Below are 144,179 nucleotides of genomic sequence, written 5' to 3' on the forward strand. Positions count from 1 at the left end.
ACCCTCACCTCTTGACTGAAGACACAGCTAAGTCAAATTGCAAAGAAGTGTGCATTAAAAGAGAGGGGAAAAATTATGGCTGCTCTGTAGTTTTACAGAATTTGGTGTGTGTATTGAAAAAAATCTTATATCATTCTATCACTTGTATCTTTCCCTTTCTTAATTCTTCCTTTTGACTTCACTAATTTTAATTAAGCCCAGATTAGTTTTCTGGTTTTTTTTTTCTTTTAAGATTGGTGCTTTTAAGATTCAACACACAACAATCAAACAGCATTTCTAGATAACAACAGTGAACTATCTGAAAAAAACAGCAAGGAAATCAATTCCATTTAAAAAATTTACAAAAAAACTAGAAATACATTTAAGAAAATAGGTACAATAACTCTGCAATGAAAACTATACAATACTGATTACAGAAAATTGAAGAGGACATTAATAAGTGGACAGGTAGCTTGTGTTCATACATGGGAAGAACTAATATTGCTAAAATTCAACACTATCCAAAGCAATATAAAGATTAGATGCAATTCCTGTAAAAAAAGCAAAGATATTTTTCAGAGAAATGGAAACAAGCCTACAATTTGTATGGAGCCACAAAAAGCCCCAAGTAGTGGAATCAAACTTAAGCAAAAAGAACAAAGCTGGAGAAATCACATTACCTGACTTAAAATATACTACAAAACAATATTGAACAAAACAACATGGTACTGGCATGGAAACAGACACATAGATAAATTGAACACAATAGAGAACCCAGAAATAAATCTATACATGTACAGCCAACTAACTTTTGACAAGGGTTGCAATAATTCACATTGTGGAGAAAGACAGTCCCGTCGTTAAATGGTGATAGGAAAACTGAATATTCATATGCAGAAGAATGAAACAAGACACAATTCTTTCATCACTTACAAAAATCAACTTAAAGTGGAGTAAATACTTAAGTGTTCCACGTTGAAATTACTAGAAGAAAACGTACAAAATGCTTCATGACATTGATCTGGGCGTGGATTTTCTGAATAAGACCTGAAAACCACAGTCAACAAAAGCAAAAATAGACAAATGTCAAACTAAAATGCTTCTGCACAGCAAAAGAAATAACAAAGGGAAGAGACAACATTGCTACAGAATGGAAGAAAATATCCACAAACTATGCATCTGACTAGAAGCTAATATCCAAAATATATCAGGAACTCAAACAACTGAATAGCAAAAATAATAAATCAATTAAAATTAGTAAAATATTGTAATAGACATTTTCAAAAGAAGACATGCAAATAGCCAACAGGTATAGGCTTTGTTTTTATCTTTTGTTTCTTTTGCATGTTTTGCAAACTCTGATTTTATGTATTTAATCAGTTTCAGAGAGGTCTCAACAAGTATCTTTTCAAATGTTATTTATCCTCATAATCTTTTTGCTCTTTCTTATGCTTAAATTTGTATATAGTTTTTGTAGCATGACCTACATTTCTTTTATATCCTTTTCCATATTTCTTATCTTTTCTTTATGTATATTAATATAGATATGTTCTGATGCATACTCCCAATCAATAATCTTTTTTTCTGCTTAAATCTACTATTAACACACCTATTGAATTATTTCAATTATTATTATATTGGTCTAGAATATAGTTCTAGAATTTAAATAAAAATACAAAAATTTAAATTATCTGGTGAAATTATTTCTCATCTTGAACACTTTAATCATAGTTATTTTAATATTAGTTTCTGAATAAATTATGAATTTGTATCTATTGTTCTTTTATCTCTCGATTGTTAATCATCTGATCCTGCTTACTGGCATGCTTGGTGACATTTGAGAGAATGCTGGACATTAAGTAGGAAAAGATGATGCTTGGTGATGTTACTTATTCCAGGGTTGATTTATTTACCTTCTCTTAGGCTCTTTGAAAACAGGCAGACTACCTTCATTCAGTCCACGCTAGGTTTCAGGTTTTGTAGAACTCATCTGTTTCTAGTTTTCTCTTCCTACCATAGCCCTCACTAATAACCTAAGTATTTACCAGCTTTCCTCCATCTGTCATGTCCTGAAGTTCAACCCCTGTCTTGCTTAGGTCTGCAAAATGCTTAACATTTGCTTAATGATATAGCATCACAGCACCTAATTTTAATTTATTTTTCAAACTTTTTAATGCATATGCAGCTTAACATTCAGCAAGTGACTCAAGAAGAAAAACACATAGCAATTTTAGAAGAATGAACACTACCTTTTTCTATATCATATCTCCCTAATACTCAGATTCCTTGTGAGCCCCGAATTTCAACTTCCGTGACCTTGGAACAGTGTGACTACTGTACACCTAAAGCTGCTTCTTTCAATCTCTATCCCCCTACAGCAAACCAGCAAATTATTCATAGGACAAAAGTAGAGGCAAATGTGAGGCTTACCATATGCCAACCTCTCCTGAAAAGTATTCCGATACACTACTAGTGGAATTATAAATTACAACACATTCGAGAAATAAATTAGAAAATAAAAAATTGCTGGTAAAATATTTGAGTAAAATTTTTCTGATAAAAGACAAAGAAATAATATACCAGATGAAATCTATTTTTAGGATTATACTTTATGGGAAATTTTGCAAATATACACAAGACGATATGGGCTAGTAAAAGGGAAGACTTTGGCTAGGCACGGTGGCTCACACCTGTAATACCAGCACTTTGGGAGGCTGAGGCAGGCAGATCACCTGAGGTCAGGAGTTCAATACCAGCCTGGCCAACATGGTGAAACCCCATCTCTACTAAAAATACAAGAAATGAGCAAGGCGTCGTGGTGTGCACCTGTAATCCCAGCTACTCAGGAAGCTGAAGCAGGAGAATCGCTTGAACCCAGGAGGCAGAGGTTGCAGTGAGCTAAGATCTTGCCACTGCACTCTAGCCTGGGCAACAAAAGTGAAACTCCATCTCAAAGTAAGTAAGTAAATAAATGCAAATAAAAAAATGAAAATAAAAAAGGGAAGACTTCCCAAACTAATAAATAAGGAAATGAATAAATAATAGTAGTTATGTTAATACCATAGACTAATACAGGATGCACATTTCTAGAGGATCTCTGAGGGGAAGCATGATGATTTCTGAGGACATGCTCCAGGAAAACAAATATAACTGGTAAAAAATATTTTTTAAAATATATATTTGAAGGCATTTAAAAACACTAGAAACTTCCTAAGGGCAAACAGCAAATGGAACAAACATTTATTTAAGAAAACCTATAAATCATGATAAGAACAGTGAGAATCTGTGACATATGAAGAACAATGATTTTCTTTCCAGTCAGTTCATCAAGAAAGAAGTTATATTCCTAGGTGTTTTTTGTTTGTTTGTTTGTTTGTTTTTTGTTTTTGACAGAGTCTTGCTCTGTTGCCCAGGCTGGAATGCAGTGGCATGATCTTGGCTCACTGCAGCCTCTGCCTCCCAGTTTCCAGCGATTCTCCCGCCTCAGCCTCCTGGGTAGCTGGGATTACAGGCACATGCCATCGTGCCCTGATAATTTTTGTATTTTTAGTAGAGACAGGGTTTTGGCATGTTGGCCAGGCTGGTCTCGAACTATTGACCTCAGGAGATCCAGCCCACTCAGCCTCCCAAAGTGCTGCGATTACAGGCGTGAGCCACTTCTCCTGCCCATTCTTGGCATTTTTTTTATGTAAGTGTATGAGGTTCTTTCTTCCCTAGCTACCAGTCTAGGGCTATGGTATCTGCTAAGAAGGGCAGGCTGCCAGCATTTATCATCCTCCACAGATCTGTGCCACAGAAGCTCTGTTTTAATCAATAGCAGCTGTGAGGTCTGTGGCTTCCTTCCTCTGTCTTTCTTCCATTTATGAGGTAAAAACTCTACTCCAGATGCAGCAGGATGAAAATACTAGGCTCTAATTGTTCTTACCCTAATTTACTCATAGGATGGAGGTTTCTCATCAGGAGAGGCAAGCTGAAAAAAATAGAGGCTATACTCCCTGCCCTGTACCCTGCTTATAAATCATAGTGCCATCTGATAGAAGTGGGCCATTACTCTATCCCCAGCTACAAGACAGTGGTACAAATGTTTTACCCAGGGGGAAATGTAGATCTTAAGAAAGGAGAAATTTGTACCTCTCCCTGAGTGGATCGATTTTATTTGGAACAAAGCTCAGAGAGTAATGTCTAAGGGCACTGTTGAAAACATTGGGGATTTTCATGGTATGCACTTAAGAGGAGACAGGTATCTCCAAGAAAGGAAAAAGATAAAGTGCAGAACTAGAAGTTTAAAATAGACAATCAGAGAAATAGGCAGCTAACAAGAGCCCCCCTGGGGTCAGAAAAAAGCGCAAAGATGTGCCTCAAAGTCTACCTGCCATTAACTGTATGTTTGTGTAACCCCAAAATTTATATCCTGAAACCCTAATTCACAATGTGATGGAAATTGTACATATGGCGATTGGGAGTTTATTAGGTTCTGAAAGGGCAACTCTCCACCATGTGAGCATACAACACGAAGGTATCCATCCATCAACTAGAAGGTGAGTTTTCCACAGATCTGAGATCAACTGACACCTTGCTTTTGGGCTTCACAACTTCCATAACTGTGCGACATAAATGTTTGTTGTTTAAGACACCCAATGTATGGTGATTTGTTATAGCAGCCCAAACTAAGACCCTCCCATCAAAGAGATCTAGGTGTAGTTGGATCAAACTATGGAGCAATTTATGTTTCAAAAAACAATTGTCAAAAAACAATACGGCATATACACAGTAATATGTATGCTTACATAGGTAAACATCATATACACCTTTTATAGACATAACAACATTTTAAAAATTCAAAAATAAATTACAATATTTATTGAAATTGAAAGATATTATTTAAAAAATAAAACTTTAAAAAACTTAATTTGAATAAACAAACAAACAAAACCAGTAGATCTATTATCTGGCAATTGTTGGAGACTAAGAGCAGAGTGTAATACCTACAGACAGATCAGCTGAAAACAGGGAGATCAGGGAAAGAGACAGTCAGAGAGAACCCCATGAAAACCACTGCTATCCCATGTAGATAGTGACAATGTGTTAGACTAAAATGGCTAAATGGCTAAATCTGAGCTTGTTTGACCTAAAAAGGAAATATGTAAAAGGTTTGGGACAGCTTTTTTAAATTTTCAGTAATTTCATCAATTGTCTCTTTCATTGAATATAAGGGCAAAAGTACGTCAAAGAAGCATTTGTTTGGAAACACAAATTTTGGTTTAAAAATCTCACAATAAGCAAAGCTGTACATGATAGAATAAGCTATTATGAGGAGAATGTACAAGAAAAGACTGACTGGCAAGCTGCCACTGATACTGTAGAGACGATATTTATAAAATGAAAAATCTATTCTGTCTATATATTTTCAGTATAAACATCTAAGATTTTATTATTCAAGTACCTTTTTATAGTTAGATCTATTTTGACACACAAGAGGTTTGAATAATATAATACTAGAGTCTTATAAGAAGAATGCATTTATTTGCTCTTCCAAATCAATAGATAATTATTGAATGGAAAGCGCTGAGGAAAGTGATAAAATAGTTGGACACGTGCATACATTCATATACTTTGGAATATATAGTCAAATGTTAAGTCAATGTCACCAATATAAGCAAAAGTCTAAGACTAGAAGCATTTGGTTATCCTGTTTTATCTTGTGGTATTTTTTTCTAGATAATTTTATTTTTAATTATTTTTACAACTTAGCCTTCTCTGAATGATGTCTGGTTGTGAAAGTGTTATTTAGTTAAACCTCCATTCTGCCTGTCAAGGCCCAATGAATATATACTTACAGTAAAATGTTATTTATAAGAGAACCTATGTTCCAGTCTTTGCATTGTTTTGTTGCACTGACTTTTAGAGAAAATAAATAAAACACAGTTATGACATAAAAACGAAAGTATAACTAAAGACTACTTATCTTCCTATATCCTTAGGTAGATACATTCTACTGATCCTAATTGTGTCATAAAAAAATTCTTTGTGATGAGAGAAAAAGGTTTTTTTGAGAGCCTAGGCAATTTGAAATAAGTTGAAAATATATCTTGTCACGACAAGGCTTGTGCTTGATTGCAAATGCTTATTTGAATACACGTTCCAAAAGCCCCCCATCTCCTCTACCAGCATGGGAGTCAGCAAGAAGAATAAGGAAAATTATTTTAACCCAGTCCTCCCTAAGCCACTCACATAGAACAATACAATTAAACATTATTACTACTATCCATGCTATAGACATTATTACCATTACTAAACCATATTACTCGATTATCCAAGGTTCATAAATAAAAATGTGAACCACTTATTGGATGTGTTGGACAAAGGAGGTAATAGAGATGCCAATCACCCCACTCTTTAATCTCCAACCAATTGATCCAAGATAATGTAAGGCCATGGGCCTAATGGTCTCCTTCAGGAACAGTGCAGACAGTGAAAAGTGCTAGTGTGTAGGACTCTTTGAATACAGAGAAATTCAGAGAGACTTGTAGGGATTTGGTGGGTTTTGAGAGAAAGCAGGGTAATCTCTCAATAAGGTACATTAAAGGATTGCAAAACCTCAGGGGAAACACCTTACACTTGGCTAGGGTTATTTTACATTTTTAAATTGGGCAATAAGAAAAAAAATATTTTCTAGGAGATATAGATAGTAACGTGTTACTCTCACTTTTTTCTGTATGGATAAATAATATAACATGTTATTCTCACTTTTTTGTGTATGGATCAAATAATATAACATTATTACATCACCATGTTAATTATATTATATCGGTTTTGCCTGTGAGACAAATGTATCTGTTTATATGTATTATAGTTTAATTTTTTGTATGAAAGTCTTAATTTTGAGTTTGGCTTTCATGAAAATGAATGTGTTTTTAATATTTCTTATAAATTCTCATAAGGGGGATATTTCTTGATAGTTACTGTACCCAGTGTTAATGATACTATTTTATTTGAGACCGTTTTATTGTAAGAAGAAGATTCACTCTTTTCTTTTTTTGTTGTTACATTAATTATTTTTGGCAACTAAAAGAGGCAGTCATCTCACAAAGTCTAGGAAAGGGAGTATGTCTTCTAGATTGTGACCCCTCAAATGGACCCCTCAAGTGATTTTGGGTGTCCTTCCTGCTGCCCCACTTTGTGAGGGCATCTGGTTCCAGACCCAGTCCCTCCTAATCTGATTTCCATTTACCTGTTGAGCTTGGAACATCTGTTTTGGAATTGCCAGAATATCCTGAATTATTCACAAAAGTGTTCTTGAGGGGGAAGCATTAATAGAGCTCCCTGGAGAGCCATGACTTCTTTCTTCCAAAGGTCTCTCTTTAAAAAAAAAATAATTTAATTAATTTTAAGTACCGGGATACATGCTCAGGATGTGCAGATTTTGTTACATAGGTAAATGTGTGTCATGGTTGTTTGCTGCACCTATCACCCCATCACCTTGGTTTTAAGCCCAACATGCATTAGCTATTATCCTGATGCTCTCCCTCCCACTGCCCCTCTCACAGGCCCAGTGTGTGTTGTTCCTCTCCCTGCGTCCATGTGTTCTCATGGTTCAGCTCCCATGAATAGGTGAGAACATGTGGTGTTTGGTTTTCTATTCCTGTGTTAGTTTGCTGAGGATAATGGCTTCCAGCTCCATCCATGTCCCTGCAAAGGACATGATCTCATTCCTTTTTATGGCTGCATAGTATTTCATGGTGTGTATGTACAATATTGTCTTTATTCAGTCTATCATTAATGGGTATTTAGGTTGATTCCATGTCTTTGCTATTGTGAATAGTGCTGCAATGAATATACACCTGCATTTATCTTTATAATAGAATAATTTTTATTCCTTTGAGTATATACCCAGTAATTGGATTGCTGGGCCAATTGGTTTTTCTGATTTAGGTCTCTGAGAAATCTCCACACTATTTTCCACAATGGTCAAACTAATTTATATTCCAATCAACAGTGTAAAAGCATCCCTATTTCTCCACAGCCCTGCCAGCATCTATTGTTTCTTGACTTTTTTTTTTTAAGCTATCATCTTGACAGTTGCCCTTTAATTCATTTTTAGGCGTGACCTTGCACAACATGCAAGAAAACAGAACAAAGATGTAAATGGTGGTGTTCCCATGTATAAGATCTCTTTGGATACTTGTTTGCCCCTGTAAAGCCGCAGCCCGCAGCTAAAATATGTAAGATTCAGTTAAAGTAGTGTTCTCTTTACTTTCTCTTATTTTATAATTTTTTATGACAAAGCACCAAGAATAAAAATTTTGCAGGAAAACACACATTCCTTAAATAGAGAATATTTTTACAGAGTCTGATTTTTCTAGAATATAATTTACAACACTATGGTAAAATTCATTCCGTTCTCTGATATTGAAAAGGATAATTTCAATCAAAACAATTAATGTTCAAGATGACAAATGAAATAGTCTGTCATTCTCCAGCGCATTTTTTTCCCTACTTATTCCGTTCTTGGGAGACTTAGCATCAATCACTATATGATGATCTTCTCTTCTTGCCATCTGAACATTTTGCAGGAGTCAAATGCATGTTTTGCAACTTTGGTTTTAGACTTTGGGGTCCAGTTAGCCAGTCTAAATACTGTGTTTTCGTTTTCTGTTATGTTGGAATGCCACAATGGCCCATTACTTCTGGTATTCACATCTTCGTGTAGTACACTCTTCTTGAATATGAGGTGGGCCTGAAACTCGCTTTAATCGATAGAATGCAGTGGAAACATTGCTGCCGTATTTCAGACCTAAAACTTAAGAAGCCCTGGCAGCTTCTGCTTTTGCATTCCTGGGAGCCCCAGCTTCTATGTAAGAAGTGTGGCATCTCTGCTAGAGACACTGTGTGTTAAGGCCACGTGAAGAGAACCTATAGAGAAACAGAAACCCTTAGACTACTGGAAGACAGCCAATGAGCCCGACTAAAAGAGAAAATTTAAGTCCCAGACACGTGACCCAAGCTGAGCCATTTTGAGCTACATACATGTCTGAAGCATGTGAGTGAAAAAGCCATTTGGACATTGTAACATCAGCATATCACTCCCCTATGACATCATGAGAAATGATGAAAGAGTAGTTCTTTTAAGCCCTTACATTTTAGGATGATTTGTTACACAGCCACATGTAATCAGAATATTTCTATTCCCTTTACTGTCTTTGCATGTTAAAGAATAATATAGGATTTATTTTTCACAACTAATAATACATGGGGCCCTCTCCAATCCTGATATTCTGTTTTTCTCTAGCAGTTCTGGCCTCTACTCAGTCTTTCAAATTGAGACTTACTAAAAGACAGGTTAGTATAAATTCCAAGAAAATAACTCTTCCTCTGTTAGTGGCTTCAAGTCTTTTTTTCTTTAAAGAAGGGTTTTATATGATTATCTGGAAGCATTGGCTATTCTTTCTTGAAGCAAAGATACTTTTTCATATTTCTCTTATTTTTGACTTCCTGGTGAAGGAGAACAATATACAGATTCTAAAAGTTCCTAAGTGAGGCTGAGAGAAAGAGAAAAGAACTTGAACTTGGCAAAACATGCCCCAATCTAGAAAACAGAATTTCCTTGGCATCCTTTGATCTTCCTAGGTTTTAGGTAAGGACTCAGATGATACTTCATTTATTCATCTCATTTATTCATTCACTGAGGTTTCAACAAACTTGCAGAGAACTCTACGATGTGTCGAAATACTATTTAAATATCTGTTTCTTTTTTTAAAACCTTTTAGTAACTACTTAAATATAAAGTAATCAAGTTCAAGAACCATCTATTTCTCCAAGATCCCTTAAAGTGAACTGGATTTCTTTTAATCCATGAAAGTCATGACGTTACTTTTTATTATTATTATTGTTATACTTTAAGTTTTAGGGTACATGTGCACAATGTGCAGGTTAGTTACATATGTATATATGTGCCATGCTGGTGTGCTGCACCCACTAACTCGTCATCTAGCATTAGGTATATCTCCTCATGCTATCCCTCTCCCCTCCCCCCACCCCACAACAGGCCCCAGAGTGTGATGTTCCCCTTCCTGTGTCCATGTGTTCTCATTGTTCAATTCCCATCTATGAGTGAGAACATGCGGTGTTTGTTTCTTTGTCCTTGCGATAGTTTACTGAGAATGATGATTTCCAATTTCATCCATGTCCCTACAAAGGACATGAACTCATAATTTTTTATGGCTGCATAGTATTCCATGGCGTATATGTGCCACATTTTCTTAATCCAGGCTATCGTTGTTGGACATTTGGATTGGTTCCAAGTCTTTGCTATTGTGAATAGTGTCCCAATAAACATACGTGTGCATGTGTCTTTATAGCAGCATGATTTATAGTCCTTTGGGTATATACCCAGTAATGGGATGGCTGGGTCAAATTGTATTTCTAGTTCTAGATCCCTGAGGAATCGCCACACTGACTTCCACAATGGTTGAACTAGTTTACAGTCCCACCAACAGTGTAAAAGTGTTCCTATTTCTCCACATCCTCTCCAACACCTGTTGTTTCCTGACTTTTTAATGATTGCCATTCTAACTGGTGTGAGATGGTATCTCATTGTGGTTTTGATTTGCATTTCTCTGATGGCCAGTGAAGATGAGCATTTTTTCATGTGTTTTTTGGCTGCATAAATGTCTTCTTTTGAGAAGTTCCTGTTCATATCCTTTGCCCACTTTTTGATGGGGTTGTTTGTTTACTTCTTGTCAATTTGTTTGAGTTCATTTTAGATTCTGGATATTAGCCCTTTGTCAGATGAGTAGGTTGCGAAAATTTTCTCCCATTTTGTAGGTTGCTGTTCACTCTGATGGTAGTTCCTTTGGCTGTGCAGAAGATCTTTAGTTTAATTAGATCCCATTTGTCAATTTTGGCTTTTGTTGCCATTGCTTTTGTCATTTTAGACATGAAGTCCTTGCCCATGCCTATGTCCTGAATGGTAAAGCCTAGGTTTTCTTCTAGGGTTTTTATGGTTTGAGGTCTAATGTTTAAGTCTTTAATCCATCTTGAATTAATTTTTGTATAAGGTGTAAGGAAGGGATCCTGTTTCAGCTTTCTACATATGGCTAGCCAGTTTTCCCGGCACCATTTATTAAATAGGGAATCCTTTCCCTATTGCTTTTTTTTCTCAGGTTTGTCAAAGATCAGATAGTTTTACATATGCGGCATTATTTCTGAGGGCTCTGTTCTGTTCCATTGATTTATATCTCTGTTTTGGTACCAGTACCATGCTGTTTTGGTACCAGTACCATGCTGTTTTGGTTACTGTAGCCTTGTAGTATAGTTTGAAGTCAGGTAGCGTGATGCCTCCAGCTTTGTTCTTTTGGCTTAGGATTGACTTGGCGATGCAGGCTCTTTTTTGGTTCCATATGAACTTTAAAGTAGTTTTTTCCAATTCTGTGAAGAAAGTCATTGGTAGCTTGATGGGGATGGCATTGAATCTATAAATTACCTTGGGCAGTATGGCCATTTTCACGATATTGATTCTTCCTACCCATGAGCATGGAATGTTCTTCCATTTGTTTGTATCCTCTTTTATTTCATTGAGCAGTTGTTTGTAGTTCTCCTTGAAGAGGTCCTTCACATCCCTTGTAAGTTGGATTCCTAAGTATTTTATTCTCTTTGAAGCAATTGTGAATGGGAGTTCACTCATAATTTAGTTCTCTGTTTGTCTGTTATTGGTGTATAAGAATGCTTGTGATTTTTGTACATTGATTTTGTATCCTGAGACTTGGCTGAAGTTGTTTATCAGCTTAAGGAGATTTTGGGCTGAGACAATGGGGTTTTCTAGATATACAATCATGTCGTCTGCAAACAGGGACAATTTGACTTCCTCTTTTCCTAATTGAATACCCTTTATTTCCTTCTCCTGCCTAATTGCCCTGGCCAGAACTTCCAACACTATGTTGAATAGGAGTGGTGAGAGAGGGCATCCCTGTCTTGTGCCAGTTTTCAAAGGGAATGCTTCCAGTTTTTGCCCATTCAGTATGATATTGGCTGTGGGTTTGTCATAGATAGATCTTATTATTTTGAGCTACATCCCATCAATACCTAATTTATTGAGAGTTTTTAGCATGAAGCTTTGTCGAATTTTGTCCAAGGCCTTTTCTGCATCTATTGAGATAATCATGTGGTTTTTGTCTTTGGTTTCTTGACTTTTTAATAATCGTTATTCTGAGTAATATGAGATGATATCTTATTGTGGCTTTGATTTGCATTTCTCTAATGATCAGTGATGTTGAGCTTTATTGCATATGTTTGTTGGCTGCATAAATGTCTTCCTTTAAGCAGTGTCTGTTCATGTCCTTTGCCCACTTTTTAATGGGGTTGTTTGTCTTTTTCTTGTAAATTTGTTTAAGTTCCTTGTAGATTCTGGATATTAGACCCTTTTCAGATGATTGCAAAAATTATCTCCCATTCTGTAAGTTGTCCATTCACTCTGATAATAGTTTCTTTTGCTGTGCAGAAGCTCTTAGTTTAATTAGATCCCATCTGTCAATTTTTGCTTTTGTTGCAATTGCTTTTGACATTTTCATCATGAAATATTTGCTCGTGCTTATGTTCTCAATGGTGTTGCCTAGATAGTTTTAAGTTTTACATTTAAGTCTTTAATCCATCTTGAGTTAATTTTTGTATAAGGTGTAAGAAACGGGTTCAGTTTCAATTTTCTTCATATGGCTAGCCAGTTTTCGCAACACCCTTTATTAGATAGGGAATCCTTTCCCCATTTGTTTTTTGTCAGGTTTGTCAAAGATTAGATGTTGCAGATGTGCAGTCTTATTTCTGAGATCTCTATTCTGAGATCTCTATTCTGAGATCTCTCTCTGATTTCTGAGATCTCTATTCTGTTCCATTGGACTGTGTGTCTGTTTTTGTACCATGCTATTTTGGTTACTGTACCTTTGTAGTATAGTTTGAAATCAGGTAGTGTGATGCCTCCAGCTTTTTCTTTTGCCTTAGGATTGCCTGGGCTATAGGGGCTCTTTTTTTAGTTGCATATGAATTTTAAAGTAGTTTTTTTTCTAATTTTGTGAAGAATTTCAATGGTGGTTTAATGAAAATAGCATTTAATCTATAAAATACTTTGAGCAGTATGGTCACTTTCATCATATTGATTCTTCCTATACATGAACATGGAAGGTTTTTCCATTTGTTTGTGTCTTCTCTGATTTCCTTGAGCAGTGGTTTGTAGTTCTCCTTGAAGAGGTCCTTCACTTCCCTGGTTAGGTATTCCTAGGCATTTTATTCTCTTTTTAGCAATTGTGAATGGGCGTTCATTCATGAATTGGCTCTCTGCTTGTCTAATGTTGGTGTCTAGGAATGCTTGTGATTTTTACACATTGATTTTGTATCCTAAGGCTTTGCTGAAAATTTATCATCTTAAGAAGCTTTTGGGCTAAGTCAATGCAGTTTTCTAGATATAGACTACTGTCATCTGCAAATAGAGACAGTTTGACTTTTTGTTTTCCTATTTGAATATGCTTTATTTATTTCTTTTGCCTGATTGCCCTGGCCAGAACTTCCAATACTAGGTTGAATAGGAGTGGTGAGAGAGGGCATCCTTGTCTCATGCCAGTTTTCAAGGGGAATACTTTCTTTTTTTGCCCATTCAGTATGATATTGGCCGTGGGTTTGTCATAAATGGCTTTTATTATTTTGAGATATGTTCCATCAGTATCTCATTTATTGACAGTATTTAACATGAAGGAATGTTGAATTTTATTGAAGGCCTTTTCTGCATCTATTGAGATAATCATGTGGTTTTTGTCTTTAGATCTGTTTATGTGATTAATTATGTTTATTGATTTGTGTATGTTGAACCAGCCTTGCATCCTGGGAATGAGGCTTACTTGGTCATGGTGAATAAGCCTTTTAATGTGCTGTTGGATTTAGTTTCCAGTATTTTATTGAGGATTTTTGCATCCATGTTCATCAGGAATATTGGCCTGAAGTTTTCATTTTTGTTGTATCTCTGCCTGGTTTTGGAGTCAGGATAATGCTGGCCTCATAAAATGAGTTAGGAAAAAGCAACTCCTTCTCAATTGTTTGAGATAGTTTCAGAACAAATGGTGCAAGCTCCTCTTTGTACCTCTGGTATAATTCAGCTGTAAATCTGTCTAGTCCTGCGTTTTTTTTTTTTTTTTTTTTTTTTTGGTTGGTAGGCTATTTATTACTGTCTCAATTTCAGGACTTGTTATTGGTCTATTCAGGGATTCAACTTCTTCCTGGTTCAGTCTTGGGAGGGTGTATGTTTTCAGGAATACATCCATTTCTTCTAGATTTTCTAGTTTATTTGAATGAGGTGTTTATAGTATTTTCTTATGGTTGTTTGTATTTCTGTGGGATCAGTGGTTGTACCCCCTTTATCATTTTTTTATTGTGTCTATTTGATTCTTCTTTCTTTTTTCTTTATTAGTCTATTTAGGGGTCTATCTATTTTATTTTATTTTTCAAAAAAATGATTCCTGGATTCACTGGTTTTTTGAAGGGTTTGTCCTATCTTATCTTCTTCATTTCTGCTCTGATCTTGATTATTTCTTGTTTTCTGACAGCTTTGGGGTTTGTTTGCTCTTGATTCTCTAGTTCTTTTAGTTGTGAGGTCAGGGTGTCCATTTGAGATCTTCCTAACTTTTTACTGCGGGTATTTAGTGCCATAAATTTCCGTCTTAACACTGCTTTAGCTGCATCCCAGAAATTCTGGTACATTGTCTTTTTGTTATCGTTAGTTATAAAGAATGTCTTGATTTCTGCCTTAATTTCACTATTTACCCAGGAGTCATTCAGGAGCAGGTTGTTCAATTTTCATGTAGTTACGTGGTTTGAGTGAGTATTTGATTGTGCTGTGGTCTGAGAGAATTTTTGTTATGACTTCAGTTCTTTTGCATTTTCTAAGGAGTGATTTACTTCCAACTACGTGATCAATTTTAGTGTAAGTGCCATGTGGCACCAAGAAGAATGTATATTCTGTTGTTTGTGGGTGAAGAGTTATTTAGATATCTATCAGATCCACTTGATGGAGAGCTGAGTTCAAGTACTGAATGTCTTAGTTAATTTTCTGTCTCAATGATCTGTCTAATATTGAGGTGAGGTGTTAAAGTCTCCCACTATTATTGTGTGGGAGTCTAAGACTCTTTGTTCACCTCTACTAGTTTTATGAATGGGAGTGCTCCTGTATTGGGTGTATATATATTTAGGATAGTCAGCTCTTCTTATTGAATTGACCCTTTAACCATTATGAAATGACCTTCTTTTTCTTTTTTTGATCTTTGTTTGTTTAAAAATCTGTTTTCTCAGAAACTATGATTGCAACCCTGCTTCTTTCTGCTTTCCATTGGCTTGGCAAATTTTACTCCATCCCTTTATTTTGAGCCTATATGTGTCTTTGCACATGAGATGGGTCTCATGAATAGAGCACACCAATGGATTTTGACTCTTTTTTCAATTTGCCATTCTGTGTCATTTAATTGGAGCATTTAGCCATTTATATTTAAGGTTAATATTGTTATGTGTGAATCATGAGGCTATCTGGTTATTTTGCAGACTTACTGATGTAGTTGCTTCATAGTGTCACTGATCTTTGTACTTAAGCATGTTTTTGCAGTGGCTGGTAATGGTTTTTCCTTTCCATATTTAGTGCTTCCTTCAGAAGCTCTTGCAAGGCAGCCTGGTGGTGTTGAATTCGCTCAGAATTTCCTTGTCTAAAAAGGATCTTATTTCTCCTTCACTTATGAAGCTTAGTTTGGTCAGATATGAAATTCTGGGTTGGAATTTTTTTTTTTTTAAAGAATGTTGAATATTGGACTCCATGCTCTTCTGGTTTGTAGGTTTTCTGCTGAGAGGTCTGCTGTGGGCTTCCCTTTGCAGGTGAGCTGGTTTTTCTTTCTGGTTGCCCTTAACATTTCTTCCTTCATTCTGATTTTGGAGAATCTGATGATTACGTGTCTTGAGGTTTATCTTCTCATGGAGTATCTTACTGGAGTTCTCTGAATTTCCTGAATTTGAATGTTGAACTGTCTTTTTAGGTTGAGGAAGTTCTCCTGTATGATACTCTGAAGTATGTTTTCCAACTTACTTCCCTTCTCCCTATCTCTTTCAGATACCCTAATCAGTCATAGGTTCAGTCTTTTTACATAGTTCTCAGAGTTTGTGTTCATTCGTTTTTATTCTTTTGTCTCTAACCTTGTCTGCCTATCTTATTTCAGCAAGATAGTCTTCAAGTTCTGATATAATTTATTCTTCTTAGTCTATTTAGTTACTTATACTTGTGGTTGCACTGTGAAGTTCTTGTGCTGTGTTTTTCAGCTCCATCAGGTCATTTATTTTCCTCTCTAAACTGGTTATTCTGGTTAACAGCTCCTGTAATATTTTATCATGGTTCTTAGCTTCTTTGCATTGGATTAGAAAATGCTCCCTTAGCTGAGTAAAGTTCATTATTACCCACCTTCTGAAGCCTACTTCTGTCAATTCATCCATCTCAGCCTCTTCCCAGTTCTATGCCCTTGCTGGAGAGGTACTGCAATCATTTGGAGGAAAAGAGGCACACTGAATTTTTGAGTTTTCAGTGTTTCTTCAGTAATGCGTCCTCATTTTCATGAGTTTATCTTGCTTCAATCTTTGAGGCTGATGACCTTTAGATGGGGTTTTTGTTTGGACTTTTTTTGCTGATGCTGTTGTTGCTTTCTGTTTGTTTGTTTTTTCTTTTAACTGTCAGGCCCCTCTTTCATAGGGCTGCTGTGGCTTGCTGGGGATCTACTCCAGATTCTGTTCGCCTGGGTCCTTCCTGCACCTGGAGGTGTCACCAGTGGAGGCTTCAGAACAGCAAAGATGGCTGCTCCTTTCTCTGGGATCTCTGTTCCAGTAAATAACCGACCTGGTATCGGTGGAATGTTCCTTATGACATGTCTGGCAACCACTGTTGAGGGGTCTTATCCAGTCAGGAAGCATGAGGCCCGTAAACAGCACTCTGGCTGCCCCTTGGAGGAGGGGATGCGCTGTGTCGGGGGAAATCTACCTGTCCAGATCGTCCAGATTCCTCAGAGCCAGCAGGGCAAAAGATTAAGTCTGCTGATCAGTGGAGATTACAGCTGCCCCTCCCCGCAGGGGCTCAGTCCCAGGGAGATCAGAGTTATGTCCGTAAACCCCTGGCTGAAGTTGCTGAAATTCCTGCCGGGAGGCCCCACCTAGTGAAGACAGATGGGTCAGAATCTGGCCTAGAGAAGCAGTCTGGCCAGGATCTGCCACAGCCGCTGTGCTGTGCTGTGCTGTACTGTGCTGTGGGGAATTCCTCCTGGGTTCAAATTGTCCAGTCTCCCCTGGCAGCAGCAGGGGAAAAAAAGGCAGACTGGACCTGCAGTGATGGCTGCGCCCGCTCCATCCAGGAACTCAGTTGTCTTTTGGAGCAGGCAGCCGCCCCTCCTCAGGGGAGCTTAGTTGTCTTAGGCAGTCTCCAGCCGAGTGGCCACTAAGAATCTGCACAGCTCTGTGCATGGGACTCAAGGCCCTGGTGGCATGGGCTCATGAGGAGGATCTTCTGATCCATGGGTTGCACACATCGGTGGAAAAAGCGTGGTTTCCTGGGCAGGGTAGCACGATCACTCACCGCCTCCCTTGGCCGGGGGTGAAAGCTTCCCTTGCTCATTGTGGCTCCCAGGTGAGCTGTCGCACCACCCTGCTTCTCCTTGCTCTCTGTGGGTCATGCCAACTGCCTAGTCAGTCCCACTGAGAGAACCTGTATACCTCACTTGGCGGTGCAGAATTCACATACCATTTTCCTTCTCAGTGGGAGCCTCCAACCGCAGCTGTTTCTAGTTGGCCATCTTGGCCTGCAATAAGAAGATTCACTCTTTTCTTTATAATATTAAGTGGAAAATTGGGAAGATTTTGGAGAAACTTGACTAGCAGAAACTTTGCCAGTAGTCCAGGATCCATTTGTTGAAATAATATAAGGTGCATGAGATCTCATTAAGACTTACTTGATAATTATCATTACAAATTTCATTGTTAACTTAATGCTGATGAGGGAGAATAAATAATTAAATTTACAATTTAAGATCAGTATTATTGAGGAAAACATAGCTCAATTTCTAGAGTGTTCACATCACTGGTGGGACCATTTCTTTGACCAAATTGGAAGTAAGGGCTTAGTTTTCTTGGATTCACAACTGTTAATTCGCCAATGGGAATAAAAATTAGAAAGATTAAAAACTATTTTTGTGTTTATGTTAACAATGATAAATTCAGTTTTGCTACAGCTTTGTTTCCTAGACTTGAGTTTCAGAAATGAACTATATTTTCTTCCTATCTGAGGGGTTTAAGAAATATCCTCCAGTGTAGAGTTTTTTATGTTGTCGATGGATTATATTGGATAACTATTGGAGACCAAATTTTTAGAGAGCATTCAGTAAAAACAAAACAGAATAAAATAAATAAACCGCTAAAGGAGATTGCATTAGTTCATTGTAACTTTTAAATAAACAGCATGTATTTAAATGTAAAATCTTAAATAAATACTTAAACTAAAATAAAGATTTCCATAAAAATGAAATTCAGTTTCTGTGTGAGTTACAACGGCTATTTCTATTATGTCAGTCTTTTTTTTTTCATGGAGGACTTTCTATGTGTTAGTCACTTTACCATATGCCTATATACTGGAAGTAGAATGATGAATATAAATATGGTCAATGTTCTTAAGAAATGCAATCTTATTGGAAGACATAAATGATGCATCAATTAAAATATAGTGAGTTAAGTTAAAATAGGTTATTAGGGGCTCTGTTTATGAAGAGATAGGGAGAATTCTTTTAGCTGTGGGTTTCACCCCACTTTACAATGTGTTTTGAACAAAGCCTGCTGCCTTTCCACACTGGGAGAGCTCCAAGTTCGGTGAAACAGAGATGAACACCTTTCATCAGTTTTTCAAGTATCTCCTGATGGGTTAGAAAAGACCCAGACAATTCTTTGTGAATTAGGTATGCTCTGCTCCCTTTGGGATCAAGGATCATGGTCTCACACTTGGAATGCAGGCTATTGTCTTCAGGAGTCCCGCACAGTTGAGAGAGTTTGGAGAAAGAGAAAGTTAAGATGTCACAATGCTTTTTTACTATTTTTAAGTTGACTTTTTCTTGGTTCAAATTGTGCTTGGTTTCTGTAAATCTTTGACTCTTTCCAGAGTTAGGGCAAAGTTGGTTTTGACAGTTCCTGCTTCTTGTTCCATGTTTCTGTGGACTTATGGGTGATTGGAGCTACCTGTTCCACTCCTTTGCTGATGTTTCTGTCTCCAAATCTTTTCATTTACACTCTTGCTACTTGTATATGTGCATGTTTGTGTAGGGGTGTATGTGTAAACACACACATATACAAATATATATGCAAGTATACACACAGATATACATTTACATTTACTACCATCAGTTCATATTTAATTTTAGTAAAAATTTAATTTTTCTACTTTGTTAAATGTACTTACCAATATAACTTCTAACTTTGTTTTCTGCATCATAGCATATCACCTTGCTAAGCTAAATTGCAGACACACTATTTTAGAAATTAATAATGAAAAATATTGATAACTACTTTGTTCAAGAAATAACTGCCGTGGAATTTGCTCCTTTTATTTTGTGACACTTCAGTTATGAAGATCTCGAGATATCTAAAATATTTCAATTAAAATGAATAAGAAAATTTATTTTACCAATAAACTGTGGTATGATGCCAGATTATGCTTATAACTATATTTATTTTAAGAAACTTCTTTAGATTGTGCTAGAATGTGTGGAAAAGGAGTAACAGGATTATTATGAGCCATTACCTGAAGGTTCAGAAATACAAAAACTCAACCCATTTGTAGGTTTAAATTTCTGGGAGGAAAATTTTGGATCTGAAATATATTGAGAGAGTTTCATAATTATGCCGATGGGAAGTGTGAATATGTAAGAATTCTCATAAAAGGAAGAAAGAACTAAAAAGCATGAGTCCATTTCATGTGTAGATAGTGAACTTTAACACCCAAGTGTATCCTAATATGAGATAATAAAATTAATCTAATTTTTACTGCATATTTATTTTCATGAAACGTTCATAACATGTGGAATTAAAAATTCTCAAATAAAATGCTAACTTTTATTTAAGATTCTTTAGATTTTTCTGTCATCAATAGCAATGTTCATTGCCAGTTGTGGGCTTTTTAGTGTGATACACAATGCCATTGTGCAAAGAAGAAATTCATTTTATGACTTTTTAAAGAATTGATGATTTAAAATGCAATACATTACAGTTAAGAATTCCAAAGTGTAGTTCTTTTTAAAGATTCCCTTTTTAGTTTACAAGTCTGATTTTGCTCTGTAAAAATATATAGAAAATTTAATAGTCAGCTTTCTGTGGCCTTTATAATTTAACAAAATTTATTCAATAATTGATTTATTCTTATAAATATATTTGACCTCCTTTTCTTAAGAACTCAGATATTTACCTAACAATATCTTAAGTTCTCCTCCATATTCCAGTAATGCATGTGATCATACACAAGTTAAAATTTTGAATCAATTACTCAATAATGTATTTTTAATTTGATTATAAGGTAATTACTCTAATATGCCAACATTTTTAAATTTTAGTATAAACTAAACATGCACAGATTATTTTTATCTCAAAATATAAAAATTTTGGTTTGATTTACTTTAATGTTTGTACAATTAATTCAAAATATTTCTAACTTAAAAAATACCTGCCAGTAAAGCAGTTACCTTCTCATTGAGGGAGTATATGTTGTGTCAGGTGATAAAGAGTTGTAGATATCTAAATTTTTTAAGGTTTCAACAGTCAGAGACAGCCCACTTTTAGGACCACTTTGTCATAGACTAACAAACATAAAACTAACCATGTTTGTCTTTTTTTTTCTTTTTAAATTTTTATTACTAGTGGCAACGCTGTTGGGTCAGCTATGACTTTCATGGTCGGTTTTTCTTTACTAAATAAATGTTATCATGTATAGCTAAGGTGCACAACACACTGTCATGGAATACAGATAGTAAAAAGGTTGTAATAACAAAACAGATCAGCATATTCATCATCTCACATAGTTACCCATTTTTGTTTTTGTGGCAAGAGCAGCTAAAATCTACTCATTTAACATGAATTTCATATAGAGTACAATTTTATTGCCTATAGTCCTCGTATTACACATTAGGTTTCTGTACTCGTTCGTCCTTCAGAGATGTTGATCTTTATTTTAAAAATGTATTTTACACTTATCTAATAAAGTATCTAACTTGCTATTAGATTTTGTTTTGGTGTGTGAAGATGTTTTAAGGTTTCCAATGTATATTTAATAATATGATAAGGCCATTCCATGTAATCCTTTACAGACTTATGTATATTTTGTAACCTCTTCTAATTTGAACTTATTTGGCATTTTCTTATTATCTGTTAATCTACAACATTTTATCCAGATAACATTTGACTGAATTCGGCAAATCACATGGCTATATATAAATTTGCAGTCACAGCTTCCCAAGTCACCCAGTAATATCTATCTATGGTTAATACAATGAGTTTATAGAAAGCCCTCTGTTTCTGAAACATTAGCCTGAGTGTTTAGTACAATATCTGGCTTAGGACCAATCACACCTGTCAAAACTCTGCAGTTGAAGTAACTAAAATATTTTATTACCAAGTCTTTTTTGAATTGTTATATTGTTTCTTTTATACTTTTATTTTTGCTTTTTCTTGGAAGAATATTCCATACTATTTTTAAAGACATAATTCCCTACAAAGATGAAATCATAATTCTCATACAAATATAAAATGAACAAATGCCAAAAATTTTATTTAACTAATAACATTGCCAAAATTAATTATAGGAGAACTTCACAGATCAGACACTTACAGTTTAGGAATATTAAAGTGAACTTGCAATTGGACACAAATCGGACTTTTCCATGGTTGTGCTGTTCTTTCACTAGACAGAACCATTTACATATCCATATGCAATAATTATTCTCCATTTTGCATTCTTGTGAACAATGAATTGTTCTACCAATTTACAGAGCTTTGAAACAATTTAAAGACAATTAAAGGCAAGAATCAACTAACCAAAAAGAGTTTTCCTGGACATTTAGATAGATAGATAGATGGTAGATAGATACATAGATAATAAATGGTTATTTAAATAGTAAAAAATTATTAATAGTTTATGTACATTTTATAATATTAAAGTAAAAAGAATTTTTAAAATAAGACCAACAAAGGACTTTTATTGCCAGAGATGTTATATTACTGCTAGGCAGCAGTAGCTAAAGCAGTGTAGTAGTGCCACCAAAAACAACAAAAAATCAATGAAACCAAATAGAAGGCCTAGAAACAGAACTGAGCATTAAGTGTATATTCAGCATATAAAATAGGTAGCATTCCTCATTTTTTAAAACAAGATACACAAATGTCCAAAAAGCATTAAAAAAATGCTGAACATCACTAATCATAAGAGAAATGTAAATTAAAAGCACAATGAGATATCATCTTACACTAGTTAGAATGACTATGAAGAGGAAAAAAAAATAAAACAGGTATTGGTGAAAATGTAGAGAAAGGGGAATGCTGCTATACTGTTGTTGAGAATATAAACTAGTACAACCTTTATGGAAAACAGTGTGGAAAGTTTTCACATAGCTAAACGTAGGGCTACCATTTGATCCAGCAATCGCATTATTGGTATCTGCCCAAAGGAAAATAAATCATTTTACTAAAAAGATACTTGCACTTGTATGTTTATCACAGCCCTATTCACAGTAACAAAGTCATGGAATCAACGTCTCATGTAACCAATAAATATATATACACCTACTATGTACCCACAGACATTAACAACTTTTAAATAAATAAATAAGATACCTTAAAAGACAAAAAAAAATCACCAGATCAACCTAAGTATCTACCAATGGATCAATGGCTGATTGGATAAAGAAACACACACACACACACACACACACACACATTTATATGTGCTATGGAATGCTACTCACCCTAAAAAAAAGAAAATAAATCGTGTGTTTTGCAGCAATAAGGACGGACAAGACTCTATAATCGTAAGTGAAATGAATCAGATGTGGGAGCTAATTAAGCATACACTTGGACAAAGAGTGGAGTAATAGACATTGGCGACTCGGTAGGGTGAGAGAATGGGAAGGGTGCGTGTGTTGAGAAATTACTTAAAGGGTACAATGAATACTATTCTGCTGATGGCTATACTAAAAGCTCAGCCACCACCCCTATGCAATATATCCATGTAACAAAACTGCACTCGTACCCTCTAAATCTATAATAAAACATAAGTAAATTAAAATTAAAAAAATAAGTGTCATTTCATGTCAGTAGCAGTAGAAAAAATTGGTAAATGATAGTAAAATAATTTATTACCTATCTGAAAAACATTATAGTCATATCTCACAACAATATTAAAATGAAATCCAGAATAAATTCTTATAAATAAGCTAAAGCTAAAATATAGAGTACTATTGATATCATGTGAGATGTGGCAATTCTTTTAAGCCTAAAAAAGTGGCAAAATGCCTTTGGGAGGCCAAAGTGGGCGGATCATGAGGTCAGAAGATTGAGACCATCCTGGCTAACATGGTGAAACCCCATCTCTACTACAAATACGAAAAAATTTAGCCAGGCGTGGTGGCAGGTGCCTGTAGTCCCAGCTACTCGTGAGGCTGAGGCAGGAGAATGGCATAACCCTGGAGGCACAGCTTGTAGTGAGCCGAGATTGTGCCACTGCACTCCAGCCTGAGCGACAGAGCAAGGCTTTGTCTAAAATAAAAAAAAAAGTGGAAAAATGCATGTAATTGCCTTAAATATCTAGCTACCTTTTGCCTAAATAATATATACATGTTAAAAACAAATTTCATTTGAATTGCATTCCAAATATCCCTCTCAAGTAAATGATGCACATCTTTTAATAAAATTAACAACAAAAGCATATTATTTAATGTTAAAAGTAGACATTGCTGGGTATAAGAAAGTTTAAGAAGATACAGAAAAACAATACAAATTAAAGTAAAAATAATTTGCAAACATGAAAAAGAGATACATAATGTTGTAAATGATCTATAATTCTTCCTTTTGTAAACTTGGAAACATAAGGAAGAGAGTGCTAGACAAAGCCTCAGTTTGGAGAATTTCTCAGATAATATACTTATCTAGTTATTTCTTATGGAAAAGGTAAAATATGAGTAATATGGAATATATTTAAGATTACATATTGAGTATTGTAAGATATAGTGAATAAGAAATAAAACTGTGTAGAAACCATGGAAACTTGGCCATACAAATATATCTTTAAAAAAATATTTCTGCCATTTCTAAACTTTGTCTCTCTTAACAAGATAAATCAGTTAAACCCATAATCTTTGAAGTGCTACTTAAAGGGTGTTTTCAAAGCAAATAAGCCAATTAGATGTAAATCCCCACTAACTAGTACAAAACTTTGAGGAAGATGATGTGAAGATTTTTAAATTACCTTGGGATAGAGAAATAAATATTTTCATCTTTTTATGATATAATTGACAAAAAAGTATATATTTAATATATAAAATGTGATGCTTTCATGTACATATACATTATGAAATGACTGTACCAAACAAACTAATTAATATATGTATTTACAATACCCCACATAGTTACCTTTTTGTGATGAGAATGCCAAAGATTTCCTTTACGTTACTAGGCACTGGTTTTATTACGGTTTTTAAAAATTATTTAATAAACATTAAAAGAAATCTAAACTAAATAGAAAACTTTGAGGAGATAGATAGACTTGTGGAGAGTTGCATCCTGTTCTGGCAGTGGACGAGAACATGATATTATATCTTAGCTTTATTCAGTGGGGAGATCTGTGGGACACACACCTTACTCGGTAAGATGAGGTTTTGTGAAAAATTAAATCCTTTGTACCAATAAGAAATGAACCAAAAATGCCACTGAATGGTGAATCAACAGCAGATAATGTCTGAACCAAGAAAGAAGATTCAACAATAATAGTTATAAACAATTATGGTCCAAATATCTCATCAAAATATATGATATGTCATAGATTAAGTAGGAGAAAACAAAGCTTTGTGTCTCCAAGGTAATGATTCTTAATGAATTTGATATTAGACTCAAAATAAATTTTAACTAAACTTATCTGAGGTATCAGCTTTTAATTTATCATTTTCCTATTCAATGAGAAATTCTACTGCCATTTATTGCTCTAATTATATAATAAAAATGGATAGCTCTCTGATTTCAACCTGCATGTCTTACTGTATGCAAAACATTCAGTTCCTCAGTAGAAGAGAACTCGAGATAAAGGAAAGACCTAACCAGCAGGAGCTATACAATTTATTTAGAAAGATAAATTAGAAAGATGCAATAGCACTGCAGAGTACAAATTGTATGTTTCTATGAAATACATACAAGTGGGATAGAGATTTAAATTTCTAAAAATGTAAAACCTTTGACAAATTTGAATATTTTATCGTGCTAATCTGTCAGTAATGATCACAAATTATTGCAACTAACTCTTGGCAAAAATATTACAAGACTTGTTATATTGGCATTTAAAATTTCAGGAGAAGCCTGTATCAATTTACTACAATTATTTTGTACTGACAGTTCTAATGGTTAGCAGTTAATCTGAAACTTATGACATATTTGATTAAACTAAAATTGCCTATGAATAGCCATTTCAAATTGTGATAACTCATTAAATCCTGTGTCTATGCAGAAAAAGAATATATGTCTAATAGAGGGTATATAATGGATAAAAAGAACTTTCTTTTAAAAGAAGTAAGTGCATTTTAATTAGAATGAATATAAGTGTAATAGGTCAAATATATTCTATCATTTTTGTTGCATAGAAACTGTTGAGTCCTAAAAAAGGAAGATTCAGTTAATTAAGTAAATTAAGGCAAAGCCTTAACAGATACAGAAAATGTTAGCAAGGACGAAGAAAAATATAATTGGACTGACCTGTTTTATCAGTAAAATGAGACTTTTGTAATAGAATGTCTACAAGTAACCGATACTTTATTTTTTCTAAAGATTCAGCACTCAGATCAAGGGATTAAAAAAATCCCTGTATTTAATTTAATGAGGTGTGCCAGAGTTACAAGTAATTACTTTTCTTCCCATTATTCTTCATACAATGTAGGGTCTTCTGTCTATTGAAAAATGAGGACAACGTTAAATATAAAACTACAAATTCCCACTTGGTTTTAAAAATTATGGATAAATGTCATCTAATGTCCATCATTGTGTTCATTAATTTGTCAATAATTCAACAAATTAAAAGTCCAGTTTGATAACTATTCAAGTACTATATATCTTTTCTCTTAACCCATGTCCATTTTTAATTTTTTCTTAATTGTGTTTTGTCACAAAACATTAATATACATGTTCATTGTAAAATATTAACAAATGTAGATTAGTGAAAATAAAAATTGTAGTTTTAACATAAAATAAAGGTGTATAGTTCAAATATCCAAACATAAACACAATCTATATGTATGTATATATATATATTATGTATTTTGTCTATAATCTTCACTCTAATCTGTGTCTGCATATGACTGTAAATATAAAGTTAAATATGTTTTTAGATAAAATATCAATGAGTAGATGCATATTATAAAAATTCCTTCATAAACTATTATGTTTTGTAAAATCATTTAAGGTCCATTTTCATTCAATGATCATTGTCAATGAGATTTCAGGAATCATCTAGAAATGTGTTCATATCTTGGCTCAACCCCTTATCAGCTCTATTTCATGGGACAAGTCTATTTACTTGTGAAATGGGAATAAAAATAGTAATTACTCTTAGGGATGTCGTAAGAGTCAAATGAGATAATATATACAAGTATTTAAAACCACATCTATCATGTTCAGTAATATTTACCTTCCTCTGCCTCCTTGAACTCCTTTATTTCTTCTTCAAAAAGTGTAAACATTCCCAATTTAATCATAGATCTTTCATCAACTTAATTCTAACTTGATATTAGTTATTGCCTATGTGCCGCATATTAAAATATTTGGAAGACTTTTAGTGTAGATTGTGGAAATAAATTAATAGCACAGTAAGCTCTCATTTCTTAAGACTGGGGAAATCTAAATTTTCTAGAACATTATTCTAGCCTGATGTTATGTATTCAGGGTATTTTTTTCTCACTTTTATGATTGCTGATATATAGAGACTTTTAGCTTTTGAATTTAATTTGCTGATTTGTAGTTCATAGAAAACTTTCCATTTCAATGATATTTTCAATAGTTAGCATAGTATTATCATTGTCCTTTCTCATAAATTTAATTTTTATATATAAAACAAGAATATTTTTATTAGTCATATTGTTGCTTATTTGTAGAATAACACTGTAATTGGGTCGGACTCCATTTGTTGATGTTTGCCTGCTCATGGTTTTTAAGCCTTACCTCTAGCCCTTCCTTTACTGACCCAAATCTGAGCAGGTAATAAGAAAGATCTGGTGTTCCTTCCTTTGGTCGCCAGGGGACTCAAACCATGCCAGGCTCTTCCTGCTCATGAGAACCCTTACTCTGGCCTCACATCATCATCGCCATTAAAATTTCAAGCCATATATCACTTCTTGCTATTTCTCGAGCCATTATTAGATCATCTTGGGAGCCGTGCAGTGCTTTTCCCAGAATGCCTTATTATGAAAATAATATAACTTTTCAGGCCTCTTGGTGTGTGCGTTTTCATCAATCTTGATATACAAACCAAATATGAGTGTGTGTGGGTCCACCCTATTTCTTCTGGATGGTTACAACCAATACTAATAGGATGGTGTCCTTATGAATGACTTCTTAATTGCTCACAAATATCTTAGAAAAGAACTAATAGGCCGGGCGCCGTGACTCCTGCCTATAATCTCAACACTTTGAGAGGCCGAGGTGGGCAGATCACCAGATGTCAGGTGTTCCAGACCAGCCTAGCCAACATGGTGAAATCCTGTCTCTACTAAAAGTATAAAAATTAGCCGGGCGTGGTGGCACGCACCTGTAATCTCAGCTACTCAGGAGGCTGAGGCAGGAGAATTGCTTGAAACTGGGAGGTGCAGAGGTTGCAGTGAGCCAAGATCACACCACTGTACTCCAGCCTGGGCGACAAGAACAAGACTTGGTCAAAATAATAATAATAATAATAATAATAATAATAATAATAATAATAATAATAATTTTACTGAAAATTCTAGACATTAAGTCCACTTTACAAAATCTAGGCATCAATACTGATTCAACTTGGCATTTTGTGGGTTAAACAGGAGATTCACATATGTGCTATTACACAACTAATTCCCTATTACTTTTTTTCTCGTTCTAATTTTTTACTATGGCATCTGCTGAGTCTGCATAATTTCATTTATTATCTTTTTGGGGCACAAAAATTACCGGCTTTTCATATGTTGATTAATTTACAAAGGTCACTTCTTTCTAGGTCCTCATTTCTAGGTCATATAAAGGCAAAAGAGCACCTGAACAAAAAGATGGGTTAACTAAAATTTAAGTCTTTCCATAGATAGGATTGTGTGTCTAAAAGAAACAACATAATTGCATTCTATTTATGCTATTTATGTACATAATATCACTTTCAAGACTATTATTTTTCTTTCCTACAGGTGGCCAATAGAAAAAAAATGGACTTTACTTGGGACACCAAACTTTCTTCTCAAATACAGTTGAGTTCTCTCTTAAAATACTTCTTCATCATTCAGTCTGAATTTATTTTTACACTGGGAATAAGGAACATATGCTGCACAGGGCACTGTATCTCACCTAACTTTATGGAAAGCTGGGGTTTGATATGGTATGGCACAAACACAAAAACAGTATTTACAGGGCCTGGGAGAGCAAGTACTGTGAACCTGGATGCTGTATTAGTCTATTCTTACATTGATATAAAGAAATACCTGAGACTGGGTAATTTACAAAGAAAAGAAGTTTTATTGGCTCACAGTTCCACCAGAAGTATGGCAGCATCAGCTCAGCTTCTGGAGAGTCCTCAGGAATCCTAGTTATGGCGGAAAGTGAATGGGAAGCCAGAACCTCACATGGCCGGAGCACCTGCCATGATGACCGGCTAATTTTTGTGGTTTTTTTAGTAGAGATGGATTTTTGCCATGTTGGCCAAACTGGTCTCAAACTCCTGACCTCAGGTGATTTGCCTGCACTGGCCTCCCAAAGTACTGGGATTATAGGGGTGAGCCACTGTGCCCGGCCAGTGATGCATTTTTGAACTTCTTTTTATGACCATAATGCCTTATCGACTGCTTCTTTCTCTTTCTCTTACATGTACCAGACCTGGTGACATATTTGAGTTGCCCAGATCCACCATGTGGAAATCACTACCCAGTAATTTAACATACATAGGGGAATACAAAATCAAAAATCCAGATAGCAATAACCAAGTCCCATGGCATTATTGGAAACTCTTCATTCAGCTGTGCTTAAATCTGTCTACCACTGAAAATAACAACTAGAAATGCTGAAAAATTGCCTCAGCATGTGAGTACATTGTTTTTTCAACAGGATCAAACTTTCAAATTCACTTATTTTAAAGAGTGTTTCTTTCACATATACTAGAAATATTTCTTATCTCTAAATCAGAAATGCATAAAGAACATGTGTTGACTTAATTAATTGCATTTTGTGCCTTAAACAAGAATAATCTATGAGATTACAAAGTGATGATAAAAACATTTGAAAGCCTGTTAATTTGAACACAATGATGTACTAATCTTCATTTGTTTCCCATGCTACTTCACTAATAAATAAAGAATATGACCCCAATTACATTGTTGTCATTCGTTCATATGCATTACTTCTCAAATATGTTTAATAAACCATTCATAGTTTTGTCTCTATGGATTTAAGAGTCAAATAGATTCCCAGAGGGAAGAATTTGTCTACATTTTAATATGGTGTTGCTATTATTTTCTATCTTTTAATCATTCCTATGAGCTTAATTCATCACCTTATTGTTAATGAAATAGGAGTCACTGCTTCATTCATCAGTTAGAAAAAGAAAACAAATAACATAAAACAAACCACCTCAAATATTATAAAACATAAGTACAGGAAATTAAGTGCTTAAAAACATTTGGTCCCAACAAAGAAAAATCCAGAACAGGTGGTTTCACTAGTAAACTCTATGAAAAGTTTAAAGAATTAACAACAATCCTCATCAAACTGTTCCAAAAAAGTAGAAGAGGAGTAAACACTTTCTAACTCATTCTATGAATGCACTATTACCCTCAATGCAAAGCCAGATAAAGACATCACAACAAAATGACATCATGAACAATATGCCTTATGAAAATTGATACAGAAGTTATCAGTGAAAATACTAGAAAACCAAATTCTATAGCACATTAATGGAACTATACATCTTGAAAAAGTGTTATTTATGCCACTAATGCAATCACAATTCAATGTAAGAAAATAAGCAATGTACCCATGGAAATAAAACAAAAGAAACACGGTCACCTTGGTTGAACCATAAGCAACATTTGACAAACCCAAACATTCATGATAAAAACACTCAGAGATTTGGAAACGGAGAACTTTATCAGCATGATAAAGTCGTTTACAAATAACCTACAATTAACATCCTACTTAGCGGTGTAAGATTCAAAACATTTCTACTAAAATCAGGAATAAGACAAGGATGCCTACTTTTACTAGTGCTATTTTTAACATTGTACTGGTAGTTCTAGCCAGAATAAGTAGGCAAGAAAAATGTTAAAAAAGACATCCAGATTGAAAAGCGGGAAAAATGATTTATATTTAAAAAGGAAATGACACTGTGTGTGGATTTCCCCAAATAATCCACAAGAAAACTAAACTTCTAGACTTAATAAAAAAGGTCTACACTCAAAAACACGTGTGTTTCTATATACTAGAAATTAACATATAGAAAGGAAATTAATAAGATAATTCACTTTGCTGAAGCATCCAAAGGAATAAAACATTTAGAAATAAATTTAACCAAGGAGGTAAAAGACTTGTAAACTGAAAACTATGAAACAATGCTGAACATAATTAAATAAGATCTGACTAAATGGAAATACATCTCCTTTTCATATTTAGGAAAACTTAATAGTAAGATATCAAAATTACCCAAAGTACATTTAAAACAACTTTATCATATTCCAATAGCTTTTTTCATAAAAGCAATCCTAAAATTTATGTTGAATTGTAAGGGGCATCTATTAGCCAAAACAATCTTGAAAAAATAAAATTAAAAAGGGGATGGTCTTATATTCTCTGACTCCAAAACTTACTACAATGTTATAGTAATCAAAAGAATGTGGTATTGGCATAAGGATAGACATCATGTGGTTTCACAAGCATGAACCAAATATAGATCAAAAATATTTAAGGAAGAAACTGATAGTTACATATGTACTGAATATGTACAGACAGACAATTTTTCTTATAATCTTCCCTAGACAATACAGAATAACAACTCTTTAAATAGGATTTCCATTGTATTATATGTTATTATTAATACAGAAATAATTTTAAGTATATCATTGGATGTGCATAGGTTATAGGCAAATACTACCAGATTTTATGTAAAGGACTTGAGCATCAGTGGATTTTGGTATCTGCAGGGTGTCCTAGAACCAATTCTCCACGAATATGGAGGTATTACTGTACAGGCCATTGGAATACAATTGAGAGGCCAGAAATTAACACATACATCTATGGTCAATAGATTTTTTTGACAGGGGCTCCCAGTCCAATCAATGGGGAAAGAAAGGTCTTTTTAAAAAATGGTGTTTGGACAATTGAATTTCCACATGTACAGGAATGAAGTTGATTCTCTACCTAACACCATATACAAATAATACATCAGAACTGATCACTGCTAAGTAAATAAATCCATTAAAAAAATTGCAATATACCTTGATGATTTGGATTTAACAATGGATTCTTAAATATAACACCAAAAGCATGAGGGGCAAAAATTAGTAATAGATAAATTGGACTTCATCAAAATTAAACTTTTACACCTCAAAGGATGTTATCAAAAATGTAAAAAGATAAACTATACTGTGAAAAAAAATTGGAAATCATATGTCTAAAAGGGCTTACTATTCAGAATATAAAGAACAACTACAATCAACAATAAAAAGACAAACATTAAAAACTGGCAAAGGACTTGAAGAGACATTTATGCAAAAACAATCAACAAGTGACCAGTCATGCACACGTAAAGCTGCTTAACAAACATATTTTCTTATCAAGGAAATCCACATGTAAACCACAATGAATTATCATGTAATAGTTTCTAGGGTGACTATAATTAGTTTAAGGAAAAACAGAAAATAACAAACATATCAAGGATGTGGAGACATTGCAACCTGCATACAGAGATAATGGGAATGTAAAATGTTGCAGTTGCTGTGGGAAACAGTCTTCTAGTTTTTTGAAAAGCAAAATATAGAATTAACATAATTTGGCATTCAATTTCTTAGTATATATCCAAAATAACTGAAAACAGAAACTCAAACAGATACTTGTACATCAATAGTCACTGTATAATTATCACTGTAGTTAAAATGTGAAAACAACTCAAAGCCCATCAACAGATTAATGGATAAACAAAGTATGCTACATAAATAATAAGATATCATTTATCCATAAAAACAAAGTTCTGATACATGCTAAAAGAGGTATTAAACATGGAAACATTATGATAAATTAAATAAGCCAGACACAAAAGGACCAAATTTGTGATTCCACTTTTATGAAATATCTAGGATAGGCTAATTCCTAAATACAGAAATAGATTAGAGTTTAGCACAGGCAGGAGAAAGGAGAGAATGAGGAGTTATTACTTAATGCTTACAAAGTTTGTTTGTAGTGATTATTAAAATTTTGGAAATAGTGGCTACATATAAGCATTTTAAATGGTACATATAAACATGTAATGCATGTATACATATAGTAAATACATACACAAATATAACAAAAATAAAATTAATAATAAAAAGTAATTGACAGTTTGTAAGAAAATATTCATGGAAAATCACTTTCAGGACATTAGAAAATTGTAGAAAGGTTGAAAAAATGCTGGAGATGATCTCTGGTACTTGCAGCACTGATGTGGCTAACTCACCTGAGAAATGTTTCAATTCAATGCAATCCTCACATCTATATTGTACCTAAATATTGTCTTAGTACTACCACTGGGGAAATAAAAAAAGTTGTTTTCTTACTGTCATTTACATTCTAAATATCACATTAGAATCCTATGGTTGAGATATTCTAGAAATAAGTCCTCAGGTCTTGCTACTATTCTGTAGATGACAGTAAAGAAGGAAGTAGGAATGATTTCCAAGTGATAAAATGTCAATCTGAGAAAGTCCGTCATCTTGCCAATTCAAGAACCAAATACGCCTTTCTATCTAAATTTAATCTACAAATAAAAATAATAGCAACCACATCATGCTCCTTCCTAACATGATATAATTATACCTTGTTTAAGGATGTTGCTTATTACCTTTGCAAAAGGGAGAACCCAGGACTCATCTATCATTTGCTGCTGCTTCTAGATAAACACAACCTCTCTTCTGATATCTGTAACTTAAAGATATAATTATAAAGGTAATTATACCATCAGATCATTTATAAAATAATAGAAAGGGCAAGAAAATATATTCTTGATTAATATTTATTAAAATAGCTATATAAAAATCAAGGAATAATTTAACTATTACAGTTCTCATTCCCTAGCCAGTCATGAAGCAGTATTTGGTATTTATGACCTTCTTTCAATACGCATCCCAGGCTTGCTTTAATCTCAGTTAACATCTCAGCAAACACCTCAGTTAGTCTTAGAGATTTGTCTAATGGGGTAATCCCAACTGAAGATTTAGTTTTTATTCATCATGCCTAGATTGGGCCTTACTTATTTTTTATTGACTTTTACTACTGAACATGAAAATATTAAGAACAACTTTCCCTGAATCCATGGTTTCTTAATATATTCCTCCTGTCCCTCGTATTTAGCATCAACTATTTATAATAAGATTAGCCTGTATGGCTAGTCTGTTGTAGTTATGGAAGGAGAGCCCAACATAGCCAAATGGAAGTGGCTCATTTCAAGTTCAATAAAAGCATGAATCTGTGCTCTGAAAAGATTTTCTTCTTTTTTGAAGAAAGAAAGTTCTTCTCTTTAGAAGAAAGAAAGTTTCTAAGAGTTACAGATCTTAGTAACCGGAAACAATATGCATACACACATATTTATATGGTTTCTTAGAAATAATGGAGAGATGAACCCTTTCTTCCATTCCTGATTTTCTTGATCCATGTGTTCTGGTTAATGGAGTAATGGCATCACATATTCCAAAGTTGACAAATGGGATCTAATTAAATTGAAGAACTTCTGCTCAGCAAAATAAACTACCATCAGAGTGAACAGGCAATCCACAGAATGGGAGAAAATTTTGCAACCCATCTGTCAAAGGTCTAATATCCAGAATCTACAAGGAAATTAAACAAATTTACAAGAAAAACACGAACAACCCCATCAAAAAGTGGGCGAAAGATATGAACAGACACTTTCAAAAGAAGACATTTATGTGGCCAACAAACATATGAAAAAAGTCTCATTATTACTGGTCATTAGGGAAATACAAATCAAAACCACAATGAGACACCATCTCACGGCAGTTAAAATGGCAATCATTAAAAAGTCTGGAAACAACAGATGCTGGCAAGGATGCAGAAAAATGCTTTTACACTTTTGGTGGGAGTGTAAATTAGTTCAACAGTTGTGGAAGACAGTGTGGCAATTCCTAAAGGATTTAGAACCAGAAATACCATTTGACCCAGCAACCCATTACTGGGTAGACACCCAAAGAATTATAAATCATTCTACTACAAAGACACATGCACAAGTATGTTTTATGCTGCACTATTCACAATAGCAAATGCTTGGAACCAACCCAAATGCCCATCAAAGATAGACTGCATAATGAAAATGTGGCACATATACACCATGGGATCCTATACAGCCTTAAAAAAGAATGAGTTCATGTCCTTTGTAGGAACATAGATGAAGCTGGATACCATCATCTTCAGCAAACTAACACAGGAATAGAAAACCAAAACATCACATGTTCTCACTCATAAGGGGGAGCTGAGCAATAAAAACACATGGACACAGGAAGGGGAACATTTCACACCAGGAACTGTTGGGGGAGGGGAAGGGGAGGGAGAGCATTAGGACAACTAGCTAATGCATGTGGGGCTTAAAACCTAGATTACGGGTTGATAGATGCAGCAAACCACCATGCCACATGCATGCCTATGTAACAAACCTGTACATTCAGCATAAATATCACAGAACTTAAAGTAAAATAATTTTGTAAAAAGAGTATATTCCACTTTTTGTTGAAGAACACCAACTTCTCCCAGCAAGTGCCATCAATGAGTCTTCATTAGACCATTTCACCCATCTAGCTGTCCAACGACCTCTGGATGATATACTATACATGGATGGACTGGTAAATCCAATGGTGTGAGATTTTTCTCACTTTCTCATTTATTTTGTTATAAAATAACTTACATACAGAAATAATGCTCTTTTGGTTATAAGGATAGTGAATATGGCATTTAGGAAGTCCATAGGTTGTTGTACAGGCAGAAGGATTACCGGCAGGAGAAGTATAACTACATATGAACGGAGTGTACGTTTCAGTGAAGACACAGCATTAACTCTGCATCTCTAATCTAATCAACATGCTGTTGGGTGGCTGGCCTGTCCCACTGGGAATGTTTTCAGCTTTGGTCTCTTCTGCTGACAGATAGAAGCCATCAATAGTAGTAAGATCAGTTTTGGTGAGGTGAAATCTATAATTTAAGCCAATGCATAAACCGTATTTTCCTTTAGCCCATTGAACAATCACTGGGTAAGAAAAGAATATGGCAGACATGAACAGAAAAGATTATCTTGACTTATTGAAAACCTCTTCTGCTACTGTGCTGAGCATTCTCATTAAAAATAAATAGCCACATACCCACTCCCTTATTCAAGAATGTTTATTCACATGATTTTTCTCCATTCCATCTTACTAGCAGTCTTTCCATCTGTTTTTCCAAGTGCTCCATCATGAGTTCAAACCACTAGCAACTACTTATGAATACATTCTTCTAACTGTATGCCCCTCTAAGGAAATTTTACAAGCAAATGCACTGTTAAAAAAAATTTGTTTCTTATAGTATTTCTCATCCTTACTCTTCTTCAAGACGACCCAAGACACGAGGTGCGATGCTGAAGCCATTCATTTCACCTGGCATCAACATATTAGAAAGAAACAACCAAAAATCAAGTCACATTGATTTTCTTTTTCTTGACAATTTTTTATAGGAAAATGTATGTTTGTATGTATGTATGCACGCACGTATGCTTATGTGTATGCATTTGCATACATGCACACGTGTTTCTTTCCTCTAAGGTTTTAGATTTGAGGCTTTTTGTATACAGCAAAAACAGATTAGGTATGTTTCCAAAGTCCAACCACAGGGCCAAAAACTCTGTATGTGATTGCAAAAATGTGGGCAAATGTATATGAATCCACCTTCCAGAAAATTAGGGGAAAAGGCAACATATGGCTGAGATTGGGAACACACACATTACTTCTTTATCTCATTAGGTAAAAAGCAAAGAATAAAAGGAAGGAATGGAGAAATGCAATCATTTTCTTCTATTTAATTCTATGTTTGTCAAACTAAACATGTAAAATTAAAGAAGTTAATTTTAGGAGTTTTAATATTACCTCACAGTTGAGAGTATATTGTGCAATATTAAATTCCTGTTGGAAATAATATTGTTGGAAATAAACTATCTTTCCAAGTGAAGATGGTTGAGTTAATTAATTTTGAAACTTCACTACATATAAATATTTCCTAAGCAAAATAGTGAATTCTTGTTTTTTAGCTTAAAAAAAATTATACCTTTGGGAGAACAGGTAAGAGTTGGAGAAGAGAAGAGATGTTTCCAAATTTGAATTAATTTTGTCCTAACTTTAAACCTCTTTAATAAGACAAAGCCTGACTGTTCTTTGCCTTCTATAGCATGATTATGTAAAACAGCCTTGATTCCTTGAATCATCATGGCTATGAACCAAACTAAATATTCCTGCCTAGATTCAAAGCATTGCTGGCCCTCAAATTAGAAGAATGAACTGCATAGTTTTTTTTTCTAGCTTTAGTGGGGATATCCTTAGAATAATAGGATTAGATTAAACAATCTTTTCAAATATCTTGAAAAGCTTAAATAAGGTTAGTGAGTTTACTGTGGTTACAGAAAATTTAGTTTATTTTTATGGTTCCCTTAGAAAATTAAAGTTGATTCCTATCAGAAAAACTGAAAGACAGTAAAAGGAAATGGTTAAGGCTACGGATATTGGCTGCCCAGGTTAGTCTTCTTGAATCTTTCACCTACTTACAGTGTGATATTAAACCATTTTGCCTCATTTGAAAAATGTAGATGTCAAGAAACATACTCCAAAGGTTTTCCTAAGTATCAAGTAATCCAACATATAATATATTAAGAAATTAAATATTCCTGGTACATATCAAAATGCAATAAATGTTAGATCATAATGTTATGAAAATTTTTGTCATATTAAGCACAATTACCTATATAGACATAAAAATATGTCCTGACTCTATACAGCCATAAAAAGGAACAATATCATGTCCTTTGCAGGGACATGGATGGAGCTGGAGGTCATTATCCTCAGCAAACTAACGCAGGAACAGAAAACCAAATACCGCATGTGGGAGCTGAATGATGAGAACACATGGACACGTTGGGGAAAACAATACATACTGGGGCCTGTCAGGGGTGGGGTGTGGAAGGAGGGAGAGAGCATCAGGAAGAATAGCTAATGGATGCTGTGCTTAATACCTGGGTGATGGGATGATCTGTGCAGCAAACCACCATGGCACACGTTTACCTATGTAACAAACCTGCACATCCTGCACATGTACCCCTGAACGTAAAATAAAAACAACACTGAAACAAAAAAAAAGTCCTGATAAAGAATCAATATCAATGTATCAAGCATGCCATTCTTTGTCCACTGTCATGTCAGTCAAAATAGATGCTATTCCATTCAAACTAAGGTCAAAAGGAAAGCACATCTTTTTTAGAGCTAAATTTATATGCAAAATATGGGCCTTTAGTGATTTTTGTGTGGCAGATCAAAACAAGTATGGCTTAAACTAGATAAATGACATTTTACGGAATCATAAAATGTGCCTTTAAACACTTAATGGCTGTAACACATTTTAATTAGCTATCTGGCAAATCAACAGATGTACATGGCCAAACTTGCATAACTGATCTACTAACAATGGTGTTGGTCCTTTTAAAGAGCTTGTAGCATTGCCTGCATTAACTATCTTAATACCTCATTAATTTCTGGCCTGTCCATTTGCAATAGAGATTTTAAAACCATGCCATTTTGAAAATGTCAATAAAGTACATGTTTTTCTTAGTGAACACAGATGTATAGTATATACAAGTAATTTCTCAGAACTGATGCTAGAGCTTGTCAAAAGATGTGACATAATTTGGAATTTTCCTATGCACATGAGTCATAATCTTTACCAGAGTCTGAATGTTTCAATGTTTTCCTTTTTTCAAGGAAGATTTTTTTTTTATTCATGGGGCTGTATAACATATTGGTTTAAAGGTCATACTTTGGAGAAAGACTGCTGGCAATTAAATCCTGCTTCTAACACTTCCTGGCTGTGTGACCTTGGACAACTTGTTGAACTTCATCAGGGCTCTGCTTCTTCATACATGTACCCGAGAACTTAAAGTATAATAAAAAAAAATAAATTTTGGGAAAAAAATAATAATTTCCTCACTGAATTGTTGTAAGTAAGGGAGAAAAACCTATAGGCTTGTGTGAGTTCTTCAGTTAGAAGATTATTTGATTTTAAATTTGTTCATTTGATGAAATATAAAATCAAATATTTCAATCTTCTCTCTTGCAAATAAAACAAAAATAAGTATCTTCTGTTAAGAAGTATATTTTACTGTTTCATTGGTGCATCTTGGAGACATCAATTGTTGCATCACTGCCATATACACATATATATGTATATACAGCAACTCCACATAAAAGGATTTATATATAAATCTTTCTAATATTTGTTATGGTAGCAAGGTAGAAGATAACTCTGCAAGATATTCAACTGACCTAAGGCACATCCTACAGTGTATCATCTCATGCTTGTTTTCTGTCTTTTGTCTCTATCCGGACTTTACTCAAGGTAGGAAAATTCTGTAGGATTCTATCAATGGCTAGCAATAGACATCTTCAAGAGCAGGGGAGGTTACCAGTGAACAAACATTTAACCAATGATAGACAGAAGCTATACTCTTACTTTTATCTTTTCTTCACCCTCAGTGCAAATGATGTAACAAAAATGGAAATTAAGGGAGTAAGAAAACTGGCATAAGACAGGGATGCCCTCTCTCACCACTCCTATTCAACATAGTGTTGGAAGTTCTGGCCAGGGCAATCAGGCAGGAGAAGGAAATAAAGGGTATTGAATTAGGAAAAGAGGATGTTAAATTGTCCCTGTTTGCAGATGACATGATTGTATATTTAGAAAACCCCATCGTCTCAGCCCAAAATCTCCTTAATCTAATAAGCAACTTCAGCAAAGTCTCAGGATACAAAATCAATGTGCAAAAATCACAAGCATTCCTATACACCAATAACAGACAAACAGAGAGCCAAATCATGAGTGAACTCCCATTCATAATTGCTTCCAAGAGAATAAAATACTTAGGAATCCAACTTACAAGGGAAGTGAAGGACTTCTTCAAGGAGAACTACAAACCACTGCTCAATGAAATAAAAGAGGACACAAACAAATGGAAGAACATTCCATGCTCATAGATAGGAAGAATCAATATCATGAAAATGGACATACTGCTCAAGGTAATTTATAGATTCAATGCCATCCCCATCAAGCTACCAATGACTTTTTTCACAGAATTGGAGAAAACTACTTTAAAGTTCATATGGAACCAAAAAAGAGCCCACATTGCCAAGACAATCCTAAGCCAAAAGAATAAAGCTGGAGGCATCACGCTACCTGACTTCAGACTATACTTAAAGGCAGCAGTAATCAAAACAGCATGGCACTGGTACCAAAGCAGATATACAGACCAATGGAACAGAACAGAGCCCTCAGAAATAATACCACACATCTACAACCATCTGTTCTTTGACAAACCTGACAAAAACAAGAAATGCGGAAAGGATGCCCTATTTAATAAATGTTGCTGGGAGAACTGGCTGGCCATTTGTAGAAAGCTGAAACTGGATCCCTTCCTTACACCTTATACAAAAATTAAATCAAGATGGATTAAAGACTTAAATGTTAGACCTAAAACCATAAAAACCCTAGAAGAAAATCTGGGCAATACCATTCAGGACATAAGCATGGGCAAGGACTTCATAAAGCCAAAATAGACAAATGGTATCTAATTAAACTAAGGAGCTTCTGCACAGCAAAAGAAACTACCATCAGAGTGAACAGGCAACCTACAAAATGGAAGAAAATTTTTAGATTCTACTCATCTGACAAAGGGCTAATATCCAGAATCTACAAAGAACTTAAACAAATTTACAAGAAAAAAATCAAACAACCCATCAAAAAGTGGGTGAAGGATATGAACAGACACTTCTCAAAAGAAGACATTTATGCAGCCAACAGACACATGAAAAGATGCTCATCATCACCGGCCATCAGAGAAATGCAAATCAAAACCGCAATGAGATACCATCTCACACTAGTCAGAATGGTGATCATTAAAAAGTCAGGAAACAACAGGTGCTGGAGAGGATGTGGAGAAATAGGAACACTTTTACACTGTTGGTGGGACTGTAAACTAGTTCAATCATTGTGGAAGACAGTGTGGCGATTCCTCAAGGATCTAGAACTAGACCACTTGACCCAGCCATCCCATTACTGGGTATATACCCAAAGGACTATAAATCATGCTGTTATAAAGACACATGCACACATATGTTTATTGCGGCATTATTCACAATAGCAAAGACTTGGAACCAATCCAAATGTCCAACAATGATAGACTGGATTAAGACAATGTGGCACATATAGAAAATGGAATACTATGTAGCCATAGAAAATGATGAGTTCATGTCCTTTGTAGGGACATGGATGAAGCCGGAAACCATCATTCTCAGCAAACTATCACAAGGACAGAAAACCAAACACCTCATGTTCTCACTCATAGGTGGGAATTGAACAATGAGAACACTTGGACACAGGGTGGGGAACATCACATACCGGGGCCTGTTGTGGGGTGGGGAGAGTGGGGAGGGATAGCATTAGGAGATATACCTAATGTAAATGACAAGTTAATAGGTGCAGCACACCAACATGGCACATGTATACATATGTAACAAACCTGCATGTTATGCACATGTACCATAGAACTTAATATATATATATACTTTAAGTATATACTTTATGTATATATATACACATATACTATATATATACTTGATGTGTGTATATATATATATATATATATACACACACATAAAAGAATCCAACAGGATCATACTCCGCATACTATTTTATAATCTTTTTCACATAATGCATTGTGATCATATTTCCATGTTAATAAATAGATTTCTATGACAAAAAAAAAAACAAAGAAAAGTTAGGAAAGAAAGAAACCTCAATAAAACCTTGTGCTTGGAGAATTGCTTGAACCTGAGAGGCGGAGGTTGCAGTGAGCAGAGAACACACCACTGCACTCCAGCCTGGAAACAAACAAACAAACAACAACCAAAAACACTTGGCACCTGAGCCAGGCACAGTGGCTCACACCTGTAATCCCAGCACTTTGGGAGGTGGAGGTGGGAGGGATTGTTTGAAGCCAGGTGTTCAAGACCAGCCTGGGCAACAAGCCAAGACTCTATTTCTACATATTTTTTTAAATTATCCTTGAGAAGTGGTGTGCCCTTATAGTCCCAGTCACTTGTGAGGTTGAAGCAGGAGGATTGCTTCAGCCTCAGAGTTTAAGGCTGCAGTGAGCTATGATCATGTCACCGCATTTCAGTCTGAGCGGCAGAGCAAAACCCTAATAACACTGTGCCTGGCAATTATAACTTTAGAAATACCTTTACTTTTAAAGAATGTTTTGAATTTCATTTCCTGAGAAAGAAGACACTCTGCATAGAAAGAATTTCCTAGATACAATTAATGCACAGAGCCAAGATCAGCTTCTACAGAGATATTTCCCTCAATTGAAATTATTTTCACAGGATATGGCATAAGAATAATGACAAAACTGACTGCCTTTCTCTCAAGAGTAAAATTGAGCACTCCATTGATCCTTTGGTCCTCAGATACCACTAAATCTCAACATTCATCTTGGACAATACTTAATATTATATGATATAAAAATAAATTAGGTCGGAACAACGTCTAAAACACTAAGTATTGACTTGCTGTCTAAGAGTAACAGGTGAACAGAGACTGCTGGGCCACTACTGTGCTCTCTAGTAATCTATAATACTTATTTTAAAAGGAGGCATGTCGTACACATGACATTGATCTAATTTACCTGCAGAGGTCCTAAAGGATACATATTCATGCAGTAGATGGGGAATGCTGAAGAAATATCAGCTCCACTCTGGAAGAGAAAATTCCTGAGGTTAGACTGAGCAGAATTTTTTTTTTTAAATTGAGTTTAATTCCTTTGGAATTTTAACTCAAAAGATCAAAAAAATCTGATTTTGTCTTTTAATTTTTTCAACCTCCAGGGCTTGACTTGCAAAGGAATTTAATTGGAGATTTTAATATCTCTCTAGCAATTAGAAAATGGAACGTTGTGTGAAAATGTGAGGCCGCAGTATGCTTTTGACAGTTTATTTTTGATATCTATAATATTTGATTATTGAAGTATATTTCTGATTATATTTAATTTTATTGTTAATAGCACATGTGATTGGCTATGTTGTGCAATGCAGATAGACATCTTTTAGAGAACAACAAAAATAGGAAGAGAACTTTTAAATCTGAATTCAATATATTCTTGTAGTAGATATGCCTATTTCATTGTTTGATCTACGAGGACAAAACTTTGTAGGCTCAAAAACAGTCTTATAAAACAGTCACAAGGGACAGCCTGTAAGTGCAAACACAATGAAGATGGGAGACTGATAGACTGCAATACCCAGAATGATGGTCATATATCTGGCTGAACAGTAATTCAAGGTTTAAACCAATAAGTTGCGAGGTCAAATACCTGAGAATGTCAGAAAACAAAAATCCTTAAGGCAATTCCTTGCAGGGAATTGTCCTCAAGATATTAGCAGAGCTTGTTAAACCATCCCTGAAAGCATCCTGTCTCTTTGTTTGTTGCTTGACCTTGAAATCCACGGGGTAGGCAGTCAGAAAGCAAGAAGGGTAAAGTGAGGGTAAACTGAGGTCAGCATGAATGCCACATGCTTGGTCTGGAACCCCACAAAAAAAAGACTGAAACCTGTGTCAGTTTTTTATGTTGTTGACCCTGGTAACTAGTCTATTCTGCAGTAGCTGTTTAGACACAGAAATAAGCACTCACACCTAGACCAGTACCCAGAGAGGTCTAACAAGGATCTAGGGGAAGATAAAAGCATCTGGAGGCTCTGCTACTTCTTTCAGACACAGGTAAGTCATCAGGTTAGCAACTGTGTGTATAAATTACAAAATGGCTGCTGATTCCCCTAGCCCTCCAAATCTCCAAAGAATCTCTCGTGTTTTTCACCCTTATTGAAAACATAATGAAAAGGGAATTCTGGGAAATGTAATTCAGCCCTCTAGTTACCTTATTAAAAAGTCACCATGCCACTCCTTCCCCATTCAAAGTGGAGGGATTCTCTTTGGATTCTGACAAAATCCTTCTTTTTTTTTTTTTTTTTCTGTAGATAGTGTTGGAGCAAGTGACCTAATGATGGTGGTAGCAGGTAGCATTTGTTTATGTTTCTTTATTTAGGGAAATAAATCTCTTTAAATTTTGAACATGGGAAAAATCTTGACCTATTAAAGGCAGTGACCTAGAAAAGAATATCTGCTTTGTCGAGTCAATCTATCTTTCAGTGGGCTGCCTCAAGTTTTGCACTGGAGAGTAGATGATCAGCAAGCCCTTTTAGTTTTCACAACCAAGCCAGATTCTCCAATATACTTTATATCAGTAACAATGTTTCCATTTTGTTTTTGTATTTTTAAGTAAAATATTTTATTTCTTAATTTAGAAACTGATAAAGATCCTATTTATTGAGCCTATGATTTTATAATAAAGATATAAATAAAATGTTTTAAAATTATGACATGCACCACGATATAATTTTCTTTACAAATAATATTTTTTAAAGGTGCTATTTATCTTTTTTGACCAATTTTAGTGTGAGAAAATTGCCTTGAATATATCTGCTCAGCTCAGGTTTCTAACTATAATATCTAAAGTGATTATTTAACTAAAAGTCTCTGCTAAAATGCCAAAAATATATGATATATATTGGAAAATGCTAAGCTCCTAACCTGAAATAAGAATTTTGCCAATTGCCTCATAACAGTTAGATATACATACATATATATATAACTGTTATATACGTATATACCTATATGTATATAGCCTATATACGTATATGCCTATATGTATATAGCCTATATACGTATATGCCTATATGTATATAGCCTATATACGTATATAGCCTATATGTATATAGGCTATATACATATAACTGTTATATACATATATACCTATATATTTATATATGTAAATAATATACAAGTACACACATACATATATACATATATTTATAAAATGTGTATATTGATGTGTTTTTTTTATTCCTATAATTAATACTGCTCCATGATATTCATTATTTCAGGATGAAGTTGTTGACTTTTATAGTGGTAGAGAATAACATTGTCATATTATTGTAATACGTCCTTCAAAAACCAGATCTTGGTACATTGAGTATATGTTTAAAAAAAATCTTATAGAAAATTTTATTCTGCTTCTCATCAAAATTGACCTGGGCCATGAAAGCATAAAATCACAGAATACAGAAATGCAGTACTGCTGAGGTAAAGGTATATGCCTTGTTTTTAAAAACTGAACCCCAGAAGTCATAGTGAATTCTCGGGTATACTGGACTTGAACAAGTGAAGAAGATACCTGTGTTCTCCTTCTTAGCTAGAGTTCTGAAACATAACAAAATAGGACAACACTATTGTGAACTCAAGAACAAAGAGAGCAGTGTGAGCTAAGTAGCTAAAGAGGTTCAGAATGGCTGTAGAACATCCTCCCGAAATTCTCTTTTCTTTCTTTTTTTTTTATTACACTTTAAGTTCTGGAGTACATGTGCGGAACGTGCAGTTTTGTTACTTAGGTATATAGGTACCATGGTAGTTTGCTGCACCCATCAACCCATCACCTACTTTAGGTATTCTAATGTTATCATTCCCCTACCCCCGACCCACTGACAGGCCCTGGTGTGTGATGTTCCCCTCCTATGTCCATGTGATCTCATTGTTCAACTCCCATTTATGAGTGAGAACATGTGGTGTTTGGTTTTCTGTTCTTGTGATAGGGTGCTGAGAATGATGGTTTTCAGCTTCATCCATGCCCCTGCAAAGGACATGAACTCATCCTTTTTATGGCTGCATAGTATTCCACAGTGTATATGTGCCACATTTTCTTTATGCAGTCTATCACTGATGGACATTTGGGTTGGTTTTATACAGTCTATCATTGATGGACATTTGGGTTGGTTCCAAGTCTTTGCTATTGTGAGTAGTGCCACAGTAAACATAGGTGTGCATGTGTCTTCATAGTAGAATGATTTATAATCCTTTGGGTATATCTCCAATAATGGAATAGCTGGGTCAAATGGTATTTCTAGTTCTAGATCCTTGAGGAATCGCCACACTGTCTTCCATAAAGATTGGACTAATTTACACTTCAACCAACAGTGTAAAAGCATTCCTATTTCTTCACATCCTCTCCAGCATCTGTTGTTTCCTGACTTTTTAATGATCACCATTCTGACTGGTGTGAGATTGTATCTCATCGTGGTTTTAATTTGCATTTCTCTAATGACCAGTGATAATGAGCATTTTTTCATGTCTGTTGGCTGCATAAATGTCTTCTTTTGAGAAGTGTCTGTTCATATCCTTTGCCCACTTTTTTTTTTTTTTTTTTTTTTTTTTTTTTCTGAGACAGAGTCTCGCTCTGTCACCCAGGCTGGAGTGCAGTCGTGTGCTTTGCCCACTTTTTGATGGAGCTGTTTTTCTCTTGTAAATTTGTTTAACTTCTTTGTAGATTCTGGATACTAGCCCTTAGTCAAATGGATAGATTGCAAAATTTTTCTCCCATTCTGTAGGTTGCCTGTTCAGTCTGATGATAGTTTCTTTTGCTATGCAGAAGCTCTTTAGTTTAATTAGATCTCATTTGTCAATTTTGGCTTTTGTTGCCATTGCTTTTGCTGTTTTAGACATGAAATCTTTGCCCATGCCTATGTCCTGAATGGTATTGCCCAGATTTTCTTCTAAGATTATTATGGTCCTAGGTCTTACATTTAAGTAATTGATCCATCTTGAGTTGATTTTTGTATAAGGTGTAAGAAAGGGGTCCAGTTTCAGTTTTCTGCATATGGCTAGCCAGTTTTCCCAGCACCATTTATTAAATAGGGAATTTTTCCCCATTGCTTGTTGTGTCAAGGTTGTCAAAGAACAGATTGTTGTTGATATGTGGTGCTATTTCTGAGGGCTCTGTTCTGTTCCATTGGTCTATATCTCTGTTTTGGTACCAGTACCATGCTGTTTTGGTTACTACCACCTTGTAGTATAGTTTGAAGTCAGATAGCATGATGCCTCCAGCTTTGTTCTGATTGCCCAGGATTGTCTTGGCTATGCAGGTTCTTTTTTTGGTTCCATATGAAATTTAAAGTAGTTTTCTCCAATTCTTTGAAGACAGTCATTGGTAGCTTGATGGGGATAGCATTTAATCTATAAATTACTGTGGGCAGCATGGCCATTTTCATGATATTGATTCTTCCTATCCATGAGCATGGAATGTTTTTCCATTTGTTTGTGTCCTCTCTTATTTCCTTGAGCAGTGGTTTGTAGTTCTCCTGGAAGAGGTCCTTCACATCCCTTGTAAGTTGTATTCCTAGGTATTTAATTCTCTTTGTAGCAATTGTGAATGGGAGTTCACTCATGATTTGGCTCTCTGTTTTTCTGTTATTGGTGTATAGGAATATTGTAATTTTTGCACATTCATTTTGTATCCTGAGACTTTGCTGAAGTTGCTTATCAGCTTAAGGAGATTTTGGGCTGAGATGATGGGGTTTTCTAAATATACAATCATGTCGTCTGCAAACAGAGACAATTTGACTTCCTCTCTTCCTATCTGAATACCATTTATTCCTTTTTCTTGCCTGATTGCCTGGGCCAGAACTTCCAAAACTATGTTGAATAGGAGTGATGAGAGAGAGAATCCTTGTCTTGTGCCAGTTTTCCAAGGGAATGCTTTCAGTTTTTGCCCATTTAGTATGATATTGGCTGTGGGTTTGTCATAAATAGCTGTTATTATTTTGAGATACATTCCATCAATACCTAGTTTATTGAGAGATTTTAGCATGAAGGCTGTTGAATTTTGTCAAAGACCTTTTCTGCATCTATTGAGATAATCATGTGGTTTTGGTCGTTGGTTCTATTTATGTGATGGATTACGTTTATTGGTTTGCATATCTTGAACCAGCCTAGCATTCCAGGTATGAAGCTGACTTGATCCTGGTGGATAAGCTTTTTGCTGTGCTGCTGTATTTGGTTTGCAAATATTTTGTTGAGTATTTTCACGTCAATGTTCATCAGGGATATTGGCCTGAAATTTTTTTGTTGTTCATGTGTATCTGTCAGGTTTTGGAATCAAGATGATGCTGGCCTCATACAATTACTTAGGGAGGATTCCCTCTTTTTCTATTGTTTGGAATATTTTCAGAAGGAATGGTAGCAACTCCTCTTTGTACCTCTGGTAGAATTTGGCTGTGTATCCATCTGGTTCTGGACTTTTTTTAGTTGGTAGGCTTTTAATTACTGCCTAAATTCCAGAACTTGTTATTGGTTTATTCAGATATTCAACTTCTTCCTGGTTTAGACTTCAGAGGGTGTATGTGTCCAGGAATTTATCTATTTCTTCTAGATTTTCTAGTTTATTTGCATAGACGTGTTTATAGTATTCTCTGATGGTAGTTTGTATTTCTGTGGTATCAATGGTGATATCCCCTATATCATTTTTTATTGTGTCTATTTGATTCTTCTCTCTTTTCTTCTTTATTAGTCTTGTTAGTGGACTATCTTTTTTGTTGATCTTTTCAAAAAACCAGCTCCTGGATTTATTGATTTTTTGAAGGGGTTTTTGTGTCTCTATCTCCTTCAGTTCTGCTCTCATCTTAGTTATTTCTTGCCCTCTTCTAGCTTTTTAATTTGTTTGTTGTTGCTTCTCTAGTTCTTTTAATTTTGATGTTAGGGTATCAATTTTAGATCTTTCTTGCTTTCTCTTGTGGTCATTTAGTGCTATAAATTTCCCTCTACACACTGCTTTAAATGTGTGCCAGAGATTCTGGTATGTTGTGTCTTCATTCTCCTTGGTTTCAAAGAATATATTTATTTCTGCCTTCATTTCATTATTTACACAATAGTCATTCAGGATCAGGTTGTTCAGTTTCCATGTAGATTTGTGGTTTTGAGTGAGTTCTTAATCTTGAGTTCTAATTTAATTGCAATGTGGTCTGAGAGACTGTGTGTTATGAATTCCATTCTTTTGCATTTGCTGAGGAGTGTTTTACTTCCAAATATGTGGTCAATTTTAGAATACGTGTGATGATGTGCTGAGAAGAATGTATATTCTGTTGATTTGGAGTGGAGAGTTCTGTAGATGTCTATTAGGTCTGCTTGGTCCAGAGTTGAGTTAAAGTCCTGAATATCCTTGTTAATATCCTGTCTCATTGATCTGTCCAATATTGACAGTAGGGTGTTAAAGTCTCCCACTATTACTGTGTGGGAGCCTAAATCTTTTTGTAGGTCTCTAAGAACTTGCTTTATGAATCTGGGTGCTCCTGTATCAGGTGCATATGTATTTAGGATAGTTAGCTCTTCTTGTTGCATTGATCCCTTTACCATTATGTAATGCCCTTCTTTGTATCTTTTAACATTTTTGGTTTAAAGTCTGTTTATCAGAGATTAGTTTTGCAACTTCTACATTTTTTTTCTTTCCATTTGCTTGGTGAATATTCCTCCATCCCTTTATTTTGAGTCTATGTGTGTCTTTGCACATGAGATAGGTCTCCTGAACACAGAACACTGATGGGTCTTGACTCTTTATCCAATTTGCCAGTCTGTTCTTTTAATTGGAGCATTTAGCCCATTTATATTTAAAGTTAATACTGTTATGTGTGAATCTGATTCTGCCATTATGATGCTCGCTTTGCCCATTAGTTGATGCAGTTTCTTCATAATGTCCATGTTCTTTACAATTTGGTATGTTATTGCAGTGGCTGGTACTGGTTGTGCCTTTCCACGTTTAGTGCTTCCTTCAGGAGCTCTTGTAAGGCAAGACTGGTGGTGACAAAGTCTCTCAGCATTTGCTTGTCTGCAAAGGGTTTTATTTCTCCTTTGCTTAATGAAGCTTAGTTTGGCTGGATATGAAATTCTAGGTTGAAAATTCTTCACTTTAAGAAGGTTGAATATGGACCCCCACTCTCTTCTGGCTTGTAGGGTTTCTGCAGAGATATCTGCTGTTAGTCTGATGGGCTTCCCTTTGTGGGTAACCCGACCTTTCTCTTGGGCTGTCCTTAACTTTTTTTCCTTCATTTCAACCTTAGTGAATCTGACAATTATGTGTCATGGGGTTGCTCTTCTTGAGGAGTATCTTTGTGCTGTTCTCTGTATTTCCTGAATTTGAACGTTGGCCTGTCTTGCTAGGTTGGGGAAGTTCTCCTGGGTAATATCCTGAAGAGTACTTTAGAACTTGGTTCCATTCTCCTCATCAGTTTCAGGTACACCAATCAAATGTAGATTTGGTCTTTTCACATCGTCCCATATTTCTTGGAGAGTTTGTTCATTCCTTTTTATTCTTTTTTTTTAATAATCTTGTCTTCTCTCTTTATTTCATTTAGTTGTTCTAAGGTCACTGATATCCTTTCTTCCACTTGATTGATTCGGCTATTGAAACTTGTGTATGCTTCATGAAGTTCTCGTGCTGTATTTTTCAGCTCCATCAGGTCATTTATGTTCTCTATATTGGTTATTCTAGTTAGAAATTTGTCTAACCTTTTTTCAAGGTTCTTAACTTTCTTGCGTTGGATTAGAACATGCTCTTTTAGCTCAGAGGAGTTTGTTATTACCCACCTTCTGAGGACTACTTCTGTTAATTCATCAAACTCATTCTTTGTCCAGTTTTATTCCCTTGCTGGTGGGGAGTTGTGATTCTTTGGAGTAGAAGAGAAATTCTGGTTTTTGGAATTTTCAGTCTTTTTGAGCTGGTTCCTCCCCATCATTGTGGGTTTATCTACCTTTGGTCTTTGATGTTGGTAACCTTTGGATGGGGTCTTTGAGAGGACATGCTATTCTTTTCTGTTTATTAGTTTTCCTTCTGACAGTCAGGCCCATCTGCTGCAGGTCTGCTAGAGTTGGTGGAGGTCCACTCCTGACCCTGTTTGCCTGGATATCACCAGCAGAGGCTGCAGAACAGCAAAGATCTTTCCTCTGGAAGCTTCATCCCAGAGGGGCACCTGGCAGATGCCAGCCAGGTCTCTCCTGTATAAGGTGTCTGTCAGTCACTACTGAGAGGCATCGCCCACTCAGGATACACAGGGGTCAGGGATCCACTTGAGGAGGCAGTCTGACCCTTAGCAGACCTTGAATGCTGTGCTGGGAGGTCTGCTCCTCTCTTCAGAGCCATCAGGCAGGGACATTTAAGTCTGCAGAAGCTGTGCCCACAGCTGCCCCTTCCCCCAGGTGCTCTGTCCCAGGGAGATGGGGGTTTTATTTATCAGACCCTGAATGGGGCTGCTAACTTTTTATCAGAGATGCCCTACCCAGAGAAGAGAAATCTGGCAATCTGGCCACAGCAACCTTGCTGAGCCACAGTGGACTCCACCCAGTTGGAACTTCCCAGTGGCTGTTTACACCGTGAGCATAAAACCGCCTACTCAAGCCTCAGTGATGGTGGACGCCCCTCCCCCCACCAAGCGGGGGGCATCTCAGGTTGATCTCAGACTGCTGCTGTGCTGGCAGTGAGAATTTCAAGCCAGTGGATCTTAGTTTGCTGGGCTCCATTGTGGGTGGGACCTACCGAGCCAGACCACTTGGCTCCCTGGTTTCAGCACCCCTTTCCAGGGGAGTGAATGGTTCTGTCTTGCTGGCAGCGTTCCAGGCACCACTGGGGTATGGAAAAAAATAACTCCTGCAGCTAGTTCAGTGTCTGCCCAAATGGCAGCCCAGTTTTGTGCTTAAAACCGGGGCCCTGTTGGGGTAGGCACCACAGGGAATCTACTGGTTTGTGAGTTGTGAAGACCATGGGACAAGCGTAGTATCTGTGCCGGAGTTCCTTAGGCTCAGACTGTCATGGCTTCCCTTGGGTAGCGAAGAAAACTCCCAACCCCTTGTGCTTCCTGGCTAAGGCGACGCCCCACCCTGCTTTGGCTTGCCCTCTGTCTGCTGCACCTACTGTACAACCAGTCCCAATGAGATGAACCAGGTACCTCAGTTGGAAATGCAGAAATCACCCAATTCTGCGTAGATCTCGCTGGGAGCTGCAGACCTGAGCTGTTTCTATTCGGCCATCTTGCCATCAACCCCCACTCTCTTTTCTTTATTGAAACAGCTAAATTGGCTAATAAGATGATATTATTAAATTTAGTGAAAATTTTTTTTTACTTTTATGTAGTAATAAAGTAAGAAGTTTTACTATATTTAAAGCACACTTAGATAAGAGAAAATACATATTGAAACTTGTGACATGAGAGGGAGTAAGAGCTCTCCAAGGTTTGTAGATTTATTTGTAACAATGTAACCTAAGTTTTACAAGCTCATAAAGCTTGTAACGAGATTTTAAGAGAATTAAACGTAGGTTAAATTGTTAAAAATGATGAATGTAGTTTCATTATATGTACAAGAGAAACTTAAAAACCTGAGCCTGTTTGCAAAAACATACCAGAAACTTGGCTCCCAGAGGAGCTCCATTGCCCTGAGAAGTCTACTGGGGTATGTGGAGAGTAGAACAGCTTATGTCTGGAAAAATGGGCTGAGATTGACCATTCGGCTGACATAGGGCATGTGGCAGATCCAGACATTTCTACATGCCTGTTTTTGAAACACAGAAATACTGAGAAGGCAAATACTCCAGAATGTACCTGGACTTGTCTGTAATGTGTAGCTGACCAAATATAGCCATTCTTTTTTTTCAAATGATCTTACATAATTATGTATTGATACATGACTATAAGTAGTGAGAAATGATATAGGTATCTCGGTGGAAGTTAGTGAAAATCCAATATCAACAAGTGGTCTACATTAAATCTAAGAAATTATTTTCTGACTATGGAATTCTAGAAGTCACTCTATGTCTGCTTTTGCCTAATATAATTATGTTCAGGCTTTCCTTCAGTTTTATAACTTTCCTTGTAAACTTTTATTTATTTTTAAAATCATTATTATTTTGTTATTCACAATATGTTTCTATGGATTGCTAACAAAACAAAAATACCAATTAAGAAATTGATCATGGTCATGAGGCAACAGAAAATAGAAAAAATGTACAACAGTTGGAATTGTTTACTGCATTAAGATCTAATAAAAAAATGCAAATACCCATCTGTAGTCCAGAATAAGAAAATTTGAAGCACATGGTTTTTAGGGAAAGATGAATAAAACTAATCCAGAGCCTATAATCACCTGAGGCCTTGTACTTACTAAGATTAATACTCTGATGTCAACATATCTGCTACCATGGGCCAATTAATAAAGGATTTGGTGTTTTAGCTTTAAACAACTGGAATTTTGAATTAGATCTGTCATAAGCAATATTCTCCCAAGATTCAAAAAACATCCCTTTCTTCACATCACAAAGAATAAACTGGTAAATATATATGCCAAAATTCTTAAATAAATAAAATTACTTTTGCAGTTTTTTAAAATTATTATTAAAGTTGTGTATGTAAGAGATAAATGTTTAAACAAACAGTCTCATAACAGAAACAGAGAGAGACTGAGACACTGGAGTCCACATGCTTTGTGTAACTAATAATAAACATATGTATAAGGTTATCATAAGAAGTTGTAGGGTAAGCATGCTAATCTTAATTCAGCAAGTGGTACATATGCTATACACTTTGGATATAGTTACTTAATCTTGGAACTCTTAGGAAAGAAATGAAGAGTCCATATACTCACAAAGGTATAACTAAACTTGTTTAAACTAAGGAAAGTACCACCTATTCATGCGTTTGGAAGAGAAATGGAACTTAACTACCACTGTAGATAGTTACTGTCTCTCACCCAGGTCTGGGTCAAAGACCTTTGAGTTAAGTAAAGTAGAAGTACCCTTGAGGAAAGCCTGCTTTAATAGTACACATAATTATTGTTGAAACTTCTTTATAGACTTTATAATTTGCCACCTAGCTCTGAAGTATATGTAAACCAGAAAAAGTGAAATATTCAAATATATCTGTGATTATTAAATTCTACAGCTAACCATAATATCAGGGAACATAAAACATCTGGCCAGATATTTGCATTGAGTTGGGGTCAGCAGTGTCATCTGAATAATGAAGTTATGACCAATTTTCATATGATGATAGGTGAGTAAACTGCAAACATACCCTTTAATTTCTATTTGGAGAATGTGTATAATTGCTATTATTTTTTTCTTACATTTCTGACAGAATTTGCCAATGAAACCATTAAGCCCTGGAGACTTTTTTTTTTTTTTTTGGAAGATTTTGCATAGCAATTCAAGTCCTTTAAGAGACTATATTATGTATTTATTCTTGAGTGATTTATGGTAGTTTTGCCTTTAGGGAATTGATAAGTTTCATTTAAGTTGTCTATTTTGTTTGGCTTGAGTCTTTAGTCAATAATACTTTTAATGCCTTCTTTCATTCCTGATAAGAGTAAATGTGTCTTTACTTTTTTCTTGGTTAGTCTGGTAGACTTTTGTCAATTGTTTCTGATTTTAGGAAGGAAGCATTCAGTCTTTTATTATTTTTAGTATTAGCTATGGGTTTTATGTAGATCTTAACCAATTTAAATAATTTATTTTATATTCCTTTTTGTTGAGTGTTTTTATCATGAATGGGTGCTAGGTTTTGCCAAATAGTTTCCATGTGTCTATTGAGGTAATGATACATTTTTTTTTCCTGTGTGTATGCTTTTTCTATCAACAGACTTACTATGTTAATTGATTTGCAAATGTTTACCCGATTTTGCATTTGTGGGATAAATGCCACTGGGTAATTTTTTGGAAGAACATTAAAAAATTTGTGTGATTTAATGTTTGATAGAAGTCACCTGCTAACATATCTGGGTCTGGGCTTTCGCTTTTGTTTGTTGGAATATTTTAAAATTATCTTCTCACATTTTCTCACACCATTCATGCTTCTACCTCTTGTTCTTGCTATCTCTATCAAAGACAATTGAATTACATTTTCATGTAGATCATACTTTAAGAATAAAATGTCTTCTTAGGATTTTGAGAAACTTACATGAGGTTAGAACAACACTTTCCTCATTTAAGTCCATTTATGTCCGTAATTTCTGGGTAATTTTAGGGCTTTTGGTTTTAGTTTGTAGCTATTTCATTGTTAAAGTTTCTAATTGTGTTTCCATGTTTTTTATTGGTTTTGTTTATTTTGTCATCATCCATATTCAGAATTATTTAAGAATCATTTTTTCTTATTTTTATACACATTTTATTTCAGAATACTTTCAGATTTACATAAAAAAATCACATCTTATATTAGTGTAGTAAATTTGTCACAGCTAATGAACCAATATTGACACATTAGTGCTAGCTGAAAAATACACTTTATCCAAATTTTCTTAGTTTTTACCTGATTTTTTTTCTGTTCCAGCTTTCCATCTAGGATATTACATTACATTTTGTGTTCATACCTTCTAAGCTATTCTTAAATGTGATAGTTTCTCAGACTTTTCTTGTTTGTTAATGAGAGTTTTTCTGGTTTGCTTAATGAGAGTAGTAAGGAATTTTGGTCAGGTATTTGATAAAATATCCTCCTGTAGAATTTGCTTGATGATTTCCTCATGTTTTGATTGTGGTTATTGGTTTGGGGATAAAGATTACAGAGACAAAGTGCCCTTCTCATTGTATCAAAGATCAGGCTATCAACATGACTTACCACTATTGATGTACTTATTACGTGATTTACATAGTGTATTTCAGGTTCACCCATTGTAACCCTTCATTTCCCTCTACATACTAGCCTCTTTGAAAGAAAGTCACTATGTGGTCCACACTTAAGCAGTGGTCCACACTTAAGCAGTGGTCCACACTTAAGTAGTGGTCCACACTTATGCTCCACCACTTGGAGGACAGAATATCTACATAAATAATTTGTAGTTTGTCTGCAGAGAGATTTGTCTATATCCCCTATTAATGTATCACTCAATAATTTATATCAGTATGAAATAATATTTATTTCTTATTTCTTACTTGTATTTATTTTGTTTCAGAAACTGTTCTAGCTTCGGTCATTGAGAAGTCTTTCATTTGGCTCATGTTTTCCTTTGACATATCCCTTTATTGTGGATTTTATTGTTATTAGAGTTGTTGTTATCTTGAGCATTTTCTCACTTCCTAGCACTATCAGATGCTCTAGACTCATGTTGTTTAATTCTTGCCCCAGTCTAAGAATCAGCTATTTCTCCAAGTATCTCTGGTTCCTTTTATTAGAAAAAAAAAGTATTGGAAACCAAGACAAATAAGCCAGGTGCACTCCTTGCTACCGAGGTGCAGTTGTTTTAAAGCCATCTCTAATTACAGAGCTTGAATATATAATGGGTTAATACACACACACACATATAATAACTTATATATAATATATAATGTATGTGTGCATTATATATTTGTATAAATTTAATGTATATTATATATGTGTGTATGTATATATTAATCCATGTATATGCACATATCTATAAATGTTTCTGTATACAAACATCTATATCTTTAATTAGTCAGAGTTGATTTAAAGAGAAGAAATGTGGTAATATTTTAAATTAGGATTATATATTTTTACCTGTGAGATACACAGATAAATAGAATGGAGTTGGGAAACATCAAAGTAGGAAAAAGAACACATAAAGATTGCAGTGCAGATGATAAAAATTGTCTCTCTGAAATATATTAAGATAAAAAATTAGTTGATTAAAATAGTTGAAAGAGGATAATAAAAAAATTCTCAATTTGTCTACTTTGGATAACTAGGCTGGTGGGAATCTTCAGAATATAAGGAACATACTTATTTTTTAAATTTCATTTCAATTGCTTTAGGAGTAGAAGTGGTTTTTGAATACATCAATGAATTATATAGTGCTGATGTCTAGGATTTTAGTGCACCTGTCATCTGAATAATGTGCATTGTACCCAATAGGCAGTTTTTCATCCCTCACACTCCTCCTCCTTTCTGAGTCTCCAGTATCCACTACACCACTCAGTATGCCTTAATGTACCCATAATTTAGTTCCCACTTATGAGTGAAAACATATGGTATTAGATTTTTAATTCCTGACTTACTTCACTTAGAATAATGGCCTCCAGTTTCATCCAATTTGCTGCAGTAGAATATTTGGTTCTTTTCTATGGTAATATATTTTATAATGCATGTACACCACATTTTCCTTATCCTTAAATCAGATGAAAGACACTTAGATTGATTCTATATCTTTGCAATTGTGAATTTTGTTGTGATAAACATATACATGTGGGTGTTTTGGGATATAGTGACTTTTTCCCTTTGAGGAGATACCCAGTAGTGAGATTTCTGGATAGAATGGTAGATCCATTATTATTTATTTGAGAAGTCATTATGTTGTCTTCCTTAGAAGTTTTACTAATTTACAAGCCCACCAGCAGTGTGTAAGCATTCCATTATCACCACATCCATGACAAAGTCTATTATTATTTGACTTTTTAATTATGGAAATTCTAGCAGGAGTAAAGTGGTATCTCACTATGGTTTTAATTTACATTTCCCTGATGCTTGGTGATGTCTACTTTTTTTTCATGTATTTGTTGACCTTTTTTATTTCTTCTTTTGAGAAGTATCTATTCATGTCATTTGCCTGCTTCTTGATGAGATTTTTTAGTTTTTTTCTTGCTGATTTGTTTGAGTTATTTGTAGATTCTGGATATTAGTCCTTTGTCAGATACAAAGTTTGCAGTTGTTTTTTCATTTTTGAGTTGTCTGTTTACACTGATAATTATTTCTTTTGCTGTGCAGAGGCCTTTTAGTTTAATTAGGTCTCATTTTTGTTTTCATTGCATTTCCTTTTGGGGCCTTCGCAATATATGTATTTTTTTGTAGGCCAATGTCCAGAAGAGACTTTCTTAGGTGCTCTTCTAGAATTTTCATAGATTCAGGTCTTATATTTAACTTTAATTCATCTTGAATCTTTTTATATAGTGAGAGACAGAGCTGTAGCTTTATTATTTTACATGTGGATATTTAATTTTCCTAGCATCATATATTGAATAGGATGTTCTTTTTCAAATTAACATTTTTATATGCTCTGTAATATGGTTACGCTTTGTGTCCCGTCTCAAATCTCATCTTGAATTCTAATCCTCATAATCCCCACATGTCAAGAGAGAGACTAGGTGAAAGTAATTGGATTATGGGCATGATGTCTCCCATGCTGTTATCATGATAGTGAGTGAGTTCTCATGAGATCTGATGGTTTTATAACTGTTTGGTAGTTGCTCCTGTGTTCATTCTCCTTCCTGCCACTTTGTGAAGAAGGTGACTTCCACCATAAATTTAAGTTTCCTGAGGCCTCCCCAGCCATGTGGAATTTTGAGTCAATTAAACCTCTTTTCTTTCTTAATTACCCAGGCTTATGCAGTTCTTTATAGTAATGTGAGAATCAACTAATACAGTTAGGTGGTAACGCATAGAGTGGAGTGCTCCTATAAAGATATCCAAAAATGTGGAAACAGCTTAGGAAGTGGGTAACAGGCAGAGGTTGGAACAATTTAGAGGGCACAGAAGAAAACAGGAAGAAGTAGGAAAGTCTGAAACTTCCTTGAGACTTGCTGAATGGCTTTGACCACAACGCTGATAGTGATAATGGACAATGAAGTCCAGGCTAAAATGGTCTCAGATAAAGATGACAAATTTGTTGTGAACTGGAATATAGGTGATTCTTACTATACTTTAGCAAAGAGACTGCTGGCATTTTGCCCCACCTTATAGATCTGTGAAACTTTGAACTTGAGAATGATGATTTAGAGTATCTGGTGGAAGAAATTACTAAGCAGCAAAGTGTTCAAGAGGTGCCTTGAGTGCTCTTAAAAGCATTCAGTTTTATGCATTTACAATAGTATGGTTTGGAAGTGGAGCTAATGTTTAAAAGAGAAGCAGAGCATAAAAGTTCCAAAAATAGGCAGCCTGATGCAATAAAAAAGGAAGAGTTCATATCCTTTGCAGGGATATGGATGAAGCTGAAAACCATCAATCTCAACAAACTACACAGGAACAGAAAACCAAACACCGCATGTTCTCACTCATAAGTGGGACTTGAACAAAGAGAACACATGGACACAGGGAGGGGAACATCACACACCAGGGTCTGTCAGGGGGTGGGGAGCTAAGGGAGGGATAGCATTAGGAGAAATACCTAATGTGGATGATGGGTTGATGGGTGCAGCAAACCACCATGGCATGTGTATACCTATGTAACAAACTTGCATGTTCTGCATTTGTATCCCAGAACTTAAAGTATATTATTAAAAAAAAAAAAAAAAAAAAAGGAAAACTCATATGCTGGGGAAGAATTCAAGCCTACTGAAGAAATTTGCATAAGTAATGAAGAGCCAAATGTTAATCACCAAGACAATGGAGAAAATGTCTCCAGGGCATGTCAGAGGTATTAATGGCCACCCCTCCCATCACAAGCCCAGAGGCCTAGGAGGAAAAATGATTTTGTGGGCTGGATGCAGGACCTTGCTGCTTTGTGCAGTCTCATAACTTGATGTCCTGCTTCCCAGCCATGGAAAAAACATGCCTATGTCCAGCTCAGGCCATTGCTTCAGAGGCTGCAAGCTCCAAGTCTTGGCAGCTTCCACATGGTGTTGAGGCTGTGGGTACACAGAAGTCAAGAATTGAGGTTTGGGAACCTTCACTTAGAATTCAGAGGATGTGTGGAAACACCTGGATGTTCAGGCAGAAGTTTGCTGCAGGGGTCCAGTCCTCATGGAGAACCTCTGCTAGGGCAGTGTGGAAGGAAAATGAGGGAATCCCACAGAGTCCCCACTGAGAAACTGCCTATTGGAGCTGTAAGAAGAGGGCCACTCTCCTCCAAACCCCAAAATGTTAGATCCACTGGTAGTTTGCACTGTGTGCCTGGAAAAGCTGCAGACACTCAACGCCAGCCTAGGAAAGCAGCCAGGAAGAGGGCTGTGCCCCGAAAAGCCACCAGGGTTGGAGATAACCAAAACTGTGGGAAATCTAGTTCTTGCATTAGCATGACCCAGATGTGAGACATTAAGTCAAAGGAGATAATTTCAGATTAATCTTACAGATGTAATGGCTGCCCTGCAGTGTTTTGAACTTGCATGGGACCTGTAGCATCTTTGTTTTGGCTAATTTCTTCCATTTGGAATGGAAACATTTACCCAATACCTGTACCTCCATTGTGTCTTGGAAGCAACTAACTTGATTTTGATTTTACAGGCTTCTGGGCAGAAGAGACTTGCCTTGTCTTGACGAGGCTTTGGACTTGGAATTTTGGGTTAATAATAGAATGAATCAAGATTTTGGGGGACTACTGGGAAAGCATAATTGGTTTTGAAATGTGAAAGGAACATGACATTTTGTAGGGTCCAAGGGTGAAATGATGTGGTTAGGCTTTGTGTGCTCCCCCAAACCTCATTTTGAATTGTAATCCTCATAATCCCCATAAAACCCATGTGTCAAGAGAGAGACCAGGTGGAGGTTATTGGATCATGGGGGTGATTTCCCCCATTCTCTTCTCATGATAGTGAGTTCTCATGAGAGCTGATGGATTTATAAGTATTTGGTAGTTCCTCTGCAGTCATTCTCCCTCCTGCCCCCTTGTGAAGAAAATGCCTTGCTTCCCCTTCCCCTTCTGCCATTATTGTAAGTTTCCTGAGGCCTCCCCAGCCATGTGGAACCATTAGTCTATTAAGACTTTTTTGTTTCTTAATTATCCAATCTCAAGCAAGTCTTTATAGCAGTGTGAGAATGGACTAATATACCTTGTCAAAGACTGATTGGAGATAAATATTTAGCTTTATTTCTGGATTCTGGATTCTGTTATATTGGTCTGTGTATCTACTTTTATACCAGTACTTTGCTGTTTTTGTTACTGCAGACTTGTAGAAGAATTTGAAGTCAGGTAATGTGATGCCTCCTGATTTATACCTTTTGCTTAGGATTGTACTGGCTATAATGCTCTTTTTTGATTCTCTATAAATTTTAGAATTGAATTTTCTAAATATGTTAAAATAATGTTGGGATTTTGATAGGAATTATAATGAATGTGTAGATTGCTTTGGGCATTATGGTTATTTTTTCAATATTAGTTATTTCAATTCATGAACATGGGATGCATTTTCACATTTGTTTCATCTATGGTTCCTTCAGCGTGTTCTGTGGTTCTCCTTTTAGAGATCTTTTGCCTCCTTGGCTAAGTATATTCCTGGGCATTTTTTTTTTTTTAACTATTGTAAAGGGATTTAATTCTTGATTTAATTCTCAGCTTAGTCATTGTTAGTGTATAATAGTGCTACTTGTTTTTGTACAGTGATGTTGTAACCCAAGACTTCACTGAATTTATATGTCAGATCCAAGAGTATTTTGGAGGACTCTTTAGGGTTTTCTGAGTGTAAGATCATATCATCAGCGAATAAAAATAGTTTGACTACTTCTTTGCTAATCTAGGTGTTTTTTTTTTTTTAACCTGCCTAATTGCTCTGGCTAGGACTTCCAGTACTATGTTAAACAGAAGTAGTGAAAATGTGCATTATTTTCTTGTTCCAGTTCTTAGGGAAAATGCTTTCAACATTTCCCCATTTAGTAAGATGTTGGCTGTGGGTTTTTTCGTATGCTTCTTTTATTATTTTCAGGTATGTTCCTTCTATGCCTAGTTTATTGAGGGTTTTTGTCTTATAGAGGTGCTGGATTTTATGAAATGTTTTTTCTACATCTATGGAGATGATCATATGTTTTTTGTTTTTAATTCTGTTTATGTGATTAATCACATTATATTGAGTATTGCAAAATCCCTACCTCCCTGGAATGAAACCCAGTTGATCATGGTGAATTATGTTTTTAATATGCTGTTGGATTCAGTTTGCCAGTATTTTGTTGAACATATTTACATCTCTATTCATCAGGAATATTGCTCTGTAGTTTTATCTCTTTTTTTGTTGTTATGTCATTTCTTGGCTTTGGTATGAGGATAATACTGGCTTCATGGAATAAATCAGGGAACATTCCCTCCTTTTGAATCTTTTGGAATAGTTTCAGTAGAATTGTTATCAGTTATTTAAATGTCTGATGGAATTCAGATTTACATCAATCTGGCCCTGGGCTTTTTTGTTGCCCTTGGCAGTTTTTTTCATATTGATTTAATCTCACTGCTTGTTATTGATCTGTTCTGTATTTCTATTTCTTCCTGATTCAAGCTAGAGGTGGGGTTTGTATATTTCCAAAAATTTATCCCTTTTCTCTAGATTTTCTAGTTTGTGTGACTAGGGGTGTTCATAGTAGTCTCTATCTTTTGCATTTCTGTGTTGTTAGTTGTGATGCCTCCATTTTCATTTCTAATTGAACTTTTTTGAATCAATCTTTTCTTGGTTAATCTAGCTAGTGGTTTTTCAATTTTATCTTTTCAGAGCACTAGCTTTTCATTTTATTAATTTTTTGTTTGGGGTGTGTGTGTGTGTTTGTATTTTTTCAGTTTCATTTGGTTTTGCTCTGATTTTGTTATTTCTATTTTTTTTTCTGCTAACTTTGGGTTTGATTGGTTCTTTTCTCTCTAGTTCTTTGAGGCATGACAATGGGTTGCCAGTTTGTAACTTTTTAGACTTTTGCTGTTGGCATTTAGCACTATAAGCTTTCCTCTTAGCACTGCTTTTACTGTATACCACAGGTTTTGATAACTCTTATCACTGTTATCATTCATTTTGAATGTTTTGAAAACATTTTCATTTTAATTTTATTGTTAACCAAAAAATCATTCAGGAGCAGATTGTTTTATTTTCATATGTTTGTATAGTTTTGAGTGTTCTTTTCGAATTGATTTCTAGTTTCATTCTGCTATGGTCTGAGAAGATACTTAATATGATTTTGATTTAAAAAAGTTTATTGACACTTTTTTTGTGGCCTATCATATGGTCGATCTTGCGTCATGTTCCTTGTGCTGAGAAGAGTGTATATTCTGCAGTTCTTGGGTAGAATATTATGTAAATATTTGTTAGGTCCATTTGTTCTAGAGTGCAGTTTAAATGTGGTGTTTCTTTGTTGACTTTCTCCCTTGATGATCTGTCTAGTGCTATAAGTGAAGTGTTTATGTTCTCCACTTTATTGTGTTGCTGTCTAATTCTTTCTTTAAGTCTAGTAGGGCTTTATTCACTCTTTCTGGAGTTAGGTGCATACATTTTTAGAATTGTTATATCTTCTTGTTGAGTTGAACTGGTTATCATTATATAATGACCTTCTTCATCTTTTCTTTTAACTGTTGTTGCTTTAAAATCTGTTTTTATCTAATATAAGAATAGCTACTCATATTTTCTTTTGGTTTCCATTTGCATAAAATATCTTATTCCACTCCTTTACCTTGCGTCTATAAGAATACCCATGTGTTAAGTGGGTTTCCTGAAGACAGTAAATATTTGGTTTGTAATTTTTAAATACATTTTGCCAATCTGTATCTTTTAAGTAGAGTATTTAGACCATTTACATTCAACCTTAATATTAAGATATGAGGTACTGTTACAGTCATCATGTTCTTACCTAATGACTTTGTATTATTCATTGTGTTATTGTTTTATTAGCCCTGCGAATTTTGTTCTTTCAAGACTTTCTCTTCTGGTGCATATCAACCTTTTGTTTCAAGACTTAGAACTCCTTTTAGCATTTCTTGTAAGTCTGGTGTAATGTTGATAAATTCCCTCAGCATTTGCTTGTTTAAAAGAGACTTTATTTTTTCTTTATTTATGAAACTTAGTTTTTTTTGGATACACAATTCTTGGCTGGGAGTTATTCTGCTTAAGGAGACTAGAAATAGGACCCCAATCCCTTCTGGCTTTTAAGATTCTTGCTGAGAAGTCTGCTGTTATTCTGATAGGTTTTCTCATATAGGTTACTTGATGCGTTTGTCTCACTGCACTTATAATTCTTTCCTTTATATTGACTTTAGATAGCCCAAAGACTATATGCCTTGGTGAGGTCCTTTGTGCAAATGACTCTCACAGGAGTTCTTTGAGCTTCTTGTATTTGGATGTCTAAGTCTTTAACAAGGCCAGGAAAATTTTTTCTCAATTAGTCCTTCAAATAGGTTTTTGAGACTTTCTGCTCTCTTTCAACCTCAGGAAGATTCATAGGTTTGGTTTTTTTAAATAATCCCATATTTCTTACAGACATTGATCTTTATTTTTAATTTAATTTAATTTTTTATTTTTGTTTGATTGGCTTAATTGAAAGTCTTGTCTTTGGGCTCTGAAATGTTTTCTTCTATGTGGTGTAGCCTATCATTAAAACTTTCCACTGAATTTTATAGTTCCCTAAATGTGTCTTTTATTTCCAGAAGTTCTGATTGAGTAATACAAGTTTTTAAAAGGGAGATTTATTTGTCTATTTTTTTCTTATATAAAGATTAAATGTCTGCTTGTCACTGAGATGACTAAGTCCAGAAGAGTATAGATATATTCAGGAGTGTAAGTAGAGCTGGAGATCTGGTTTAGATTCTCTTGGTAATCTCTTACACCATATGAACAAGGACAAAACACTTGGAAATGAAAAATTTTAAAAAATAGCATAAGGACTAAATTATTTTTATTGTTTTTCATCTTTTAATGTTGTTTAATAGAGAACTGTATAAACACAGAAAAGGGCAATATTATCAGGCTTAATTTATTTATTCAAAGTTTTTTCCCCCAGTTTTATTAAAGTATACTTGACAAATAAAAGTTGTATCTATTTAGGATGTACAACATGATGTTTTGATATACGCATACAATGTAAAATGATTACCTTCAATTAAGCTAATTCACACATCCATCATCTCCCATAGTTACACTATGTTTGTGTCTATGTGTGTGTGGTGAGAGTACTTAAACTTAACTCTATACGAATTTCAAGTATGTAATAAGAATATAATTAGCTATAGTTACCGTGCTGTAATTAGATTTCTAGAAATTATTTAGCTTGAATAACTGAACTTTGAAAGCCTTAGGCCAACCATACCTACTTTTTCTTTTTTTTTTTTTTGAGACAGAGTCTCGCTCCGTAGCCCAGGCTGGAGTGCAGTGGCGCGATCTCGGCTCACTGCAAGCTCTGCCTCCCGGGTTCCTGCCATTCTCCCGCCTCAGCCACCGGAGTAGTAGCTGGGACTACAGGCGCCCGCCACCACGCCTGGCTAATTTTTTGTATTTTTTTAGTACAGACAGGGTTTCACCGTGTTAGCCAGGATGGTCTTGATCTCCTGACCTGGTGATCAGCCCGCCTCAGCCTCCCAAAGTGCTGGGATTACAGACGTGAGCCACCGCGCCCGGCCACCTACTTTTTCTACCCCAACCCTCAGCAACGACCATTCTATTCTGCTTCTGTGAGTTTAACATTTTTAGGTACCACATATGAGTAAAATCATGCAGTATTTGTCTTTTGGTTTCTGACTTACTACATATAGCATAGTGGCCTCTAGGCTCATTCTTGTTGTCACATATGATAGGGTTTTTTCTTTTTTAAGGCTGTATAATACTGTATTGTCTGTGTGTGTTTGCGTGTGTGTGTGTGTGTGTGTGTGTGTACCACATTTCTTTATCCTTTCATTTGTTGACCAATATGTAGGTCGTTTCCATATCTCGGTTATTGTGAATAATGCAGCAGTGAACATGACATCCAGACATCTCTTTCAGACCTGAATTTTATTTCCTTTGAATATATATCCAGAACTGTGACTGTTGGATCATATGGAAATTTTATTTTTAATTTTTTTGCAGAGCCTCCATAATGTTTTCTATCATGGCTGTACCAATTTACATTTCCATCAACAATATATAAGGATTATCTTTTCTCTACATTTATGACAGTTGTTGTCTTTCATCTTTTCTGATAATAGCCTTTTAGTTAAATTTTTAAGAATAAGAAAAACGGAACTCAGAGATCAACTCAGATTTCTTCAGTCCGTAAAACTAAGATGAACTTTTGGGTTCATTACTACTTGTTGTCATGTAGATGTTCAATTCCAACTCAAGAGTTCTGTATTCCATGTGATTAAATAATTCTATGTGATTCCACAATTAAAATGTGGCTGCAACTGCATTCAGTTCAGTCCCAGTCTTACATGGTAGCTTAATGTGTGAAATACTGCTATTTTTATATTTACGTCTAAATTTTATCATCTCTTATTAGACTTGACTATACAAATTTTGGGATGACATTAGAAGAAAGTTTATTTCAGCATGAGAAATAACTTTGAATAATATGTCAGTAACTCTACCCTTAAAATAAATATTTTAAAATTATTTTGAATAACTCTTAAATTTAATCATGGCATGTGCCCCCGGATGGATTTAATTAAACCCATATTCAAAATTCTTGCCTCTCTCATGTGGTAAATATAATTCATTGTGTCTGAAGGAGGCTATCTTTATCTTTGTTGAGCTATAAATCTACCCTTGGTGTATTTGGCACTATTTTCATCTTTTCAGAAGTAACATCTCTTCATGACATCTCTAAATGCTTTTTCAGATGTTTCCAAAATGTAACAAATGATTAAAATAAGAACACGATAATAGCATAAATCCTCACTTGTCTGCTTGCCTTGACTATGTTGGATCAATGATAGTTGAAATAGAGACAAGTTAAAAGGTCTCCAGGACTTTTTTTGGATGGAAGGCTTGCGCTTCATTCTTTATCTCTCTTGTTTCTGAAAACTAACTCCAAATGGCCCAGCCACTCTGCACTATTCCACCATAAAACAAAAGTCCTAGAGAAAAGTGAAAAGGCAAACATTGATAGAAGTTGTATGAAAATTAAAAGAAATTGTTGAAGAATGTTGGAGAAATGTGAAAGAATCATTCCTCTTAAGCCATTTCTTTCTATGGAAAGAGGTTGGGTTTGTTAATCTGACAGCTTCCTAGTGACTCCACAGAAGCTCAACTCTTTGCAGGTAGGATAGCACAACGAAGGAGAGGCCAGATTGTGGATCCGGACACTTCAGTTTGAATCCCCTGTTCTAACATTTATTGGCTTGTGATATTTGACAAGTTATAATTTCTTTATACTTCATTTTCACAGTCTATAGAATGAGATTATAATAGTACCTACATCATAGGTGTTGCTTTGACATATAGTAAGTCAATGTAATTACAGCACTTAAAGCAGAACCTGATGTACAATCCCATTCTATAAGTGTTAGTGATCAGTACTTCTGATGGCTACTGTGTAACACAAAGCTAATTCTCAATTTGAGCTATCCAAAAATATATTATGTAGTCAGGTACTTGTATATGTCGTCAATTCCTTCTTTTATTGGTAAAGGTTGAATCTATATTATTGAGTAACTGTTATTAGTTCTACTTGATATTTTCTAATATAAAAATATTCTATATAGTTTAGGTGACTCTAACTAAAAGAAACACTCTAGAAAACTAAAAAAAACAATAATTGATAACTATAAACAAAGTAGTATATATAATTGCTAAGAATAAATAGGCAATAAATATTTAAATGCAGTAATATTGGACTGACATAGGTTAAAGTATGTAATGTTTGCTAAGCATTTATTAATTTTCTGATTTTTTCTGCAAACCAATATATCTCAATATAATTTTTAAAAACCCACTAGAATTTAACTTTTATCTACAGGAAATACGACTTCTGGTGGTCTAATGATTTCTGTTTCTTAATTTAAAACTTGCAAATGTTTGTTTTTATCAAAAAGATACTTTTAAAGGAAAAATTCATGAACATATAAACATATGTTTTATTGAATATTAAGGTTAAAATACCAAGCTGTCACTAATAACTAGCTCTCATACAGATAAGATGCTTTCAAGCCTTGATATCTTTTAAAAATATATTCAGTTTTGTGCCTCATTAAGAACCATATTTTTCAAGATAGATTAACTTTTCTCAAGTACAAAATGTCTCACCATTTGAGAGAAAATGAGTGCTTTTACATTGTACTGATTATTGTCCTAAAATTCCTGACATCATTGAAAACTATTTTTGTGAAATAAGTTCTTGCCTAAAAGTTCAGTATATCAGTTTACTACTAGCAATATAACTTACACACTGTTTTTTCCCTTAACCTGCATATGGAGCTTTATAAACAAATAATATAGTTTAAAGGATATGTTTTATTAGTATAATAAGAGGTACCTTGAATTTTTAAGGTACATCATCCATGCTTTGAATTACATAAAATTCAATAGTTTTTCTCTGGTTTATGGTAGGTTTATATAAAATGATTATATAAATTACATATTTGTATGGTATATTTTTACAAAGAATATTTCTTGGGTAGATATAATATAAACCATAAGAACAAAGAGGCTGTATTAATTTATGTTACCAAGTGTCCTTTCATTTAAATATTGATTTTATAAAAGAGTTAAACAACTATAATGTATACTACACTATCATTATTAAAAGAAAGCTACGTGTTAGGCCACCAAGAAGAGTTAATACTTCAAAATTTTTAATTAGATTTTGGAAAAAATATCTAATACGTTTTTGCAGTATGTGTCCATGCAAGTTTATATATTTTTAAACTATTAGTAAAATAATGTTTTATAGCAATAGAGTATCTCTTATCTGAAGTGCTTGGAACCAGAAATGTTTCAAATGTAGAATTGTTTGAATTTTTGAATACTTGCAATTACCAATGAGATATCTTAGGATGACTCCCAAGTCTAAACATGAAACTTACTTATGTTTTATATATACTTTGTACACGTAGCCTAAAGATAATTTTATACAATATTTTAAATAATTTTGTAAATAAAGCAAACTTTTGACTGCATTTTGACTGCAACTCCTCACATGAGGTCAGATATGAAATTTTCTGCCTATGGTGTTTGCGTTTTATAGCACTTTGAGTTTCCGAATTTAGATTAGTAATGCTCAACCTGTATATACTTTAAGAAGTAAATAGTAGTCAGTGTTTTGGTGACAGGAAGTTGTCTCTGCTAAGTGATGGGTAAAATATATTCTTGATGCAAATTTTAGTCAAGATTATTTTCAGGGTAAAATAGAAAGCTAGCTCACTTGAAAAAAAATCTCTAGAATTTTCAACATCTGATTTCAAAGTGCTACAAAAAGCAGAGGATTCCTCTCAACAATGCTTGTCTAAAAGAAATATTTTCACTTTGGATAAAAGTAAGATGGCAGGAAAGCATCAGGTGTCTGTCTCCTCACCTCCAACATAAAGAGTAACTTAAAACAGAGGTTTGTTGAGAGTAAAGCCCTTGGTGTGTTATCCATTTCACCTAGCTCAAATCAAATAATTCAAAGCATAGCTTTCAAGAATAGCTAGCTAGGAAATATCCTTATCCAAAAATGTTAACAACTCTTCTAGGTAGCAGATGCCTAGATATATTTAAAAAGTTGTTTGGAAAAGTCATAACTTTTTTGAAATATTGAAGCATTTTTGTAAGAACTGTTGACATCTAAGCTACAAATGCCTATTTTTGTCTTGTAACTATTTTTGTCTTTGTATATATAAGCGAAAATAAAAAGTACTAAAATTGGCATTTTCGTTGTAAATAAAAAAGATTTTTCTCCTTTTCTAAAGTTTTTTTTTTCTTTTCTACTAAGGTTTCTTTGTCTGAATGGTATCATATATCCCATTTTGCAAAGAAGCCTAATTGAACTTTCTTGTCTCTCAAAACTCCAAATAATGGAATAGCATTTGTAGCAAAACCTGCATAAAACCCTGTAGCCATTTAAGTAAATTCATGCCGTGATACATGTGGAAGTATATGTATTCTTTGCCTGTGGAAATATGATTTTTTTTTTTAGAAAGTACAATTCTGGACTTTGTTGTTGTCTGTCAAAATACTGAGAATATATTAAGGAATGCATCCTCGATTCTTTGCAGTACATTCATGTAGGGCTTTACTGCATTTTAGTAATTTTTTTTCCACAAGTTATCTCAGTCCTAACCCTGATCTGTCTTTTCAGTTGTTGCTTTGTATTCTAGATAATAATGAAACTAAAATATCCAGATATCCAAAGCTATATTATGAACTAAGTGAGAAGTAAGGATATTTCCTTTTTCTCTGAGGCCTAAAAATAATGAAAGCTTAAATACTACCACAAACCTGAACTGCGATAATCAAGGCTTTTATGCTTGAATGTACATGTTTTGATGTGAATTATAAATATAGTTAAATGTATGAAACCTGACAGAAAATGATATTCCCAATAACTACAGAGAGGAGTATTCCCTAATTAGAAAACTGTCAGAGTAGAAGATACCAAACTATACTCACTAGCAAACTCCTAAATCTAAATATTCATAACAAAAGTTGGATCTTAAAAGCATTTTTGTTATTTAAATTTTAACATTAAAAAAATTGCGGCACAATATTATTAGCAACATCATTACTAACAGTTCTTATTCTGCATGAGGGAATACAGAGAGGGAAATCAGAAGTTAACTATTCTTAAGGCTAACCTCATGCAGTAACTCTTGTGCCTGAAGATAATATACCCTGGGCTTTAATATATCTACAAAAGGGCTTCAACGAGTTAATTTCTCACCACCGTAAATAGAAAATGAAACAAGGTATCAGCACATCAAAGTGACTACATGTGTGTTTTAAAAAATGTTTTGGATTTGTCTTCCAAGACTGTGAACTCAGGGTCCAAAGTACAGCTGAAACAATTCACTGTGTATATTTAAGTATGGCATCAATATAACTCCTAATTTGTTGGATTTGTATCTTAAGGGAATTAACATTATTTTTAATGTTGAATGAGATGGTCATTGGAGTTTCAGTTCACAGTCAAAAGGAGATTTAGAAAATTGCATGGAGATTAGAAACATACACTTTGGAAAAAGTGCTAGCTAGAACCAATTATTCTAGACAAAAAGCAAAGCAGTATATACTTAACTATAATAAGGACATTCAATGTAAATTTGCAGACTGCAATTCTCTGTGAATATACAAGCTATTTTTATTAATTAATAAGCTTTTTCTCAAATTGACCGTCTATATAAATTCCATTGAAGACTAAGATTTTGCTATTTAAAAAATTAAATTTTGGAGCCACAGGCCATAGAACAGACACTAAAGAAAGGTATACAGACAATAATATTATACATGTCAAAAATGGCTTTGACTGATATATAAAGTAGGGTTTTGTAGGCAAAGAATAAATGGAAAAAAGTTGCTAGGTCAAAGTTGCAAATGATAAATGTCACCATCCCTGGTCTTGTGGTGGACTGTCTAATTGCATCTGAAAGCAGAATTAAAATGATAGGCATTTTTGTTATTTGTATTTTGAATGCAGCATTATTCTAAGTAACAACTTAGAAGATAATTATACTATTAAAACTTTGAGTTTTAGGTTCAGATGTTTTACACACAGCCCTACTGCTAACACGGGTTATATCAACAACTGAAGCAGATGATTTGGGAAGCAAATTAGGACCAAACTTAATGAGAGAGTTTAAGATCCAAAATAATTGAAGAGGCAAGTCACCTAGATGTTCACTGAAAATTCACATCTGTTTATAATTTAATTCTGAAAAAAATCCTCTGACAACAAGACTATATTTCTGAGTATGAACCAAAATTAAAAATGCAAACTTGAAGAACCAGCGGTGATGCTCACATGATTCCGAATCCCAAGTCCAATTTCCTGGCATGTGCATCCTAAATTATGCAGATAACTAGGTTCCTTTCATAGCGTTAATTTGCTTTTGGCCGGTGGTCACATTTTTGTTGGTAAGTAGAGATGTTTTTTCTGTCTTCCTTTCAGTTGTATTTGACATGAGTGACCTTGCTGTCCTCTACCAATCCACCCCTGACAATTTACTCTTGTTTTCATTTTCTCTAACACTTCTTCCTGTTTTACTCTCTGCCTTTTGCTTGCTTTTCTTTTTCTCATTTGCAGACTCATTGTCCTTTCTTTGTCCACAGTACATTCAAAGTTCTCAAAGTAGGAAATTCAGAATGATATCCCTGGGTAATGTCATTTACTAAGAACTTAGATAATCCCATTCTTGGTAATTCCATTTTCATCCAAGACTTTCCTAACTGCCTGTTTATAGATCATAAACTGAATATGTTGAGCATCAGATATTTATTTCCAACTGTTTTTTACTCAACACATTATCCATCATGCCTTCATGCCTTAAGATTTGAAATGTTAAACTTCTTTCCCTGATGTGAATCTCTTCTTACAGTCCACATTTAAATTAATGAAGCTACTGTCTATACAGTTTCAAATGCAATGATGTAGGAATCATTCATGACACCTCCTTCTCTCTCCAGCCCCATATTCACATATTTAATCCAATACCAATTATTTTCTTTTTATTTTAAATTATTCCCAATCTGTTAGCTTTTCTCAAGTTCTTCCAATATGCTCATTTGTAGCTATCATGCCATAACTAGAAAATTTTGGAGATTCCCCACACAGGCCTTCTTTCAATTCTTTGTGCTCACCATGTACTCTCTCAACAGAGGACCTTTCATAAGAAATTCCTTGTATCCATAATCTTCTTTCTTTTCCTCTTTGACAAGGTAACTCGTTTTTATTCTACAGGTCTCAGCTCAGTTACAAAATACGCTTTCTCTTTAAGTGATTTTTCCTATTAAAAGTTGAAACTCTTTTTTTTTTTTTTTTTTTTTTTTTTTTTGAGGGAGTATCGCTCTGTTACCAGGCTGGAGTGCAGTGGCTCAATCTCAGCTCACTCCGCCTCCCGGGTTCAAGCGATTCCCATGCCTCAGATTACCGAATAGTTGGGACTACAGGCGCGTGCCTCTACCCCAGCTAATTTTTGTATTTTTATTACAGACCCAGTTTCACCCTGTTGGCCAGGATGGTCTCAATCTCTTGACCTCGTGACCTGCCCGCCTCAGCCTCCCAAAGGGCTAGGATTACAGGCATGAGCCACCGCGCCCCGCCAAAAGGTTAGACTTTTTGGTACTATTGTTTGATTAATAGATATCTCTTCCACTCAAAATTAAAATGTTTTCCTTCATGACCAAATTTAGAAAAAATATAAAATATGTTGTTAAAATCCTAACATTCAAGCAGCTCAATGAATTTCAAGCATGAATCCTTTAACTACATATGTTCATTAATTTATTAATTCATCCAACAGACGTATATTAACCTCCTGTCATGTCAGAGGAATTTTTCTAGGCAATTAGGGATACATCAGTGAATGTAATAAGGAAAATATTCTGGCTTACATTTTAGTGAAAGCAGAGAGATAAAATAAATAACTATGTATGTATGTATACATACACAGAAATTATATAATTTGTGGAGGAAAAAGGAGTTAAGAAAGAGAGTGTTGGTGTGAGCAATTTGAATAGCAGAATCAGGAAATCTTTTCTGTGAAGGCGATGTTTGGGCTAAGGCTGAAGTGTTAAGCTGAGCGATGTGAACATCTGAGAAAAGTGCCGTCTAGGCAAAAAGAATGGCAAATACAAAGGCAAATACAAAACAGGTCATGGGTGATTTTAGAGACTGCTGTTTCTGTTGACTTTTAATTTCCAGGTAGCTAGTTTCCTTGTGATGTGATTTTCATTGATTGCAGTTTTTTTTTTGTTGTGGTGAAAAACGTATTGTTATTTCTATGTGTTTGAAATCATCTTGCTTTACTTTTTTCCTACTATGTCTACTTTTATACATTTTCCATGAACATTTGAAATTGTAATTAATTCTATTCCATGGTATTTTAAATAATATATGTGGTTTTGTAATCATCACGTTATATGCTTTGTAGTTGGTTTTAAGTAATAGAAATATTAAGCAGTCATTACCTTATGATTTTCTAAATAAAGTATACTGAATAGTCAATAACATAGTATGATCACAATCATGTTTCTACTATCATTCAGATTTTGCCTTTAGTTGAAAATTCTAATCACCTTCATTCCCTACAATTACTATATAAATAAATGAATATATGTATGTATGTCTGTATATATATATACATAAATTATAAAAATATTCTAGCTTACATTTTAGTGAAAACAAATAGATAATAAAATGAATAAATATATATGTATCTATATAAAACATAAATTATACAATTTATAAAGAAAATAAAAGAGGTAAGAAAGATACTGCCGGGGTTAGCAGTTAGAATAGGAGGATCAATTTGAATAGAAGTCCTTCCAGATAAGGTGATATATACTGTATAAATAAATTTCTATAATATAAATACTATTTATAAATAAACAACAAAATATACTATAAATAAACAAATTACTAGACTACAAACACTATATACTATAAATACACTATATTCTATACTATTAATACTATAGTATAATACTATAGTATAGTAAGAAAAAGTGACTAAAGGTATACATAATATATAATTATGCATATATTATATATATTACATATATGACATATTTTTAAATGTCCCAAGAAATTAAGTATTATAAGAAGTTTTTACATTTGCTCAATATATCTCTATATATCCCTCCTAAAATCTTGTTTTCTTTCATCTTAGACTAGTATATCCTTAAGTACTTCTGGGAATTTTTGCTTGTTTAATTTTGTTCAAGAAATGTTCTCTGTCCCCTAAAGATTTTTCCCGTGTTTGAAAAATATGTGCATGTCAAATTTTTATTTAATAAAAAAATGGCTGGGTATAAAAACAGGTAGTTTGTGGAATTTGTTTACTGTTCTTCGAGAACTAAGTACTACCATTGAGAAGTTATGTTTTCAGTCATATTTTTGAATGCTTGTCAGAGGTTTTATTATTCTCATTTTGCCTAGATAGCCATGACTTTTTTCTTAAATCTTAAAACCAGAAACTTTAAAATATTTTTTTATATACTGTATTGGTTTATATAAAGGTATTTTATTTTATTTAAATATTTGTCAGTATCACTTGGTGTTCAAAGTTTTCTTCCAATAGTTGGCATAATTCTGTATGCACTGTCCATGTTTTTATTTTTATGGTAACTTTTATTATTTATGAAAGTATTGTTTAGAGTAATCTAACTGATATAACAAAAGGAACTTCAAATGGCTAAAAGCAGCACAAATCTATTTCTTACTCTTGCTTGTTCTGGAGAGCAGTTCATCAGGTGATCCTCTTTCATATAATAATTAAGGGATTCTAGAAGACAGAGTCTCTATAATTTTAAACAAAGCATTCTCTGAGATTGTCTTGAAGGTTGATTTCATTCCAGGCACCCAAAAGATAAGAAAATAAAAAAGAATAATGAACTTGGAATTTTGTTATGAACCATGCCTAGAAGTACACGCATCGCTTCTCCTCATGCACTTACTTTTCATTGGTGAGAAGTCCATGCCTAATTGCAAAAGAGAAAACCTACAAATCCATGCCTAATAGAAAAGGATTTGAGAAGCACAGAACTTGGTAGCTAATTTTTTGTAACGATTATGAATTGTTGCCTGAGGAAGTATAATTTATTGGTGGACTATCTCTGCCAACAAACCTAAGTCCAGAGCTATGTCTGATCATCATTCCTCACAGGATTGGACTAGTTCTTTATTAGCGTCATGATGGTTGACAATAGATTTGAGAGGAAAATGATAATAAGTCGGGGAAAGCAAGTATCTTAAATTAGTTGTTTTGTGGCTCTAAATCTGTTTTTTTTTTCTTTTTTTTGGAGACGGGAGTCTCGCTCAGTCGCCCAGGCTGGAGTGCAGTGGCGCAATCTCAGCTCACTGCAAGCTCCGCCTACCAGGTTCACGCCATACTCCTGCCTCAGCCTCCCAAGTAGCTGGGACTACAGGCGCCCGCCACCTCGCCCGGCTAATTGTTTGTATTTTTAGTAGAGACGGGGTTTTACCGTGTTAGTCAAGATGGTCTCGATCTCCTGACCTCGTGATCCGCCCGACTCGGCCTCCCAAAATGCTGGCATTACAGGCGTTAGCTACCGCGCCCGGCTGGCTTTAAATCTTTTACCAAATTTTCCTAGTAATACATTTTCTCAGAGATAACTGATCTCTGTGTTCTCTAACCTTCTACCAAGAAGGACCATGTAATTTGCAGGGCATATAAAGCACTGTGTTAGATAGACATTTGTGAAGGTACTCAGAAAGCTGTTCAGGTCTCTTAAGCTAATTATAAATTACACCTGCTGTATATATTTCTACCTGTCACTTTCATCCCACCCTCTTACATTGACACTCTGTTTCTGATCTCATCTTCAGTCACTACTAGCACATTGCAGCATGAAACAGAGTTAAGGGAGGGTATCATATTTTTTCTGACTGGATAAACTTGTTTTCCAAGTAAGATATTGCTGCGAAGGCCATAGAGTGATATGAAATATATTTTGGGAAAATTTAAATGTGTAAGAACTGTGTAAACATTTTTGCACCTCTAGTCTTCTCATACGTAGATTTACATTTTAGTTTTAAAGAGTTTTTTTTTTGAGTTTGGGGTCTATAAAATGATTCCAAAGTTTCCAAATAGCTTAAAACCTGATAGTAACTATAAAACATTTTCATACTGTAGTACACATACAAGCTTCTCAGTGGCAAATGAAAGAGGACTTTTTTCTCTTTTTACACTAGAGTGACCTGGAAAGGTTTCGTGTGTGTGTGTGTGTGTGTGGGGTGGGGGGGGATGGGGGTTTTCTGAATATAAAACTCAAACTCTGGTTACAGTTTGATAGATGAAAATAGGTAAAGGACATTCTAAACAGAGGAAATATGAAGTACAAAAATTTAAATCTATGAATCCATAATGTACATTTAGACATAAGCAACCTACATATATTTGCAATATATATTTAACAATATATGTAAATATATAGGTATATTCAGCAACATGTAAATATTCTAGATTTCTTCAATATATGTAGGTTATCTCTAAATTCTATTATATATATAAATATAAAGTAGAATAGATATATGGGTATAAATATAGAGTTTAATATAGATTTAAATGTAGATAGCTAGATAAATTACCAAAAAAATGGAAGTAGAAAGTCAAAACTGAATACATTGAGTATATACAGCCAAGATGAATCTCTATCCAGGTTGAAACTAAGAAAAATAAAACTTATTGCTTTTTAAGGGTGATTTACCAGGGAGGAGTTTGGTGGCAAAGAAAGTCTTGCTTTTCTGACAATATGAAATAAAAGAAAAAGATTACTATGAGCAAGAAGAAAGAATAAAAATGTAGCCTTCACCAAATGAATCCATGCTTTAGTGAAGGAAATAAGCATTTGAATTATAATTGTTGCCCAATAAATCTGTAAAATATCAATGCTGTGCAAACAGCAGAATGGACATGGAATTTAAGAGTCAAATAAAATGATTAGTTTTAAATTCTACTTTGCTAATTACTAGTTGTACACACATGGGCAAATTGCTTTGAGCTTTGAACTCAGTTTTCTCACTGGCTGTATTAGTTTCCTCTGGCTGCCATAACAAATTACCACAACTTAGTTAGATTAAACAACAACAAATTATTATCTCACAGTTCTGGAGGCCACAAGTCCTGATTAGGGCATCAGTAGGCCTGTGAGCTCATCAAAGGATCAATAGGAGTAAACTTTCTTTCCTCTTCCGGCTTCTGCTGACTCCAGGTGTTTCTTCCCTTGTGACAGCATAACTCCAGTCTGTGCCTCCATCTTCACATGGCTTTGTCTTCTTTATCAGTGTTTTTTTCTCTTCTATCTCTTACAGGGACACTTCCTATTGGATTTCCGGCCCACTCAATAATTCAGTATAATATCATCTCAAAAACCTTTAACTTGATTATTTCTGCAAAGACACTTGATATAGTTTGCATATTTGTTCCCTCCAAATCTTATATTGAAATAAATCCCCAATTTCAAAGGTGGAATATAGTGGGGACATTTGGGTCATAGGGACAGATGCTTCATGAATGGCTTTGTGCCCTCCCCATCGTGTAATGAATAAGTTCGTGCTTTACTAGTTCGTGGGAGGTCTGGTTGTTAAAGAGCCTGGGACCTCTCTTCTCCCACTTTCGTGCTCCCTCTCTTTATCTGTAACACACTGCCTCCCCTTGACTTCTGCCATGAGTAAAAGCTTTCTGAGGCCTTCGCCAGAAGCCTAACAGATGCCTAGTTCTTGTACAGCCTCCAGAACTGTGAGTCAACTAGACCTCTTTTCTTTATAAATTACCCAGTCCCAGATATTCCTTTATAGCAATGCAAAATAGACTGATACAACTTGTTTTTCAAATTAGGTCACATTCATGGTTTTCAGAGATTAGGACATGTATTTGAGTGGGCCTCCATTTAATTCACTATGCTGACACATACTGGGAAGTATAATACTTTCATAGAGAACATGGTATTATTCTTCCTAGCATTTCTGTATATATTTATAACTCTTTTATTTTGAGAGTTTGTATTTTCTGTAGGCCTTTTATCAAAGATTCTGTTGGTTAAACTGAAAATAGGGTAAATATCAGTCTATTCAGAATCCCCCGAGAATGCTCTTGGGAAATTGACACTCACTTTTTAAGATAATGGCTAGCCTTAAGGACAATAAAATATCAAAGTTGCTAGTGATTCATTTTTTACCCCTTGATTAAAGCGTGACTCAAAATAAGACCAACAAAGGAGTAAGATACACCTGAGAAATGTTTAAAGCAGCCCATATTCCTGAGACCATCATCATACTCCTGTAACCACTTCTGACTCTACCTATTCTTCTTTTGAACTTGTTGGGTAAGTGAGCAAATATATCCCCTCCTCAGATTATGTTGCTAGAACTTTAATTTCTACCAGACAGTATATAAAAATTGTTGTAAATGTTACGGTAGTATGTGTAAAGAACATAGCATGGTGCTTAAATATTATTTTTCTTTCCATTATAAAGTATGTTTATTTACAAATCACACATGTTGGTTTTCTGCATTTTACCCCAGAGTTGAAAGAAAAGGGAATTTCTGTAAGAAATGGTACCAATCTAATTAAATGATTCATTCCTTGACCTACTGTTTCGAAGAGGATTTTTCTGCCACTTTTGTTTAGTGTAGTTAATCCAGAAACTTTACTTGACCACAAAAAGCAATTGTTTTTGAGAGTGTCAAACGCAGACCTGATGAACAGGGAACTTTTTTCAGTTGAAGCGGTAATAGGAGCCTATCAGCATATCTATTGTTCCTTTCATTAATCACCTGCCAATAAAAGCCACTGACATGCCTTACAGGATCCCTTAGTGCACTTGGCACAAGATACGTGGTGCTTGATCAGTCTATAGTACTTGATGTATAGATGTATGCCTTTATGGTACCCAGGAAAATATATCTTAATAGCAGGAAAATTTGTTGCTAAAACAAACACTTTTGAAACACCATTGTCATGCTGGGATATATGAAACACTCTTTGTCTTTCTTAATTCTGTTCAAATGAGCAACAGATATGGAAACCTAGCCTTAAGTTGGTCATGCAAACAATTTGTATATTCACATAAAACTGTATTTGAAAATATATTTAATTTACAAATTTTTTTCCTTGTACCACAAAGAGTCATTAGTTGTCAATTTGTAGAAGATGGCACAACCATATGTAAAAATGATTACATGGCAAAATTATCACCATGCATCATATTTATACATTTTTCATTGAAGCCTTTAGTTTAAAAGGTAGTCATCTGTTCTTAATAGTTTAACAAATATTTGCCTATAAAACTGTATTGATGCATTACGTAAAATAAAGAAAAGCAGTTAAACTTTATTAATCTAATATATAAAGAATCTGCAGATACGAATATATGAGTTTCATTTAGCCATTGATCAAATAGTTATAACACACCAAAGACCCTAGCAATTAATAGATTTAGTAAACAAAGTTTCATAATTCTTAAACAGATAACTTTTATGGATATCAGGGCTTGCAACTGAAACAAGCTAATCAATAATTTGAGATATCAATGTTAATGTACAGAGAAAATATACAGCCACTTAATGTTAACTTTTGAGTACTTCCCATTAAAAAATTCTTAATTATTTATCATCAAACTAGATCATCGTTAAGGATATAAAGTAAGTATTTTAATATTTTAATTTTTTTCTTTGATTAGTTACACTGCATATGTAGCCTGTAATGACAATCTAGCTGGCTGATACACACGCACACACACGCATGCTCACGCGCGCGCGCGCGCACACACACACACACCCACACATACATAATACATATATGGATTTGACAATTCTCTTGGAAGGATCTTTCAAAAGTTGATATTGGATTATAATTTATTTTTATGCCATGAATATGAGTATAAACCTTAATGGAATCAAGGAATGTAAACAAGGATATTTGAATGAAGATAATTCCAGGCAAAGCAAACCAAGTTCAAGGGCTTCACAGAGGAGTATATTTGATCCATTCTCTGGACTCATAGTTGACTGGTGATGCTGGTGTTCTTGGAGATCTGATCTGAAAACAAAGACAAAGAACACTAATAAAAGAGACCAGTCTGCTGCAGTAAGAGTGGAAGGAGGGAAATGAGTCAGGAAGCAACTAGGTATTGTAATTCAGGCAAGAGAGGCATGCCACTGGGATTAGAGTCTAGTTTGAGATTTGATGAAAAGTTCCTAACTTTTTAAAGGTAAAGTCTTCATGACATTTTTATCAATTGGTTGTTAGTACTTGGAGAAAGAGGGGAGCCAAGGATGACTAGAGGTTTTCATCTTGAGGTAGAGGCTATGCAGATGCTTTGCTGAAGATGGGAACTGCATTGGCAGCCAATAATTTTCTATGAAACCCAAGATTTGAACAGACTAAGTCTCAGATGTTTTTCAGACATTCATGTTGAAGTGTCTAGCATATACTTAGATATATTATTAAGGATTTCAGAATATATAATTTGGAAGCCATCATTTGGACTGGATGAGATCACCAGAGCTATGCTGTCCCATATAGTAGCCCATGTGGCCATAGCATTTAAATAGAAATTAATCAAAGCTAAACTAAAATGTAAAATTCAGTTTCTCAGTCACATTACCCATGTTTCAAGTGCCTAATAGTCACAAGTAGCCACTGGCCTCAATATTTAACAGTGTGGAACATTTTTATCAACCCTGTTTGAGTTCTGTATACTGACATACTATAGCTTTTTATGAAAAAGAAATTTCTCTCTCTTTTTAACACCATTTGTCACTGTGATGGTTAATATTGAGTGTCAACTTGATTGGATTGAAATAGGCAAACTATTGTTCCTGGGTGTGTCTGTGAGGGTACTGCCAAAGGAGATTAAAGGAGATTAACATTTGAGTCAGTGGACTGGGAGAGGCAGACCTATCCTCAATCTGGGTGGACACCATCTAATCAGCTGCCAGTGCAGCTAGAATAAAGCAGGCAGAAGTTGGAAGGACTTCACTTGGTGAATCTTCTGAGCTTCATTTTTCTCCACTTCTGGGTGCTTCCTGGCCTCAAACATCAGACTCCAAGTTCTTCAGCTTTTTGACCCATGGACTTACACCAGTGATTTGCCAGGGGCTCTTGGGCCTTTGGCCACAGACTGAAGGCTGCACTGTTGGCTTCCCTACTTTTGAGGTTTTGAAACTCAGACTGATCCACCACTGGCTTCCTTGCTCCTCAACTTGCAGATGGCCTATTGTGGGAATTTGCCTTGTGATCATGTGTGTCAATTCTCTTTAACAAACTCCCTTTCATATATAAAAATGTCCTGTTATTTCTGTCTCTCTAGAGAACTCTGGTTAATACAGTCACTCGATTAATAAGTAACTTTAAGAGTTAAAATATGTTGATACTTAACCTAATGCATTCCATCCATATATCAATTTAGTTTTATGAATAAACTGAAGAACATAAATGTTAATCTCCCCAATCCATTCTCAAAACACACATAAATATATCTCCATTTACTAAAGCAGTTTGTCAGAATTTTTTAAACTTTAATAAGGAGTTATTTAGCAAGAAAAATAAGTGTGAATGTGTGTATGTGTGTGTATGTGTGTGTGTACTATAAGGAATGTAATTCTTAAGATAACTCATCTAGCTTCAAATTCTAGTCTTGCCTTTTCTCAGCTGTGTACACTAGGCAAATTATTTAAACTCCTTAAATCCTGTTTTCCTTATGGGTAAAATGGGAATAACAATGCCTACCTCCAAGTGTTATTATGAGGATCAAAATAGCTAATGATGGCTATAAGCATCTTAGCACAGTATCTAACACATTGTAAGTACAAAATAAATTTTGGCTTGAAAAATATCAAGTGATAACACTGTACAACTATGTAGAAGTAAATTATTAGACATGTTGAACATAGTATAACTTTAGTAAATTTTAAAATAAAGAAAGATTTTCTATAAATTTACCAAAGTTTTTACATGACTTTTGTTTGTAGCATTAATATAAATGTTGCATTTTTAAAGACACTAAATGAACACGTATGGAATTAATAAAAACATTGATTCCTCTGAGCCCCTCAAAAGCCATATATTTTGTATATTTTTATATATAATATATATTAGAATATTCCTTTATTTTCTAAATGTTTTTATGATCAGTATATGCTTTAGCATATTTTGGCCTCTCATTCACAGCAGAAGCTCATTATCAGCACAAGAGTTGGCAGCAAAACTAGTGCTGAAAGATGGAGATAAGTAAGCTTCACACATCTTCTCCAGTTACATAAGTGAATGAATATCCTACTAAAAGTTGGATTTCCCTCACTTGCAGTTAGTGGAAACCTAAACAACACAGATTTTATGCCTGTTTTGAGAGTGGATGCTATGTTTTTATCTAATTGGTGAATATTTTTTGTTTTATGTAATTACTGTTGTTTTATGTAATTACTATTACATAAAATGTAATTTGTTTTATGTAATTACTATTGTTTCTAACAATAGACCAAAGACTAATAGACTTCAGAAGAAGGTGAAAATTGTTTTGTTAGTATTTTCATCATTCTACAGTGAGAAGATCATTCACAATAGCCAAGATGTAGAAACAAACTAAGCGTTCTGCCATTTCCCATAACACTGATAAAGCTGGAGATCAGTATGCTAAATGAAATAAGACAGACAAACATACAAAAATATTACGTGATCTTTCTCATGTGTGGCACCATAGAAAGTAAAATATAGAGAGGCTGAGAATAAAACAGTGGTTAAGAGGGGTGGAAGTGGAGGAGTTATATGGGAAGATGTAGGCCAGAGAATATAAAATAGCAGATATATTAGATTAACAAGTTTAGACATCAAATGTATGATCATAGAAATATAAGTAATAAAACTGTATTATATTTGAGTACAGCAAATGAGTGGATTTTAGCTGCTCCTGACACAAAAACAAAAATATGGGCAGTTATGTGAAATAATGTATTTGTTAATTTGCTTTACTATGTTAATCATCTGCATCTGTACGCTATTTACAAGTATTTTACTATCTATATATATCCAATGACATCATGTTGTATACCTTAAATATAGACAACAAAATTTGTTTAAAGAAAGAGAAGAAAAATATTTTAAAGAGGTTGTCTGTATAGTTCCTGTTTATATTTTTAGAGAAGTTGATCTAAATTCTCCTTCATAACAGTCACCTAAGATGTATATTCTTCTCTGTAGTTAATAAGCATGCAATTCTATTTCTATCACCACCTGTTTAACCTGCAAGTCCACCATAATCTTGAACATTTAAATATTTATAGTATTAGAGAATTCTCATAAGTGAAATTATTATAATTTGAAATGCTTCCAATGAATTACTCAAATCCCTTATACTGTAATAATAAACTTGTTTTATATTTGGACCTAGGAATTCAATAATAATGTCTCTATTTTTTTTTTTTTTTGAGACGGAGTCTCGCTCTGTCACCCAAGCTGGAGTGCAGTGGTGTGATCTCGGCTCACTGCAAGCTCTGCCTCCCGGGTTCACGCCATTCTCCTGCCTCAGCCTCCGGAGTAGCTGGGACTACAGGCGACCACTACCACACACGGCTAATTTTTTGTATTTTTAGTAGAGATGTGGTTTCACCGTGTTACTCAGGATGGTCTCGATCTCCTGACCTCGTGATCCACCCGCCTCGGCCTCCCAAAGTGCTGGGATTAGAGGCGTGAGCCACTGCGCCCAGCCATAATGTTTCTATTTTTATATTATCATTAATATAATTAAATTATATATAATTAATGAGATAGTTTGGATAAAATACCAAATATAGAAGAGATGGGTAAAGTCTTGAGTTAAAATAGACTAGGTTATGTATTCAAATTTCAACAGCCTACCCCCAACAGAAATTATGGTTTGGAAATGGTACATACTTTATTTAAGTTAGTGGGACTTACTCCATTCAATCATGTAAATCTCTCAGAATTTTTTTTAAATTAAAATATAAGTTGATGAAGAAATAGACTTCATCTAGCATACTATTCTATGTCCAGTGCATACCTAATGTCTGTAACATGTTACACATTTAATATTTGTTTGTTGAAGGAAAAGAATAATTATTGATTTAAAATGAATATAATAATAGAAATAGAGTGATAAGTATTAAAATCTTGTTGGAATGGGAAAGAGTAAAAAAAGACCACATATTCTATTAGGACTTAAAACCACTAACAAATTTAAGATGTAAACATTTACGTGAAAAAAATTTCCTGACAGATTGTAAATATTTGAAAATATTTGAAATTATAAAATAATGTAAATTGATGAATTTGATTCTAAAATTGGAAATATGTAATACCCATAACAAAATTTCACCCAGATATGAATAAGAGTTCAAATAAAAATAAAATATGGGCTGGGTGTGGTGGCTTTCCCCTCTAATCCCAGGAATTTGGGAGGCCAAGGCATGCAGATGGCTTGAGGCCAGGAGTTCCAGACCAGCCTGGCCAACATAGTGAAAACCTGTCTCTACTAAAAATACAAAGATTAGCTGGGCATGGAGGCTGGCACCTGTAATCCCAGCTACTCCAGAGGCTGAGGCACAAGAATTGCTTGAACTCGGGAGGCAGAGGTCGCAGTGAACAGAGATTGCGCCACTGCACTCCAGATGTGCCACAGAACAAGATTGTCTCAAAAAAAAAATAAATAAATAAACAAATAAAAAATGTAATGGGAGACTTCCAGTCTAAAAAAGAAAAAAAAAAAGATATGAAGATAATTCAAAGTATGTGAAATGATATTTCTGGAGAAAGATTTTGTATCTTTCACTGTAGTAGTATAAGTATTTTTGAAATCTATAATGCATATATACAATTACCTGATTGCTTGAAGAAATATCCTTTCAACATATATGTGTGCCTTCTATGTGCTTAGCAGTTAATACTTTCCTCATGAGGTTTATTTTATAGAGGATCTTGATAAAATAATTAAGCATATGATAAAAATAGATTTCTTCTAATATATATAATATATACAAATGAATATAAGTTTATATTCATGGCATAATTCTTAATGCATGTGTGTTTATTATTAAATTTTAATAAATCATACTATTTAGTCTGTTGAGGTAATCCTTAGTAAGAAAATCAGAGCTAATTTATCCAGCATTTTCTTTTGATAATAAATTTTTCAAAAATGATAAACTTGCTTTTTTATCTGTAGCATCAGTTACAAGGTCAAATGAATACATCAAAACTGTTACTGAGTGGAGAGGATTATAGTCCAGTGAAAAAAATAAAAAATATAAATTGAACCACAAGGAAATCCAGATTACAAATTTGATTAGTTTCTTGGTAGAAATGGCATAGCAACACATCCCTGAGTATTTTCCATAAAATGGCATATTCAGTTAACAAATCTATCCTTGTAGTTATAGATCTATTGTTCCTGTTTTCCCCTAAGATTATAATTCATAGGCTATATAACTTGTAAGATTATTATAACTTAATGTTAAGTCTTCTGATTATAAATGAACATGTTTACTTTGTTTTTAGATCAAAAGCAATGTAATGTTTACCTCAATGATTGATGATGAAACCAGAACATAATTCATTTGATATATAATAAAATCTCATACTACTGTTTCAGTTTAAAGATCATCAACTTTTCCAATGTAGTAGAAAAAAAAAATACTCAGCAACCTGGAAAATGATCCTTGGATGTATCATTTGTACCTAATGAAAAAGAATCTATTGCTTTTGCCAGTGAGCTCTTTTTCAGTGTCACGTACAAAGATCCCTTAGGCCTCATCATGTTAGTATATCTGTTTATTCTTAGTTGAATCAGAAATGACAATGAGTCTTTTGTGAATCCACAAATATTCCTTAAACTATAAAATTACATGATAAATGTTATTATTATACAATAATAGTAGGTTGCTTCAAGTTTCAATAGGCTGAAATGCAGTCTCACAAACTCTTTTCAGATTATCATTGACTGAACAATCTTGAATTAAGCACCCAATACAAGCCTTGCACCATAAAATTATTTTTCCAAATTGTGTTGTTTTATTGTACAAAATGGAAATAACATGACTTATTACTTAGGAGACAGTATCTGCATCCAAGACCTGGTATTGGGTATAATGAGCAGGACTGAAGCAGAATAAAAGCTGTAACTTAACAAAACATAGAAATTTAGTGATGCATTTGAGCTATTAACTGTTCTGGTGAAAAGAGGTTATTTTGTTTCCTTTGTGTTCCTTTTATTTACATGTTACAAGTATGAGCTGATGCAAAGCAAATGCCAGGCTCAGGTGAAAGGTGATTAAAGGGACTGTGACACCCATCAGAGTATAGAAAAAGGTCAAATGGAAAATCATGTAGGCTTTTTCCAGTTTCCATCAACTGATTTATCATTTTTAATTCAAAAAATAACAAAATAATGACTGCTATAAAATTGACATTTCTAAAGAAAAAATAATTTTGTTATGAGTCTAAAGGAGTTTGTGGCAGCAGCCTATTTATATTATTATTATAATAAATAGATATTGTTATTGTTTTCAATTGAAACAGTTACTTAATTTCAAAATTTTCTTTTAATATAAGGTCTTTTAGGAGCACCAGTCATCAAGTTATAGCAAAATACAAAGTATAAGACTCTGGGATGCAAAGTTGAATAACAATTGTGCACATCTAATGGAAGCTCAGGTATTTGAATAGAAAGTTTGCAATGTAACATGAAACATAAAAGTACGGTATTTAAACAAGTATTGTGAGATATCAGTGAGTAGTTTATTAATTTTTCTTTGGAGAGTTAGTGAAGATGTCAGAAAAGAGTTTATCTTTGAACTGAGGCTAAAATGGCTAAAAACTATCTAGAAATTTTATTTCTAGCAATAGAGCTCTTTAAGTATCTGAATTACCTCCCTTGCAAAAATAAAAGTCCCACAAACAGTCCAGGCGGTTGGGTGTGGGGATGGTGGTGGGGTTGGGAAACAACTCTTCTTAAATGCACCAGGGAGCTCAAAGAAATAGTTATCTTTCGAATCCTTGAGGTTAGGAGATTAGCGAGATGAAAAAACAAAAGCAATGAAGACAGCTTTCAGGCTTATGGCAATTGTTTATTTTGATGAACTTGAGCTTTAGATTTTCATTGCCTCCTGGAACCTAGGAATGGAATACAAAATTCACGGCATGCCCCACAGTAAAGGTTCATAGAAAATCCTTTTCATCTCAAGACTTAAGTGTTAAGAATGAGCCAGATATAAGCCTTTCCATTTTCAGTCAACCACAAACCAAAGAAAAATGACTTTCTTGAACCTTCATAATATACAGAAAAGGAAAAATAAATATTATTGTGAATGGTTTCCTCATTTAAAAAAATGTTGAAAAACATTAAGCATTTCTTTTCTCTTGTTCCTAGGGCTGGTTATGGCCCCCATTCGATTAAAATATAGAAATATAGAAAGGGCAAGTCCCCAGACAGAGAACAGCTGGCCTGATGCTGGAGGCCATTATAAGATCAAACATCATTTTTATGTGTCTGAAAGCTTGACTACTCTGTCTTTTTAAATTACCCCAACACTCAGAGACACCAGGGCAAGCTAGAGGTAGTTGTTGGATTGTTTGAAGGAGAGAAATAAGTAGTGTATACGGAGTTATGTTAAGATTTCTTTCTCTCACAGATCCTAATTTTTCTGCAGCACATGTTATAATAGATCTACTCTTGAATTGATTGCTGCTTGTCACAGAAATAGCACAAGGACTTGATTCACCTTAAGATAAATATGAAATGAGACTACATTGTAGACTCTGTAAAATTTCCCAGGGTCAGTATTGCAACAGGTAGGTATGCCAACCTTCATTGATTCTAGTCCAACAATATATATTTATTAATCATTTTTAATTTGTTTATTCAGTAAGTTACCTTATTTGTAGCCACAATATTTTACACAAAGTGTTTTACAAATCTTTGTAGCAATTACTTGAAATATAATATTAAAAGATTATAAAGATTAAAAATGATTTTAGATCAATATTCATGAATTTTAAAGTGGAAACAGAGAAAATTAAGTCATAAGGCATTATGCAATTGTTATTTTTAAACAATATTTTTATGTTAAGCTTTCTGGTGGTTAAAACTCAAAGGAAACTTATATTTCAAGACCTATAAGGGGAAAATACTTATTTATCATTTTGGGTCAGTGTTCTTGTTCTAACAAAGTACTTTTGTATTCCACAAGGTGAACCCATTGGCCCATCACCCTTCTGTATGTACTTATCTTAGATGAGTGCATTTCCTCTCTATCAAGTCAAAGCCTCTCCTAATTTGGGACTTGACTATTGATTCTTCTATCTATTTTCCATATGGTCTTTCACAAGAATTTACATTTGAAAATGTTTGCAGCTTAATCATTTTACCTCCTTCTTCTCTATATAGTCTTTATTTTCTTTAGTATTTATTAGCACTCTGTCCTTGCCAGCAGCCTTCCTAGAATGAGTATCTTCCCATCCCCTGCTCCATGCCACCATGTCAAATCACACCAAAGTACTGTTTATATTTTTTCCTTCTCAATATGTTTAAATAAGCATAATCTTCTTCATTCCAAGTGCCTCTATTCTTAGTCATTTCATACTATTCCTCTAATTGCCACTAAACAGATATACTTTTCTAAAGAGTTTTCTAAAACTGATACACTTTTAAAAAGAGTTTTCTAAAACTCTTCAATGGACCATAGCACTTACTGCATAAAACTACTTAACAAGGACCAAATACTTCCAAATTCATTCTACATGGCCAGTATTATCTTGGCACCAAAACAAGACAAAGACATATTTTTTTAAAAAAAAAAGACTGCAGAACAAGATACCTAATGAACATTGATGCAAAATTCCTTAACAAAATACTAGCAAACTGAATTAAACAACGTATTAAAAAGATCTTTCACCATCACCAAGTTGGATTTATCCCAGTGATGCAAGGATGTTTCAATATATGCAAATTAATTAATACAATACATCATAGCAAACGAATGAAGGAAAAAAACACATATGATCATTTCACTTGGTGTTGAAGAAGCATTTAATAAAATTCAACATCTCTTTATAATAATAACCCTCAATAATGTGTATGGAAGGAACATACCTCAACACAATAAAAGCCTTATATGACGGATTCACAACTAATATCATACTGAGTGGGCAAATACTGAAAACTTTTTATCTAAGTTCATGAACACAAGGATACCCATTTTTACCAGTGTTATGTAACATAGTGCTGGAAGACCTAGTTAGAGCAATCAGACAAGAGAAAGAAATAAAGGGCATGCAAATTGGAAAATAAGAAGTCAAGTAATCCTTGTTTGCAAATCATATGGCGTTATATTTGGAAAACCTAAGGACTCCACCAAAAATTATTAGAACTGACCACAAATTCAGTAAAGTTACAGGACACAAAATCAACATATGAAAGTCAGTAGCATTTCTATATGCCAACTGCACAATCTGAAAAAGAAATCGAGAACGTTATTTCATTTACAACCACTACAAATAAAATAAAATACCTAAAAATAAACTTAACCAAATCTCTACAGTGAAAATTATAGAACTTTGATCAAATAAATTGAATAGGACACAAGAAAATGGAAAGATATTCCATGTTCATGGATTTGAATAATCAAGGTAATTAAAATTTCCATGCTAATCAAACAATCTACATTTTCAAAACAATTTTTATCAAAATACCAATGACATTCTTCACAGAATTAGAAAAAATCCTAAAATTTATATGGAACCAAAAATGACCCAGAGTAGCCAAACCTATCCTGGAAAAAAAGAACAAAACTGAAGGAATCACAGTACCAGACTTCAGATTACACTATAGAGCTATGATAACCAAGACAGTATCATATGGGCATAAAAATAAACACATGGACCAATGATACAGAATCGAGAACAGAGAAATAAATCCATACAAGTACAGTGAGCTCATTTTTGACAAAGGCACCAAGAACATACATTGAGGAAACGACAGTCTCTTCAATAAATGGTGCTAGGAAACTGGCTATCCATATGTAGAACAATAAAACTATATCCTTATCTCTCACCATATACAAAAATCAAATAAAAATTCATTAGAGAATTAAATCCAACATCTTAAGGAATGAAACTAACAAATGCAAACTTTGAGAAACTCTCCAGGACATTGGACTAGGCAACAATTTCTTGAGTGATACCACACCCTGGTATACATATACATTATTTTGAGAATTGCTAACTCATACATCTATATAGTGTTTAAGTTTTTTGTCCTTAATTTTACATTATCTAATCAAAATATCCTTCTTCAAAAACAGGTTAGTTGTTTTAATCTCAATCCCTTTCGGTGTGGTTAATATACTCATGTTTAGTTGCTATGGTTTGAAATTTATTTTGGGTTCATGTACATTCTATCTATTTTTTTACATTCATACATAGTAAAATGTAGTGTTTCACAGCGCTTTAGGTTTTAACAACTGCATAGAATTGTGTATTCACTACCGCATTCAGTATAAAAAGCTGTTCAATCACCTCCTAAATATACCTTTGTGCTTCCCTTTATAATCCATCCTCCCTACACCACAAAATCTTATACGGACTTATTTCTGTTCCAATCTTTGGACTTATCTGAAGTTTATATGCATGACTAATCCATCTGCTTATCTACCTGTGTTCTCACACACACACACATAACACACACATACACACACACACACATAGGTGATAGTAGAGTGCATGTCTATTGATGACTAGTAGTCTATTTTATGGATGTACCATAGGTTGTGTATCTAGTCACCAATTTAAAGACATCTAGGGCATATCTAGTTTGGGATAATTATGAATAAAGTTATTAATGAAGAGTATAAAGTTAGTAAATATGAATGTACTGATCTTTTGCAATTATACATTTTTATTTATTTTGTATTAAGGATGGAGATTTCCGGGTATGATGTTCAGAGTTAGGTGTCAACCTTAGCGAGCTAAGGGATGTCCAGACAGCTGGTACAACATTGTTTCTGGGTGTGTCTGTCAGAGTGTTTCTGGAAGAGATTAGCATTTGAATCAGTAGACTAAATAAAGAAGATTGCCTACATTAATGCAGTGGACATTATCCAATCCATGGAGAGCCAAACTGAAAAAAAACGTGGTGCAGGAGGGCAAATTTGCACTCTCTTTTAGCTGGGAAATCGATCTCCTGCCCTTGAACATCAGCTCCCCTGGTTTTCAGGCATATGGCCAGGAACAGAATTATACCACTGGCTTTCCCAGTTTACTAGGTTGAAGATGGAAGATCTTGGGACTTCTTGCACTCCATAATTGCTTGAGCCAATTTCTATTCTCCCTCTCTCTCTCTCTTTGTCTCTCTCTCTGTATATATATATGTATCTGTCCTGTTGATTCTCAGAATCATAGAGTAAGTATATTTTCAACTGTAAAAGAAACTTCCAACTATCTTTAAAAGTGACTGTAGTATTTTGCATTTCCACCAGCAATATAAGTTTCATTTGTTTAACGTTTTTTGCCAGAATGTGATATATCTGATATATATGTATAATATAAATATATATATATAATTTTTTTCTTTTTAAAAATTTAACTCCATGATGGTACCTCCTTATAGTTTTAATTGCTGTTTTCCTAGTAGCAAATGATGTTGAGTATATTTTCATATGCTTATTTATCCTCTATGTATCACCATTGGTGAAACAAATTTCACCCATTCTTTTTTTTTTTTTTTTTTTTTTTTTTTTTTGGACTGAGTCTCACTCTGTCACCAGGCTGGAGTGCAGTGGTTGCGTGATCTCGGCTCACTGCAATCTCCGACTCCCTGGTTCAAGCGATTCTCCTGCCTCAGCCTCCCGAATAGCTGGGATTACAGGCTTGCGCCACCATGCCCAGTTAATTTTTGTATTTTTAGTAGAAACAGGTTTCACCATGTTGTCCAGGGTAGTCTTGATCTCCTGACCTCGTAATTCACCCACCTTGGCCTCTGAAAGTGCTGGGATTACAGGCATGAGCCACCCCTCCCAGCCTTGCCCATTCTTAGTTGAGTTTTTATGCTCTTCTTACTGAGTTTTTAATAATTTAATAAATATTTAATAACGTTTTTATATATTAAGAATAAAGTATTCTGACAGAATTATGATATACAAATAATTTATCATATTTTGTGGCTTGTATTTGAATTATCTTAATGTTGCCTTTCACAGAAGAAAGTCATAAAATTTAATAAAATACAATTTATCTTCTTCTTTTACAGATTGTGTTTAAAAGTTTTATCAAAAAATATATTGCCTTAAAAAGTTCACAGAATTATTATCTTATTATTTCTTCTGGCAATTTTATAGCTTTAGATTTTTCTTTCTGGTCTATGTTTCATTATGTGTTAATATTTGTATCAGGTATCAGGTGTGATTTGAAGTTAAGTTGTTTTTCATGTGGACAGCCAATTGTTCCCACACAATTTCTTGAGAAGACTTTCCATTCTCCACAGAAATATCTTTGTGCTTTTGTAAAAAAATCAGTTGACCATATTTGTTTGGGTCTTCTTCCATGCTGTCGTTCGATCAACCTCCGTGTTTTTTATTTTGCTGCAGTTATACTCTCCTGGTAATGATTGTAATTTTGTAGTATGCCTTGAAATCAAATAATGTGAGTTTTTTATTTTTGCTCTTTAGTAGAATGGTTTTGCCTATTTACTAAGTTTAGAATCAACTTATCAATATCAAAAAAAAACCCACAATGATTTTTATTAGGAATATATTTTATCTATAAAACAATTTAGGAAGAGTAGTCATTATCACAATATTTAGTCTCCAGCCTCTCACTTTATTTTGGTCTATTTTGATCCTATTCCTTAGTGTTTTGTAGTTTTCAGCAAAGACATATTGTATTCACTTAGATTCATATCTAATCATTTTATTTTTGTTATCACTATATATTGTGCTATTTTTTATTTCATATGTTAATGATTCATTGGGAGTATATAAAGATATAATTGATTTTCATGCACTGACTTGGTATCCTCTTTAATTTTTTAACTCATTTATTGGTTATAATACCTTTTTTCATATACTGTTTAGTAGACATTCATATTGTTTATAATACAAATATCTTTTTAAATTTTTTAAATATGCAAGATTTTTCTAGAACTTCTATTACATTATTGAATAAGAGAGATAATAGAACTAAAGGGGGAAAGGCTCCAGTCATTTTTAGGTTCTATATGATGTTGAATAAAGTTAATCTTTTTGAGTTGTCTTTATTCCAACTTAAAATTTCTCCTATTATTTGTAGTTTGCTGAAAATATTTATCATTAGTAAACTTTGAATATTGGCAATGCCTTTTATACATCTGATTGATAAGGCTATAGAATTTCTTCTCTTCATTCTGTTAATATGGTGAGTTAAATTGATTGATTTTTGAATGTTGAACCAGCCTTGCATTTTTAGGATAGACTCCTCTTGGTAATGCTGTATTATTTATTTTATATGTTACTTAATGTGATTTGCTATTATGTTTTGAAGATGCTTGCATCTATTATTTTTTTCTTTTCTTGTGATATTTTGCTGTTTTATTAAATTCATCTTGGCCTTATAAAGTGAGTTGGACAATGTTCACTCATCTATGTTTTGAAAAAATTGGGTAGAATTGGTGTTGCTTCATTCTTAAAAAGTTGATATAATTCACCAATGAAATATTCTGGGCTTGGAGCTTCCCTTGTGAGAAAGTTTTTAACTAGTTGCAGTTTCTTCAATAGGCATACAACTGTTCATGTTATCCATATCAAACACATATTTTAGGCAGGAAGTGAAGAAAAAAGAAAAAAATAATGTGTCTTAGCTACCTGTCTCAATTTTAAGAAGCATTATCAGTAATCTAATGCAAACAATTCAACTTATATTGAGCAGAAATTAATTTCATGATCATGTCTCAAAACATGGGAGTCTGTGAAATGTAATATTTTAGCTTGACACATTGCCACAAATATAAGTGTTTGTTATTAGGAAGGAGTGAATAGTATTGCTGAGACAACTAGAATTTCCTCCCCCTCAATAATACAGTAATTCAGACAAGGCAGACTACTATATAGCGGTTCTGAAGTACCAATGAGTTAATCTTAATTAGATGTTCAGTAAAAGGAAATTTTAAAATGGGGAATGAGCTGAGAGTTAAAAAATACTTTGAGCATCATAATTACATTGTGGTAGTATGAGAGTGAATGAGAATGTTCAGACAGAAAATCTAGACCAATAAAATATAGTTAATGAAGCATTTTGTCTAAACAACAACCAAAGCTAATCCTGAGGCATACTGCAATAATTAATTTCTACTACATACTAGATAATTTCCAGTGGAAACCTCTTACGACTCCTGAAACATCCAAGATTATAAGTCACAGAGGACAAATTAGTATATGTAAAAAATGGATAGACTTTTTTTGAAGTTCTTATTTATAGTGCAGTAACTGTAATGTGGAAATCTAGAATGACACAATCTTTTATTCCTTTTTAGGCCCAATGTTCTCAAAATTTGACCATAGTATGCTATTATGTGGATCTTTTTAATTTATGTTGTTATACTATTGGGGGCATCTTCAATATTTTATTTTATTCTTATTTTTTATTTCTTCTGCTTATTTTATTTGGACATTATATTATTTCAATATTTTACCTCCCAGCATCTTCAGAATTGGTTTTCTACTATTTTCTATATTTCAATTTTTAATTTCTTTTCTATTTAGTTAAATTCTATTTTTATTTCAATTGCTTTGCTTTAGGGGTACAAGTATTTTTGGGTTACATGGATTAATTGTACAGTGGTGATGTCTAGGGTTTTAATGCATCTGTCAGCTGAATATTGTACATTGTACTCAAGATGCTTTTTTTGCATCCCTCACTCCCCCTCCTTCTCCCCACTGTGAATCTCCAATGTCTATTATACCACTCAGTACGCTTTTGTGTACTCATAGCTTAGCACTCACTTAAGTGAAAACACGTGGTATTAGATTTTTCATTCCTGAGTGACTTCACTTAGAATAATGGCCTCCAACTCCATCCAAGTTGCTACAAAAGGCATTATTTTATTCTTTTATTTTGGTTGGGCAGTATTCCATGGTGTGTGTGTGTGTGTGTGTGTGTGTGTGTGTGTGTGTATTTGTATATATAAAGATACAATTGATTTTCATGCACTGACTTGGTATCCTCCTTAATTTTTTAACTCACTTATTAGTTATAATACCTTTTCTTTTTTCACATTTTTATGCGTGTGCAGGTATCTTTTTAATATAATGAACTCTTTTCCTTTGGGTAGATATCCAGTAGCCAGATTGCTGGGTCAAATCGTAGATGCACTTTTAGTTCTTTGAGGAAGCTTCACGCTGTTTTTCACAGAGGTTGAATTAATTTATATTCCTACCAAATGTGTGTAAGTGTTAATTTTACTCCACATCCATGCCAAAATCTGTTATTTCTGTGACTTTTTAATAATAACCATTCCGATGTGTGAGAAGATATCTCATCATGGTTTTAATTCACATTTCTCTGATGATTAGTGATCTTCAGCATTGTTTTTTAGAGACATTCTACCCTTGGCTAATGGGGAGAGTAATGTTTCTTATATTTGAAAATATTATTTATATTACATAAATATGTTTCCTTTTCTTTTGCTCTATGTATTTCTGTGCTATATATTTGTTTATTTGTATTTTTGTCCCTGTTATTTTGTAAGATCTTTTGAAATTCTCAGTTAACCTTGTATAGTTTTTCTTACACATGGGTGAACCTTTGTCTGCTTATTCAGATTTTGTCAACTGGTGTGCATAATAAAGTGATCTAATGAGAATTCACCATTTTCAGTGAAGGATTCTCAAATACCAGAGTTGGAAATACATACTTCTCAGGCTTACTCATTTTTTTTTTTTTTACAGAAGAAATTCTCTCTTATTACTAAATGGGTTTGAGTCTGAAAGTCAGCATTGTAGAAGCTAATAAAAAAAGGAGGGCTGGTCTGGGTGCCGTGGCTCACGCCTATAATTCCAGCACTATGGGAAGCTGAGGTGGGCGGATCACAAGGTCAGGAGATCGAGACCATCATGGCTAACACGGTGAAACACTGTCTCTACTAAAAATACAAAAAATTAGCCAGGCGTGGTGGCGGGCGCCTGTAGTCCCAGCTACTTGGGAGGCTGAGGCAGGGGAATGGCGTGAACCCGGGAGGTGGAGCTTGCAGTGAGACAAGATCTCGCCACTGCACTCCAGCCTGGGCGAAAGAGCGAGACTCCATCTAAAAAAAAAAAAAAAAGACATTTCTTTATCTCTTTTGTCAGGACATGTTTTCCCAAAGTTTGAAATTTCTCCTGTTCAGATTTCACTAACAATAAACCTATCCTCTGTCACTGCAGAATAGGCAATCGCTAGGCTGTTTGACTTAGACAGAACATATTTGAGATCCAAATATGTCTTCCATGTCTTCAATAATTCTTCTACCAATTCTCCTCTATTTAGTCCCTTTCAATTACACACTTTTAAAGACACTGTTACCTAACATTGTTGAATTTTGTAGCACGAAGGTGTGTGCATATTTGTTGTACTTCTCTACTGTAGGCTACTGCAAGAAAAAAAGAAGCTTTAATTGTAAGTCAACTATCATTCATTCATCCATGGACCATCTTAAAGAATAACTTGGCATTCATCATTTGCTGTGGTCACTTTTAAATTCTTTTTGCTCAATCTATTTGTAAGGAAAATGGATGTACTGTGGTAAAGAATAGGTCAAGGCAGACATCCGGTCTAGCATGACTCTGCAAGTTTGGAGCACAGACGCACAACTCCACTCATTGTGTAACCATGCCACGTGAGGCACATTAGGTGATCACACACATGAGCTTGTGCTTGGCTCAGAGCCACTATTTTCTGTAAAGGTATAATTACCCTGCTAACACTGTACATACAGGTCGTGCCCAGGCTTGCACCCGGGCTTGCTTGCACTCAGAGAGAGAATAAAGCCATGTCTAAACTGTTTTCGATTCCTCGAGTGTTTTTCCACCTACCTGCCACTCACCCACCAACTCCCTTTGGGCCTCAGTTAGAACCTGACAATTGGTGTAACGAACAGGATCCCAGAGTGAGTGAGGCTTTGGTCCCCACTGATTCCAGGTTGGCCATGTGGCCGCAACAGGAGTTGTGGTACCTGCTGGCAGCTTTGCTGCTCTGATGGGCTCTGGTGGAAACCTGGGCGGTGGTGGATGGGTCACCCACAAGCATAGAGAAAGTATTGAGGCAACTGGAAGCACAGAGCAGTGAAAAGGAATGAACCTTTGCCGGTAGAGTTGGATGGGCACTTTTGAGTGCGCTAAGAGAAGTACACACCCAGTCCCTGAGGGATGTAGTCCAGGTAAGGGCCCTCCAGGCACATGTGGGGTGCCTGGAGGTCCGATTACAGGTTACACAGCTCAGAAAAGAAGTTAGAAACTTCCGTGAATGGGGATCTCCAGACGCAGGCGGGCCACCTAGAAGTTCAGCTACAGAGCTTGAAAAAGGAATTAGAGGATGCTGTGTATGCAGGCCTGGAAGCTCTGGGTGGGAATGAGGGGGTCTGTGCCATAAAGAAGGGGGTCCCCCACAAGAGAAAAGGGGGTCCCAATGAGTAACATGCTCACATATGTGATTTGATTTTGGCCGAGACTCACTGAGAGAAAATCGATAAACAGCCCAATGAAGTACTCCTAACTTTGTGGAGACAGTTGTCTACCGAGCAGCAATTCCAGAAAATGCCCAAGGGGAGAAAGACATTGCTGTGTGATCTGGTCCCGCCCAGGTTCTCTGGCTCAAAGACTATGTGCTGCAGCCAGGCGGGGGAGTAAAACCTTTTTCTGTTTGATGAGGGAACTGGCCGAGGTGCCTGGCTTTGGGAGGACACCAGACAAGTGGAGGCCGCATGTGAAATTAGCAACCCACTGGTCTCCCACCAATGTACAACAAGTTCTGGTGCTGGTAGACACCAGAACAGATGTATTCTGGGGGTGGACGTTTTACATGACTTGGCAGCTGTGCCATCTATCTTGGAATTGATGGACTTCTTGATGACAGAATTGGGACAGTACCACTATGTGATGAACAGGGCTAATGCAATTTTTTTTTTTTTATTAGAGAGGCAGGAACTATTTGCCTTCATGAGAGAGCAACAATGGACTTTCAGAATGTTGCCACATGGCTATATGAGTAGCCCCACCGTATGTCATGGTCTTGTTTATAATCTTATGTTAACCTCTGATTTGCTTTCAGATTTAGAAGCAGCGATGCTAGTTTGCCTGACATTGGGATAGTGCAGCTGAGACCACCTTCCTGGCAGTCAAGTGGGCTATTCAGCAGGCACAAGCCCTATGGGTAGTTGACCAGGGCACTCATTTGAGCTGGATGTGCATGTGACCACAGATGGTTTTGGTTGGGGCCTGTGGCAGCACACAGAGTGCTTGAGAATGCCAGTAGGCTTTTGGTGCCAACTGTGGAAGGGAGCTGAGCTCCAGTATTCTTTGACAGAGAAACAGCTAGCAGCTGTATATGCTGCTGTTCGGGCTTGTGAGAGTGTGACAGGATGGGCTGTAGTTGTCGTGTGGACAACTTACCTGATAGCTGGATGCGTGCATTTATGGGTAATGATCCTCCAGAGTGGGATGGTGCACATTCACTTTAGCAATGTGGGGCACCTACTTGGAGCAGTGGTGTACACTCAACACAAGCCCCTTAGCAGCAGAGTTGCAGGAAGTCTTGGGACCTGTAGTCCTAATGCAAGATAAGGCCTTGGGGCATAAGGCCATGGTGCCTGAGGCACTCCCCTGCCCCCCATTCCTGATGGGCATGGTATGCAGATTGGTCTAGCCAGCGTACTGCTGTTGCTTGGACTGCTGTCACAGTCCAGACTATTACTGACAACATATGGTTTGATACTGGTTGTGGACAAAGTAGTCAATGGGCTGAACTCAGAACAATATGAATAGTGATCATCAAGGAGGTGACACCTATGATAATCTGCACTGACAGCTGTGTTTATTGAGGCTAAGCCTTGTGGTTAATCACTTAGAAATTACAAAAGTGACTAGTTGGTCACCGGCCCATGTGGGGCCAGGGCATGTGGCAAGAACTGTAAGAGGAAGGATGACCTCCTCTGACCAGGTATGGGGCTGAACAGTAACTGGTTGCTGCCTGCCCCAGTGATCCTCAAGGTAGTGAAATAAAAACCTGGCTTAATGTACAAGGCCTATATGTCTGACCTTTGTGTCTGGGGTCTGTGTGCCCAGAACGTATGTATAAGGCCTATGTGTTAGACCTGTGTGTCCAAGTCCTATGTCTCCCTTGGCCTAAGGGGTGAGGTGTTAAGGAAATGGATGTGCTGTGGTCAAGAATAGGTCGAGGCAGACATTCAGTCCAGCATGACTGAGCGAGTTTGGAACGCAGGTGCACAACTCCCCTCATTTTGTAAACCATGCCACGTGAGGCACATTAGGTGATCACCCACATGAGCTCATGCTTGACTCAGAGCCATGATTGTGTATAAATGGTGTGTAAAAAGGATGTGTATAAAAGCAACGTTACCCTGCTAATGCTGGACATATGGCTTGTGCCTGGGCTTGCTCAACTCCAAGCTCACTCACACCCAGAAAAAAAATAAAGCCATGTAGAAACTGTCTACAATTCCTCGAGTGTTTTTCCAGCTACCCACCACTCACCCACCGACTCCCGTCGGACCTCAGTTTGAGCCTGACATTATTATACTGCTTTTATTCTGTTATAATCATAATAGTAAGATGTAGGTATGGAGTAGAAATAAACACATGCCATTGTTGAGATGTGTTCAATGTGTCTTTAATTGGTATTGCTTAATGTCATGTGTTATAAGGCATATCTTTCCATAAGGCAGCCCTAGAAATCCTTATCAAAACAAACTTAGGATTAGAAGGATCATAAGTATAACCCAATATGGCATTTCCTGTACTCTCATAGAGATATCATTAGGTAAAAAGATTTATGTTGCATCTAAGAACACAAAGCAGATGACAGGTGCTGCCAATAACTGATATGAGCATATTCAGTTAGCAAGCCAGGACTCAGAAACAGCTTTTCCAGTTATCCAGTCTCTGTTCCACAGATAAATAGAATAATAGATTAATTCTATCAATTTTTTTCCCACACCCCAGTGATTTGTGGAGAAAATTAAAGCATTTCAAAGTATTTTATTAAATTCAAATATTATCAGGAAAGTTAAAAGTTTGTTGTATCAATACTAATATGTAAGATAATTTTCTTATACTATAAAAAAGATACATATTGGAAAGGTATTTTGGTGTGTATAAAAGTTTTAAAATAATAATTATCTAGACGGATTAATAAGATAATAGTGCAAATATAAGGATATAACTTGCCTTATAAGTACATAGAAATTTCCTAAAAGATTCTATGTCAGAAGCTTAAACCATAGGGTAAATGATCCATTTTTATTTAAGTGTATTTGCTATCTATTTTACTTTTTCATCTATTTTATCTATTTCTTCTGAATATATGTATGGAAAGATATATAAATTATATCAAAAATATATGTGAAAAATTATACATCTATTGTCAGAATTCTTTTGTTGGATCTTAAACATGCATATAATTTCAACAAACGCAGAATAAAACACTTTTGGACAAAATTTCCCTGCTCAAATTACTCATATCTTCTCCAACTGAATTTATAAACTTGTAATATCAGTTTATCTTATACAACTCTCAAATCATACCCATGCATACTGCATTATACATCTCCATATTTGTTGATTCTCTGACCCACTTTTCATTTTCTTTCCTTAGCTGCCCCCCTAATTGAAGGTAATTCCTAGCTATAGTTGAAAATTTTCAAATGTGATTAATATGGAACAATTGTTTAATTATGTATTAATCCTTTTTTAAAAATTATTTGAACATTAGTCAATTAAGTTGACTTTTATGAGGACACATTAAAATTACTTAAATGATTTATTAATGAAAACACATTTTGTATCTGTTTTTGTTCTTACATTCTAAAATACTTGTTCTCCACATAAAGCTTCACTCTACTCTAATTTTCTTGTACAGACACATAGTGGCCAAGGATAGTCAAATAATGGAGGCTCTACCTGAAGACGAGAATACTGCCATTTTTGGTGCACATTCAAGTTATCTGCTGGATGGAAAGATGTATTCTTGTTTTGCTTGACTTTGCCTCACCGTGGTCATACTGCCTTTCTTTTTTGTGAAAGGCTGTTTCTCCAATATTTGAACTACTTAATGTATGAATTCAGTTTGGGATTTAGGAAAGCCTGCTAAATTTCAAACTTCCAGCTCACCCCATACATATATTAATTCATCCACTGCCACACTAACATAATAAATTCCATTCTTATCACTTTCTTTGCTGAAAATAAATGTGTGTAAGACTTCGGTATCTGATCTATAGACTTCTTCATAAAGAATTAAAAAAATCAGTAAATATATTGTCACAACAGTTCATCAAATGTATTGTCGTTACTTTTTCTATTTAGCTATTTCTCTTTAAACTCTAAGTTCATGAAGACAGAGAGCATGTCAGACTTTCCCAGGATCTTGTACTCAGCATGAGGCACAGTGCGTACCACAGAGTAGTCTATGGATAAATATTTATTGAGTGACTGATTGGATGAGTACATACTTTGTCTCATAAAAATTCTATACCCTCAACTTTCTTATTCACTTTGCGCTTTATGAGTATGCATTTCTCACTGTGTACTACACAGTCCATTTTCTGATCAGATTATTTAGCTGAGAATAAAGCTAAAATATAAGATATTATTTGCCTTATTTTTCATTACAATTGAATTTCTGCTATGCTCACATTAAAAGATATAACCAACAATAGATAATTAAGTTATGCACTAAATCTAAGAGGCAGTACACAATATTGTGAAAATACGAAGATTTATAATCCTCAGTGAAGTTTCCATGAAAAGCTTAATTCAGCTAATGTGATACAATTTAAACAACAGAAGAATTATATGAAAAGTGAAATATTTAAACAACAGTTCAGTACAAACAGAAAAAGGATAAAAATATGAAATATAAGAAGTTGTGCAGAAATTTGGAAAAAAAACTATATTTTATTATTTGATAAATTAGAAAAGTCTATAGAGAAGAAGAACTATGATCTGTCTTAAAGAATGGCTGAGAATTGTTTAGGATCATGGGACGAATAACAACATCAACACACTGCATATTTGGAACTTGAATCTCTCATTTATTTACCTTAATAAAAGTTTTATCAGATAGAATAAATTGCAGATACAATTTGGATTTAGAAACTTTTATACTTGGAAAAGGCTTTCTACCTATGACTTTCTTCTATCTAGCACATATTACTATTTTTATAAGTTTCATTTTGAAAGTCATGTCTATATGGAAACTCCACAAAAAGCTTCATTTAACCTTTCTCTAAGTAACCATCACATTATTATTCTTTGTTTATGTTATATTGGTATTTGACTGAGCATCGAATATGCCATTTTTGTTTTCTCTGCCTAAGTCCTGAACCAACTGAGAAAGAGATGTAAGGAATGAGACACATTCAGATCTACATATTAATTTTATTGTTTAGGTGGTTGATGAATAACAGTGAAACTAAGGCCGGTTGTGACATTGAACATCGAAATTGAGAGACTTCTGACCTAGTCACATGTCCCGCTAAGCAACACAGTTTTCCTAATCTGAGAGTGAACACTCACACAATTTATGACCTGGAGAAGCAGCCTCCAATGGACCTTCTGTCTAGGAAGTCAAATCTTGAAGAAAAAAAAAAGAAGAAATAAAAAATTGAGTTAAGTACATTTATTTTCTTTTTGAAATTTACCAATAACATAAATCAAATTTCTACTCAGAGTAAAAGTAAGTAGGAGGACAAATGGGGCTGAGAGCGTTATGCCAGTAGATAACTCTCCAAATAGAAGAGAACATTGTAAGTCGGGAGTAAAGAGTTTGGTAGTTTTTGTTTGTTTACTTGTTTGCTTGCTTTTGTTTCAAACTGAAACAGTATAAAGAGAAGGACATTTATTTTGATGTAAGAAAAATATGGATTCAGGTCTTGGCTCAACAGTTTTTTACTCAATATTTTATATTGGTATTCCCTAATAAATATTTTAAAATTGACCAACATTTCAGCTTTATTTTCTTCTATATAGTTTATTTGTATACTGTCTGTTGATTTCTTTTAAGCATTCAGTTAATTTAAATATAAGGCAATGTTTTATTTTCAATCTTACGTGAAAATAAACCATAGTATGTCCCCCCCCATTATGAACTAGGTTGAAATTGTTATTAGTGCTTGAACATATACCCTTCCTATTCTTTTTGTTCCAATTTCTCTTGCCCACATATGTCCTTTATATTTGATAAAAGACCCTTACATATGCTGTTTTGAAACAAATATTTCAGACACGTAGTTAATAGTACTTTTTTGCTTCCCATTTGAAGCTAGATGTGTCTTGTTTTAGCTAATAAAATGCGATCGGAGGTGACATGATCATTTATTTACCAAAACCGACAGCCAGTGAAAGACTCCCTATTAACCTTCCTCATGATGCAATAGTGGCGGAAACAGATGGCGGTAAGCCGCCATCAACATGGGCTTCTGATTAAGACAGTATACAGAGCTCTAAGCATCAATTTTGCATAGAGAGTATGAGCATAAATAAACTTTTACTGCTTTAAGTTATTGAGTATTTGCATCATTTTTTGTTGTGACACAACCGAGCTTATACTCATAGAGTATACAGGGTCCTTCATGATACGCCGCTGCTTATATTTTAGCTCTATCTCTTGAGCTCACTGTATTTCTCCATATGTTATACTACTTTATAACTCCATCATTTATTGATTCACTCAGCAAAATCATTGTGTATGTGGCCTAGATGCTGCAGTATACAAGGGTTTAAAAAGGCACTTACCATCCTCTTAGTGAGATAACTAATACACAGAGCAGTAAAATAGAAAGTCAACAAGAAGAATAGAGTGGATGTCTGCTGATTTTCTGTATCCTGCTCCATTCCCTCTCCTATTCACTATTCTCTGTCAGGTTGCCAAGTTTCCCTCCATCTCATTAAGGGTTTCTTGCTCTCTTAAAGCTTTTAACCTTCCCCATCTCCAAGCTCTGGGGGGTGAACACTATTGTATCAAGCACTGCACCCTCCTTCATTCCCTTGAAAATAGTGATTGGTTTAAGGTGAGGCACAACAGCAAGTTCTTTGAAGGTTTCCTGGGAAAGTTGCTTCCATATATTTTCAAAAAAGAAAGTTTCTTCCATATAGTTTCAAAAAAGCTAATGGCACTGTATTACTCTTTCAAATTGGATAAATACATTGAAGCATAAAGACCTTGGGGTTACTAAAAACTCTCAGGTGGGGTGCATGGATAGTGACATAGGATGAATTGGGCAAACAAAAAAACTGAGGGGGAAAGGAAAAAGAAACCATCATTTTGGTGTTGTGAATGGACAATTGGATCAAATGCTACTCTTCCTTGTGAAGATTTAGTTATGAAAAAAACTAATACTGTATGTGTGTATGTGCCTGTGTAAGCTTAATTGGATTTCCTTTTGTGTTTAAAAAATGAAAGGCCTCTCTAGAGATGTGACCTGTGTGGTGAGAGATTAGAATAAGTCAAGTATGTGAAGAACTGTGTGAAGTGAGGAGTGATATAAAAAGTCCCGAAAGCTACAAAAGGCTTGACTTTAATGAGGGACTAAAAAAGAATGTCAGAGGGACGGAACAACACTGAGTTAGAGTGGCAATAATAAGGGGCGAATTTAGAGAATTAAGCAGAATGATGTTAGCCTTATTGATCATGGAAAAAAGTGTGGATTTTATTTTAATAGCAATGAAACCCATTGAAGGGTTTAAGCAGGGAAATAAAAGGATCTGATTTACATTTTTAAAAGAGTACTACTCTGCACAAGGCTAAAAGGGTAAGAAAAAGGCAAAGCAGAAGGAAGAATTTTGTGTTAGTCTAGGGGAAGTAGATTTTAGGCTAGTTGAGAATTTGCAGTAAGGAAGTTCAGCATCCCTGGAATGCCTTTACAGAAACTTCCCTATCAGGATAATTCCTATTTATCTTTTGAGTCTCAGCATTAAAGCACTGCTTAGAGCAGAGATTAAATTACAAAAAAAAAAAGGAATAGATTTCAGGACAGTGTCAATCCTCACTGAGATCTTAGTCTCTAAATAGCCATTTTTTTTTTTTTTTGGTTAATACGAGAATATATTGTAATGAGAATTACAGAAGAAATCAGTAAATCTACATTTAGGATCATTATTTTTCACTAATAAAACCTTAGCTTTTAATAAAAGTAACATACATTCCTTCGTGATACACATGAGTTTTACAATTATTGTAGGAGTGACATACTTGAGTTAAGCTGGCTTAGGAGAAATAAGTGAAATTTTTAAAGGGGACACAACTTTGTATTAAAGCATCCATACTTTATTCATTTCCATGAGTCCACTCTGTGCCTAATGTGAGTCAATCTGAGAAAGAAAAAAAACGACACTATCACCTAGGTGATACTTGAGATAACAACTGATAAATCATAAGTAGGGACTAGGTAGCATGGACTGATAGAAGGATAGAGAACACAAGGTTAAAGAAAAATTATTTATGAAATCAAAGTATAAGAATAAATTAGGGAAGCTGAAATGCTCTCTACCATTATGCAGTTGGATTAGTTTTTACCCAATGTGACCAAAATAGTATTTAGCAAGTTTAAAAATATAAGTAAGTAAAAAACAAAAACAACCTAATTATCTGAGTCTATGTTTCTTGGGGGGATATTTATCCATATTTTTTTACAAAGGTCTAATTATATCTTAACAAATTTGAAGAAGTATGTGACAGAAGGCAGGGCAAGTGAGGGGAGTGGGTTGGTGAGGAACAGGGTAATAATGTAATAAGTAAAGTGGGCAATCCCTAATCAGGCATGACAGTTGGGGTGGGGACAAGCCTTTTTCATAACACACACTGAGTTTAACAAGAATTTTGTTTCCAGCAGCCTCCTTTATTTTTGCCCCTTCCACACAAACAATAAATGGTTGAATTAAGTCCTATGTAAGATAATGAAAGACCATCCCTAATCTGAAAATCTGACATTTGAAATGCGGCAAAATTCAAATCATTTTCAGTGCTGGCATGATGTCACAAGTGGATGATGAGGATGATGTTAACACTGCAGAAAAAGTGCCTATAGATTACATGGTGAAAATATGTGATGGGTTTATTAAAGAAGTAGATCAGTAGGCATTAATAACAGAGTAAGAAATCATGTCACTTTATAAAAACAAAGAGAGACTTCTAAGACAAAACATTGTTCATAAGGCAGATAACTTGGCTGCAGTGCAAGTGTCTGTAAAAGAGTAGAGAAAAGATATGAAAAGAATATTGGCAAGCTAGAAATGTTCTTAAATGTAAGGCTAATAAATCGTGAAATGCATTTTGAGTGCAGAATTCAGAAAGATTGTTTTGTTATAGGGAGAGGTGGAAATGGAGCCTAAATTAGGAAAATATGGGGCATGACCCAAGTTAATGGTCAAGAAATCAAATGAAAGATATAGCTAAGGTATGTTTTAAGAACTATTTTTTTCTTATTATTATTTAGGGGATGAATGACAGAGATGACTAAAATTTTTTGTTTGGATTGATATAGAGTGCAAATAATGAATTTATTCTTCTACATGTTTCTTTACAGTTTTGTACTCCATAGATAAAGATATGGACTTTCATTTCTATCAGTTACTTAGACGGAGTCATCTAGATTTAGAAAAAGGGACAAAGAAATTCATTATAATGTTGCAACAAGTCAAGGCCATGGAGGGAATCATAGAGTTACGGAGGATCAGCTGACCAAAAAATAATTTTTGGATGATATTGAAGTAAAAAAGGAGTTCTAATATGGGAAGCTAGAAACTGAAAAGTAGGTAAATGAACATATGAAGGAAGAAGAACATTTTAAGAATGAGAGAACAAAGTGGACTAGAGTATGAGGAGAAGCCTATAGAAGTCAAAACATCTAAAAGAAAAGAAAGTTTGTAGAATTTGTCAAGAAGGAGATAAAGAGCATTAGGATAATAATTTAATAAAATGTTGAAGTATAATTGGGGCAAAGATTAAGGATGGAGAAAATAATGGGAAACACAGGAGTTTTACTAGAAGTGCATTTGAGTCTATTTATCTGTGTGATGCAGCAAAGTTAAGAACTTTCATATGTGTACCTGACATGGTATCCAAGCATTGGCTGAGCAATGAATATCTGACAAATTCGAAGGAAACATACTTAATATTGTTTTTAATTTTTCATCCAGATTCAAAGGTAATTTTTCATTTTCAGTTGAGTTGTAAAAATTGCAGACACATGTTCTTCAAAGCATTGATGAAAAACTAAATTTTAAAAAAAGTACCTTTCATTACAAATAGCCACAAAATAAAAACTCAAGGTAAGTAAAAAAAATACAAATACGTCATTGTCAAAGAGGATCTTAATTTAGCAAGGAAACTCTATCTTCTAGAGTGCATTTCAATGAAACGTCCCTAATTTCCATATTATAAAATTGCTCCCAGCTTTATTGAAGTATAATTAATAAATACAAATTATATACATTATAGATGTACAACTTGATAATCTGATATACATATACATCCTGAAGTGATTACCACAATGGAGCTGATTAATACATCCATCACTTCACATAGTTTTTATGTGTGTGTGTGTGTGTGTGTGTATGGAGAATACTTAAGATCTACAAAGTTAGCAAATTTTAAATATACAATAAAGCATTTTTTACTATAATCACCATGCTGTGTATCTTAGATCCCTAGAACTTATTCATCTTATAACAGAAAGTTTGTGCCTTTTGACTAATATTTCCCCATTCTCTCCAAATCCTAGTTTCAACCACCATTCTACTCTCTGCTTCTGTCAATTGCACTTTTTCTATACTTCAAGTATAAGGGAAATCATGATGTGTTTGTCCTTCTCTGTTTGGCTTATTTCAATTAGCATAATGTCCTGTTGATCGCCATTCATAGGTGAATACAGTAATGTTAATTATCACCTGTCTCAAATTTAGCTATGGCAAGGAGACTCCCATAAGCCTTAATACTTCTACTTTTACTAAGATATTTTACAATTAATATTTTTAAAAAGAAAAAAAAAACAAGCAAAAATAGATTTCACCACATTATGTTTGTTAAATGGAATAATCTTGCTTCAATAAATATAGCTTGTTTTTAAATAGGGAACCCATTATGTAAATATCATATTTACTGAGGTTCAGAGGACAAAATATATTTTAAAACTGAAAGTTAATAGTTTTATGAGCAGGAAAAAATTTTTAATTTAACATTCACTTCATATGCTGACATTTATACAATGTTTACTAATGATTTGAATGAACAAAGTAGTCATTATTTTACATTTTAAATATATTATAAAAATGTTACACTTAAATGATTACTGATTACATATTTAAAGGTAATTATATTTTACATATTACATGAAATATAAGTATATTTTATTACTCTGAAGGGATAATAAAGTAAAACATATGTATAAAGAAACTAACAAAGATTTTAACTAATACTTGAAAAAATGAATATTCGTATTGAGAGACAATATCTGTAATTACAGTTTATTTTTCTTATAATTTATTTTCTTTAACTGATCTTTTCAACATTACCCATTATTAAATGAAAAAATATAGTCTCAGAGGGAAGAATACAAATTAATTGCAGTGTCTTTTATTGTATTTTTATTGGTTTAGCATTTTACAGTGTATTTTATATGAATTTATGTTTAAAAATTGATACAGCAGGACAATTGTAGAATCAAATAAAACTTTTTGAGATAAATTATATTAACTTTTAAAAGAATAGAAAACAGACCACAAAGACAAATGTTTTTATGAGTCTGCATAAGAACATTTGTTATATTTATTAGACTGATATAACTCACACATGTTTTCCTTCTCTGCTCACTCAAGCCATTTTTGAATCTGCTGGGAGTCTGCTCCGCTTTTCACAAAAGCCCAATAAAGACAGCAATAAAACTTTTTATACCCTCTTGCTGCATGTGTGGCAATATCAGGCTGAACATCCAAACCAAATTTTGGTTTGAGGCATCCATCTCATAGTCATCACTATGAGATTCTTTATGGCAGTTTTATGTGCAGTTTTATGTGTCTTTTGACCCCGTTGGCTGCTACGTAAGAATGGGCCTTGAGCCTGGAACACCATCTTACCAAGAGATAAAGTATCCACATGGCAGGTACCAGGCTTATCGCCTGTGTGGAAATATCTTTCTGTTTCTGATTCTGTGAGTGTTCCCTTTTTCTGCTTAAGCATATTCATCAATGGCTCTCAGGTACTCCCTCAGGCCTGGTCATAGTCCTTTCCCCACCCCAAAAGATGGGTGCACGTTGGCACACTGCTCTGAGTTAGCTGCCAAGGAATACCCACTAGCCATCGGGAACCAACTCACACCGCTGAAGTTGATCTTGCTCCGTGTCTTCTCTATGTAAGGAAAGCATTGTTCCACCTGGTGCTGAACCGTGTCGTGTTTCCCCTGGTGACTCCAACACCAAGATGCAAAAGGCAAACGTGTTTGGAGTTTTCATCTGGGATTGAAAACAATGCCTGGTGTTCTGCTGGACAATAATTGGTTATAAAAGTATAACTTTATAATAATATTTACTTATTCACTCAGTTTTACAAGATTCTGGTCATTAAAAAAAACTCAAAAGAGAAATGTAGCCACCTAGCACAGAAATCTGAATGCAACTCAACTTAGTTTATTCTTATGGCCCCATGAATACGGTGACTGGATCAGGTTATTTTTTTAAGTTGATAAAACTTTCTGCTGAAACTATGTCAGGGAACATTTTATAGTAAATGCAATGCTTAATAAAAATCTACAGATTCTAACACTTGGAGCATTTAAACTTAGGATATTTGTCAACATCATTTAATGCTTAATGTATTTCAAAACACATCAGAAATAAAATTCTGTTAGGACCTTCTCTGAGGAGAAATGCTTAGTTCATGTGAGGAGCTGCCCTTACAGCTTAGCTTTCACTCTGTAAACTGAATGCACTTTTGTTTCTCCCTCCATCTAAATGCCAGTCCTTTTTTAGGTCCAAAGCAGAATTTCAGAACAAGACCTAAAGAGGAGCAATAAGAGGCTAGTGAAGTTAAGGAGAACCAACAGCAATTATCCTTGGAGTTTTTTTTTATTGTTTATATGAGAATAATTATTTGACCATTTAGAGTAATTAGATAGTCATCAGGGAATCTCTCTACTCAAGACAAGTTAGTTAAGGTATAATTACAAGCATTATATTGTCTGGAGCTGTGTGACTCTGGGTAGGAGGTACTGCAATTCACATCTGTCACTCTGACACATCTGAATCCAGCCCATGCCAAGGAGCCAAGTCCCAGAACTCAACTCAGTTTGTTTGAATTCTCTCATAAAATTATAAATTTGGATCATATACAATTGCCATTTTGCAGATAAAAAAGTTAAAAATTAGCCTTTTAAGAAAATAGATCATTAATATCTTTCATTTTGATGGAATAAAAGTAATTAACATCTTTTAGGTGCCATCTGCTTCAATGGCATTATTATATTTTTAACTCTGCAGAGCAGGTCTGTGTTACTAGAATAATTTTTGGGTATTAATAAAGTATGTGTATAGCAAATAGTCCTATAAACAATAACTTTATTTTTATAAATCAAAATTCTCTCAATTTATTAAAATTTTGTAATGTTCACAGGGAAATTTAGGGAGAGTGGATGTTTTTATAGATATTTATTTGTTTGAATTCTAAATACTCATAAGCAGCCAATTAATGCTAAATATAATTTCCTCAATGATGTTATTGAATATTTTTCTTGTTGGAACTATATATCAGAAAATTACTTCTGGATTACATGTCTGTAAAATCACTTTTAGAGCAGCTATAAATATAGCATGGTGTCATAAGAAATAAGTGAATTCATATTTAGAAAATCTCAATATTTTGTGGCAGGTTAAAAAAAATGAGATTTAAAATGCTGTCAAACTAACTTTAAAATTACAGAATAATCATGCAATTTTGGGCTTGGAACCAGGCAGATATATATTTGAAGTAAAGTTTATCTTATGAATATCTTATCATAGTCACAAAAATATTAGAAGGCACAACAAATAATAATTTACTACTATTGCAAACCTTTTAAAAGTGTTTCCTATTAGGTTATGTTCTTTAGGGAATGCTTTTAATGATTATTGGACTACATATAAAATATTAAAATTTTCTACATGTTGATATGTAGATAATAATTTCAATCAAATTACAATGACATTATGTTTGTATGTCTTCTTTTGAGAAGTATCTATTCATGTTATTTGCCCATTTTTAATGGAGTTATTTGATTTTTCTTATTAAAGTCATACAATCAAGAAATATTTTTAAATGCTCATTACTAATCATCAAAGAAATGCAAATTAAAACCACGATGAGATTCCATCTCACTAAAATCAGAATGGCTGTTACTAAAAAGTCAAAAAACAACAGATGCTGGTGAGGCTTTGCAGAAAAGGGAACACTTATACACTGTTGGAAGAAATGTAGATTAGTTCAGTCACTGTGGAAAGCAGGTTGGGGATTTCTCAGATAACTTAAAACAGAGCTACCATTTGACCCAGCAATCCCATTACTGGTATACACATAAAGGAAAATAAATCATTCTGCCAAAAAGACACAGGCATTTGTAGGTTTATTGTTGCAGTATTAGCAATAGTAAATACATGGAATCAATCTTAGGTGCCTATCAATGGAAGGTTGGATCAAGAAAATGTGGTCATATGTACCATGTAATACTAAACAGCCATAAAATTGGAAATTATGTCCATTGCAGCAACATGGATGGAGCTGAAGGCCACAATCCTAAATTAACACAGGAACAGAAAACAAAATACTGCATGTCCTCACTTAAAAGTGGGAGCTTAACATTGAGCACACATGTACCTAAACATGGGAACAATAGACACTGTGGACTACTAGAGGAGGGAGAGAGTCAGGCCTGGGTTGAAAAATTACCTGTTGGGTACTATGCTCCTTACTTCGGTGCAATATACCCATGTAGCAAACCCGCACATGTACCCTCTATATCTAAAATGAAAGTGAAAGTAAAAATCATAATAATACTACTAAAATGACATTACATGATAAATATGGGAAAAAACCAAGACTGTTCTTGAATTTACCCTTCCATGCTATTTGAAGGCAAGAGGGAGCCAGTAGTAAAACAGCTTCTCTATTTCACTCTCCACTTTTTTGTTTCTTTCTTTAAACTTTTATATATTTAAGGGGCACAAGTGCAGGTTTCTTACTCTTCACTCATCTTTACGGACATGTCTTTTTATATTTGACCTTGCCAATAAATAATCTACTTATTGTTATTAGAAAAATAAAAATCAGTTTAAGAAAATATCACCTGCACTCTCGATATATTTGTTTGGTGGCATATTGGTTTTAATACTTGCATCAAGCATTTCCCTTTTATAATTGTTTGGGCAAGTAAGGTTTATTTTTATGCTGTTTCTATGCATATGTGAACCGCTCTAGTTAGTCAGACTCTGAGGTAGAAATACAGTGAGCATCAAGTAGAATTTACTTGATACTCCAAGATATTAACCGCAAAGAAATGAAATCAAATGTTCTTGCATTTGTATTCATGTAAATGTTCATTGCGGCTTTATTCTTAATAATTAAAAAGTAAAAACCATGCAAATATCTAATAACTGTTGAATTAATAAATAGATTGTGGTATATCCATACAATAAAATACCATTAACATTTAAAGAACTGTTGCTATACACACAACATGGAGGAATTTCAGTGTAAGTATGCTGAGAGAAAAATTTCAAAAAAGTGTGCATAGCATATATTTCTATTTAATAAAATTCAATCTGATTACCTTAATGAGTTTGGTAGAAGAAAAATTCTACAACCTGAAAACTCATATGTATAGTGATAGTATACCAATGGTTGCCTGTAGAGAGGGTATGAGAATAGGGGCAAGAGGGGCGGGAGAAAGGGATTACAAAAGAGCTTGAGAAAACTTTTTGAGGTAATGGTTATAATCATTATCTTGATTGTGGTGACAGTTTGAGTACACAGATAATGTATAGATATGATGATAAATTAAATATATAAACATATTTAATGTGTGTGAAGCATGAATTTATATGCAGCTTATTGAATGTCAGTCATGCCTCAATAAAGTCATTATGTAAACATTAAATCTATAATAAGATCGTTTTCCCTATCTCATTAGCAAAGTTGTATAGCATGTTAACCAATTGATGAGGTCTTGGGAAAATAAAGCCATAATATTTTTGTAACTGTGTGTATTCTTACAAAACCTATAGAGTTCAAATTTGCTATATATTTCACATATATAAATTTCCACTTACAGTATTTGTCTAACAGTAAATTACAGTAACAGGATATTAAAATGAGACTCTTTCTCAGGCTTGACTGAGTTTTCAAAGAACAAGAACACTACATTTCTCACCAGGTAACCCCATATTCTCAAACTAAATCTACCCGTATAGGGAAATCCATGGGATGATAAAAATCTGTTGAGCCAACATTAACCTCACTCACCTTGTGAACACAAGAGTTGAGGTAGAAAGGTTCAGACAGGACTGTCAAGTTGGTGTTTGTGCGTGGTGAAAAGAGCTGATGGTTTTCTTTTCGTCTTAAGTAAGTTGAGTGGGAAGTCAAGGGAACCACATAAACCATACTGACATGTGTCCACTTCCATTGTGGGCGTGAAGGATGTGATGTATATATCTGTGAGACAAAAGTTCTGAGGTATGAGTTAATGTCTGGCTAGATGTTTTGCAATAGAAAGGTAACTAGCTCTTAAAGGGACAAGATGCACTTTATCTTAGAGCAGAGCTAGGACTTACAGGAATTTCTGTGACCCTAGGAAAGACGAGCGTAAAAAGGAACCTGAAAGCAATAGAGGAAGAAAGAAAACCAGCATTGGAAAGTCTTCCCATTAAGGAAAATTTCCATTAATATTTTCATATACATGACCCATGTTATAGATTTATAGGAACTCGCTATGAAGTAAATATTTAGCATTTCTGTAGGCTTGTAGTTAGAGAAACATGGTGCGGTTTTGAGTCACAAAAAAGAACATAATGACTTTCATTTATCTGAAGCAACGTACTTAAATAGGAATACACCTACTCAAAAACACGCAAATATAACCATAGACACACGGAATACACGCAGGGCAATCCAAGAAAAACCACCTAAAATCAGAGAGCTGACTCTGTTTTTTATTTCCTCAAACTCATTTTTTTTTTTTCTAAAATGGAGTCTCCCACTATCGCCCAGGCTACAATGCAGTGGCAAGATCTCGGCTCACAGCAACCTCCGCCTCCCTGGTTCAAGCCATTCTCCTTCCTCAGCCTCCCGAGTAGCTGGAATTACAGGCGTGCGCTGCCACTCCTGGCTAATTTTTGTATTTTTAATAGAGACAGGGTTTCACTATGGTGGCCAGGATGGTCTCAAATTCCTGACCTCAAGTGATCTGCCGCCTCGGCCTCTCAAAGTGCTGAAATTACAGGCATGAGCCACTGCACCCGACCTCCTCAAACTCATTTTTAAAGAAATCCTTTTATTTTTACTTCCTTCCAGTTTCTTTCAGTTTGTTCTCTATCAAAGGATATATGCTGATGCTATAATCTTCGTAAATAGGCAAATAAGCAAACCTGATTTTTCACCTCAAGAATGAAGTAATGCTTTCATTTGTTATTTGGCAAAAATCTTTAGAAAAAGCAACTTTCTTTCTTGTCAAGTTTTAACTGTTTTTTTAAATTTTTCCAAATTACTCATTGGGGCCAATGGTTGGTGCTATTCTCTACATCATAGGTGGCTTTGATTTCCTCTTTCTCTTGTTCTGTTTATTTGTGATGCTAACATGAAAGATATCACAACCACAGTTTTAGTTGTCTACAGGATATAGGAGGGACACTCAATGAGTCGATGTAGTTTAGAGTTTAGGGATATATAAAATTGTAGCAAATTTATGTTTCTTATTATTTGGGTAGCAAGAAGTTAGAGGATAACTGCATTCTCTCTTTATGTATTCTAACAATTCACTAAGAATCATTCTTGACATACCTTGTGATTTAATTAACACCATGTTCAAAGCATGTGAAGGCTGAACATTACAGCTATTTACAATGTACTTGTGGGATACCCAAAACTATTTTATTGTTCCCTAATAACATCTTCAACATCCTCCTTGTTTATTGTCCTTATTGCAATTCATATAGATGATTTCCATTGATTTCTCAGGAAAATGCAAGCGTTAGTCGAACTGATATTCTTGTATATTTGTTGAAATAAGGAAAATTTCCTTAACTTGAACCTATCTGCTTCATATATACCAGTAAGTACTTAAACTGTCCACCTTGATGATGCTATCTTCTGGCTTTTCAATCCTGGTACAAATTTCATTTTATTTCCACTTAATTTTAGCCATCTCAATGGGATTAAAGTAGTGAGATGTCAAGGCAGGGTCTCAAATTTTCATTTTGTAAGTCTTCTAGCTGTCTCCTCTGAACATTTTTCAAACACTAAAATATCTATAAAAGGAAAACTCAGAAAATTGATAAAACCATATAAGACTAAAGAACATCACTAATATTTACTCTCTGGGTAGAACACAGGCAAAAATCTAGAGTACTGGTTTTAAATTAAACATTTTAAAGTTAGTTGACACAATTTAGCCTCTGAAAAACAAATCATATTTAAATGAATGTGTTTATATATAATATATGATATATGTATTATAAATATGTGTGTATATATGTATATATGAGAGACAGAGAGAGCTTCTATCTTATTTGATAATAATCTATTTCCCGATTTAAAAAGCATATTTAAATATAAGCCTAGTTTATATATTTAATTATGTTAAATAAAGCTCTAGGAAAATGCTACTAATATAGAGTAGCAATAATATTTTAATTACTAATAAAATAATTGATATCAAGATATCTTTAATAAAATTAATGAAGGTTTATAGACTATGAAGCAAAAGCCAAAACAAATGAAGAACTCCATAAAAATAAGAACTAATAAGATTTGTTCATTGAACAGTCATCAATATTAATTGAGTGCTTACTAGATTTCATAATGGTGTTTTATTGACCCAATATTGGATAACATACTACTCTAAAATCAGACATACTTTCTGTGTGAGAGCATGTATGATAAATAAATAGAAATACAACTTAGGGGAATAAAGAAATATGGTAAAACAAAACACAAAAGTATTAAAGATACACTTAAAATATTGAGGTGATAATTCATAAAACATCTATATTCATCCAAAAATATATTTAAGAACTTTTGGAGAGCAATATTTATACTACTTAAATTTTACACGTATAAAAGATTGGAAAAACAAACTCTCAATACTAAATGCTTACAACATTTAATTTCACGGGATATTGTTACAAAAGTGTTAAGTGAAAATATCAGAAAACCAAATACCTTACAACACATATGTCAGTTTTGTTAAATTAAGGAAGTATAACAAGAAGTTAATTCTTGTTACCTATGATTGGCAATTTGATAGATTAGTGTCTGCAAATATTTTTATTTTACAATTAGTGTCTGCAAATATTTTTATTTTGAAATTTCTAAAATAAATACATTTTAAAAATTTAACTAAATAGACAGGTAATATGTGAATGCTTTCTTTATCATATGAGAATCTATGTGAATAAAGCACTGAAACTAAGATTATATTGTAATCTCCTTAGGTCTCATTATTTGTTTTAAATCATCAGTTTCAGAAAATGATATAATAGTGTGTGTGGGTCGGGGAAGATGTGCTAGTCCTTTCTCACGCTGCTATAAAGATACTATCTGACACTAGGAAATTTATAAAAGAAAGAGGTTTAATTGACTCATAATTCCACGTAGTTGAGGAGGCCTCAGGAAACTTTCAGTCATAGTGGAAGTGGAAGAAGCATACACCTTCTTTACAAGGCAGCAGGAGAGAGGGTTGCGGGGAAGTGCCACACTTTTAAACCATTGGATCTCTTGAGAATTCACTCACTATCATGAAAACAGCATGGCAAAAACTGTTCCTATGATCCAATCACCTCCCACCAGGTCACTCCCTTGACTTGTGGGGATTACAATTTGAGATGAGATTTAGGTGGGGACACAGCCAAACCAACCATAACAGGAGGGTATACAGAAGATGTTTATGCATAAGTTTTTTGGGGTATATAAGTCTATTTTATTTATAAATTAATATGCTCTATATTTTAATGGTCCATTAAAGTGTTTTTTTTAGCTACTTGATGTTTATATTTAAAGTGGGCTGAGTAATGAATTGCTGTATAATTGGAAGGAGGTTTGAAATTGTTCTCAAAAGTAGCTCCTGATTCTCACAGAAACCAAAGCACATATGTTTTATAGTTAACCAGGTAACTCTCTAAACCTAGACCTGAGAGATGTATAGCAGAAAGCAAAATTAAATGTTTTATATACCCAAAACATACATTATCTATCCATCATTTATTTACTATCTGTGTATATATTGAGTACTGTCTGTGTATCAATCTACTGTGTATCTATCTCTGTAGTTTCATCTATTTACCATCTATCCATAACAGCTTTAATATATCAGATGTATAAACAAATTGTTTAAAGAGGGTATGTTTATATTTGTAAATGTGACTACATATGTCTACCTAGCCCATAGAAGATCTCCTGTATAATATATTGTTTCTATAAAAGTGCAACATTCTTTGATAAACTTTCAAAATGTTTTATATTGTTTTATATTGCTAAATAAATATCTATTCATGTAGCTCCTGAGTAAGATGAGAATTCTTCATTTTTCCATGAGATATGCAGATAAGGAAATTCTATCTGCATAGAAGGCAAGTGACAACGTCTCAACCAACTTTTTTATTTTCTCCCTAAGCATTACTCATTGACCTTCCACACACCCTCCATCCTCAGTCCCCACCCCTGCAATCCTGTCCAGCTAGGACATGCTGGTGTGGGGTCTCTCAGGCAGCATTCAATAAGCCTTTATAAAGAGAAATTAAACTCTCATCTTGTATGTATGTATGCATATATCTATTATTATCTGTCTATCTATCTATCATCTATATCTATCTGTCTATAGAACTATACTGGTTATATAAATATCACATTTACTGAAATGCTTGCAAGTGCATGTAGATATGTACATATATTTTAAAATAACTATTTTAAATAGTATCTTGTTATATTCACATTTTAAAATGTAGCAAAGATAAAGTTAATAGCTGATATGTACTGGAAGTAAATTGATAAATTATTTATAATCCCAGTTTATTAAATTTTGTATTCAAAGTCATTTTGACAATATTATTATGGTATCATTATATACGAACAATGACTTAAAAAATAATGAAACTGATATTAATGAAATGCCATTGCATATGTTCTTAGAAGATTTAATATCATATTTGTGCTTTAACATTTTTGCAAGAAAAAGGTAAAAGAACGAGAACCTGGTATTAGGGTGTATACTCTGATATTGACTAAGCTTTATATTGCTCTGTTTATCCATCTATAAAATAGGAAACATGATATGTTCTATTTGCAGCACTAGAATGTTAATGAAGTTTAGTGAATCAATATATCGGTCAATTACTCCGGGGAAACAATTTGGTTGTGAAGAATCACTGCAGAATACAACTTAGAGATATATGATGTAGAACAGGCCTTATCGAGAATAGAGTATGTTTCAGTGAGCTTGTAAATTGCCCCATTAGGTACTAGATTTTTACTTTTTCCAGTTTATTGACACTAAATAATCTTCAAAAGTGGACAGGGGACATTTGTCAATGTCTATTTGTATCTTGCAGTTGCAACTAAATAGGCATAGTGAATGCATCAACTGGGCATTTCATATGTGTGAGCCCATGTGATGGTATATAGGATACTGGGAAGAGTTGGGCCATTTGTGATGAATTCAATTGAATTTATTCCACACAAATGGACTACGAATAGCTGAAGGTACCCTACCTCCCATACCCCAACCCATAGAGTAAGCCTGAATCAACTGTTTTCAAAATATGATGTAACAATTACTCTTCATATGTTTTATGTGAATGTGACAATTTGCAATAGATGAAAGCAACTATGCCTTATAAACACCATTGTTTTCTCCTTTAATGGGCAAGGATTTTTTAAAGCATTTTGATACCTTTATTCTCCTCCTGCAAGCTGTAATTAGTCTCTGCAAAACTTTATAGGAATTGTTTCAAGGTTTTGTTAACTTTTTTTTAAATTTTATGAACCATTTGCTGATCATAGAACAATAATTTGTAAATGATTTTCTTAAAATGAGCAAGTCAAATGAGTAAATAAGAAAATCTCTAATATTTCTGGCCAGGTGCAGTGGGTCACATCTGTAATCCCAGCAAATTGTGAGGCTGAGGCAGGACAATTACTTGAGCCCAGGAATTCGAGACCAGCCTGGAAAACATAGTGAGACCCCCATCTCTCCAAAAAAAAAAAAAAAAAATAGCCAGGCGAGGTGATGTTTGCTCCCATAGTCCTAGCTCTTCTAGAAGTTAACGTAGGAGGATCACTTAAGCCCAGGAACTCCAAAATTCTAGACTGTAGTGAGCTGTGATTGCACCACTGCTCTCCAGCCTGGGCAACAGAGCAAGACCCTGTCTCAAAAACAAAGAATGAAAAAATAAAATAAAATACCAATATTTATTTTTGAAAAATCATTTAAGTTCAGGGTACAAGTGTACTTTTGTTACATATTTAAACTTGTGTCATGGGGGATTGTTGTAGAGATTATTTCATCAACCAGCTATAAAACCTAGTATCCATTAGTTGTTTTTTCTGATCCTCTCCTTTCTTCTACCATCCAGCCTCCAATAGGCCCCAGTGCGTGTTGTTCCCCTCTATGTGTTCTCATCATTTAGATCCCACTTGTAAGTGAGAAGATGTGATATTTGGTTTTCTGTTCCTTTCTTATTTTTCTAAGGATAATGGCTTCTATGAGTGTGGTTAGAGCAATCAATTTTGAATAAAAAGGCCACTTAGGCTTCTCTCCTGTGCTACTTTAGTATTTTTTTTTTATTAATGAGTAGTCCATAAGCAGATTTATCAGAATATGCTTTTTGCAGGTTCATTACTGTCACATACTTAATGAATAGATATCTAGACATATAAGATACTTAATCTTACCTTGAAAGACCTTCCTTAAGAAATGTCAACCTTATTCCCCAGTTTGTGCTGAAGATTATGCCTTAGTAGGCATATAACTGAAAGAGTCCAAATCTGACTTCTCCTGCCAGAATTCTTTTCTGGAGCTGGACTCTTGTTTTATAACAGGAGTTGGTGGTTGATAGTCCCTTTGCTGACAGGAGATAAAATATGAGACCAAAAGCTTTGCCACTTCTGAGTACACTTAGATAACATGCACAATATCCATCTTTCCCCAAGGAAACAAGCACTGGCAGCTGATATGATCCGATCTTCTGCTTTATTCCTGTAAAGAGATAAAACAATCCTAACATTTCTGCATGAACTAACAAGCTTTCTCTCTGCCTTTCACATCCCATTGCCTGACTTAATGGTCATAAACTGGAATACTGTCAGTTAGTTTGTGTAATTCTACACTATTTATCTTTAGAACTTGACATTTTACATAAATATATCTATTTATGTTACAAATAAATATTTCAGTAAAATATTTTCTGATTTTAAAAATGTGTATCATATCACTTAAATTGCACATACCATTACTCGTAGTTCAAATCCATATAATTAAATGCAAAGTCCTGATGGTTGTCATGATGCATACCTGCTAAATTCCAGGAATTTGGCATATCAAAACTATTTTTAAGATCCAGGCTGATAGAGATATAATGCTTATATGCTGATGCATTTGTTACTTGAAAATGTGTTAATTAGATGGCAGAACCACGAGTAAATCAAAACTCTAGATTGCAGTCATTTAAGTAAGGGTCAGCAATGGGTCTAAATATTTCATTTTTGCATTTTTTTCTGTTAATAATTCAGCTGGAATTAATATTATGCAAGAATTCTTTTACAAGTAGTAATGTAGTTTAGTTTATATTATCCTCTTGAGCATTTTACTCCCAAGTAACCTACTGATCATAGTCACCTTGTGGAACTGATTTCCAGATAATATATTGTATAGAAATAACTGTCCTCGCCAGTAGAAAACTGAAAATATCTTATTATAATTTATTAATCTCCATTTATGAAATAAGTGGCATCACATAAACCATAGCAGAAAAAAAAATTTAACCCTTCAATGGTAATTTCTAGATGCTATACTTAGGCTTTTTAATCACTCTTGCTTGATTTGGCTATGTTGAACATACAATTTTTTTAAAGTCTTGCTTGTTATAATGTATATACAGTTAAGTTTACCTCTTTCAGGTATGATATTCTATGAATTTTGGAAAACAGTTAAAGTCATACAATTGCCATCACAATCAAAATACAAATTAGTTCCAACACTCCAAAGTTTGCTAGTGACCCTTCATAGTAAATCCTATGACTTGAACTCTGACCTGGTGATCACTGATCTACTTTCTATCCCTGCAGTTTCACTGTTCTAGAAGACCATACAAATAAAATTAAAAACATACAGCCTTTGTAGTTTGTCTGTCTTAAAAGAGCATAATGCATTTGTGATTCATCCAAATATCAGTAGTTTTTTCCTTTGAATTGCTGAGTGGTATCTCAATGTGTGAATGCATACCCATTGGTTTATCCATTTACTTGTTCAAGAGAATTTGAAATGTCACAAGTCTTTGGTATTTATTAATAAAACCACTATAAATGTCCAAATATAAGACTGTGCATGGACATACACATCATACATATTTGGTTAATACTTACAAGAGTCATATTGCTAAAGTGTAAAGACTTATTTAATTTTTTATTCAAAACAAAGCCCAATCTTTACTTCATACCTTAAACATGAGATACAAGACAAATAGAACATATAAATAAATGAAAGAAAATATACAAAAATATTTTATGATCTTTGAATTGGAAGAATTCCTAAATATAACTGTCACTGGAGAAACCACAAATAATGGATTTACAGGTATGATATTTAACTTTTTAATAAATTGACAAACTACTTTCCAAAGTGGTTATACCATGTCAGTTTTTACCAGCAATGATAAGAGCTACAATTTTTTCTCATTCTAAACAGCACTTCGCATTTTAGGTTTTCTGGATTTTTTTTGGAGTTGTTGTTTAATTTAATGACTCTAATAAGTATGTAAAAGTAAATTAACGAGGTTTTAATGAACATTTTTATAGGGATCAATAATGGTGAGCATTAGTTCCTGTGCTTATATGCCATCTATATATCTTCTTTGGTGAAATGTCTATTCAAATGGTTTGCAACCTTTAAATTTTTTTTAATTCTCATAACTGAGTTGTAAACATATCTGTATGTATGTGTACAGTTATTCTTATTATATACAAATTACAATATAAAGAAGTGTTTTGTGTGCATTTTCTTCTTGTCTCTGGTTTCTTTTTTCATATGCTTCACCATAGTTTAAAGAGCAGAATTTTTAAATGTTGAAATCTAAACTATCATTTTTTTTGTTTGTTTTATGATTCATGCTTATTTCATTTTATCTAAGAAATATTTATCTATCCCAAGATCACAAATATTCTCTCTCATATTTTTTCTAAACATTTTGTGGGTTTAAGTTTTACATTCAGGTCTATCATCTACTTTGAATGAATTTTGGTGCACATATATTAAGAAGTTATGTATTCAGGCTATTATTTTGGGGGAGGAGGACATATGGATATACAAATATTTTACTACTACTGCTGAAAAGCCAACTTTTCTCCTTTTAATACATTTTCTCCTTGTTCTAGCTCCTTTGTTGAAAGTGAATTGACCTTATATATGTGAGTCTGTTTCTGGACTCTGTTCTGTACTATTAAACTACATGCTTATACTTTCTGAAATACAATTTTGTTCACTGTAGCTATGAAGTGTGTCATAAAAGCATGTGGTCTGTAAGGGTAGACTAGGGCTATCTATTCCTACAACAAAAAATCCTGCTAGAATTTCGAATGGGATTATATATCTGTAAATCAATTTGGAGAAAATTGTTATTTAACAATATTAAATTTTGTGATACATGAAACCGGTGTATCTCTAGCATTTACTTAGTTCATTTTTGATGTTTTTTCTCATCAATGTTTTAGAATTTCAAGCATGAAAATTCTGTACATATTTTGTTATAATTATACGTAAGTATTCCATATAGTTAGTACTATTATAAATGGTAATTATAGTTTTAATTGAAAAATATTTGAAAAAATAAAACATATTTTGTATATGAATTTTGTATCTTGAAACTCTATAAATACAATTTTTATTAATAGATTTTTTAATAGATTTTTTCAGGGATTTCTATACAGACAACCATATCTTCTGAGAATAAAGGTGGGTTTATGTCCTATTGTACCATCTGTATGCTTTCTATTTCTTTTATTCTTTTTTTGCTTTGGCACTGTGTAAAAACTCTATACAATGTTAAACAGATGTGGTAAAAGTGGATATACTTGACTTTTTCTGGCTTGATTTTTCAAGCAATATATTGTATCGAAATAACTGCCATCCCCAGTAGAAAAACTGGAAATATCTTACAATTTGAAAATCTATGTGTATGTAACACGTGGTATCACATAAACCTTAACATAACCCTTCAATGCTAATTTCCAGATACTATAATTTACCTTTTTAATCATTCTTGCTTGATTTGGCTATGTTGTACATACTATTTTTTTTAAGTCAGGCTTGTTTTCATGTATATACTTCTTGCTGTTAGCTGAATAGCGTTTATCATTTTATCATTAAGCATGATAGAATAACATAAGATGCAGGATTATCTTAGATATCCTTTACCAGATTGTGACACTTCACTTTGATTCTTAATTTGCCTAGAGAATCTTTTTATATGTACCCTAAATTTTGTCAAATGCTTCCTTTGCATCTGTTAAGATAATTATATGTGTTTCTTTAGTCTGTTGATATGGTTAAATAGTTTCCTTTTTGAATGTTTAACCATACATTTCCAGAATGAAGCCCATTTAATCTTAATCATCATGTATCATATTTTTAGTATATTAGTGAATTTAACTTTCTAATATTTCATTGTGTATGGCTGAACATACATTCATAAAATAATGGTATTACATATAGTTCTCTCTCTCTCACTCTGTCTCGCTGTCTCTCTCTTTCTCTCTGATTTTTGTACGAGAGTGATGCTGGCCTCATAAAATGAGTGTTCTCTCCTCTTCTACTTTCTGCAACAGTTCGTGTGTAATTGTTTCAATTTATTCCTTGAGTATTTGACCGAATTCACCACTGAAGCCAATTGGCCATAAAGTTTTCTTTGCGGGAATATTGTAAACTAACAATTCAGTTTTTAAAATAAATATATTACTATTAAGATTATTTATTTTTCAGTGAGATTTGCTCATTTTGTCTTTCAAGGGATCTGTTCACTTTTTTGAAGTTGTCTAATTTATTGGTGTAAAGTTAGGCATAAATATTTCTCCTTCTTTTAATATTCATAATGTTTATAGTGATGTCCTCTCTTTATCACCGATGCTGGTAATTTGTCTTCTTTTTTCTTCCTTATCAATCTAGTTATATGTTTATCAGTATTAATGTTTTTATGTATACGTTTTTGGTTGCATTGCTTTTCTCTATTGTTTTTCTGTTTTCAAATTCATTGATTTCACTCTTAGTTTTATTTCTTTCCTTTTGTTTGTTTTGGTTTTAATTTGCTCTATTTTTCTAGTTTCTTAAAATTTTAGCTATTGATTCACAACCTTCTTTCTATTCTAATATAAGCTTTTAATGTTATAAATTTCATTTTAAGTGTTGTTTTACTTGTGGAGCCACAACTTTGGGTATGTTGCGCTTTCATTTTAATGCAAGCTATTTTCTAATTTTCACAGTGAGTCCATTCTTGACTCAAAGGCTATTTAGAGATTTCTTTTGAGAGACATAGTGCATTCTCTTTCATTCTGGGCCTACCTACCTAATTATTCCTCAGCTTCAGTAGTGCAGTTTTCTCAGCATTACTGTCCCCCTTTGTCATGAAAGATAAATTCTGCCTTGTAACAATGGTGAGTCTTGTGCAAGTGAAATTTCCTGCCACTCTCCAAGAGGGAGGAGACCTCTAATGGTAATAGATAGGCTCTCAAGGGGTCAGTACTGTTTCCTACTCCATCCTAGGTTTAGAGGATTATTCCTTCCTATTCTCGCAACAAAATGCGTCTTTACCTGAGCCGTGGGTGTGACATGTGCCCTTTATTCGGTTGATTAAGGGCTTAGAGCCATTAGAGAAGATTCTGAACATGGAATTAGGGATTCATGCCTTTTCATCATTAATTTCTGCTTTGTCTCAATTGCCGATGTATCATCTTTCTAGTGTGTCTCCTCGGCACTCTGCAGAGGTCATGGAAAAGAACCTCGTAGTGACTGGGCTCTTGTGTCTGTTCCCTGCCATACCCCTAGGTGACTTTCATACTAGCCCACAATCTGCTTATACCAGTTTGTTAAAATGTTAACTAATTTTTATTTACCTGCTTGTATGGCAGTGGAATATCTTCCTATATTCATCAAAAGTATGACAGTGTGCATGTGTCATCTCTCTTTGAGAAGAGGGAGTCTCTCTTTTTATTTTTTTAAAAGCTTAATTAGAATGAAACCACAGCTCTTTGATGGTTTGAAGAAAACTTATGCTTTTGTCATTTATTCAAGCTATACTGATTGTTAAGGAGAGAGTGATGCTCTGTCTAAAATTTTACATGCTAGGCAGAAGATACTATTATCATTATTATCATCAACTTTCAAATTTACATGGCACATAATCCAAATTAACAATTTGTGATATGGCTATCTTTTCTTTATTTTTCCAAATGCTAAGAATTATTGTGAACTCAATATGAAATTTAAATAAAGAACAACTAGATTATTATTTTGTTTAACTTCAAATAACATTCTAACTCTGGTTAATATTTCTTACTTATTCATCAAAATTGTGAAGATTTATTGAACCAGAAAATATTATTTAATACACTAAAATTATTAAATAAGTTAAAATTTTATATTTTAAATATTGTCCATTTGATTTTCTTTTTCATTTATTCAATAAATCTTAATGTATTAACAAAAATATTACTTCTAAATACAGAAAGAATAATTAAAGGATTTTTTTATTATTATTATACTTTAAGTTTTAGGGTACATGTGCACCACATGCAGGTTTGTTACATATGTATACATGTGCCATGTTGGTTTGCTGCACCCATTAACTCGTCATTTTGCATTAGGTATATCTCCTAATGTTATCCCTCCCCACTCCCCCCACCCCACAACAGGCCCTGGTGTGTGATGTTCCCCTACCTGTGTCCATGTGTTCTCATTGATCAATTCCCACCTATGAGTGAGAACATGCGGTGTTTGGTTTTTTGTCCTTGCGATAGTTTGCTGAGAATGATGGTTTCCAATTTCATCCATGTCCCTACAAAGGACATGAACTCATCCTTTTTTATGGCTGCATAGTATTCCATGGTGTATATGTACCACATTTTCTTAATCCAGTCCATCATTGTTGGACGTTGCTATTGTGAATAGTGCCGCAATAAACATACGTGTTCATGTCTCTTTATGGCAGCATGATTTATAATCCTTTGGGTGTATACCCAGTAATGGGATGGCTGGGTCAAGTGGTATTTCTAGTTCTAGATCCCTGAGGGATCGCCACACCGACCTCCACAATGGTTGAACTAGTTTACAGTCCCACCAACAGTGTAAAAGTGTTCTTATTTCTCCACATCCTCTCCAGCACCTGTTGTTTCCTGACTTTTTAATGATCGCCATTCTAACTGGTGTGAGATGATGGTATCTCACTGCGGTTTTGATTTGCATTTCTCTGATGGCCAGTGCCCTCGGAAATAATGCCGCATATCTACAACTATCTGATCTTTGACAAACCTGACAAAAAGAAGAAATGGGGAAAGGATTCCCTATTTAATAAATGGTGCTGGGAAAACAGGCTAGCCATATGTAGAAAGTTGAAATTAAAGGATTATTTATAACATATTGCATAATAAATTGTTTCACATTGAGAGGGTATTGAAAAAACAACAGATACTTCTAACTAAAAAATAGGACCTGTTTTTATTACTAGTAATTATGGTCTGTGAACCACAATCCATAGATTAAAACCCTGACTTTATTTTGCACAGCTTTCAGCTGGAAATGATTTTTACATTTACAATATTATAAAACTAAAAAACAAAACAAAGAAGAACATGAGGCAAAGACTGTACGAAGCCCTTTACAAAACAATTGCCGACCCCTTATATAAAAAGAAATACTTCTCTGAGCTATATAGTTGTTAATGTTATTACTCAAAATTTATAACGTATATGAACATTAACAAGCATTTTCAGGATATCTAGCATAAAGGTTAGGAGGGCAAGAACTGGATTAAAATTGTCTGAATAAAAATCTTTCTACCATTTATTTGTTGATTGGTTTTCTAAAATGGTTTAGCTGTCATTTGCTATAATTTTCTCATCCGCGCAATGAGGTGAATAATATTAATGCCTCATTATTTAATTGTAAAAATTAATGAATTATTGTAGATAAAGCATTTGGCATTAGTTCCTAGCAATATTAAGTGTTAAATATGTATTTAATAAATTAAGGGAGAAAACAAATTTTAAATTTTAGCAGTGACAAAAATGTGCAGCATAGAAAAATTAATCACAAAAATAGAGATAAAAAGAACCATATATTAATAGTATATATTTAAGAAAACATATCAATTACTTATATACTGCTTTACCACTTTTGCAGTAATGAAAATTACATGAGGCCAGAGATTCTTATCACATATTTTTACTTCCAAGTGTAGTGCCCAACAAACAGAAGATGTTTAATATACTTGTGTTTTTAAATAAAATTATAGAAATTTGATAGTCATATATAAATACTAATAGAAATATACACATATATAAATATTAATATATATACACATACATAAATATACATGTATATGTAAAATGAAACTTTGATAAATAGATTAAATAAAAGACTTCAGTATTAGGAGTGTTTTAAACCTGAAAAGGTGAGTTAAATAGAAAAAGAAATAGTATAACTATGCCTGGCAGGAAAAAAAAGTCCATAGATCACCACATCATGCATTATGGCTTAGGTACCGACTTTTAGTAGTTCTGGCATAGGAAACAATAAGGATGCAAGTGTGAAATAAGACTGATAATGTCAGTAGTGTAGACTATGTAGTTTTATGAGACATATTAAATATGTTTGGTCTTGATCAATACTTAGTGATAAGTTGATGGGGAAATTTCGTTGGTCAAAAAGATGTGTCACTTTGGGAGGAGATACCTAAAAATTGTATACATCACTATATATATATATACTTTGAAATTTGTCAGATTAATTTTTATGGAACTGATATCAATTTTGAAATCACTTCCAAATTGTATTGTGTTTGGGTCATAAAAATAGATGACTTCATATATCTGAGAAAATTCATTATCTAAAACTCATGTTCTCTGATAACAATAATAAAGTTTAGAAAACTGATTAGCAAGTAAGATATTGAAATCTAATTTTCTAGCATGCATTTTGTTCTGGAGACAATTTAGATGATTGAGTTATATGTTTCATAGAACTAGTTCCTTACCTTTGCTGGAAATAAAGTCTTTTACCCTTTGGAGATTAGAGGTCTATGATTTTAAATTTTTTATTATGGTCAAGATAGATCTGGTTTATAGGAGTAAAGGATAAACATTTAATTCTTTGCGGGGGAAAAATCAGTGAGCTTCCTTCAATAAACCTTTGTGAGGGACCTAAATGAGAACTTAAATGAGAGAAGGGTGTGGTAATTGCTTTTAATGTGTGCCAAATTGAGGAGTAGGCACATTAACTAAAACTATGTTTTTGGAAAAAGGCCACTGAGTAGAAAGGAGGCTATGGTTAATAGTCAATGGCAACAGTAACTGAACAGGTTCCCCGGAAGACTCTGCATATTAGCCTATTCCCTTTGCTAGTCTCTGAGACTGCCTGTGACATTCTCATGTTTCATTTCTGGGGTTTGTAAAATAAAAAGAAATCATTCTGGAACTAAAATTCAGGAGAACATTTTCTATACAACATTGCAGTCAGTCTGAACTAAAAAGTCAATTTGCTTTTGCAATTTCATTTATTAAATATTAAAAGAAAATTGTCTGCAATTAGAAGGGTTTTTATTCCTCAAGAGAAAACACTATTGAATACATGTGATAAAAGCATTAATGTAACATGTCTCTTGAATTTGATTAGGGTTTGATATTTTTGTCCACTTTGGGAGATTATTTTAGCCTGCTATGATTTTGGCATGCAAAGGTAAATAATTTCAGAACATTTTCTTCCCTTTTCCTTCTGTTTCCCCTTTTCTTCACATCCTCCTTCCCTGTTCCCTTTCTTCCTTTTCTCTCTTCTTTTCTTTTTTTTGTTTTGCATGCTCATGCAAACATCTAATATCTTGTTAGTTTCAAATGTCTTATGTGACAGCGGGATTAATACAGATAGGCGGAATAAGAATGAGCCTCAGACAATTTTTTTTTTTTACGTGTCTGGCCTAGTTTTTCAATGTCATGTCAAATAGTATTTTGTGGTTGTTCAATAGAATGATGAAAATTTGATGAAACTTTAAAGTGGTAATGTTTATCAAACATAAAAGATGAGATAAAGACATGTACAAATACATTTACCAAAAAGGTAATTTAAAAATAGAAAGTCAGAAAATACAGCCACTGTGGAAAAATGTATGGAGGTTCCTAAAAAAATAAAAAATGGAAGTGCCATTTGATCCAATAATTCCACTATGGGGTATATATCTAAAAGAAAGGAAATCACCAGATTCCTTTCAGGTCAGTTCTGCTGGTGCTGGCCTTGAGCTCATGGTGATAGTGGTGCAACCTTGAAACTGACCAAATCCATTTCATTTTAAGGACGATCAAAATACTAGGAAGCTTTTGTACAAACCCCAAAATGTAAATAAAATATACTGTGGAGGCAGATAATATCTAACTTGTTTATTATATATTGCAATTAAATCCTGTTTATAGAATGCAAATATTATAGCAGAAAATGCCCAAAATTATTTAAGAATTTTACGATAAGTTAATATCACCTGTTGTCTTAGTCTGTTCTCATGCTGCTATGAAGAAATAACCAAGTCTGGGTAATTTATAAAGGAAAGAAGTTTAATTGACTCACAGTTCAGTATGGCCCGGGAGGCCTCAGGAAGCTTCCAATCATGGCAGAAGGCAAAGGGGAAGCAAGGCACCTTCTTCATAGGGCGGCAGGATGTAGTGAGTGCAGGCAAGGGAAATGCCAGGTGTTTATAAAACCATCAGATCTCCTGAGACTCGCTCACTCTCAGGAGAACAGCATGGGGGAAACCACCCCCGTGAACTGATGACACGCCCTTGTCATATGGGGATTATGGCGATTACAATTCAATATGAGATTTTGGGTGGGGACACAGCCAAACCATAATATCTGACATCTATCTTTTAATTTTCCACAGGTAATTTTATACACAAAGAGTAGTTATTGTTTAAGATAAGTCTCTTCCTTTAATTCAATATTAAGGAATCTGTTGTGATTCCTGTCTGTGTTTATTTCCCTCTGAGAGAGAGGGAGGAAGAAGGAAGATTGGAAGGGATGGGGTTGGGGACAGAAGCAATGATTTGCTGATAAACTGACTAAAATAAAAGCAATCTAATTTGTAAAAAAGAAAAAAATAAAATCAGTATATCGAAGAGAGAGTATCTGAGCTCTCATGTTTATTGCAGAACTATTAACAATAGCCAAGATATGAAATCAACTTAGGTACCCATCAACAAATGAATGGAAAAGTTTCGTATACACACACGCACACACACAAACACACACACACACACACACACACAATATTATTCTACCACTTAAAAAAATGAAATCTTGTTATTTGCAACAACATAGTTGAAATTGGAGGACATTAATTTAAATGAAATAAGCCAGGTACAGAAAGAGAAATGTTATATGTTCTCACTCATTTGTGGTAGCTAAAAAAAATATTTGATCTCATGAAGGTAGTGAATACAATGGTGGTTACTAGAGGCTGGGAAGTATAATGGGGAGGGAATAATAGGATAAAGGATAATTAGAAGGAATAAGATCTAGTGTCTGGTAGCACAGTAGGGTCAATTTAATTAAAAACAATTTATCACATATTTCAAAATATCTTGAAAAATCAATTTGGAACATTCCCAACACAAAGTAATGATACATGCTTGAAGGATGGATATCCCAATTACCCAGATTTGATCATTACATATTGGATGCTTGTATCAAAATACACATGTACCCCATAAATATTTACGATTAATATATGTCCATAAAAGTTAAAAATAATAAAATAAAATAAAAAATAAAGACAGAAGAAAAGAAAAATAAAGGAAAGAAGGAAGGAAGAAAGAGAGGAAGGAAAGAAGGAAGGAAGGAAAAGAAAGAAAAAACACAATCCATGCAATAGCTGGGAGAATGAGGTGTTTATTAGCAGTCAAACATTTTGGTTTGTTTATTTGGTGAAGTGATTCACAATGTTAATAATCTTAAAATTAAAAATACTAACAAAATTTAAAATATTAGTTTATTTGGAAAATGTGAATCTAATAATGAGTGAAAGTAATTTATAATTTTCATTAATAAATTATTTTCCATTTTCTGTTAATTAATGTTGTATGGATCAGAGTCTAGATTTTTACTATCTAATGCCAATCGAATTTTCTACTGACAAGCTCTAGTAATTCCTCCTATAAGTAATAGAAATATTATTGCTGTATATTGAGTAAGTAGTAAGTAAGTAGTCTAATGGACAATGCTGTCTTTGAAGTGCTTTAGCTGATGATTCTTATTCAGTTCATCTAATTGAAAATTACAGCTTTTTATTTCATATATTGCTATATAGTTTGGGCAGAGATTTTTCAGCCATATCCTTGTAACTTTTTTTCATCATTTCTATTTTAGAGAAAAATTCTCTGAATTATTTAGTTAATAGTTCACAGATATGAAACTAGCCCATACTGCTTGTAAACCAGATGCTATTCCCACTTTATTGTCTTATAGGTCACAACAGTTGAGCACCATTTCGTGAGAACATTCTCAGAAGATAATACAATTCATTTTTCTCTATGTATTTGAAATCCCTACTTGTAGTTAGATAATACATATTTTGAAAATTGTTTAGCAATGACAAGCTCGGATGGAGTGGCTTAGGTTGAAGGTAGGTGCTGAAACTTCTCTTGTCATATAGTATTAAGAGTAATAATTATTGCTCGCAATATCAGTATATGTAGAACAAGCTACACTCATAACTGCTTGTTTAATATCTTTTTTCTGTTACTCAATTAACAATTTTTTTTTAAATTTTTTAACATGAAAGAAAGTTTATTAAGAAGGTAAAGAAATAAAAGAATGGCTACTCCATAGACGGAGCAGCCAATAAATAATATTTCTTAAATAAACAGAGAAAATATTTTTAAAAAAGGAATTAATGAACAAAATGTCTAAATAAAGAATAAAAATATAAATAATAAAAACAATATCCCAGATATTTAAGCAAAATCCATTATTAATAAGACATGATTTAAACTACACTTAAAATAGTCTATCATAATAAGACTGAAGTTTATTATATAGGAAATACTTAAAGTTCTATTTATGATTCCTGCACTTTGGGAGTTTTGGTCTAAAAATTTCAGCTAGAGGGTGATTTGTCTCTTAATTATCAATTTGTACATATGACAGAGCATGAGGATGTTAATGATTGCACAACATGAATTAATTGGTTTCTATGATTTCTAAGATTTGAGACTTCCCAAGTATTCTGACCCAGAACTCAAAAGATGAAGCCCAGTGTTTAGTAATTCTAACTTTGAAGAGTCTCCTAACGTTGAAGAAAAATTAGCTTTGGTTTTATAAATTGCACATTTGTTTATTTACAGACTACCTTAAAAAAGATAATGAAAATTTGACTATCTACTGAATTTAACTCACTCAACTCTTATTGAAAATAATGAGTCTTTAACAAGTTTATGACATTTTAAGCCCGTTGTAAATTCAAAAATCATGAAAAATTGATGAGAGTCCTCAGATAATAAAATATAATTTTTAATATTTTTCATAAATTAAACTGTATCACCAATAATTTATCAACTATCATGAATAATTATAATTATATTCATATTATAAGTTCATATGCTTCTAAATACTTGATTTTAACTTCCCAACTACATCTATAGCCTGAAGTACTGACATTTGATAGCATTTTCTATAAAGTTACACAAAATATGTTTCAGTTGCACAAGAGATTGTTGAATAGTGAATGTTTAGAAATAAAATATTCAGAAATAATAAGTGTCAAAAATATAACATTGATAACAGAATATTTGAAACAATTACCTTAAAGTATACTCACTGCATTTTGATGAGAAATAAATTTTTTTAAAGAAATAAGGGTAATGATGTTAACTTATATTTAAACTCTGGTTAGCGTATGAAAAGGAGTATTGGTATTTCTTCAGAAATATCAGAAGAAAAACAAACAAATTTATAGATTATGAGTGAATAGAGCTTAAAGAGAACTATGAGATATTCAACAAATATGTAACCTTTTCTCTTTGTTTGCAAGAAATAAGGAGTATATTCATTGCAATAATAAAGTTGTGTCTAACTCCACCCCCAAAACTCACACATACATGCATAAATACATCTCATTTACTTAGTGACCTGGCAAATGAAGGTGATTATAGGGGAAGAGCCCATTTAAGGTGTTTGAATGCATCAGAGGGCAAATTGTAGAGATAGAACATAATAATAATTTATAATAATTATTATAATTAGGAATAATAAGTAATAATAATAAATTCCTTTTGTTTCACCATGTTTTCAAGATTCACTCACATATGAGTTCCCACTCATTTGTATGCTGAAAAAAAATTTTTAAAAAGATAACAGTCAATGTATCTCTTCCCAAAATTCATTCATTAGCACCATGCAATATATTTTGAGATCTGTGTGCTCTATCTTTAATTGGTAAGGTTATATTTTTTATCAATGAACATTTGCTTTCTTATTTTTACATAACTACAGAAGACAGATTATACTTTTAATTTTAAGTAATTTAATAGCAACATAGTTTGGGATGAACTAATTTTCTCCTTAAGTATAAACATCCTGACTGCCTAGAGAAACTCTGTATAAGCATGTACATTTATGTTTTCCAATTGCATTTTCCATCTTTAATTCATGTTCATATTGTACATGAATTAAAATTATATTTCTACATATATAATGAATTTATTCAATTTTTCAAGAAAGATTTTCTTCAAACTATGTATTTTTTATGGATTTCCAAAATTTGAGACCATATTAAAATATCTGAATGCATTTTAACATTTTCTAGCAAATCAGTGTTTTAGATTTTATAAAAATTCAGAATGATTATTAAATTATGAAAAAGATATAAATATAGTAACATAATAGGAATTATAGTTTGATTAGATAAATTTTGAAGGGGAAATTAAAACCTATTTCCATGAATGCCAGGAATGCTTCATGAATAAATGCAGTCCTTCGTTTTAAAAGCAGAAACAAAAAGGATAGTTACATTTATTTTATTTTAAATAATGATTAATATGGTGAAACAAATTGCATTATTTTTAATAGAATCACAGTGGTCTTGGACAATCCAACTACAAACCCTAAATGGATCCAGAGACACAAAACTGAAGAGATAGTATGTGTTCTCTTTCTTCCCCCTTCAAATTCTACCAAAATGCAACTACCACAGTCCGACTCAGCTAACACTGAGGGTCTATACATATTTGATGTTTCTTTTGTGAATTTCAAATTAAAAAATCAATATTCCTCTGTTATTTCATTTCAGAGGCTTGATAGAGATAATGTGGTAATATACAGTTGAATAGAAAATACTCTATATGTGTCAAATAGACTCAGGATTTCAGCACTAGAATAGCTTTGGGCATTCCTTTTGTGTTGCTTCTCAAAAAATGCCTGCCTCTTGTAGTCCTCTTAGCTATATCACACAGTTATATTTAATCAACACTTGTTAGTGTGGCAATACAGAATGCACTAGTTGGGGTAGGGTTCTGTGTTCTTTTCTGTAATTCAGTTTTATTCATGCATTATGAACCCTATCTTAGGAATGTGGCCTTCACAAGTGCCACCGACCCGCCAACAAGTAATGCTATGACAAATACTTATTCTAGCTCTTGCCCCATGGGAAGAGCTTCAAAGTTTTTCTTATTTTTCCTTCACCAGCTGCAGTGGGTTTCCCACTACATATTCAGGTGGTGGATTTTATATCTTTGCTCCTGCTAACTAAAGCTTTTGTAACACATGCAAGGTAGAGAATTTCAATGACATTTTTTCCCTTTTCCATGCCACCACGCTGCAATGGAATTTGACTAGTGCCCTCTGGGATACGATTTTAATGACCTTTTCCCCACATAGAGTGTGTGGGCGTGTGTGTGTGTGTGTGTGTGTGTGTCTGTGTGTCTGTGTGTATTTCTGTAGTGAAGGTAGTAGAGATGAGTTGGGACAAAGTTTGACAGTGGCTGCCATCCCCATTTCCCTATCAGCAGCAGAGAGTGGGATACGCCTTCACTGTATTCTTTACACGATAAACTTTTTAAAAATTTGTGTATTCCCAGAAGAGTAGACAGCAAGTGTGTGGGTAACTCTCTGTATCTGTGGTCCTTAGGGACTTCACACAGGCCAGTCCATATTCAGTCCTCAGCATCCCTTTAAATTTCTCCAGTTTTATTTCCCTTTCTGCTTATGCGGTGTTGAGCAGCAGCATCCCCAGGTAGATATATGTTCAGATCCCATTTCTCCCTGAAAACATCTGTCACTATAAAATTTTGGTTTGATACTTTGTCCTGTGACCCCAATTTTGTAATGTGTTCATGCGAAGTTATTTTACAGTCATTCAATTTATTTATTTTTCCTATTTTCTGGATTAGAATGAAACTTTACATAGCACTCAGGACTCTTGTGCTAAAACTAGAAGTCTACTTGATGATTTTAAAATTATACTTCCATAATTACGTCTTCTATGAAATAAAGATATTTTGTATACATTTTATTATGTTTAATCAGTGACTCAATTCCAATATTTTTTCTATTCATATTGTTTATTTTGGTTTTAAGTCAATTTGTTCCTGTCTAATGACAGACAAATTTTATTTTGATATACTATATTTTGTAGAACGTATTTGTCACAGTATCATAGGCTCTGGCTGATGTTATATTCTGAAGAGAATTTAATTTTTCAATGTGGTTGTCAGAGCATGACCTGATCACCGAAACTTTGTCTTGGAATGAGCTGTTTGAAGTTGAGTTGCAGGCAAGTATGTGTGCTCATATATTTTATCATTGCTAGTGCAAAGCCTCAATAATATTTCACTTTTAGGTTCCTACCTGGGGTGTATGGGAGAGAACTCATACCTGCATTGGCCCTATACTCATTTATTCTCTCCCAAACCGTGTGAAGATAAAGAAAAACTCACTGGAAGAATAGCCACGTGCCAACTCTTTCAATTAATCTTGTAGTTTCAAAGCCCCTATATCTAATATTGTTAAATTTCCTGATGGAATAAACACGAGAAAAAGCTGGACTCATCTCAGTATCCTTCCTTTTTCTTCAAACCTTGGATACTAGATGTCATGCGCTCTTGGCATTTCCCAGATGCTTTCTTAGAGATTTTTTTTAATCTTGATGTTGACAGTGCAAGGATGCTTCCACTAAGAACTGCTTTGCCATTGCTCTAAGCAATGTTTAAAGTTGGATATAGAAATGTTTGATGCTATTGTTTCATTTATTTTTAAGCCTCTTCTCAAACATCACATTCTTTTTTTCATTTTACAAAACTTTTTTTACATACACAGTGAATCTTTTATTTTGGGGGCTCATTGTAAATATTTCTATGATACAACTTAATAAACTACTTTAGGTTAAATTGTTTGCATGTCTTGTGTTCTACTGATTATAAAGCTTATAGAGGAATTAGAATTATCATTAAATACAGAATTCATCACTTTGCACAACTCTGTTAGGCACAAATAAATTACCACAATTTAGTTAAATAACACCGGCCCCCAAAACACAGTTCAAATTTCCTTTATAGTGGTGTATATTTTTACAGATCTACTGAGGCATAATGGACAAATAAAACTTGTATACATTTAAGGTATATAAAGTAATGTTTTGATATACATATATATTGTGAAATAATTACCATGAGCAAGCTTATTAACACATCCACCACCACACGTAGTAATGTTTTTGTGTGTGTACTGAGAATACTTAAAATCTACTCTAGTACCAAATTTCAAGTACTGCACTCCCAAGGTATCTGCAGGGAATTGTTTCCAGGATTCCAGGGATACCAAAATCTGCAGATGCTCAAGTCCCACACTTGGCCCTGCAGAACTTGCAGACACAGAAATCCTAACACAAATACTGCATTGTCCATCTGTACCTGGTGGAATCAGTGGATGCGGAACTTGTGTACATGGAGTGCCAACTGTATTCAATACAATATTATTAACTATAGCCATTGTGCTGTACATTAGGTTGTCAGAACTTATTCATCTTATAACTGGAAATTTGCTCCCTTTTACCAATCTGTTTCTATTTTCCCACCCACCAACTTCTTCTGGGTCATTACTCTTCTATTCTGTGGCTCTCTGAGTTCAACATTTTCAGAATCTACACGTAATTAAGATCATGGAGTATTTGTCTACTATGTCTGTCTTATTCCACATAGCATAATGTCCTTCATATTCATTTATGTTTTCACAAAAGGCAAAGTTTCCTTACTTTTAAAAGTTGAATAATATTTCATTATATCAATTTTGTATCTGTTAAACCATTGACAGACACGTAGGTTGTTTCCATATCTTAGTTATAAAAAATAATGCTGCAATGAATATGGGGTTATAGATAATTCTTTAAGATATTGATAATATTTTGTTTGCATATATACCTATAAGTAGTAGTATTGGATCATATGGTAGTTATATTTTTAAATTTTTATAGAAATAATAGTTTCCAATAATAAAATTTTATGACAATAAATGCCTACATGAAGAAAGGGAAAAATCAACATAGGAACATAATTTTACACTTTGTAAAACAATAATAAACCAGGGTCAAAGTTAGCAGAAGAAAACAACAATGAATGTTAGAGAAGAAATTAATAACAAGAGACTTGAGGCTGGGCGCAGTGGTTCATGACTGTAATCCCAGCATTTTGGAAGGCCAAGGTGGGCGGATCACAAGGTCACGAGTTCTAGACCAGCCTGGACAACATGGTGAAACCCCATCTCTACTAAAAATACAAAAAAAAAAAAAAAAAAAGAGAGGCTAGAAAAACAAGATAAAAGACTAACAAAACTTACAGTTTGGGTTATGGAAAGATAAATAAAATTAGCAAACCTTTAGGTAGGCTAACAAAAAGAGAGAAGTCTTTTAAATAAGTAAAATGTGAAATGAAAGATAATGTGTTAAAACTGGTAGCGCAGAAACACAAAGAATTGTGAGAGACTATTATAAAAGATTGTACACCAGTGAACTGGATAACCTTGAAGAAATGAATAAATTCCTGGAAACATACAATCTGCGAGGACCAAATCATGAAGAAATAGAAAATTTGAGCACATCAATAATGAGAAAGGAGACTGAGTCAGTAATGAAAATCTCTCATCAAAAAGAAGGCCAGCCCTGATGGCTTCACTGATGAATTCTACCAAAAATTTAAAGAATAATTACAATAGATCATTTCTCAATTTTTCTAAAAATATGAAGAGGAGTGAACACTTCTGAGCTCATTTCATGAGGCCAGTGTTATCCTGACACCAAAGCCAGGAAGAACACTACAAGGAAACAAAATCACAGGCTAATATCTTTAATGAACATATACAAAAATCCTCAACAAAATACGCACAAACCAAATTCAGCAGGACCTTAGAAAGATCATACACCATGATTAAGTGTGGTGTATCCCTTGGATGGAAGGATGGTTCAACATTTGTAAATCAGTAAGTATGATACATCACATTAACAGAATGAAGAATCAAAATTATATGATCATAGTATGTTATCTATGATTAATCCCATAAAACATGGACTTTGTTGCTAGACCTTAAGTCTAAATAGCACTACGTAAATAGCATATGTCTCTCATTATCCATGATTATTTATGTTCTATCCATTTTTTTTTGAAGAATGATCACTGTAAGTCTAACATTCAGTTCATATACCTACAGCAAAGCATGTAGTTGCATTGACTCTCTGACTCCTAGTGATAAACTTATGTGACACTTTATAGAAATGGGGTAGCAAAAGAAGAAGCTGACCAACAAAGATGAAAGTATAGCAAAGAAATAAATGTGACAATTCTGGTAGTGAAATTGAATGTGATTAGAAGATTTGTAAATGGCAACAACAAAGCAAATATAGGAATTGACCCTGGCCTTCATGAAGTTAAGATATAGACTGAGTTGAAAAATTATTATAAATATAAAACACAGGACAAAGGTGCTTCAACTTCTGAAAACTACATTAGGAACAGAAACCCGTTTATGGTTGAAATGAAATATTTATTTCTATTTTGGATTAAATATTTCCATTAAAAAAGGAAATACAATTCCAATCTCTTTGTAAAAATCTTGCCCAAAACATTGGGGTTAGCTACCACACTGAAAGAATATGGTAATTACAAAGAGACTGTGGAAAATCTTTACTATGAATAAAAATTGATCTCATAATGTTGGAAGATGGAGTGCACTGCACTGATTAATTTTAAGGTATCTGGTGAAGTTACCACTCCAGATAAAGATATTGATGTAAAATTTGCAATCAGCTTCCAAGGATTTGTTAAGACAGCTGTTTGTGACTAAAGGATGACAATTTCTCAGAGGAAGTGACAAGGGACAAATATTTACATTAAAGGAACTCTCAGATATATTGCCTGATGTAGACACTGCAAAGGACAAAATGCTGAGAGCTAATATAAATGTAGAGAAGACTCCAATTCACCAGCCAAGGCATAGAAACGAATCTCTCTCTCTATAGAAACTTATGCAATTAAAAGAAGACAAACAATGTTTAAACTATTTTTGTTTAAACAAATAAATATTGCTTAAATAATGTTTAGGCTATTTTTCTGAGGACTCTGGAAAAATGTTTACAAACAAATAAAATATTTAATTCTAAATGTTTATTTTTAAATTATTGTGAAATACATACTAGTTTTACTCTATTTTTTCATTGTCTTATAAATTCAAAAGTAATATAATTGTTAACGTTTTCAAAATTTTTAAAGTTTACAGAAAAATAAATTTTTTCAATTGATTATTAATATCACTTGCACAGTTTTAGCTTTTTATACTGCATTACTGTGCAAAGGAGAAAAGCAAACCATGTTATTAGTAATATTGCCTAAAGAATTAAATGAATAGACAAATGCATTACTATTACCTTTCTAGCTATCAAAAAATAGTAAAAGTATGATATTTGATCTCAAACGAATTTTAGTGTTGAGTACATACACATTTTTTTTTTCTTTTCAGTGTTACAAATTCTTTGGAAATGTGAACAATTTTTCTGTTGTTAAACTTGTCTTGAGATGACATACCTGATGTGAAAGATGTGAAATACAACCCCCTCCCATTTTTCAAAATAATTTGAAGCTAAAACTTTAAATTTTTACGTCTTAAATATAATAACATACATAATAATAAAGTACAAAAATTAATTATGCTAAAATAATGTAGAGATTTAAAAATATTTATACCTGATGATGCTTTAATATGTATGGTTTATACATATATACATCCATTACATATACATATAATTAAGAAGTCTTCAAAATTTTATTATCTTTATTTGAGTCCTCCCAATAATAAATCATTGAACAAAGAATAATTTAGGATGTAGAAATGATGTTTGGTTCCTAGAATATACTATAATCACCCTGCCAGATTACTGCTTGCTTTACCATGTACTGATGAAAGTATCTCTATTGTTATTTTTTTAGTTCAGGAAATTATTACGAGATATAATATTTTCAAAATTGATTTGAATTTTTGAATGATTTTTAGTTTTAGTAAAGAATAATTTCCTAAGGAAGAAAGTTGTGAAATCAAGACAGATCATGATTAAATAAAGTTCAATTTTGAGAAGACTGATATATAATTTAATGAGAAAGTTTAAATGTTTACATAGAACATTTCTATTTTCTGGAAGAAATAACTTTGTTTCTAAGATAAAAATAAGGAAATATGTATTTTAGAAAATTAGATATGAAACTATTACTAATTATAAAATAGTTTGTAAACACATTAATAACATGGCATATTGCTCACTCCTGCTTCTATGTCAAAGTGAACAGAAACAGACTTTAAATGATGGTGGAGAAGGAGGACGGATATGTGGGTGATGGAAAAACAAAGCAGGTTTTTATTTCCTTTTGCTTAGTTGCTTTGACATGGTAAGTAAGTTAACTGGCATTTTAGAATCTCTGTTCATTAGGAATATATTTCTAAGTTTTATCTCCAATCTTCAATAAAATAGCAGTATTACAGGATTTAATGATTATTTTAAAAACATATATACACAGATACAATAGAGAAATGAAACAACTTGAGTGGTTGTCAAGATACGCTATTTTTCTGAGGACTCTGATTTTATCAGTTCTCCAGAATGCATAAGCACAAAAATCTCAAGGAGAAAAAGACATTTTATCCACATCAAGCTACAGAGTTGAACATTGAGGGGGCAACATTTGTAATAAAATGACTCACTTCACAATATAACATTTTGGCTACAGTGATTTTAATACATATTCTTCATTTATGACCTATGACACCTAACAGTCCTTCCTGGATAAACGCCTAGGCACTGGAAGGGCCTTCTGTCCTCTGCAGGCCTCTGCACATCCAGCCTTTTTGTTTTTTCACAGCCTGCCTTGTGATTTCACTTCATACTGAAAAAAAAAATTTTTTTTGAAAAGAAAACAACAGACAAACACGAATCAAGGCTTACAAACAAACAAAAGAAGTAACAACAACAAACTCTCTGCCTTCTGCTGCTTGAAGCAAATTCAGGGGTCTATTACTGAGTGTATCCGTACTAAATTAGGCTTTCCCCTGCTTTAGTACAATGGTACACAGTCTGAGTTGAAAATAAAGGTTACTCCTAATTTAGACAATGTTATATTTTGAATCTCAACATCATTTGCATTTCTTCATTGTACATAGGTTACTCCTATACCAATAATAAAGTAGAACGGTTCATATTTAAGAAGATTAACTTCATGTTTTGCAGTTATAATACATTTCAATAAAATAGAGAACAAAATAATTTTTCAAGGACATGGGTACTTGAGAGATTGCAAAACACTTGAGTTCACCAAAAAATCTAAACACTTCTGCATGAAATTCTAAGCTATAAAATCTGATCCTGCTCTTTTTTTCCTATTATCTGACAGAGAGATCTCGACTACCATTATTGCTCAACCCTGTGATGGTTGCTTTCTCTTAGCATGGGTTCCTTTCCCAAAGCTTTCCCAAACTTCTCATGCATTTTGGTACAACGTGGTAATGTGTCTGCATGCTAGTAATGTGCTATTTCCTGACATTTGTGGTAGCTAAATACAGAAATATTTATCTTATTAAAATGCATAGCTCTGTACATTCATTTTGTGCATTTGCTTATATTCAAATTTTAAAAATACATTAACATTGTCATAAAATTTGCTTGTATTTAGTAGTATCATGCTAAAAATGGTCTAGAATAGAAATAATTACTTAAATGAACTTTGAATGATTGAAAGGTTTTACAAACTCTATTTACAATGTAAGGCTACTGATTGGAGGATCTTGACTTGTGCTCACACTGTGCACAATAAAAATATTAATGATTGTATTTTGTAGATAGGATAATATGAGATGTGTTATCTTCGATAGTTGCTGGTAAATAATCCTCAGTATATAAGTGGAAAGGATGTTAAATATGCATTGATATATGAACTTTAACTATGGACTATTTTATTGATTTTGCATTTCTTTTAAGTACATTTTTATATACCCATTTCTTGTAGCAATAAAATTTGTATACTGTTTCTCTAATTTTTAGTAATCTACACTATTTCCTTCAATAAAATAAGTGGTATTTACATAATTTAAAATATTAAAATTAAAGCTTATGTTTTTTAAAATAAGAAGTGATGTACACTGTGCTATAATGCCTTTTATACATTGTTTAAAAGCCTCACATTTTTGTATTTTCTTAAAAAATATATTTTATTTTAGTTTGTCTTTATGGCAAGATAGTGAGATATGGAACTAAACTTTATATTATTTCTTTTCTAGAATGCACTGCACCTATCACTGGTAGTTTTAAAATCTTCTATTTTTGTACAGTCTTGTAAGATAGACTCTAGGGTCTGAGTACTTTGTAAGGAATGTACTGTGAGTGAACAAAACAAAACAAACCACTCAAACAACCAAAAAAACCCTGGTGTTTTTATCACCAAATGATTTTATTTTTAAATAATATTTTAAATAAATTAAATGCATTTGAAACCCTTCCGTTCACTATTACAGTGTACTCATATTTCTAACGTT

At 33.9% G+C, this 144,179-nt stretch overlaps 2 long non-coding RNA genes across 2 annotated transcripts, besides 2 other annotated features; one reads left to right on the top strand and one right to left on the bottom strand.

Moving 5' to 3' along the window:
• Nucleotides 1-33,575: 33,575 nt before the first annotated feature.
• Nucleotides 33,576-51,936, bottom strand: LOC105377843 (uncharacterized). The gene is made up of 3 exons (XR_942660.1): nt 51,897-51,936; nt 42,707-42,775; nt 33,576-33,654 (listed from the first exon to the last, which is right to left on the bottom strand). It is a non-coding gene; the product is annotated as an uncharacterized LOC105377843 (long non-coding RNA).
• LOC105377842 (uncharacterized) lies at nt 51,574-103,369 on the top strand. The gene is made up of 6 exons (XR_942658.3): nt 51,574-51,892; nt 53,883-53,993; nt 78,372-78,505; nt 86,747-86,848; nt 87,844-87,985; nt 102,822-103,369. It is a non-coding gene; the product is annotated as an uncharacterized LOC105377842 (long non-coding RNA).
• Nucleotides 58,442-58,642: a silencer, noted in NCBI's record as "peak5869 fragment used in MPRA reporter construct". NCBI's record gives its function as "represses an SCP1 promoter by STARR-seq MPRAs in K562 erythroleukemia cells {active_cell/tissue: K562}" and the evidence as "EXISTENCE:reporter gene assay evidence [ECO:0000049][PMID:32103011]".
• Nucleotides 96,314-97,513: an enhancer, noted in NCBI's record as "MED14-independent group 3 enhancer chr6:68055308-68056507 (GRCh37/hg19 assembly coordinates)". NCBI's record gives its function as "activates an origin of replication core promoter dependent on BRD2, BRD4, P300/CBP and CDK7 cofactors, and independent of MED14, by STARR-seq in HCT116 cells {active_cell/tissue: HCT116}" and the evidence as "EXISTENCE:reporter gene assay evidence [ECO:0000049][PMID:35650434]".
• Nucleotides 103,370-144,179: the final 40,810 nt, after the last annotated feature.

Source organism: Homo sapiens, chromosome 6 (assembly GCF_000001405.40).
Source record: "Homo sapiens chromosome 6, GRCh38.p14 Primary Assembly".
Taxonomy (NCBI): domain Eukaryota; kingdom Metazoa; phylum Chordata; class Mammalia; order Primates; family Hominidae; genus Homo; species Homo sapiens.